Source organism: Saccopteryx bilineata, chromosome 1 (genome assembly GCF_036850765.1).
Source record: "Saccopteryx bilineata isolate mSacBil1 chromosome 1, mSacBil1_pri_phased_curated, whole genome shotgun sequence".
Lineage (NCBI taxonomy): Eukaryota > Metazoa > Chordata > Mammalia > Chiroptera > Emballonuridae > Saccopteryx > Saccopteryx bilineata.
In genome coordinates, this window is record NC_089490.1 from 24,213,444 (window position 1) to 24,347,308 (window position 133,865).

The 133,865-nt window shown below is 46.0% G+C and overlaps 1 protein-coding gene across 5 annotated transcripts; it reads right to left on the reverse strand.

The window, feature by feature from the left end:
• Positions 1 to 674: 674 nt before the first annotated feature.
• On the reverse strand, positions 675 to 113,809 carry ADGRF5 (adhesion G protein-coupled receptor F5). Of its 5 annotated transcripts, none has more exons than XM_066252179.1 (23): positions 113,688 to 113,809; positions 112,000 to 112,356; positions 61,123 to 61,248; positions 54,201 to 54,255; positions 39,198 to 39,362; positions 34,230 to 34,406; positions 33,995 to 34,101; positions 32,134 to 32,192; positions 31,177 to 31,319; positions 28,608 to 28,829; positions 27,215 to 27,418; positions 21,019 to 21,189; positions 18,383 to 18,502; positions 18,019 to 18,228; positions 15,078 to 15,290; positions 13,240 to 13,398; positions 11,316 to 11,524; positions 9,156 to 9,335; positions 6,310 to 7,701; positions 4,955 to 4,996; positions 4,800 to 4,859; positions 4,099 to 4,183; positions 675 to 2,240 (listed from the first exon to the last, which is right to left on the reverse strand). In XM_066252179.1, exons 3-23 carry the CDS (start codon positions 61,222 to 61,224, stop codon positions 2,161 to 2,163), a joined length of 4,155 nt encoding a protein of 1,384 aa, XP_066108276.1. In that variant the 5' UTR covers positions 61,225 to 61,248; positions 112,000 to 112,356; positions 113,688 to 113,809; the 3' UTR covers positions 675 to 2,160. The 5 variants fall into 5 exon arrangements, with proteins under 5 accessions (XP_066108276.1, XP_066108267.1, XP_066108285.1 ...); XM_066252170.1 differs by lacking the exon at positions 112,000 to 112,356 and adding an exon at positions 78,829 to 79,073 and having other exon boundaries at positions 113,692 to 113,719; XM_066252188.1 differs by lacking the exons at positions 112,000 to 112,356; positions 113,688 to 113,809 and adding exons at positions 2,857 to 2,923; positions 78,829 to 79,175.
• Between the last annotated feature and the right edge of the window lie 20,056 nt (positions 113,810 to 133,865).

Genomic DNA, 133,865 nt, shown 5'->3' on the forward strand with positions numbered 1-133,865 from the left:
GTCCTCAGTCCCTGAAGGGTAGGTCCTCAGTCCCTGAGGGGTGGGTCCTCAGTCCCTGTGGGTGGGTCCTCAGTCCCTGAGGGGTGGGTCCTCAGTCCCTGTGGGTGGGTCCTCAGTCCCTGAGGGGTGGGTCCTCTGTCCCTGTGGGTGGGTCCTCAGTCCCTGAGGGGTGGGTCCTCAGTCCCTGTGGGTGGGTCCTCAGTCCCTGAAGGGTAGGTCCTCAGTCCCTGTGGGTGGGTCCTCAGTCCCTGTGGGGTGGGTCCTCAGTCCCTGTGGGTGGGTCCTCAGTCCCTGAAGGGTAGGTCCTCAGTCCCTGTGGGTGGGTCCTCAGTCCCTGAGGGGTGGGTCCTCAGTCCCTGTGGGTGGGTCCTCAGTCCCTGAAGGGTGGGTCCTCAGTCCCTGTGGGTGGGTCCTCAGTCCCTGAAGGGTAGGTCCTCAGTCCCTGTGGGTGGGTCCTCAGTCCCTGAGGGGTGGGTCCTCAGTCCCTGAGGGTGGGTCCTCAGTCCCTGAAGGGTGGGTCCTCAGTCCCTGTGGGCTGGGTCCTCAGTCCCTGTGGAGACCACTGGGCACACACTGCCCGAGGAGTCCACATTCCCACTATCTCCTTAGGACTTTGGCTGGGAACATATGGTGGCTGTAGCTGCAGGACATGGTTATCTTTAAGAAGGACGCAATTTTAATAAATATTTGTATTTGTATGAAAGGTACTCACACACACAAATCACAGATAATCAAATTCTTGGGAAAACCTCCACCATCTGTTTATCAAGGGACAGTGCCCTTGAGAGCACAGACTAGCCAGCTGTAAAACTACTTTCTGGAAGATTTCCAAGTGGTTGGAATAAACACAAATTAGACCATACCGCACTCGACATGTATATTGGCCTGGGAACTTCAGGATTGGAAGAGCTAATACACAGAGAGCTATACAACCCGCCAAGGCCCACTAAGTCCACAGTACAACAAGAGTAATATACAGGGCAGTGGATTATTGAAATCTTGTCTAAAATGCACAGAGAAGTACCTGGTTAAAGCTGTTAAATATATAATACTATACGACAGTTGGGGATCTGTTTTCAGTGCAATATATCACATTTGGCAAATAATGGATATAAAAATACGTGTTTTTTGCTTTCAAAACACTGAATAAACCAACATAGAAGGCTTTTCTGATAAACTATACAAATATAATCTGCAGACGAGCTTGCTTGGGTCTTATGAAAGGTGGTTACTACATTCCCTTCGCTGATTTGTTCCACTTAGCTCAGGCCTTATATGCAAAAATAACACATGTGTGTGTTCAATATCTGTAGAATTATGTCTCCTTCCATACATTTCTGGTAAATATTATTATCCATTCACCTTGAAAAAGTATCCTAATGATGTAATATTCTCCCTATTTTTGCCCCACTGCCAAACCCCTTCTCTTTGCTAAGAAAAGACCAGGAGAATATTGAACTTTCCCCATGGCTTACTTTCAGTTTCTATTTTTAGGCCACTTTTTAATTCTCAGTGTTGTATTATCTGAGTCATTGTATTTGATCATGAACATAGAAATCTTAAAATGTGGTCTTTAATGTTGTTTTTCTCTATTTCCTTCCTTCCTTCCTTCCTTCCTTCCTTCCTTCCTTCCTTCCTTCCTTCCTTCTTTCCTTCCTTCCTCCCTTCTTCCCTCCCTCCCTCCCTCCCTCATTCCCTCCCTTCCTTCCTTCCTTCCTTCCTTCCTTCCTTCCTTCCCTCCTTCCTTCCTTCTTCTCTTCCTTGAATTCACTGATATATTTTCTAGGTACTAGCTTTTTACTTATTATTTTAATTAAAGCTTATCTTTGTGCCCAACATATGAAAAGTGAAAGTGTCTGTATGAAATTCTATTTTACAATATAGACAGATAAGTTGGGCCTTGGGAAACTTGAGTGTCACTTAAATACTATACACATTTGGTATCACACCAAGGGCGGGAATGGGGAAGCAAAATAAATGGAACAGTTACTCTTAGTCTGTCTTTACAAGAGAAAGCCTCTTTCCTAATGAAAAAGTCTCTTCAGCATCTGCTCCCAGAAGACTGTGGAGAAAGTATTTTACCCAGGGCTTTGAAAGAATCTCTTTTTCAGAACACATCCACTGTTCCCCAAGAGTCACATGGGTTGGATTTTCCTGTCCTTAGTTGAGCAACGAGTAACCACTGGATGTGTTTTCCAAGGATGAGCTGGTTGTCTCTGGGGTGGAAACATTGTATGTTCCTGAAAAACAGAACAGCAGCTTAGCTTAAAAGATCAACGGGCATGGTCACTGGGGTGTGACTCTGCTAAAGGCCTAAGGGGGAGCTCTAGCACGTCCAAGAGCCAGGTAAGCTCGCCATGCCTGGAATCACACTCATGCCTGCCCCCTCCCGAAACCCAGAAGTGCCGGAGCATGCGCGGCAGCCGACAAGATAAGCACTGATTACTTCCCATCAAACCAACAGCCAGATTTCTACAAAGGACAGAGAGATTTTGACATGGGCAGCCCTCCACATGCCACCACATGCATGGGTTTGGGGACATTCATACGAGGAAACTGCCCCGGGCCCCTTGGGTTGGGGTGATTTGGAACAGCTCTTGGGGAAGGCTCTGGAAGCTGATCTGAAGGTGAGGGGGTGGGGAGGGAGAGACGGAAAGAAAAGAGAAAATTACAGGAGAAGAAAAGGTCGGACCAGACAAGAAGCGGGAGTCAGAGGATGCCAACCAGAGTGCCGAGAGCTGGGGCAGCAGGGAAGGCAGTCCAGAGCTTGCACCCGGGCTGTGTCAACGGGGAGGCGGGTCTCAGCAAGGGGAGAACAGGGAGACTGCAAGGGAAGGGACACAGTGGCCACCCTACCATCAGATTGGTGAGCTGCCACAGCTAACAAGGTTTTCATCTTTGCCTGGGGGGCCCTGCGGGGCTGCTGCCAACATAAACCAAAGTTACAGTGATGCTGGAGCCCTCAAAGAGGCCCGTGGGGAGCTGCCTTAAGGATCCCGCCAGGCTCTCACACGGCAGTGACCAGGGTCTCAGGCCCTGGCACCTCGGGAACAGAGCCCCAGCGCCAACTTGTATCTGAGTGCATAGCACGCAGAATCATTTCATGGGGTTTTTGCTTTAATGCAAACGGTAAACACATTCCAGTGACAATGATGGTCAAATGCAATAGTTGTGACACACCCCGAAGATTCCGTTTCACAACAGATCCAATCCGTGACTTTCACAATCAAAAGTGAGCAACCCCGCCCCACCCCATCCCCCAGTTCATGTGCAACGCCCCACACTGAAGCCCCAAACTGAAGCCCCAAACACCAAGTCCTCTGGAGTTAAACAACAAAGAGGCCTTTCCTTAAAGCCTTGCTCTGGAATGCTGACATTCTACGGTTCTGGATTCTACGTTGGTGAGATCTGTTTGGTTTCAAAAAGCTGAAAGGAATTGTGCTGCTTATTTTCTTGGAGATGGTAGTGGCAAGGGACAGTCTCAGCTTGCTAGAACGCTGTGACTCACTGCCCAAAGCCATTAATATTATATATATTTTTTTACCTTCTCCAAGGCGGACATTTTAACTGTGCATTTCTCTGATAGGATGCTAGCTAACAGGTGAGCCCTCAACATGCAAAATAAGCAAACTCAAAAGAAGGGGGGGGGAAGGAAAGGGAAAAGAAACCGGGAGCATGGGCTCCCGTAGCATGCTTTTCTAAACACACTCTTCCCTGCACCATAACCCAGAAACGTGACCCACCAAATCGTGTTCCACATGAGCAGAAAAGAGCTCTGTGTCTGACAGGTTCTCAGTTTCCCTTTTCTGGTTGAACCCATTCTGACAGACAGCTCTCTTTCTCGGCTAGATTCTCCAGTTCGTATTCTTTATAAGTCATTAGCTGTCCAAGAAGGGTAGTTACCCTCTGCCCCAACCTCATGGTGGGTTGGGAAGATGAAAGCAAGTCCCAGTATTTAACCTCTGCCCCAATGAGGCCATTGTAGGTAAATGCCATGAAGTGGGGGTTGGGGATTTGAGACTCCCTATCTGGGCAATTTGGTGTGTGTGTGTGGGGGGGGGAGGTCAACCCAGAGAGCATCTAGGGGTCGCTACATACCTGTTTTACCAAACAAATTGTTAAATCTTCTTGATATTGGAGAACTCATAGAAAATACGGGTGTAGATGAACCTAGAGATGTTGACTGGAAAAGAGAAAAGAAGACAAATAAGTGCAGAGGTGTCAGACCAAGGCCCCGCATGACCTCTCGTTTCATTAGTTTCCCTTTAGCGGCCAATGGCCTGAGTCACGCTCATCCCGCTTCGAGGTGAGACCTTGGAGAAGCATGAATTTCTATGTCAGACAAATCGAGCAGGAGCACCTTGAAATGTTGGAATCTCCCCATCGGTATGGAGAAAATAACCTTGAATTATTTTTGTACTGTCAAAAAGTTCAGTATCTTCTGATATGTAAAAACAGTGAAATATACTTGAGAGCAATACAGTTATTTTCCGAAACGAACTACAGAATTTCTATTCGTCGTTATTTTTCAAATTGTGTTCCCTACCACCTTGAGTTTCATCAGAAACTCTTTGTTTATTTCTCATTGAAATTTGATTTTAACCCCCAGGTGACATTATCTGTGCTATTTGACCCCTGTTAAAAGACGTGGGGGGAACATATTAATGCTACCATTAATATGGTGTTTCCGTGGCTGTGTTTAGGCTGACTCAGGTGAGAGGCAAAAACATTGGAACAATTTATGCTAAACCTAGTGGTGGGTGGTGGGGAGAGGGAAGTTTTCAAACGGAAAGGGTTACCTTTGAGTGCTGTGAAGACCATCTCGACAGTGAAAACTTTTTCAGCAAAGCTTCCTGTACCTGCATTGTTTAAAAAAAAAAAAAAGCCATCATAAATTCAACATGCCGTGAGCACTTCAGAGTTTTCTGGGAGCATGAAATTGCCATGTCCTTACCTTCTGATCCCAGAGGCATCCAAAGAGTAAAATGAATAATCCCTGAAGAAGAGAATTGGGAAGAAGCGCATTATGATCACATTCTGTTGTTCACCAGAATAGGAAGTGTTGTTACCCTGGCATTGAATTTGAACTATCTCTTCCCCTAACTGTGTTTGTGGAATGAGCCCAGTAGACTATATTAAAAGGGACACAGTCGGTTCACACCAAGGGACTTTAAATGTTCTAATGTTACAAGGATATCTTCTGTTTCTCTGTTTCCTCCCACCCGTGAAGTGAGGGCCCTGCTGATTATGCTATTAGACATACACTTCTTATGCCCACAGTAGCCCTCACATAGTTGTGCTGAGGACCTGGGCCACAGGGTTGAATAATCAGATCCTCCTAGTCAAAGCTTATTATAAATGGCATTAGACATGAGCCCTTTAGTTTGGAGCCATGAGCCCAGCAGAAATGAGAATTCGCATGGTCTTGGTGTGAGCATCCATAGGGCGATGTCTCAATGTCACCTCCAGACCCCCTGCCTTCTCCCCAGTTCATGGTGTGGTCCATGTTCACTGCCCACCCACTGGCTAAATCAGAACTAAGCACTCCCTTCCTGCATTCCAAAGGCTTGTTGAACCTCGGCTAAAGCTTTTTTTTTTTTTTTTTTTTTTTTAAACAAACCGGCTTGTGCTACAATGAGCTAGGTGCTGCAAGGGAACAGATGGACATCTGTCCATGTTAGTAGAATAGAGCAGAATGTCCACCTTACAAAGAACAATCATTCTTTCGTTCTTCAGCAAATGCTTCCAGAGAACACACTACGTAGTGCGCGACATTCATTTGATTCATCAAGTGGTTACTGAGCACCTGCTTTGTGCCAAGGTCATTTATAGACACGAGGGATCTGGGGGGTATAAATGAGACAGATGCTGGCCCTGACCTCTTGAAGGCAGACAGAGCTCATTTATTCAATGCTTGTGGAAATTAACTGGATGAATGACTTGGCTTTAATGGGGTACTTTTTTTTTTTTAATTTAGGACATAAGTGATGGCATCAAGATAATGGTGGGTAAATAGCGAAATCCAGGGTAGGGAAGGGACTCGCCTCCTACCTGTCTTATCAGGGCATTTAGAAGGGAGTTGCGTGTGCCACCGAATGATAATGCAGGTGATAAGAGGCATGAGTTTCTATGGGAACAGGGGCCCGCACCCTTTCTACCTCACTGAGTGTTTGTGATTACTGCTCTTGAAGGCGAGGTCCTCCTCTGAACTAAAATCCTTCCCCATTCCCACTCCTGTTTGTGTTTCTATCATTAATTTTTCCCCACCTGCACAGATACGGCCTGCGTGACCGGCACTACAGAACTCACCTGGAAGGCATTGAGGAGGGTAAAGACAATATGGAACACGGCACTGCTTCCCTGGAACACAGTGGCCAGACCAAAACCCCAGGTGAGCCCCAAGAGTGGCGTGAGGACCCCGATGCCCTTGGTGATCTGGAACAGGCTGCTCTTCTCCTGCTTGTTGGGCTTGTCGCCAATGGAAGGTCTGAGGATCTTGGTGATGACCACAAACGTGATGGTCATGTTGACCACCACGATGGTCAGCGCTGGGATGACGAAGGCCAGCAGGGCCTTGGTATCATCCCAGTTGAGCCAACAGGCATTCTTCCTCGTGTAGACTTCCCGGGGCTGGGTGGCCCCCACCGTGATGACTGAGATGACAAGCGGGCAGCCATAGCCAAGAGAAAAGGCTATGGTCTTCTGCACCGACTTGCTCGGCTCATGCAGGATGAAAACCAGGCGGTAGAAGAGCATGAGGCCCAGGGTCAGCATCCAGAAAAAGACGCTGAGGTAGAAGAAGTGGATGAAGAAGGTGGCGGCCACGCAGGCTGTCTCATTGAGCACGTAGTGATGGTCCCGGATGGTGGAGGCCACGATGAACCAGATGTCTGCGACCAGGAGGGAGGCGGCAATGTTCACGATGCAGGTGTGACGCATATAGGAAGTCCGGTTCTTGGTCACTGACTTCCACACCACAGCTTCCACAACTAGACAGGCCGCTAAGCTCAGGATGGAAAAGCACAACCCGATGTAGGAGATGATATCCAATAAGATTTTGAGGAGAGAGTCAGGGTCTGGGGAGTCGGGGGACATGAGGATGGAGAACGACGTGAGGTGGTCACAGGTGCAGGAGACGCTGTCCCCGGTGACTTCCGTCGAGCACCCGCTGCCGTCCCACCCGCCGGTGTAGTTGGCGAGGGTGAAATTCCAGAAGACGCACTGCGGTGTCCCACCTAAGGAGCTGTTGTTCTTAAAAGTCATCGAAATCCTGAACGGCGTGGTTATCTTGTGGCTGACAGTGGTTGTCATCACTAAGCTGGTCGCAACGTCCTTTCCCTGAGCGTCCTGGGCGAGGATGGTTTTGAGAGTCGGGAACGCCACGGTGACCACAGACGCGTCTGGCTGCAGGCTTCCCAGCTGGCACTCGTCAATGGTCACGTTGCCCCAGAGGTCGGAGTCAGAGAACACAAACGTCTGCTTGTAGGGCTTGGGGGTGCCGGGCTTTATCACCATGCTCCTCATCTGCACATTCGTCTGGGAGATGGACACAGCGGCGCGGTCTTCCGACTGCAGCGCTCGGGAGAACCTCTCCACTGAGTCCAGGAGCTGCGAGCTGTGGTTGGTCTGTTGCTGTTGTAACACCTCCCACGTACTCAGGATGGTTTTGTTGAGGATGACGTTAACCGTGGAGAGAATGTGCTGTGATTGACATGACAGGGGATCAAACCAAACAGATTCTTTCAGTCATAAGAGAGAAAAAAAAAAAATAACATCTCCCTGGAAACTGATTGAGTGGGTCCAGGTTAGAGGAAAAGAGAAAAGATAAAGGAGGCATCGTAGGCTATGGGGACCTTCTTATGTCAGGGAGTTAGCTTAGGATTGGGTTGGTCCCCAAGACGGTGAGACTTCATGAAACATTTAGCAATAGTGACAGTGAGGACCACTCCTGACCACTCACCAAGGCCGGTTCAGGAGGCTGGCAGAGACCTTCATTAACTGTTTTATTTTCTTTTTGAAAGATTCTATTTATTCATTTTAGAGAGCAGAGACAGAGAGAAAGAAAGAGTATGTGGGGGAAGGAGCAGGAAGCATCAACTCCCATATTTGTCTTTTTTTTTTTTTTTTTTGTATTTTTCTGAAGCTGGAAACAGAGAGGAAGTCAGACAGACTCCCGCATGCGCCCAACTGGGATCCACCCGGCACGCCCACCAGGGGGCGATGCTCTGTCGTAACCAGAGCCACTCTAGGGCCTGGGGCAGAGGCCAAGGAGCCATCCCCAGCACCCAGGCCATCTTTTTGCTCCAATGGAGCCTTGCTGCGGGAGGGGAAGAGAGAGACAGAGAGGAAGGAGAGGGGGAGGGGTGGAGAAGCACCCCTCCTGTGGCGCTTCTCCTGTGTGCCCTGGCCGGGAATCGAACCTGGGACTTCCGCACGCCAGGTTGACACTCTACCACTGAGCCAACTGGCCAGGACCTCCCATATGTGTCTTGACTGGGCAAGCCCAGGGTTTTGAACCAGTGACCTCAGTGTTCTAGGTCAATGCTTTGTTCACTGTGCCACCACAGGTCAGAATTTTTTCACTTTACTTTTAATCTCAAGCTTGTAAAGGCTTTTGGGTGTCTGGAATCTCACTCACAAGCTGGCCACAAAAGACTTTCTCAAATGCTGAACATCAAATGAGCAATGCTATTGTTGTCAAAAGCATTTTTCCTTTTTGCTAAACATTTTGATTTTTTCATAAACTTGGGCTTCTCATTTGCCCTTTGTGCCTTCTCTCAATGTAATTTCTCTACCCTTTTTGCTTTGTTTGAGTCTCTAAAATTGAGCCCTCTAGTTAGTTGAATGGTGCTTGCCCCAAATGACATGTTCTATATTCAAACCCGGTGAATGTGACCTATTTGGAAAAAGGGTCTTTGTAGACGTAATTAAGTTAAGAATCTTGAGAGAAAATCATCCTGGATGACCTAGGTGAGGCTTAAATGCAATGATGATTATCCTTATAGGAGACAAGAAAGGAAAAGATCAAAGAAAGATTCTCCCTTGGAGCCTTTGGAGGGAACATGGCCCTGCGTACACCTTGACTACAAGTCCCGAGGGATGAAAAGATGAGACCCACCTCCCCCCAAACTCCGGAAAGGCTTAAACAAACTCACCTCCATCATTTCTGAATTCACATGGATTGGAACTGTTGAGAGCAAATCAAGGATGTTAATAATGGCTCCCAGGTTCCCAGGAAATGAGCTGACTTCATTTGCCACCTTGTCTGTGTTAATAGAAAGGTCCCTCAGGTATGTAGGCAGCTTCTTGTCTTGAGAGGGGCTCTTAATCAAAGCCTAGTAACACAAAGTCAACACAAATGAACAAAAACCTTGCCAATGAATCCAATCATCAAATCCTGCTGATCCATCCGTAACAAAATCTGTTCTATCTGTCATTTCCTTTCTTATTCATTCCTGTAAGTATGTCCCATAAAATAATTGACGTTTTTCTTCAACTGTGTGTGCCCTTCAGAATGGAATGGTACATAAGATCTCACACACAGGAGAACAGAAAAACGTATGTCAGCCTGATAAATAATAATAATAAAAAGAAAGTAAAGTAGATGTAATTGCTAGAGAGCTAGATTAAAGTTCAGTAAAACTGATACAGTACTTGAATATCTGTCCTTAACCAGCCCTTCATTATGGAAGCACGTTTGCTAATCATTCTTTTCTCCTATCACTTACTTTGTTGGTAATTAGGGTGACTGTCCCGATTTCCCTGGGACAGTCCTGGCATATATCTGCTGTCCCCGTGTAATTATTAACAGTACCCTCTTTTATTTTCACAAAGTGTCCTGCTTTCCATGATAAATGACAACGTCACCCTATCTATAATGATCATAGTTGTTTTGAAACTACCTAACTCATACTTAAAATTAAAAAGCCAACTCAAGTTTGATCTTTTCTATGAAGAGCTTTGATGAGTGCTCCAACCCAGGGAATTTTATTCCTTCTGGAAGCATAAATATTCATTTTATTTAACATGCTTCATGTTTGTGATAACTCTACCCATGTCATCTTGTGCTCTAATTTCAGTGTCTCCAATTAAATTATAAGCTCCTTAACAATGTGAATCATGTGCTATATCTCTATTTTTCTTATATCCCATAATAGCTAACAAGTACAAATCATCTAACCTGGCACATAGTAGGTGTTCAACAGTATATGTTGAATGGATAAATATCAAGTGGAGAATGATAGACCAGCCTGCCTCTTTTCCACTGAAAATGTATCTAGGTATCTAGAATTGGGACCATGGCCAAACACTGAATTCAAATTATAATTCCTATCTTTCTCAATTAGGATAATTTATATCCCCAATGCTTTGTCTATTATGGTCCAACTCAGATGCCAGGCTTTTCAAGAACTGCCTGATTATATTAGCCAAAATTAATGTGTATGCAATAGCTATATTCTCTATCAAATCAGATTTGGCCTTTTTACCCTGATAGCATTTATAATAATGTTTTGCCCAGAGTAGGCACTTTATAATGAATTTGATATAAGACAAGAGGTGAGAGAGAAGATAATTAGATAAAACACAAATCAGCATCACCTCTTTCCCTCAATTCTTCCTCCAAAGGTGAGGAGATATGGAACCAGTTGTCTGAGGATGTCTCCACCTGCTATAACCCCGCTGGTGGCCTCATCAGTAATTGTTTAATGTAACTCATGGAATTTGAGGAGTCTCTTTCAGTGACTTAAATATCAGGTGGAATTCATCTATTTTGATGGAAAGAAAGGCCTTTTCCCTTAACCACATAACAGTAGCTTCTATTCTAGGTTAACAGAGACAGGCTAGTCCCTTCTGTAACTATAGGTGACCTCTGAGGATGGAGGGACTCTCAGACCTATAAAACCCAACTCTTTTTTCTTTTTTTGCACTGATAAACCTTATTTTTTTATATTGTTCCTTTCTGAAAAGATTATAGCTATTTGCTTGATAGAAAAATTATTCAAATGGAGCACGTATAGAGGGCACTACAGCCTGCCCTTGCAGGGAATGGATTCATGGTACTGAGAAGAAAAGATAAAGTTCTACAGCTGATTTTAGAGCGAAACACGTATTTTGTTACCTTCGTGTTTGCATTTAAGCACATTTTAAAGCATTTCTTGGGTTGCATCTTTTTTTTTTTTTGTCAATAAATGAATAAAAGTAGTGTTGAGAGCAACACAAACCAGCTCAAGGCTTATTGTCCCGAGCGCTGAGAAGTAAGTGAAGCCAGACAGCCCATCCCAGCACGAGCTCCGAGTCAGGAGCCTGAGGCTCACCTCGGCCAGGCGCAGCAGCCCGTTGATCGGGGCCGAGATGCAGGTGTTCCTCAGCAGCCTCCATCCGGAGCCCGTGCATTTGTAAGTCACCACCCCGCCGAGGAGACTCCCGGGACTGCGGGGAAGGTCTGAGAACTGGCAGAGTTTCTGGACGACTTTCCCGGGTTCCCCAACACCTATTATGGGGTCTTGGCATGTGACGGTCTCTCCTGCATCGGAAACATGGAAATCAGAGGGACAATTGAAAGGAGGAGAAGGGACCATGCTCAGGAAGTCGAGCCTAGGTGGAATTTCTTTTTTTAAGATTTTTATTTATTCATTATAGAGAGGAGAGAGAGAGAGAGAGAGAGAGAGAGAGAAGGGGGGAGGAGCAGGAAGCATCAACTCCCATATGTGCCTTGACCAGGCAAGCCCAGGGTTTTGAACCGGCAACCTCAGCATTTCCAGGTTGACGCTTTATCCACTGCATCACCACAGGTCAGGCCCTAGGTGGAATTTTGATGCTTGCGTTCCTTTGGCTTGCAGGGATCTTTTTTGGAGGTAGCCAATTTCCTTATTTTGCTCCTGATTTTCCAGAGCCTTTTAGTGCTTTCCATACGTGTCTGACTTCAATCCGCACTTGCTTTTCCTAACAGAACTTATTTCCCACCTCCAATCCCCAGAAATCTTCTCTCTGCTGCCTGGAATATGTAAGCCATGGAAAAGAATGAGAGCTTAATATCCCCTCATCCATATAAGAGACATTCAGATTTCCAAGAGTCTTAGGGGCATACTGTAGTTCCCCATGTATAAGACGCTCCCATGTATAAGATGCACCTTAATTTTGGGGCCCAAAATTTGAAAAAAAAAATGTATTACATAAAGCTATTGAACTCAAATTTTATTCATCATAAAATTCCTACAACTCTTCCTCATCACTGTCAAAACTTCCCTCCATCAGCTTGTCCTCATCTGTGTCTGATGACGAATCACCGTCTTCAACAATGAGTGAAAAAAGAAGTGCAAAAAAGTGGGAAATGCAAGTAAAAAAATCTACAACCACTGTATAATACGCACCGTTTTTAGACCCCAAATTTTTCTCAAAAGGCTGAGTCTTATACATGGGGAAATACGGTAATGCCTCAATTCAAGGGATCGTCAGCTCTGGTGTATCAGAATCACCTGGGAAGCTTGGACCATACCAACGTCCAGGCTGACTCCAGTCCAAGGGAACCACAAGGCTTTCTTGACCACTTCCTCCCCATTTATCTATCATCTGAGGAGTCCTGCCCCCCACCAAGTCTCTGCGTTACCACTTACCCTATTCTAGTTAATAACATTCTTTGTGTGTGTGTGTGTGTGTGTGTGTGTGTGTGTGTGTGTGTATTTTTCTGAAGTGAGAAGTGGGGGGGGGGGGTCAGAGAAACAGACTCCCGCATGCACCTGACCGGGATCCACCCAGCAAGCCTGCTAGGGGGCAATGCTCTGCCCATCTGGGGCATTGCTCCAGTTGCAACCAGGGTCATTCAAGTGCATGAGGTGGAGGCCATGGAGCCATCCTCAGTGCCCGGGCCAACTTTGCTCCAATGGAGCCTTGGCTGTGGGAAGGGAAGAGAGAGATAGAGAGAAAGGAGAGGGGAAAGGGTGGAGAAGCAGATGGTCGCTTCTACTGTGTGCCCTGGCCAGGAATCGAATCCAAGACTTCCACTCCAGGTCGATACTCTACCACTGAGCCAAATGGCCAGGGCCTCTCACAGCTATTGCTCCCCTAGGTTGGGGCTAGGAAATATAGCTTATTTGTTCTCAAATACCCCATGCTTTGCCTAAGGCATGCCACGTGAAGGTGCTTACCATATATTACTGAACGGATGAATGAAGGAGTGAATAAATAAATAAATTACTGCTCATGATTATAACATTTAAAAGTAATTGAAAATGCTCTCACCAGACACCAGATGAAGCTTCATAGACGGACTCAAGACTGAATTATTAGCGGCGTTGGTAAAGTGACAGAATATGTCAACATTTTTTGGACACCAGGAAACAATTGAGTTTGCCATGAAACTGAATTTGTAGCATACTTGTTTTCCATTAACTTCTTTTGCTAAGACAGAATTGTTGAAAGGATTAAGTCACAACACGATTATCCGAAGCACCAATTTTGTTAAAACGATCCACTGTGGGTAACACTGGTCGAAACTTTTCCCGGGAATGTGCCACAATCATTTTTAATGTGGTTTTTTAAATGCCTCCAGCCTAGAAGTCAGTAAGCCCACATCTGCACACAGGCTAGCCCAAACTTCACTATTTGTGATGACTCCAAATCTGTACCCACACCGTTTTAGACAAAGGCCTTTTGGAGTGCCCTCTACCCATCTGAAGCCCATCTGTCCTGTCTTGCCTTCACCGCATTGGTTGAGAGTTACCTCTTTACGGCTCTGTCTCCTCCACTAGACCATAAGGGTTTGGAGAGAAGGTAGCTAGTCTCATCTCTCTTTCCACCTCCCAGCGTCTCGTGTAGTGTTTGGCCCATTGAGAGAGCACTGAATGCATGCATGCTGAACACAGAATGTTGAAACATTATGAATGTTTTCATCTTCAGATTGACTCCGGATTAATACTATGCAACCTTCTCTAAACTCTCTGGGTCCCTACTTTTCTGAACTTCCGGTGTTCTTTTGATCAGTATTGCTCATTTGGGATATTTGTGATATGCTTTGCCTTTTATGACATGAACCTTTCTTCAAGTTCATATATGTGCCCTCACTCCTCTCTCTCCTTTTCATTGCCTGCTTTGAGGTTTTGCATGGACTAGGTCTTCAAGAATAGTTCTGGAAGAAATGAATGAGCGTGTAGACTGCTCACGACCATGTCTGTGTTTTGACATGTGGGGGTGTGAGCTCATGTTCGGTTGCCCTTACACTGTCGGAACCCTGATAGATCTGGAGTGATGGTATATTCCAACAGAGAGGATTTGAATTTATTTTCCCAAGCGCCATTGAGTTCTACCAGTGGATGACTTTAACCCTTAATATGGAGTTCCTGGACCACATAGGTAGTATAAATTCAAACCCCAAACCTGAATGAGGGCACAACAGTTATAATTCTCAGGGAACATTTTTGTCCACCCAGAGATGAGGACAAACTTTTAACTCGGGCAGGTGGATTTTGCTTTTCTAGTCTGTTTTTTTAGTGAGCATGTCACCTTTTGAGGGTTCACATTGTGCTGGTGGGCTGGGGATGCCTTAGTTACTACTGCATAGGGAGCAAGGCCTTTTCTTCCATGGTCTTCAGAGACTTAAAACCCAAGGTTCTGGGTTTCTTATATTGGCAGATGTTCTCAGGGAAGCCCCAGCATTAGCTAAAACATTATCTCTACTTTTCTTTTTCTCTGTGTTTGCCACTTGGTTTTCTTTTACTTTCTCGCACACTCAGTTGTGCTTTAAGAGGATTTGCGTAGTGCTTTTATACTGCAGTATGTTGATTCCTAACTTGGAGGGAGGACCTACCAGCGTAACTCCACTGAGGAAGTAGTAGACCTGTGAAGGTGTTGAAATACTGTCTTCAGCAGCTTCCACCAAACACAGTGAGCTCCACCCTCACATATTTTCAAAATTTTGCCACAAGCCAAGTGAGGCACAATAGAAAGTAATGATGGCTTGTGGGATTCGTTCTGTTACACTCTGTCTCTGCAGAAATCCCTGTGTCTACTTGAAGAGTGGGTGTTTAGACTTCACCCGTAGGAAATACTGTGTCCTAACTATCCAGCAGTTGGTGCCTTACCAGCAGGAAAGGACAGGGAATCCACATGGAAAGTCACTCTGTAGTCTTCGTCCCCCTCGACGCAGCACTTGAAGGGATGGGAACCTTTGCAGGGAATCGCAGTTTCCAGGGGATCGACCATGATGTTCGGCTCTAGAGGCAGTGGGTGCACAGTGACGTCCTTGGTCGCAACACTGTATGAGTTCTTGTATCTAAATATGCAGTGATAGGTTCCTGGGCGGAAGGAAGCAGAAAGGAGATGAGATTAAGTGATCACTCCAACAGAAGCATTTGCTGGGAGGTGAAGAAGAGGCTCAGCCGTCCCCGTCAAGCTTGGACAAGGGCACACACCACAGCTTCTTGGACAGTGGGTAAGACAGTGCTCGCTACACTTCCCTCCTGGGTGCTCTGTGTATCTGAAGGACTAACCAAGAGCCATCTAACTATTCATTGATTTTCAAATAAAGTTAAGCGGCTTATCCGAAGTCATACAGTCTGTTAGGGTGGAACTGGATTTCAAAATGGGTTTCAAGTACCTACTCCAAGGCTCTTCCGTTAACCAGGGACTAGATGGGAATTTCTGTGTATGCTGGGAAGGGAAGTGTTTTGAAGAGAGATGTCACCCAAGCGGAACACTGTGATGTGGTGATGCCCCATCTTTTTATCTCAAAGTGAGTAGGCTCTTCAGTGTCCAGGACATTATGGCACCACCAAGGAGTGTGTGTGGGAGACAGCGGGAGGGAGAGAGAGAGAGAGAAAAGAAAGAAAGAAAGAAAGAAAGAAAGAAAGAAAGAAAGAAAGAAAGAAAGAAAGAAAGTTATGGAAACTACTTAGGTTGAGCCACTTAATTTTATTTGAAAATAAATGAATAGTTAGATGGCTCTTGGTTAGTCTCTTTTCCCAGAGAACATTATGCCAGAGCTCATCAGAGGATGAGCCACCATTTGAGCACCTGCCATCATGCAGACAGGACAGGAAGACGACAACAGTACCTACAATATAGTAAGACCCTTTGATTTTTTTTTTATTTCTTCTCTTTGCCCCAACTCTGGAGAAGCCAGAGGGCAGCTAGCCAGAGGGACACCAGGTAGAACCAAAACAGACAAGCAACTCCTTCCGATTCTGTTGGGAGGGAAGGAAAATTCAAATTCAGTCCAAAATGAAAGTGTAGCTGATTTAGATGAGGCTAGATTATTTCAGTACTCGAGTCTGAGATAATCAGACTTGACTTAGGTGTGAGTTCAGCACAAGAGGAAAGTGCTCTCATTCCCTGATTTTCTTTTTTAACTACCAAGTCCAGCCAAACAATAACTCTTTATTTCTACCATGTGTCTGGTCTTCACATGAAAAAAACTGGAGAAGACTTGGAATTCACCAAATTGAACTGATTAACCTGACAATTAATGAAAGACTTCGGAGTCGGGTGGTTCAGAGGTGGCCACTAGAGCCAGACAGTCTCAGGTTCACCCTGGAGCTGCCATTTATGAGATGTATAATCTCACATAGTTTACTTAACCTCAATGAGCCTCAGTTTCCTCATCTGTAAAATGAGGATAACAATAGCATTCTCCTCTCAGTTTATTGCTTTAAATGAATTAAGACACTTGAATACTTAGCACAGTGTCTATCACATAGTAAGTGCTCAATAAATATCAGTTGTTATTGTAGCAGTTTGGTCAAAATTTCTTTTCTTTCCCCAAGGATTTGCATTTTTCTTCCCAACATGAATAATATTATATAGAGAGATGAGTGGAAATATGCATTTGTCTTCCTTTGGAACTAGGCATATACTTTATTTCCCCATGTATAAGACTCATCTTTTTAAGAAAAAATTGAGGTCTAAAAACTGGGTGTGTCTTATACAGTGGTTGTAGACATTTTTATTTGCATTCCCCGCTTTTTCACACTTGTTTTTGTGCTCATTGTTGAAGACAGTGATTCGTTATCAGACACAGATGAGGACAAGCTAATGAGAGGGGTTTTGTGTGTGTGTGTGTGTGTGTGTGTGTGTGTGTTTCTGTAGTTTTCTGAAGTGAGAAGCGGAGAGGCTGAGAGACAAACTCCAACATGTACCTGGCTAGGATATACCTGGCACATGCCCACTAGGGGACGATGCTCTGCCCATCTGGGGTGTTGCTCCATTGCAATTGGAGCCATTCTAGAACCTGAGGCAGAGGCCATGGAACCATCCTCAGCGCCCGGGCCAACTTTGCTCCAATGGAGCCTTGGCTGTGTGAGAGGAAGAGAGAGATAGAAAGAAAGAAGAGGGGGAAGGGTGGAGAAGCAGATGGGTGCTTCTCCCTTATGCCCTGACCAGGAATCGAACCTGGGATATCCATATACTGGGCCAATGCTCTACTACTGAGCCAACTGGCCAGGGCATGAATAGGAGTTTGACAGGGATGAGGAGTTGTATGAATTTTATGATGAATAAAACTTGAGTTCAATAACTTTATGTAATACATGTTTTTTTTCAAATTTCAAGCCCCCAAATTAAAGTACATCTTATACATGGGGAAATATGGTAAATCCTTTACCTAGATTTTTTTGATACCACAATTGGTGAAACACTTCCAAAAGTCTGATAAAAGTACTCTCCCTCTTTTTTTAATTTTTAAATTTTATTTAGAAAATCTAACAGGGTGTCTCAAAAATCCTGTTAATTTCATGGCCAGAGCACAGTCTCTACAATGAGAAACACAACATTTCAGTCCTGGCTTTACAACCTAAGGTGTAGATGCTTAGGTGTATTTATTAGCCTCTCTGAGCCTCAGTTTCCACATCTGTAAAGTGGGTATCATGACACCTTCCCCGAAAGAGCTATTGCATGAACCGTGATGACGCATTTCATGTAAAGTGGCTGGCACAGACCCATCCCAGGACAGGCCCGCCCTGGATGGAACTGCTGTAGCATGTTTGCGAGGCTCCGAGCCGCAGAGCAGGGGCTGGGCCTTCCCCTCACCGTTCCACTCCCTCGTCGAGGTCGTCACCGTGAGCACCGACTCCGCTCCGTCAGGGTACTTCCTTGTGGTGTAGAACCTTTGGTATATTTTAATTCCAGCAGAAGTGTTCCAGTACACCTCATCATAGTTACTCACATCACTGATGCACTTTATAGAGAAGTTTTGTCCCTCAGAAACAGAAATTGGGTCCGGGGTTATTGTTATGTTGGCTGAAAGAATGCAAACAAAACAGACAAAAAAAAAACAAACCGACAACAAGTATAATGTTTAGTCTTTCTGGTGCCATCGACACAGGAGTGAAATTCAAGACAGAGACAGAAAGCGCGGACCGTCCTGACTACTGTGTCAATGCGGGATTGGTACCTGGCCGCTCCTGGGCTTTACTTGTCTCTAGGCTGCTGCCGGTGGTGCTTTGAACTGTACTCATTTCCATCACATGCCTTAGGAACTCGTGCACTTCCCCTTTGTGGCGGGATTTATCTCCTGATGATCAGCAGGGCGAAAGGTTGCAAACTTAGGGATGGTGACTTAACCCGAGCTCCCCTCCAATCTCTTCCGTGACGCCCCCAGCCAGGGCCACTAAATGGCTCAGTCCTTATAACAACATCAATCTCCAGTCTTTTAAAATACTTAAAAAAAAATTTATACTGCATTGTGTTTTAATTTCTCTCGTTCTCTATTTCTTCTCCATAAAAGCAGGAGCCCCTTATGAGAGGACTCTCTCTTCTGGGTCTTTGCATCAGCACCTAGCACCTGGGTCTGGTACTTACTAAGTACAACCAGCGCTCCCTAAGCAGAGCAACCTCCGGCACTGCATTTTAAGCAGGGGGGTCATAGAGTTTATTGCCCCAATATTTACACCTGCACTATCGCAGGTGAACTAGGCTGTTCAGCCAGCCCAACTCTGCATCTCTCTACATTTACTCCTCTTTCTGACAATTTCCATGTAGATTCATGAATATTTATTCACTGAGAACGTTAACAAGACCTTTACAAATATAAACACTTACATGAACAGCCCACTATTTTGCCTCTGGCTATTTCTTTCCAATCCCCGTTGGAGCATGTGTTTTACACAGCTGACATTTCAAAATGCGTTCCCTTTTGTCTTCTACGACTGAACAAGTTCATGCCTTGAACCTACTGAGGCTAGTCTGTTCTTCCAATCAATGTAAAATATGTTCCTTAGTTATAACCAGAAAGAAACCAAACAGGGTTTCCATAGTGCCCTTTAGAAGCTGGAATTTAAATGTTCAGATACAGCTCCAAACCCACATAAGCCTGGATCAAAGTGTCCCTTGCATTGCCCTTCTTGGCTGTAGGGACATTGAGGTGGTTTTCTGAGGTTTCGTGGATTCTGAGATAGAGAGACGAGGAAAAGGCTGCTGGACCCATGAATCACATTCTCTTGATTCTGAGGTGAGGTTCCAAACTACCAGACCAGGGCTTGACTGCGAAGGCTAAACGTGTCCCCAAGGCAAGGGTGCACCTAAGGACGCAGCTCTCAGAGTGGACATTTGCCCTACACAACTGTGCTGACCAGACAACTGTGAGTTGCTCAAAGGACCCATGATCCTACGGCAATCGGCAATCACATTTTCAAATAAACCTATCCTTGCTTTTTGTAAAAGTACCAATTCACGATAATAAGAAACGTGAACAATAGTAACAAATATAATTATATAAGGTCTACCGGAAAGTTCTGTCCGTTTCTATCACAACAAGTTTCGACACGTAAGCACATGTTTATTTGGTGCATGTGTGCCTCTCTATTTTTATCACTTAATGTATACATACTGACGTAGCAAATTAACTAAAACAAAGTTGATTCACGTTAGTCTTATGAGTGAAGCAATAGTGTACCATGGCTACTGATAGAGTTCATTTACGCCACTGTATTGTATACGAATTTCAACAAGGAAGAAATGCTACAGAAGCATGTAGAAATTTATTGAAAGTGTTTGGTGAAGGTACAGTTTCTGACAGGACATGCAGAAGATGGTTCAAAAAATTCAAAACAGGTGATTTTGACCTTTCTGATAAGCCACGTTCTGGGCGACCATCTTTGATCAATGACAATGTTGTTAAGACCATATTGGAGCAAGATCCTTTTCTGACAACATCGGAGATCACAGAAAGGCTTAATTCAGCTCAGCAAACCATTTTGGACCATATTCGGAGATAGGATTGGTGTGGAAATATATTATTTAATAAAGTTTATTGACGGTAAGAAAAACTTGTATTTTGTTTTATTCCAGAAACGGACAGAACTTTCTGGTAGACCTTATATTAGTCCTTTCTCCAACTTGTTTGGGGGTGGGGTTGGGGGGGTGGGAGAGGTGTTTCATGATTTACCTATATAGTTTATTTTTATAAGATGGGCGGAGAAACAAGTTTGATCACCTTATTTTTGCAGACAAAGTTAGTTATAAGGAGAAGAAATGCTATTTTTAAGAGTACTAAGTAGGCTGAATTAATTGAAATATCTCCGCCACTTGTTACAACTGTAAAATAACCACAAAGTATCAGATTGTTCAAGCTTTCTGGGGCCTCTTCCTAGAACAGGTGAAATGGGAGGGAGGTAAAGCATGGTGGGGAATGAGTCAGACTGTTGTAGTTCAAGGGAGGGAGAATGAAATTATGGAAGGAAAAGGGGGGACATTTGGGCTGTTCTCCTTATTATATTATAAACCCAAGATTAAATAGGACTGATCTGAGTGTGAAACTACTTCCCCGTCCACTTTGTGCCCTATCAGCACAGGGCAGGCTCTTCCTGCCCCCCCCCCCCCACAAAAGTTCCCACCCTTCCCTGCTCTAAAGACTTCATCTGAACTTAATGGCAGAGAGGGAAATCCTCTACTGCGTCCCATTCTGTGACTCACCCCACCTGCACTCCCAGCACCAAGGAAGGCCCTGCTTTCTGGCTCATGGACATCCCCAGTTGATTGGCAGCCCTGAGTTTGAGGGGCAAGGCTGAAACTTCCAGTTAGAGTCCTTACCCACAGACGTGAATGTCACTTCTATGCTCTTACTGCCTCGGGCACCGTGGGCGCTGATGAACTCACACGTGTAGAGGACTCTGCTCCCCGTGGAGCCGCTGGGACACTGCGTTCCGTTGGCCTGGAGGGTATACCTGCTGCAGCTGGGCTCTGAGTCTGTTTCAGGGACTCCTGCAATGACATAAGCAGTTCTTCCACTGTCACGGCTGGCTGACGCTCTGGGTGAGTAGCAGCCGAGAGGCCAACTCAGTGAAAAAGAGGAATTGATTAAATTAGATTTCTTCTCTTTGAATGGCAGGGTAGTGTACTGGTTAGGTCTGCAGACTCGAAAGGCAGGTGGCCTGGCAACAGAATCCAAAGTCAACGAAATACTGGCAGTGGGTTGAGAAAGTCACTAAACTGCTCTGTGCCTCAGTTTCTCTTGATGTAAAGTGAGGAGGAATAATAATAGCTACAGCCCAGGGCTATAGGCAGGTAAAATGTGTTAATACATAAAAACACTTAGAGCAACACCTGGCTGGGGTCTGCCCCATTAGTGATGGTCATCAGAATGTGAATAGGGGAAAAGCAGGGTCTTTGAACATGATTTCCACTGGAAAGAAAAAAAAAAGAGTAAGATTATTACTATTATTAAAAGAAGAAAGAAGAAAAATGGGAACATCTGATATGCATCTCATTTGAGAAATGTTTTCATAACTTGTTTCCCCATATTAGTCTTTATAATTTTTTTGGACACTTCAACATCATGCTTTCTTGGGTTACCAACTATTTCTCCTTCAAAATAGCTCTTCTTCAATACCTTGTTTTTCATTTCCCGGATGCCCTGCCCTCCGAGTCCCCTTTGCGTCCTGCCTGTGGCTCTATAACACCCTCCTGGTGAACGTTTTCTAGTCCGGTCCCTCTGGCCTCTAACGTGGCCCATTGCCATGAATGCCTCGGCATCCCTCCAGCACTGTCAGTCTTCCAAACATTAAAGAAGATGGATAAACTCTCTGATGGGCTCCTGCAGAAATGCATCCTTTTCAACCTTGGCCGGCTAATCTGTGATCTTTGAACTATTTTGATATGTAACCAGCTTTCCTCCCCAGTCCCCAAAATGGTTGTTCAAAACACAACATTGACTTCCATCTTCACCCCCTTGACTATAAACTACCTCCTCGCTCATAGGCACAAGTGTCCCAACATATCTCTACAGCTCATCCCCTCCACTTATTTTCTGCAAAGCCCCTTGTCTCAATGCCTCCAGGCCCTGTTCCATGCTCTGTCTTTCCTCTCCTGTGTCTTTCATCTTCCCATGGGCTCCTTCATGGTTAACTACTGGCTATATTTGTCTTCCTTTCCTAAAATCATCTTAATCTGGAAGCTTCTTTAGCCACCACTCCATGATCTTCCTCTCTTCATAGCACAGCGTTTCTGCGTTCACCACCTGTAGTCTTTCACAACGACTGTTATCAAACAGCTGTAACTGACCTTTGCCCTGTACTCCGCCCTAGTGTCCCGTTAAGGTCAGCTGTGATTTCCTCTTTCCCACCCCCAGGGGCTTCTTCCCCTGCTCCCTGGGCTTCAGTGTCCACTCTGCGGACTGCCTTCTCTGTGACATGGCCCGCTCAGTCCCACAGGGCCTCTCCTGCCTCTCTCCGTCTTCACCCCTCCTTCTGGGCATCCCTTCTGCTCCCCAAGACCTTCGCCTTGCCCCAAGCACTCTGATACTGGCCTCTTCTTACCTTTTTCTCTTCTGTCTCACTGGGAAATGTATCTTATGCGCTCCTGTATCTGGATAACCCTCCACTCTATCTCCAGGAAACACACTCCTGATGGAAACTCTGGAAGCAGATTCCCAAGTGCCAGCTTGATACTGGAGCTACCTCCAACCCAACACGTCCAAGTGCAACTCATCCCCTTCCTCCCCAGACAAAGCCTGCACGCCTGCCAATGTTTCTTTTCTTTGCCGTTGGCAGTTCACAAAATTAAAAATCAACCAGGGGTGACTTTGCCTTTTGGGGGGACATTCGGCAATACTTGGGGACCATTTTGGCTCTCACACCTAAGGGTGCTACTAGCATCTATCTGGACAGTAGAGACCGGCAATGCTGATCAACATCCCGCAATGCATAGGACAGCTACCCTCAGCAGAGTGATTTGTCCCAAGATGCCCCTAGGGCTGAGGTTGGGAAACCCCGCCTTAGACACACACACACTGATTTTGCATGAAGAAAAGATTCTGCAGTTAGATCAGAAACTGCTGGTGGAAACCAAAGCTCAGAAGCAGCAGCCTACCGGTCTTGTTCGGGGAGAAGCAGCAGTTCTGTGGGGCTGATACCTGGAGGGGAGGAGGGGAGGTTAGGCTCCAAAGAGATGGTAAACAGCAAAAGTGGGGGCTCTGAATGGACAGGTTCACACTGTGGTTCATACAACACCCCGGTGCTGCACACTCACCGGCAGGCTAATAAGCTGGTGCCGCACTGTCTGAAAAAGAGATCGTATGCAATTACAAGTTTGCTGCCCCGGGTTTAGATCAGATCCCGTGGAAATTTCCCACCAACCACATTGAGGAAAATTGAGGGGCTGGCTTTCAAAGCTATTGTCCAAAGTAGTTATTGTGGCAGATTCAATATATTCAGCTCTGTTTTAAATATTTACATTTATCGTCTCAGTTTTTTTCTCCCCGCAAAAGTCTTGTAAAGTGGGTACCATTATCACTTTTTTAATGGACGAGGTCTGGGAGTCAATGAGGTGACCCCACCTGCCTTGCCGCGGGACAAGGGTGTGTGGCTGGGCTGGGACCACAGCTTTCCAAGACTAGATACTGTCTTACTGAAAAGCGAAGGCTGTAAAGATAATTTTTCAGGACAGAAGACTTGGTGCCAGTTCTTTCTTTCTCTCTCTCTCTCTCTCTCTCTCTCTCTCTCTCTGTCTCTCCCTCTCTCTCTCTTTTAATCCAATTTGTGGGCACTCCTTCCAGTAAGAGGAATCACTATTTAAAATCGAATTTGTCTGTGGTTGTCATTAGCAACCTAGGGAGAGACGTGGAGAAGGAAAAAGCAGTGAGCCAGGAGGGGGCGCCCTTTGCCACTGCCCTGACGTCATCTCCTCCTGCGCAAATGAGGGAGTGGACTTAAATCCATGGCTCTCACTGCCCCGCCCAGTGAAATCTGTGACAGTGAAGGGCACACGCCACTGCCTGGAGCTCAGACCCGGAGATTCTGATCTAGTTGTGAAGCCCTGAAACCTGACCCCTGGGTGCAGTCAGGAAAGAGAATGCGGCCTCAAGCAATGCTGCTTGCTACTTCTCGTTGCTTCCTCACTCAGGTCTCAGTCCCCAAGGAGGCCCGCTTCTAGTGGCACTTTATAAAGTGACTTGAAAGCCACAAGATTGATTTCTGTTTAATGAGGGGAAATGGCGGGCTCACTTTTCCTCTCTTACTCATACTTTGGCTGCAAAAATGACATGTGGGACAGCACACAGGCACGCACAATAACACCAGCTTTAAGACTCAAGCGGGGCCATAGGGAAGAAAAGGTGCAAAAAAGGAAAGCCTGGCGTTTGAGGCTGGTCCTCCTCACAGGTCACTCGTGTGCGGCTCCATGATGCCACACGCCTTAGCAGTCAGCCAGGAAGGGGCTGATACCCTTTTGCAAAGATTCATTTGTTTTATGAGTGATTGGCATGGCGTCGGGCCAAGGACATCTATCTGGTGGGCGGGGCCAAGAACGAGTTTATGAACACATTTGGGAAACGTTCTAGCTTGTGGGCAAAAAAGGGAATGAAGACTTCATTAGTTTGTGTCATCATCATGCCTCATAAGCAGTGCTATGGTGACACGATAAACCCTGTTGCCTTTAAATTCTCCCAACTTGTCAATCCGTTCTTACACCGTCTAAAGATAGATGCAGAAAAATGAGAGGCTGCACTAATAATAGGAACTGTTGGTACCTCTACTATTTACTACTAGTATTCCTGCTATTTCAGTTACCACAGTCAACTGTGGTCTGAAACCATTAAATGGAAAATTCCAGAAATAAACAATTCACAAGTTTTAAATCTCACACCATTTTGAGTAGTGCGGTGAAATTTTTTTCCATCTCTCCGTCCCACTCTGGATGTAAATCATCCTTTTGTCCAGAATATCCATGCTGTATTATTAGTTATTATTGCTAATCTCTTATTGTGCCTAATTTATAAATCAAACTTTATCATAAGTGTGTATGTATAGGAAAAACTGTATATCTAGGGTTCAGTACGATCCGTGATTGCAGGCGCCCACTGGGCGTCTTGGAACGTACACCCCGTGAATAAGGGGGACCATTGTATTAGTTCTGCCAGGAATTCTACTATTGCTGATTACTTCTTTCTGTCTTATTTCTTGCCAGACTGTTTTGAAAATGAAATGCGTCTGTTTCTGAGACAAAGTGACACCTTCAGTTCCAGATGTTTTGGGGTGATTGATTTAGCCGGATGGATCCTTACTGACCTGGAAATATGGCTGCTAAGGGCACCTGAGGAATTTGGAGGAAGATTGCAGCAGAGAGGGGGCAGCAGGGAGGGGGAGGAAGGGCCCGGTGCCCAGAGCAAAGACTAATTTTCATCAGAGAAATGGTTTCTGCAGGTCCCCCGGCGGCCAGCCCTGTGACAGGAAACCCATTGTTCTGAGGTCGGCTCAGCCCGCACCAGGCATCAGGAATGTCTGAAGAAGTGGTGGCCACGGAGAAATCTGTGAGCATCCGCGCGGCAGGCTCCCTGGCTCCCTGCCAGACCGCGAGGTTTCTCACCTCCCAGAGTTGAAAGCTTGTAAGCTTTCGCGGGAACTTTGCAAGGTCTTTCTCTCCTCTGGCGGTTCCTTCAGGATGCCTACACCTCCTCTCCCTTAAAAATCAAGGAAGTGACTAAGCGGACCATGTGTCAACATTTTCAGCAGCTACCACCTTTCTCATTCTCCTGAGCTCTTTAAAGTCAAATACAAACGCTGCAGCTGAAACGCTGAAACGTGTTTTGCACAACAGATGCGCTCAGTAAAGGTTCATGCAAATTGATCATTATTTTGTTTTTTTATATAATTTAATATAGTCTGAGAGCAAAGGTTTTATAAAATAAAGTCTCCACCATTGCTAATGTATTTTATGAGTAAAGCCACATTTTATTTTAATGACTGTTTTTTTAAAGATAAAGATGGACACTTAACACTAATCATTTCTTAAGGGAAAGACTGGACCTTGTTATATGTGGTTTTTAGGCAGAAGGCAATGTTCTGCTTCTGTACAAACTCCGCCAGATCGGCTCATTCTGGTGCTGGCCCACTGGGCATGGTGATACAGTTTGGCCAAGATAAATACCCGTCTTATCTTGAAGTGAGTCCCAATTCTTTTTCTTTTTCTATTGTGACAACCTTCAGTAAAGCATTTAATTTGGACCTCAGTTTCTTTCTGCAGATTAGATGGGAAAAACTGCCAGCCTCAAACTTGTGGTCAAGTTTAAATGTGATTAAGATAATGTATTTTTAAAAAATCGGTTGATCATGAACCATTGTACCAATTAGTGTTGCCATTTTAATTTATTGTTATTATTATTAATTGTTATTATTTCCATTTATCAGTATCAAGTGGAGGGCGTGGTGGAAAAACTTCAAGTAAGAGCTCAGATCTAAAATGAAAGCCAAGGGGATCGGAAATTGATGCGAGACAAGTAAGAGGCAAACGGGTCTACACAGGGAGGTAAAATCACAGAGACACGGGATTAGCTAACAGAGGAAAGTGTGGGCACCAAAGCGGAGAAGCGAAGACAGACGCCAAGAGGAGAGACACAGAAATGAGAAATTCCAAGTCAGACTTCGAAGCAAAGGCGATGACCTCATCCTCAGCTCTTTGCTGGAGCAGAAAAGGGTAGGAAGTGGTGTCGAGCTTTTCTGGAGGCAGGAGACACCATGGACCTAAGTCAGAAGGTCACTCCCTCTTGGGTCTTCTCTGCCGGGACCTCGTCTACCATCTACACACGGCACTTGCATGTATGTATTTTTGGAATTTTGTTCTGGAGTGGCTAAAGGGGAACTGACATCCAATCGAGTACTTTTTCACAGAATGAAGTCTAAAAAGAACAGCCATCGGACATTTCCTCTTTCACCCTATAGCCTCTCCCATATTTACGTGGCCAAGAGGCCAAGAGGCCAAGACTTGTTTGCGAAAGGGTGTCTGGGATTCTTACCTGGGATGCTTATCTCCCCTTCTTGCTTCCACTCTATGGCACTCCAGTTCACGTTCATCTCACTGCAGCAGTTCAGAGATACAGGGCTATTGTCACACGTCACCTTCACTTCTTCATTTGCCAAAATTTGGATGGGTGTGACGTTGATTCTTTTTCTGGACTCATATTCAAAAATATCTAATGTCAGTTTGCAAATGTATTCACCTGTATAGAATACACAAAAGCATTTGTCATTACTACGTGTATGTATCGCCTTAGAAGAATGAGAGCCTCATCTCATGTGTCATGACAGTGCTTTAAGAAATATTATTTTCAAAAGCATCTGAGACTTGGTCTGAACAACCCTAAAGGCACACCCAGGGAGTGGGAAGTTCAGTGCAGTTGTTTCTGATGTCACAAGGTCAAGAGTAAACATGTTCTAAGGAAGGAGCAGAAATCTCAGAATCTTCGCCGGTAAGTAAAGAGGCTGGGGATGAAAGAGATGGAAAGGAAAAACTGGAAAGCCTTGGAGAATTAGAAGGTTGTAGATAATTCTGGCATTCTACTTAACCCTGTGGCAAAGTCAGAATGAGCAAAGGTTACCAGAACCCATACATCTACAACCTAACCTATTCAGAGAAAAACATATGCCTGTTGACCTCCAGCTTATATCAAAACTTATTAGATTTTACACTTTGTTTTATAGATACACACACTTTATTTATTTATTTATTTATTTATTTATTTATTTTTATTAAGTGAGAGGTGGGGAGGCGGGGAGGTAGAGAGACAGCTTCTTACATGTGCCCCAACTGGGATCTACCCGGCAAGCCCCCTACAGGACAATGCTCTGCCCATCTGGAACTGCTGCTTCGATGCTCGGCAACTGAGCTATTTTAGCACCTGAGGCAAGGCCATGGAGCCATCCTCAGTGCCTGTGGCCAACTTGCTCAAACCATTGGCTTTGGGAGGAGGAGAGAGAGAAAGAGAGAGAGAGAGAGAAAGAGCAGAGGGGGAGGGGTAGATAAGCAGTTGGTCGCTTTACCTGTGGGGAAATCAAACCTGAGACTTCCACATGCCAGGCTGATGCCCTATCACTGAGCCAAATGGCCAGGGCTAAATATGCACACTTTAAATATCACATGTCTATTCTACCTCAACATTGGTATTTAAAAATTTTTAAAAATAAAAAGCACAAGTCTGCTTTCTGTCTCAGTCAGGTTCCAGCTCATAAGCTTCAGAAAAATGTGGAAAATTTTATTTGTCTCCCAAAGCTAATTTGCTTGGCTGATACACCTTAATTTTCAATTTGGAAAAGCTGAGCCTCCTGACTTCTTCATGATGAAGAAAAGGCCATATACACATTGTGTGGTCTGCTTCCTTTCCTCCCCCCAGGCACTGGACGGACACCCACCCGCGTCAGCCTGGGTGATGTTGTACACGGTGAGGCGCGACACGGAGGTCATGTTGTTGAGCACGGCGGTGTAAACCCAGAAGCGGCTGCTGTTCTGGATGTCAGCGCGCCTCTCCACGTGGTGCCAGGACACATTGGAGGACAGAACCTCAGTCTCACACAGTAGAGTTACCGTATCCCCTTCAAAGATGACTTCTGGTATAACAGAGAACTTTGTTTCATCTGGGAACCCAAAGAAAAAGATTATTAGAATTCCAAAGAAAAGAAGTGCAATTGATGCTACTCACGAGACAACTGCCAGCATCAGGGTTCTCAAGACGTCACCGCAGTGACACTCTACCACTGAGCCAACTGGCCAGAGCCAACTAAGATTTTTCAAAATCACGTTCAACTCTTAGGAATCAAGTCCACCTGTGAGTATTTAATGTAGTGAACTGACTTTGAAGTCACACAAACTTGTGTTATTTGCTATGTGTTCTTAAATTATCTACCCTCTCTGAGCCTCCATTTCCTCACCTGTAAAATGGAGATGACGACTTCTACCTCACGGAATATGTGAAGATGACTTATGTGAACATACTGGACTCAACACAGAGAAGGTACAATAAGGGTGCCCTATTTTCCTCACTGTTGTTGCTAGTAACTACGACTAATAAAACTGCCAGCATCATATGGTTGTATGGAATGGCTCATAAATTAATTGGCAGTGATGAAGGAAAGAGTGATCCGGTTTAGGGACCCTGCTGATTCATCAGGTGTCTCCAGAGGATTAACAGATGACCAGATCAGTGAGCGGAACTGTTCTGCAGATTGCCATGTGCCCTCTGTGTTTCACAAAGATGAATTTGAAAATCTGTTCATGACACCAACACACCCATGCAGCATTTTTCTTTCTTGTTCTTGTCCTCTCTCCTCTGCCTCTCAAATATAATTTTTAAAAAATACTCAGCCACTTGAATGTTTTGAATACCATTTGTGTTCTGGGCAAACACTACCAACACTATGGAGGGCAGGGTGGTGACCGAGTCCGCAGTGAAATAGCACAAGACAAGGTTCATGTTTCGTGGTTTAAGGCTGAGTACAACACAGAACCACGTTCTGGTCTTTGAAGGAACATAGAGATGAATGTAGATCCTCAGTGGGAAGGGAGGGGGAGGTGAGCACCAGTCACAATGACTTCATCATTCTTTGGCAGAGTAAACCCCGGACACTAAGGCACTGTTGTGAGCTACACCGTCAGCACCATTATTCCTGGACTGACAGCCACCGACCAGTAAAACTGCTGGACACTTACGCGTTTAAATATCTATCCTCAGCACAACTGAAATTTAGAGGGAAGAGTAGTCATAATGGAAACTTCTCTATGCTAGAAACTGCTACTCTCCCATGCCCTCATGACAACATATAAAAAGAAGTTTTGGGGGCAAACAAAGCATCTGTTGGCGGGTGGGGTGGTGGAAGGGGTGAGCGTGTGGCTTTGCCAAAACTGCTTCTGGGCGCGTCCACCCCTTTAGGCCAGTTACTCCCCTTTCTTTAACTTTCCAGTTTTCATCAGTTTGTTACTGCCTTATTTATTCTGAATTTTTATTTTGCTATTTTATCTTGCTTCTGTACAGCACTTTCTTACGACTGTGTATATCTTTGCTAGTATTCTATTTTTAAAAAGATCTGCTATCTAACAATACCAGCTGAGAATGTAAAGAGAAAGAGCCCAAAGCTGCTGTGAGGACAGCCCACCTGCTGAGAAGGGTGCCCGTTCTCCCAGCTGTGCCCGCTAGAGTCCTGGCTGTGTCCTCCCTGACGGTGGCCCACGTTGCTCCAGAGAGGAACCACCTTTCCTCGGGGACCTCCGGCCTGGGTTATCCAGGACATCTGCCAGCCCCCCAAATCTCTGCCTAGACAGCTGCCCTTACCATCCCTTGAGCAATAATACAGGTCCACCCATCTACTAACACAACAGAGCCCGAGCCTGTACCCCATTTGTAAAACCAGGGAGAACATCTAAATTCCCAGGATTCTTACCACTGTTCAGTGTGATCCAAAGCAGTGATTCTCCAACTTTCCCGGGCATCAGATCACCCAGAGGGCTTGTTGACACACATTGGCCCTGCTAGGTCTGGGATGGTCCCAAGCATGTGCATATCTAAGAAGTCCCCGATGGTGCTAGTGATGGTCTGGGACTCCATGTAGAACCACTGCTCTGAATAATGATGACTCCCTATCTGAGACCAGTGCATTTCATGACTATCCCAACCTCCACCACAATGCTGGTTTTACTTGGGGTTTTTTTGTGTGTGTGTATGTTTTGGGCCTATTAAAGTAAAAAAAGTCCATAAACCCAGATGGCTCCATGACCCCCTTGCAAAATCTCTCCCTAGCCGCTCCTCCCCCACCCGCAGGGACATTAGCCCTGTTGGGAGGCTCTGCACCAGCCTAAGCTGGGCACAGGAGACCCTCTCCACTGGGGTCATCGTTCTGTGATTTCTTAGGTTTAAGCATAACAGTCAACACCATTGCCACATCTAAATGGAATCTGTGCATAGGAAAAATGTAGCAATATCCTACTTACTACTAGTAACTGCTTGAAAGGAAGGGTAGTCCATCTTGTAGGTCTGGTTAAGGTTCTGCATTACGTGCTCATTGGCTTTATGCAGTAGTTCAGTTGACGGTGTTGTCGTCTTGACTTCATACGTCACAACCACACTTCCAGGCCTGGATGGAGACCACTCAGTTCAGTAAAGCAGTAAACTGACCTGGAAGAGTCTAGATCCTTAGCGTTTATTTGTACAGGAAAACAAAACGGCAGGAAGTGTTCACCAACATCAATGTGCTTTCCAGATCTAGCTGAAAGCCAGAGGCAGGGCTTGTGCGCTCAAATGGATGCAGACAGGCAACGTAAATGAACAAAACAGCCAGGCTGGGACGAGCGAACCAATCACGCCAGCTGGCCTTAGGGGGGGCAGCCGCAATGCAGACTCCTGTCACACAGCCGTGCTGGCCTAGGGCTACCAGATCAGCTTAATGTCAAACAAAGTCATATCCTGACTGTTTCTGTAAATATATATTTTCTTCTGTAAACATTCTTAATTTTTAACATTGGCTGCCAGCTTTTCGAAACACGGCGTAAACCCTCTCAGGTCGGCAGGGTGCCCAGCGCCAGGGGGACTCATCCACGTTGCAGCCTGGACCTGCGGTCCTGGCTGGCCAACCTCTTCTTGAATAAAGGCCTCATTGCATTATTTCACTTTTATATCTCTGAACGCCCTAAACTACAAACTTACCCCATATCTTTGCTTGCAAAATGCCTGTGTGCATAGAATAAACACGAGCTTTTTCTCACTTTTCTTCTAAGTAGGTATCTCTGCAAGGAGTGAGCTCTGACTGTCAGTATTTCAGCTGCTTTAGCCCCCAGCAATCTGCCCCTGTTGAGGGTCCCAAAAGACATCCCTCTAAGGGCTGCTCCTCCTCCCTCACTATTGTGCTGATCGGTGCATTGGACAGAAGTGACCCTTTGTGGCATTCTTACCTGAATCCTGTCACGGTCACCATTTTGAAGCCAGGTAAAATACTGTAACCTTTCCTGAACTGAAAAATAATAAAGCAAGACAAGTGTCAAGTATCAAGGTCCAATAAGAGAGGTGTCAAAGATTAGAAACAGAGTTAAAAAAAATGAAAAAGGAAAAGCACATATTCCTTATCACCCTACGTAAAATAGGAGAGAAGCAGCGGAGCAGCAGGAAGGCAGAGAAAGCCCTCTGACCCCAAGTGGGAGAGAGAAAGAATGAAGATTGGATGGAATCATCTTAGACTGAGGCTGGGGAGGTTCGCGGGAAGGCCTTCAAAGGAGTCCCATGTCTGCCAGACCCAGACCTGCCGAGCTCACGTATTAGAAGCAGGCAGCGAGCACGGTCACGGCCCTCAGGGGCAGCCGCTGGGCCCTGGGTCAACCACACTTCCTGTCGTTGGAGATCTTGTAGGCATACCCTATGGCAGGGGTCCCCAAACTATGGCCCGCGGGCCGCATGCAGCCCCCCGAGGCCATTTATCCAGCCCCCGCTGCACTTCTGGAAGGGGCACCTCTTTCACTAGTGGTCAGTGAGAGGAGCATAGTTCCCATTGAAATACTGGTCAGTTTGTTGATTTAAATTTACTTGTTCTTTATTTTAAATATTGTATTTGTTCCCGTTTTGTTTTTTTACTTTAAAATAAGATATGTGCAGTGTACGTAGAGATTTGTTCATAGTTTTTTTTATAGTCTGGCCCTCCAACGGTCTGAGGGACAGTGAACTGGCCCCCTGTGTAAAAAGTTTGGGGACCCCTGCCCTACGGCCTCCACACTACCTCATGCCCCGCTTAACATACTGCAGCTCTGGTTGAGCCCCTGGGGTTTTCGATGATGTTTTTATACCTGCTTGTTTCTCTGAATGCCAACCTTACAGAAAATTCTGTTGGACTCCAGTCACATTTACAGGGCAGATGCAATGTGCAAAGCATTGTGTACCAGGTACCTGGATGGGTGGGATCTGAAGATTCATATGTAACTCTCCTGAAAAGTATGTAATTTTGTGTGTGGTTGTGTGTAAGGATAGGGCTCTTGTGCTGTGCAGAATGATTAATCCCAGACATGTAAATCAGATGTCCAAGAACTCGACTGCATCAGCCCTGCATCCTGGCACCCACGGAAAATGATAGATGTGTGTGGCACACTTGGGCAAGCACCTGGCTTGCTCTTGGCCTGAGGCAGGGGCCCCACTGCCCAGAGAACTAAGGAAGTCGTTAGCTCAGCCTACCTATAACAATCTGTGCCACACCACTTGAGAAGGTCGTATTCCAAATAACTTAATTCAAGGAAAGCATTTAGGTTTAGAAGAATTCATCCAATAGTGTTTGACACATAGTTAACACTTATGGAACATTCTCTATTTTTACACGAGTAAGTTGAAATCTGCCTTAAGTGTGAATGCCTAGGAACTGCTAGTGTGGAGTGATTTGGAACCTTCTGTGCCAGCATTGGGCTGGTTTGCCCAGAAGATGTTAGGAGTTTCATCTGGGTGCAATGTGAAGACAGATAGAAGGGTCCCATCTGGTGTTTCCAGATCAAGTTCTTGGGCCTCTGAAATAGGTTTCAGTGAGTTTATGCACCAAATATTATCTGCACCAATTCTATCCTGGGAAGAAGTCTTATCTGTAGGTAAAGATGATGTCAACCTATCCCCTGAACACTGTTGGATTTGAGTACTTTTTAATTCATCATTCCAGAAGTTTAGGAATAATTTTGACATCCACATTTGTAAATTCTGACAGTTCCAAGTAAACTATCCACTAATGCAACAGATTTAGTTCAGCCCAAAGTCTTTGCTTAAGAGGCTCCCAAGGCCAAAACCTACCGCTGTTTCCAAGTCAGTCTTGTAGGACCGATAGAGGGCAGAGGAAGTGTTCCTGAGGTCTTCTTGAAAGCCCACATTGAGTCTGACTGACATTCTCAGGGTTATGGCTGAAAAAACGGGGCAGTATTTAAAAGTCTCATGTTAGCATTTAAATATATACAGGTCAGAGAAACATTTGCTTGATCTAAGATCAAATAGCCATTCAAAAATGAACATTTAGTGAGCAGTTACTTACCTCCCTGGAGCTGGCAAAAAGGTCCCTTGGGAGGCAGCCCTTTAAGGCAATTGCAACGATGCCCTGCAGGGGAGTTGTTCTGCTGTTGACAAGTGAGACTGTGAAGGCATTGTTCTTGAGGCCACCGATAGCCGGTCTCACAGGAGCACCAGACTTCATTTCCAGTAGGTCTGCAGACTACCATCAACCAGAACAGTGAGGAGAGAGAAGAAGGTCAATACTTTTGCAATTAAAGGCCATAAGTATTATTTATAGATTACCTCAACTCCATATTGCCCTCTTGGGAAGGGGAAGTTCAGTAGGACTGCATGAGAGTCCCATGATTCCCGTATACATCACCATGCTAAAAGGGGACTACTCCAGCTAGCCTGGGAGGTGCTTACAATTCTAATGTGATAAACAGACTTCTGGGCATACCATGCATGGTAGGCAGCGTCCAAGATGACCCCTGACCATCCTTGCCTCTGGGTATGCACACCCTTTTGTAGTTCCCTCTCATATTGTACTGGGGTTGGTTTGTGTGACCAACAGACGATAACAGAAGTAATGATACATCACTCCTGAGATTAGGTTATAAAAGACACTGGCTTTCATTTTGGTAGCTCTCATTTATTCTCTCTGGTATCACTTGCTCTGGGGGAGGCCAGCTGTCATTATACGAGAACACGTCATAGTGAGGCCCACAGAGTGAGGAATTAAAGTAGGTCTCCAGACAGTAGCTAGTGAGGAACTGAGCTCTGCCGATAATCACAGGAGTGAGCTTAGAGGGCAATTTCGCACCCCAGTTGAGCCTTCAGATGGCTGTCAGCTTGACAACCTCGTGCAAGACCTTGAGCCAGAGTCAGCCAAACTTCTCTCAGGTTTCTGCCCTCAGAAACTGTGTGACATGATAAATGCTCATTGTTTGAATGCTAACTTTTGGGGTAATTTATTATACAGCAGTTGATAACAACTATAGAGTACAAGTAAAATTGTGCCTTTCACGTGTTAAGTCAAATATGAGCAGCCCAAAGAGACTCTGATCCCACGGGGACAGTGGTGGGATTTAGCCAGTTCATACCAGTTCAAGAGAACCGATGCCTAAAGTTTTGTTGAGTTCAGTGAACTGGTTACTGGAATGGCACTTGTCATCAGGGTTCTCTCCAAGGTGGGCACCTGAGCAGCCACCTAATGTGGAAATCACAAATTTACCTGCCTTACCCTTTTTTAATGTGCATCTGCACAACAGAGTATTCTAAGCTCCCGTAGTCATGTTCATTCTGTCCATTGGAGAAAAGCATTGCAAGTGAGGATGCCAATCAAGAAGCAATATGGGAATATCTTAAATAACAGTTTTATTATTTTTGTCAGATATTACTTAATATTTTGTCATTAATATTTTAAAACTCTTATAATCTAGTTTTGTGTACCTCTTTTTTTTTTTTTCATTTTTCCGAAGCTGGAAACTGGGAGGCAGTCAGACAGACTCCCGCATGTGCCCGACCGGGATCCACCCGGCACGCCCACCGGGGGCAATGCTTTGCCCCTCTGGGGTGTTGCTCTGTTGCAACCAGAGCCATTCTAGCGCCTGAGGAAGAGGCCACAGAGCCATCCCCAGCGCCCGGGCCATCTCTGCTTCAATGGAGCCTTGGCTGCGGGAGGGGAAGAGAGAGACAGAGAGGAAGGAGAGGGGGAGGGGTGGAGAAGCAGATGGGCGCTTCTCCTGTGTGCCCTGGCCGGGAATTGAACCCGGGACTCCCACACGCCAGGCTGATGCTCTACCGCTGAGCCAACCGGCCAGGGCCCTTGTGTACCTCTTTTATTGTTCTTATTTAAGTACTAAATGCATGAAACAATAAACTACCTTTTGATCTATCTTTTTAAAATACTTTAATGGTCATTAGGGCAGGGACCTGGCTGTTAAAATATTTGAATCTTACCACTGCATGGAGACATTGAAAAATGCTCTGAAAAAAGAAGGCTTTGAATTTATTTGTAAACTGAGCCAAAGTCACATCAGCGGGAGCTGTTTGTTCTGCTGATGGGTGCTTGGGCGAAGGCTTAACAGAGTGACTATCCAAAGGGAAGCCATCAAACCGTTGTTCCTGAAGGAGGAGGAACAACTGAGTTCCCAGGGCTTCCTGGACACCGATGCAGTCCTGTGCCCCCGAAGTCGGTGCGGGTAGAGCAGACGCATCAGGAACAGAGGAACCCAGGCTGCTAGTGAGGGCGGTGGACACTGGTGGGGAAACTGGAAGGGAGATAACAAGAACCCCCATGTCGGAATCTCTCTCCTACCGACCTGAAATTCTACCGTTAAAGCATTTTTTGTTTTGTTTTGTTTGTCCATTTTGGAGAGGGATGTGGGGGGGGGGAGTACTTGAAGAACTCTTGACCCCCATGTAAAATACGACCATGCTTTAAAGGGTGACAAAAAGCTATCATCACGAAGCCACCTGCTGTATTCCAAGTATTATTTGGTGGTTTATAACACTGTCTGGCCCTTAGTTTTGTTTTCTATTGTTTAAAATATCTTTCTTGGAAAGATCATAAGGTAAGCTGTTGGAAGAATGGGCAGGGGGAAGCATGGGAAGAGGAGAAGAGAGAAAACTTGGGGTTGCTTAGACATTAGCGTCAGGGTTCGTAAGACTAATTACATTGCCCATTGATCCCATCCATTCCTCCCTGAGGTCAGCTCTCCCCAGCCTTCTCACAGGTCCTGAGGGTCGTGAGCCTGAAGCTCTCTCAGTTAGCTATCAGGAAGGTTCCACCCTTTCACCCTGTGAGTGACTGCTCTTGCTGGCAGAATAGATTAGACTTTCCTAGGGCATTTGTTGCAGGGTGTGTGTGTGTGTGGGGGGGAAGGTTGGATGAAAGAAGGTGAAGGGATTAACCAAAAAACATACCTACATAACACATAGACACAGTCACTAGAGTGGTGATGGCCAGAGGGAAAGGGGTGGGGGCTAGATGGAGGTGGGCAGGGCTGGGGAAATGGGGACAGAAGAGACATTCCTGGGGGCAGAGTGCACTCCACGTGGTAGGCAGATGGTGGTTTGTTGAGTTGTGTGCGTGACACCTGTATAGTTTTGTCATCCCAATAAATTCAATAACACAAAATAAATACATAAATAAATTATAATTTTTTTTTAAAAGAGAGAAACTTGTTAACCCAATTCGTAAACTCGAGTTAACAAGTTTCTAAAATGGCATGAATAGCGGCGCCCCTGATATCAGGCCTCCTCCAATAGAAACGAAAGAAACCAGGGATAACGTGTGAATATGTTTATATAATGAGTGCATAGAACATCAACTCACTACTACAGGTCAGGCATTAATAGTCACAAGCTGTTCAACAAAAACAAATGCCTTATTTATTTGATACTTATTGGTCTGTTTCATTTACTAGATTTGCTTTCTAGAACCAAATAGATACCAAAGGTTTCCATTAAAAAAAGAAAAGAAAAAGGCTCTGGCCAGTTGGCTCAGTGGTAAAGCATGAGCCCAGCATGTGGAAGTTCCATGTTCAGTTCCTGGCCAGGGCACACAGGAGAAGCACCCATCCACTTCTTCACCTTTCCCCATCTCCTTTCTCCCTAGCTCTCTCTTCCCTCCTGCAGCCAAGGCTCCATTAGTGCGAAATTGGCCCTGGGCACTGAAGACAGCTCCATGGCCTCTGCCTCAGGTGCTAGAATGGCTCTGATTGCAACAGAGCAATGCCCCAGATGGGCAGAGCATCTCTCCCTGGTGGACATGCCAGGTGGATCCTGGTCGGGCACATGCGGGAGTCTGTCTCTCTGCCTTAGCGCTTCTCACTTCAGAAAAATACAAAAAAGGAAAGAAGGAAGGAAGGAAGGAAGGAAGGAAGGAAGGAAGGAAGGAAGGAAGGAAGGAAGGAAAGAAGGAAGGGGAAAGAAAGAAAGAAACTACTGGGAAGCAAAATAAAATTGATAAAAACTATCAAATTATTAATTTTTTCCCATAAACAGGGAAATAATTTTAGATGCAGAGTGCTTAAGTGGTGAGTGAAGACATAGAAAGGTGTTTCCTATGTTGCTCCAACATAACTAGTTTTGTGAAATGTTCCATGGAAGTGTTCTGTGCGCAGATACGTTTCAGCCTTTTGGATAGTGCATTTCACAACACCCACTGGTGTTAGATCGAAGAACCTCGCGGTAACTGAAGAAGATTCATGCTGATGTAGAATCTGGTGGGGAACGGAATCCAAAGGGAGCAAGAGGGTAGCTATTTCAGGTTCGAGCAGCATCTATTTAAGAACTAAAAATTAAGATGCATAGACCGATATTGTGATAGACTATATAAAGTAGAGGAATTCAGAAAGATTTTGGAAAATAAGAATTTCATTCCTGACACCATTTTAGAATAATAAAGCCCAACATCTTAGTGCTTTGCAATTGACAAAGCAGTCACCTTTAGAGGACCAGGGGCAGTCCCATCTCACAGCAGCTATGGAATAGAGGTGACGGTCCCCTGAGACATAAGAGAGCTAGCATGATGTTGAAAGGAAGTCAGTGACCAGAAAATCCAACCCCATAGTCCTGGAGGTTCTGCTAATGCCAAGCATCAAGCATGCACCTGGTTCCTACTTCCTGACCTATGATGCCGGAAAGAAGGGGACTCGTTACTCACTAGTATCCCAAACCAATAGCTGTTATACTCATTGACTATGCAGGGAAGAGTACCCACTAGTTTATCATGGCCGTATCTTGGGACCACTTTGTGACAATCAACAAACAAACCACCAAGTAAACATTTGGTCACCATTTAAAATAAGCAAACTGGCTATAGAGTTTACCCACAGGATCTTCATCTGGAAGGCTACGAAGTCATAAAATCACACATCAGGCCCGTTGGGTCATTTTACTTGCCTACTAAGTATGATCTGCTCTCATCGTCAGGAGGAGCTCAAACAGTCTTTCTTCTGATTTTCCTAGGCCTCCATTCCAACGCAATGGGTCTTTTACTCACCTGTTGTCACCTCTATGCTCAAAATGTTGGCAGCCTGGTCGGTGTCATTGCCTTGAATTGGGAAACTGAGGCTGTTCAAGTAAGTTCTGATAGGCTCCAGGAAGGAGGCATTTTCAAAACTGATCTCAACATCAACAGCGTACTCTACAGGACGACTCGCGGCAACTGAAATGAAAGCACACGAAGGCGGTGAGAACTTACCCATCCGCGGTGGAGGGAGGACACGATAGACATTTTAGCACTTGAAAGTAACGACAGGAATATATGGATGCTGGCCACACCGGCCTGGAAGATTTTCTAATGAACCTTGTCAGAGGAAAAGAAGAGCGTGTGCACTGAGCACCTCCAAGTCCCCGACATGGTGCTTCCTCTCTACGATTAACTGCTCACAAAAATTAGGGGATCAGGCAACGTGCAGACACTCCAGCACTTTCAGCCTTTTGGATAGTGCATTTTCACCAATGACATAAAAGTTGGTTTTGCATCTCATCTGCATAATCAAACAACTTTCAAACGACTTGACTTATCATTTGCTTTTCTGATGTTCTTGTTTAATAAAAAAATCAAATGCTGCTTTTTTTATCACTTCATATTCATTCTGAAATATCCTCTAATTTTTGTGAGCAGTGTATTTGACAGGGAAAGGCAACTGATCTGTCCGGTCTCAGCGTGTGGTCTCTGGCCATTTGAGAGATTCACAAGCTAAGCTCAGGACTCGTCCTTCCTCTCCATTCCCCCACCCTTCTTGGCCTCCAAGGCTCAGGACCTCTATGTGGAGGATAGACTGTAATGGGACAAGAATAGAAGCAGAGAGACCTAGCAGGAAGGCTTTGGCAATGATCTAAACCAGGGGTACCCAAACTTTTTACACAGGGGGCCAGTTCACTGTCCCTCAGACTGTTGGAGGGCTGGACTATAAAAAAAACTATGAACAAATCCCTATGCATACTGCACATATCTTATTTTAAAGTAAAAAAAACAAAACAGGAACAAATACAATATTTAAAATAAAAAACAAGTAAATTTAAATCAACAAACTGACCAGTATTTCAATGGGAACTATGCTCCTCTCACTGACCACCAATGAAAGAGGTGCCCCTTCTGGAAGTGCGGTGGGGCCGGATAAATAGCCTCAGGGGCCGCATGCGGCCCGAGGGCCATAGTTTGGGGACCCCTGATCTAGACAATAAATGTCCTGACTCAGTAGGATGTCTCAGCATGTTTCAAACACCATTCAACTGACATGTACGTATGTTGAGAGCTGGACTGTGCAAGCTTGAAGACCTCTGGGAAAAGTCATCTGGTCAGTTCCCTTAGTTCCAATGCACACAGTGTGACTCTTTGTTTACACTCTGTATCTCTGGTCTGGAACAGAATAGGTACTCAACAGCAGTGACACTGGCAAGTTGGAAAGTAAAATAAAAGAGGTCTTCAGCTCTCCATTGCTTTTCCAATTGTCTCCAGTCTGGTTGACTGGCTATCATTCTAGATGCATCTGCTCCCCAGCATATGCCCACTGCAGGCTGGGCAGACTCTCTCTCTCTCTCTCTCTCTCTCTCTTTCTCTCTCTCTCTCTCTCTCTATATATATATATATATGTATATATGAATATTCTTTCATTGTTTTCTATATTACATGATGTCTGGCCCACTAGATGTAACTTCTCAAAGGCAGGAACTCTTTCTTTTTTCTCTCATGACCTTACTCTCTCCATCTGGCCTGGAGCTCACAGCATGGTAAGTGGGTATGGGTGTCCTAGCAATTCTTGTTAAACCTGTGACTCTCTTGAGTTGAGTCACAGATTCCCCTCTCTGTCACGGCCAGAATCCCTGGCTCATTCTTGGCTGAAACATATAACTGGAGCAGAAGACGCAGACTTGGTTTGTGGGTAATGAACAGTCTTCAAACATTGGGGACATTTTTACAGAGATGCATTCAGAAGGCAAGTTGTGGGCTATTTTATTTTGTCAGTTAAATAGGGAAAAGGTAAGTGAATACCTACAAAACTATCACCTTAAAATTTGAGTAAAATCTGGATCTATGATACATATTTTACTATACAATTAAAATTCTATGTCTTTTTTTAAAAAGGGCAAAGAATGTCTCCCATAATATTGCAATATTTGTTTTAAATGTTCCACAGATTATTTATATGAAACACTAAGAGCAAATTTACTATGGGAAATTCCAATTGATAAATGTTTATGGTAGAAAGCTGTAATGTTTGTTCATTTAAAGTTGCAAACTATGTTTGTCTTAGGATGTTGGTTTAACTCATTAACATTGTTGAGAATTATTTCATTTTTGGCATCATTCAACTTAATGTCAAACTGTAAAAATATCTGTTGATTTGTTTATATTAAGATACATTTTAGGCCCTGGCTAGTTGGCTCAGTGGTAGAGCATCGGCCCAGTGTGCAGATGTCCTGGGTTCAATTCCCAGCCAGGGCACACAGGAGAAGCGCCCATCTGCTTCTCCACTCTTCCCCCTCACTTCTTTCTCTCTCTTCCCCTCCCACAGCCAAGGCTCCATTGGAACAAAAACTTGGCCCGGGCACTGAGGATGGCTCCATGGCCTCTGCCTCAGGCACTAGAATGGCTCTGGCTGCAACAGAGCAACGCCTCAGATGGGCAGAGCATCGCCCTCTAGTGGGCATGCTGGGTGGATCCTGGTCAGGCGCATGCGAGAGTCTGTCTGACTGCCTCCCCGTTTCCAACTTCAGAAAAATACACACACACACACACACACACACACACACACACACACACACACACACAGAATGCATTTTAAGTTGTATTTTCTCTTTATAAAAAAAAAAGATACAATACTATAGAATAAGTGACTTTCACTACCCAGTACAGAATCTCAGTCTGTCATGATACTATGCAGTTACTCCATATTTTCTGTTTTGTTTGTTTGTTTTTCCTGTTTCCCAAAGAGTTTTTGATGAATACAAGCTTCCTGGGGCAGGGGAGAGTGCGGAGTGGGGGGCAGGGGGTGGAAGGGGATGGAATGCTTATATTAATTTGTGTGATCCAAACTCTCGATGTAATGTGCCCACTGGGAACATTTGCAAGGAGGGTGGGTGCCTGCAGGATATTTACAAGGTCTGCCTTAGAGTACATTTCTTTTTTCCTGAAAAGTAATGCAGCAATGTTTATACCCCAAGGAGGATTCCGAGCTCCAAGAATTCCTTTGCTGTGCTCAGTCTACTCGCCTCCCATGAACGTAAACAGGATTTCCTGGACGGGAACACTGTTTTGAGACGAGTGAGGTCTATAACAATCCCCTATCACCCACTTCATCAATCGCATTGCTGTATCCCAAGGTCTGATCACAGTATAATATTCATGCCTGCCGGAGGGCCACGTCTATCACCCATCTCTAAGCCCACCACTCTGCGCTCTTCACAGACGTAATTGCGGAACGAGCGTGTGCCTGGAAACCGCATGGTGACTCATGGATGCCGCCATTCCCCCCCCCGCCCCGCCCCCTGAAGTCAAGGCAGTTCCTTCTTCCACTGAGATCTTCCAAGGAGTTGAGCCAAAAGTTTAGAAGACTAAGGGGCAAGTTCCTGTGACTTTAGCGAGTTCCATTCTATGGGATTCGTGTGACTATTAAGAAAAGCACCCGCCTCTAAGGGCCTCTCTTCCTTATCTACCTTTTATGATCTTCAATAACTTCTAAAGGAGTTTCAGAGCAACCCTTAGCCTGAGTGCCACTTCTCCCTAGAGACCGATAAGAACGGGAATCTCTAATAAAGTAGGAAACGTCTCTTCCTTTAAAAGCGGTCCATTCTTCCAAATAGGCTCAAAAAGACACCGTTGCAACTCATTGGGACTCATCCACTGCAGCAAGGCCCACCCTTGACTGATGATTGTACACGCCTAGGATGTTCTACCCACACAGATGTTTTGGACCTTTAACCCACATGAGCCAAAGTAGAATCTTTACGGGTTAGGCTCAGAAATCCGTATCTTTTTCGATTCCCACTGGTGCTTCTGGTGATCAAGCAGGTTGGGGATTTAACACTGTAATCCAGACGAGGACACTGAGAAGGCAGTCTTGGAGAACAAACACCATTCTGGTTTGGGCTTCAGCTTTGATCTTTGTTTTCAGCGCCATGTGCTGGTGCTCCTGTCGCGGGAGACGGCCACGCGTCTCATTTCCCCTCTTTTGTCCTGAGTGAGCTGACACCTGCTCACCTCTTCCGTCAGGGATACCGAATGGCTCCCAGGTGATCATAATGAAAGTAACAACAATAATAGCAGCTGCCATTTGTCCAGTACGAGGTTGGTTCCAGGGCTTTGAGGACAGTATGCAGACTCCCATTTTGCAGATAACAAAACTGAGGTCAAAGCAAATGTCAGAGCTGGGATTTGAAGCCACATTGTTCTGAGTCCAGAGTCCATTTTACCATAACCACACCCTGCCCTGACTCAGATAGAAGAAGACAATGGAAGTGAGCACTTTGTAAATGCTGAACTATGGTAAACACATAAGGTATTCTTGTTAAATGTCTTTGGAACACGGTGAGCAACTCCCGAAGTACATTTCCAAATAAAATTAAATTCAAGGGTGAAATTATTAATGATAAATAGAAGAGTTATCTAAAACTTTTGTCCAATTTGATTCAACATAATACACATCTTAGAACTTCACAGTGAGGAATAACCCAATGACCCACTGCCGTTGACATTCATGGATTTTGACACTAATCCTTGCTTTGTTTGTTCGTTACTTGATTTAATGTAAAGCCAGCAGCCAGGGCCAGGGCTGCCATCACAGCCGCCCAGCCCATGCAGGTTCGCATAGGATTCGGACAGTCAGTAAAGAAACAATGGAGCCAAAAGCTGATGGGCCATAGTCTTTAATCCTAGCTTGCACTCGGCGGGCAAGCAAAAACACTCACTGGGCTCCAAAACCCACTCACATTCAGTGCTCACAAAGCTACTGACTTATCCGAGTTTCCTAGAATCAAAGGTTTCTAGCTCACCAGACTTACTCACTTCTGTTCCCCATCTCCTTCCTTCTCCCTGCACAAACTCTGCACTAACTGGCATCTCACTCAGCACTCCACCATCTTGGCTGCTTCTCCTGGCCACATGGCCTCTTTCTGCTCTCTGCTCTGCTCCCTCTGCTCTCTCATGCTAATCATCCCAGGAACCAAGAGAGCAAGCTCCCATTCTGCCCCTATTTTATAGTGTAGCTTCACAATATTAATCCAATATACAAAATAGGGAAGTCTCTAATACAAAGTCACTTATCTGGGGCATAATGGGATTGTACCGCCCCACATCAAAACGGGTAGGAAAAGCTTAATCCCAAAACCAAGCCCCAGGCTACAAGGATTCTGCCTGCCCACAGCCCATAGAGACACATTAATATCACCTGGGCAACGGCCTCCACGTGGGCAGCGCCACTTTAACAAAGTGAGCATAATACATTTTATCTGCCCAACAATTTATAAGTAACTTTCCTACTTGTTGAATGTCTGCTTCCCAGGCACTGTGCTCAGCGCTGGGGACACGGGCATACCCTGCTCATAGCCTCAGACAGACCTACTGTTTGTAATAGAAACGCCAAACTCTGCCCCCTCCCCTCTCCTAAACCTGAGGACTTCAGAGCTTGGGAAAGTGCTACTCCTTGTCCTGCCACAGGCTGCAAGGGACCTAGGAAGGACGGAGGACTGCTCCCGCACCTCTCTGTGAGTGTGGACGTTAGAGGCCCACCCATATTCCGCTGTTGCCTCTGGGCCATCTGATTCCAGACGGTTCAATGAGTTTTCTCTTTCCTCAGGCCCTTTGTCCTGGTGTTGTTTGTCTGAATTTTTCTGACTCACCGATGTCCTGGTGGAAGGTGGCACATTCCAGGTGTCATCCGTGTCACAGATGGAGGCCTATCTGCAGGCCCAGCAGGCACAAGCCAACCAGGATTTCCCCTCTCCTTCCCCATAAATCACTGCCCGCCACACAGCACTTATCTTAAAGAGACATTTCTGGAAAGTTGGCCACAAGCTGCGACAAGCAGCCCTGTCTTCATCACAGCTGTTAAAGCAAACAATACGACTTTCTGCCTGGCAGCTCTAATAAAAATTATGGCTTCTCCAAAGTCAGAGCCCGAGTAGATCCATAAATTAGCCTCTTCCTACAAAAGAATGAAGGCCGCTAACTCCACTCAGGAGAAATGGGGTCGCGGGTAGCTTTCTTTGGATCGAAGGGTTCAAATGCTTTTTTTTTTTTTTTTTATCGTGAGATCAGTCTCTCCTGCCCTGTAGCTCTGTAGCAGGTAAATATACTTGTTCTTCTGTTTTCCTGGCATGCTCTAGCAGGTAGCCATTTGGCGTCATCGTCGAAGGGTCCTGTTCTCCCTTTAGGTTTTAGGAAGGTTTGTTCGCACAGGGTAAAATAAACCACCAGAAGAACGCTGGCTGTGGCTTGCCAGACAGGTGTGGGCGGAGGAGGGGTAGGAAGCACTGTCATAAAACACTGGGCTGCAAAGTCTGGGGAAAGAATCAGCTCCAGTGACTCGTCATATACCCGCAAAACCAAAGGCAGCCCCGTAGAAAGTTCTTTTCCGAGTATGATGAAGACAGTGGTCAGTGTTCCCTTGTGCTACAAAGCCGCTCTGAGAATCACAGGGTGGAATCTCACAGGCCAAAGACACACATGTGTAGAAAACTATGACTTTTGCTGTGAGCATGGACACTGAGCCAGCGAGAGATGGGGTGGGGGGGGATGCCTGCCTACTGGCCAGACCGCGGGGCTCTGTGAGCCACACTTGGCTCATTCGTAAATCAGGGGTGATATGTTCTCGGCGGAATTGTTGTGAAGGAGCTGGGATGCTGTACACAGGCTCCTAGCAAGTTCTCTGGCATTCAGTACCCACTCTGAAGCAACAGGGAGAAATAATACTGCTGATAATTAAAAATGTTATGATTGCATTCTTTGCCAATGTCTCTGGAAGGTCAAAAAAAATCAATGCTGTTTCAGTCGAGTCTCAGCTTTGAGGGTGTTACTCAAACAACACTAATTAGAAACCAAAAGAACAAAGCACTCCCGATGAGGAAGGTCAACCCTGAAACCAAACTCGAACGCCAGGCCGAGAGCATGCAGCCCCTCAGCTCACTCTGCTGCCACCACGGCCTGCTCGGAGCCCTAAATGTCACACACTGCTACAAGGAAGAGCAGAGCCACGAAAACCCTCAAATCTGTTTCTCAGCCTGGAAAGTGGATCGCATTTCCTGGACCCCAATCAAAACAAGGACAGCACCTCTAGGTGGCCGGGCCCGCACACGGGTCCGGGTCCGGGTGTCTTCCCTGGCGGCCAGGCCTGCACACGGGTCCGGGTGTGGGTGTCTTCCCTGGCGGCCAGTCCTGCACATGGTGTGGGTGTCTTCCCTGGCGGCCAGGCCTGCACACAGGTCCGGGTCTGGGTGTCTTCCCTGGCGGCCAGGCCTGCACACGGGTCCGGGTCCGAGTGTCTTCCCTGGCGGCCAGGCCTACACACGGGTCCGGGTCCGGGTGTCTTCCCTGGCGGCCAGGCCTGCACACGGGTCCGGGTCCGGGTGTCTTCCCTGGCGGCCAGGCCTGCACACGGGTCCGGGTCCGGGTGTCTTCCCTGGCGGCCAGGCCTGCACACGGGTCCGGGTCCGGGTGTCTTCCCTGGCGGCCAGGCCTGCACACGGGTCCGGGTCCGGGTGTCTTCCCTGGCGGCCAGGCCTGCACACGGGTCCGGGTCCGGGTGTCTTCCCTGGCGGCCAGGCCTGCACACGGGTCCGGGTCCGGGTGTCTTCCCTGGCGGCCAGGCCTGCACACGGGTCCGGGTCCGGGTGTCTTCCCTGGCGGCCAGGCCTGCACACGGGTCCGGGTGTGGGTGTCTTCCCTGGCGGCCAGGCCTGCACACGGGTCTGGTGTCTTCCCTGGCGGCCAGGCCTGCACACGGGTCCGGGTGTGGGTGTCTTCCCTGGCGGCCAGGCCTGCACACGGGTCCGGGTGTGGGTGTCTTCCCTGGCGGCCAGGCCTGCACACGGGTCTGGTGTCTTCCCTGGCGGCCAGGCCTGCACACGGGTCCAGGTGTGGGTGTCTTCCCTGGCGGCCAGGCCTGCACACGGGTCTGGGTCCGGGTGTCTTCCCTGGCGGCCAGGCCTGCACACGGGTCCGGGTGTGGGTGTCTTCCCTGGCGGCCAGGCCTGCACACGGGTCCGGGTCCGGGTGTCTTCCCTGGCGGCCAGGCCTGCACACGGGTCCGGGTGTGGGTGTCTTCCCTGGCAGCCAGGCCTGCACACGGGTCCGGGTGTGGGTGTCTTCCCTGGCGGCCGGGCCTGCACACGGGTCCGGGTGTGGGTGTCTTCCCTGGCGGCCGGGCCTGCACACGGGTCCGGGTCCGGGTGTCTTCCCTGGCGGCCAGGCCTGCACACGGGTCCGGGTGTGGGTGTCTTCCCTGGCGGCCAGGCCTGCACACGGGTCCGGGTGTGGGTGTCTTCCCTGGCGGCCAGGCCTGCACACGGGTCCGGGTGTGGGTGTCTTCCCTGGCGGCCAGGCCTGCACACGGGTCCGGGTGTGGGTGTCTTCCCTGGCGGCCAGGCCTGCACACGGGTCTGGGTCCGGGTGTCTTCCCTGGCGGCCAGGCCTGCACACAGGTCCTGGTGTGGGTGTCTTCCCTGGCGGCCAGGCCTGCACACGGGTCCGGGTGTGGGTGTCTTCCCTGGCGGCCAGGCCTGCACACGGGTCCGGGTGTGGGTGTCTTCCCTGGCGGCCAGGCCTGCACACGGGTCTGGGTGTGGGTGTCTTCCCTGGCGGCCAGGCCTGCACACGGGTCCGGGTGTGGGTGTCTTCCCTGGCGGCCAGGCCTGCACACAGGTCCGGGTCTAGGTGTCTTCCCTGGCGGCCAGGCCTGCACACGGGTCTGGGTGTCTTCCCTGGCAGCCAGGCCTGCACACTGGTCTGGGTCCGGGTGTCTTCCCTGGCGGCCAGGCCTGCACACGGGTCTGGGTCTGGGTGTCTTCCCTGGCGGCTGGGCCTGCACATGGGTCTGGGTGTCTTCCCTGGCGGCCAGGCCTGCACACTGGTCTGGGTCCGGGTGTCTTCCCTGGCGGCCAGGCCTGCACACGGGTCCGGGTGTGGGTGTCTTCCCTGGCGGCCGGGCCTGCACACGGGTCCGGGTGTGGGTGTCTTCCCTGGCGGCCAGGCCTGCACACGGGTCCAGGTGTGGGTGTCTTCCCTGGCGGCCAGGCCTGCACACGGGTCTGGGTCCGGGTGTCTTCCCTGGCGGCCAGGCCTGCACACAGGTCCTGGTGTGGGTGTCTTCCCTGGCGGCCAGGCCTGCACACGGGTCCGGGTGTGGGTGTCTTCCCTGGCGGCCAGGCCTGCACACGGGTCCGGGTGTGGGTGTCTTCCCTGGCGGCCAGGCCTGCACACGGGTCTGGGTGTGGGTGTCTTCCCTGGCGGCCAGGCCTGCACACGGGTCCGGGTGTGGGTGTCTTCCCTGGCGGCCAGGCCTGCACACAGGTCCGGGTCTAGGTGTCTTCCCTGGTGGCCAGGCCTGCACACGGGTCTGGGTGTCTTCCCTGGCGGCCAGGCCTGCACACTGGTCTGGGTCCGGGTGTCTTCCCTGGCGGCCAGGCCTGCACACGGGTCTGGGTCTGGGTGTCTTCCCTGGCGGCTGGGCCTGCACATGGGTCTGGGTGTCTTCCCTGGCGGCCAGGCCTGCACACTGGTCTGGGTCCGGGTGTCTTCCCTGGCGGCCAGGCCTGCACACGGGTCCGGGTGTGGGTGTCTTCCCTGGCGGCCGGGCCTGCACACGGGTCCGGGTGTGGGTGTCTTCCCTGGCGGCCGGGCCTGCACACGGGTCCGGGTGTGGGTGTTTTCCCTGGTGGCCAGGCCTGCACACGGGTCCGGGTCCGGGTGTCTTCCTTGGCGGCCAGGCCTGCACACAGGTCCGGGTCTGGGTGTCTTCCCTGGTGGCCGGGCCTGCACACGGGTCCAGGTGTGGGTGTCTTCCCTGGCGGCCAGGCCTGCACACAGGTCCGTGTCTAGGTGTCTTCCCTGGCGGCCAGGCCTGCACACGGGTCTGGGTGTCTTCCCTGGCGGCCAGGCCTGCACACTGGTCTGGGTCCGGGTGTCTTCCCTGGCAGCCAGGCCTGCACACTGGTCTGGGTCCGGGTGTCTTCCCTGGCGGCCAGGCCTGCACACGGGTCCGGGTGTGGGTGTCTTCCCTGGCGGCCGGGCCTGCACACGGGTCCGGGTGTGGGTGTCTTCCCTGGCGGCCAGGCCTGCACACGGGTCCGGGTGTGGGTGTCTTCCCTGGCGGCCGGGCCTGCACACGGGTCCGGGTGTGGGTGTCTTCCCTGGCGGCCGGGCCTGCACACGGGTCCGGGTGTGGGTGTCTTCCCTGGCGGCCGGGCCTGCACACGGGTCCGGGTGTGGGTGTCTTCCCTGGCGGCCGGGCCTGCACACGGGTCCGGGTGTGGGTGTCTTCCCTGGCAGCCGGGCCTGCACACGGGTCCGGTGTCTTCCCTGGCGGCCAGGCCTGCACACGGGTCCGGGTCCGGGTGTCTTCCCTGGCGGCCAGGCCTGCACACGTGTCCGGGTCCGGGTGTCTTCCCTGGCGGCCAGGCCTGCACACGGGTCCGGGTGTGGGTGTCTTCCCTGGCGGCCAGGCCTGCACACAGGTCCGTGTCTAGGTGTCTTCCCTGGCGGCCAGGCCTGCACACGGGTCTGGGTGTCTTCCCTGGCGGCCAGGCCTGCACACTGGTCTGGGTCCGGGTGTCTTCCCTGGCGGCCAGGCCTGCACACGGGTCCGGGTGTGGGTGTCTTCCCTGGCGGCCGGGCCTGCACACGGGTCTGGGTGTGGGTGTCTTCCCTGGCGGCCAGGCCTGCACACGGGTCTGGGTGTGGGTGTCTTCCCTGGTGGCCAGGCCTGCACACGGGTCCGGGTGTGGGTGTCTTCCCTGGCGGCCAGGCCTGCACACGGGTCTGGGTGTGGGTGTCTTCCCTGGCGGCCAGGCCTGCACACAGGTCCAGGTGTGGGTGTCCTCTCTGGCAGCCAGGCCTGCTCACGGGTCCGGGTGTCTTCCCTGGTGGCCAGGCCTGCACACGGGTCCGGGTCTGGGTGTCTTCCCTGGCGGCCAGGCCTGCACACGGGTCTGGGTGTCTTCCCTGGTGGCTGGGCCTGCACATCAGTCTGAGTGCTGGTGTCTCTTCCCTGGCGGCCGGGCCTGCACACGGGTCTGGGTGTCTTCCCTGGCGGCCGGGCCTGCACACGAGTCTGGGTGTTCACCCGGGTGGCCAGTATCCCGGCCTGATGGGAGCCTCGCTCTCGCTCAATGGGTGTGGAAATGTAAGTACCTCTTGTGTGGGGTTAGGACAGCCTGGCTCTGTTTTTTTGAAAGTTTGTCTCCTACCGATCATTCCTTTTGAAGTTGAAGAAAAACCAATGGGGACACCAGCCCAGGGCCAAAATCATGTTCTCAGTCAAGCTTAGAAACCTGGGGTGGACAGCTTCACAAATGGTCAGAGGTGACATAGCTGTGTGACTTCTAACTGTAACTTCGACGTTCAGTCCCCTATAATGATTCCTCCTGAGACTGATTTTCAAGCTTATCGTCAAACCTCCAAGCTATTTTCACCCCAACTCTGGCTTCCACGCGTGGCCTCCACGTCCCCCAGCACCCTGCTGTGTGCGTTCCCGGAATGTCACCTGGACATCACTCCCCTCCTTCCCCAGGTTGAATCTGCCTCCAGGCCCTTTTGCTCCACATCTCAGAACACCACTCACAGGCCTCCCCTTGGCTCCCTTCCTGGTTCTCGCCCCGGGCGAACCCACACTGCTGAGCCTGCCCCTGGCCTCCCGGCACTGACCTCCTCCTCTAACTCCCCGCCATGCGCAGCGGGCCAGCGGCACTTCGGGCAGCTCCTGTCAGTCCCTTCTCTGGGCCAGCCTCTCAGCGACCTAGAGTCTGTTCCCCGCGTCGTCAGGACACACTCTGGACGCTTCAGCCCTTTCTTATCTGCCTCTGTCCCCCGATAGCCCCTCCGCCCTCCAGGCAGACCCGCATGTGTTCTTGGCCCTGGGGTTTTGTGCAGGCTTCTCTTGCCCAGCAGAGGTTTGAAACAGGGTTCCTAAAAAGCTAACTCCTGTATCCTGGCCTCCATCCTCCTGCCTTTGGTAGCTACCTGGGAACTTCTCTGTACCAGGGATATTTCAGGCTCTTTCAAATACAGTACTAGTTCTGTAAATAAATCAACTGACTTCATTTTTAATTTAAAAAATATATATTAAAACAGAAACCATGAAACTCCCAGATAACCCCGTTAACATTTTTAAAAGTAATATGTATACATTACTATTTAATCCTCCAAACAACCCAGTGACGTGTACTATATACGGAATATATTACTTTGGTACATATATATTTATATGTATACTTGTGGTTGTGTGATGTGAAATACTTGTGTATAAGTATATCTATATGTGTGTGTTATATATATACATATATATCTGCGTGTATATATACACACAGATATAAATATATATCGAGGGCCCAAGCAGCTATATAACTGAGCAAAGTGACTTAGAAAGAAGTCCACAGTGCTCTGAGAGTGAATATGAGCATTAACCCTACCTTTAAAAACAATTCTATCCCAAACCCTAAAGACTTGGTCCAGTGTCTCAAAAAACAAATTCCTTTTGAGAATCTCTTTCTCTGGGAACCACCGTGTCACCCTTTCTGGTATTCAGGCTCCCAGAGCATGGAAGAGAGCTCCACTCTGAAGATCAGGGTCCACTGCTGTCACCTCACGGACTTAGCACACCGAGCAGAACACAGACACCTCCGTGTGGCATCAGCTGCACCTAACCTCTCTGTTGCTCCCTCTCAAATTTTCCTGGACAGTGACACTCTCAGCTGCAACTCACGTTCCGGGTCCCTGCAGCCCAGTGCCCAGACCTTTCCAGGCCGTTCCTTACTGCAGTAATTTTGTAAAAGTACCAAGGCCCATCCATCTTCTGCGGACAGTGTGTTGAGTGATTAACACGTTCAACATGACTCTGGAGGGGCGAGGGCACAGAGGATCACATATAATAAACGGAAAACAAGTTTTCGCAGTGATTTATCACCGTCGTGATTGTTTTCCATGAAAGCACGTCTGGAAAAATTTTGGAACGTGAAATCCCTAGATGGAGAAGCGCTTTCCTCCCCGAGGGCTCACCTCCCGTGCTGTTGCCATGGGTGACACACAGGCCGGCTGGGAAGTGCAGGAAGACGTCACTTTTCCAGCCTCGCCAGCAGCCCGAGCCCTGGAGGAGGCTGGTGGAAAACCTGGGAGCTAGAATTCACCCAGCAACCATTTGATTTTAAAAAGAAAAGTCTTGCAAAATACTGCATGGGGACACCGCTCGCCCTAATCCTGTCATGGGTGCAGAGAAGGGATGGGGAAGATAGAGTGACGCTTGTCTTAAAGTGCAGAAGGTGCCGTCCGGGAAGCAAGGAGGGATGATGAGCGGAGAGTGGGTCCCATGAGGATAGGAAACAAGGCTGAGCCAGAAGCAGAAGCAGAAGACAGGAGACAGGAAAAGAAAAAAGGAAAGGAAAATAGAGGAGGAGGATAATAATCGGTGGTATGACCTTCCAGTGAGGATCCTGAGAGCTTAGTAAAATGTGGTCAAGGTCTCGTGTCACAGCAGGAGGATCTGGTTGCCGTGTGGCGAGGGGCTCTGACCGATGCCGCGACCCTGACCTCGGGGCAAGCCCACGCTGCTGGGCAGCCCAGCCTCTCTTTCAAGCCACGAGACTGAGCGGACCAGGTCACAGCACACCTAGAAAGCGATTCAATTGTGATGCTGTGGTTAAGAAGTTCTACCTTCTACATAGTTGGGACAGCTGTGAGGCCAGCAAATTCTTAACAACAGGAACGTGCCCTCTGAACTCACAAAGGGGCAGCTATGACAAAGACATGAACTCTTTTCGTCCGTTCACTCATTTATTGAGAGACTGGGCTAGAAGCCAGGCTGGGGAGAGGAAGAGAGTTCGAGGGAGCTCATGTCTACTGGGGATGACAAACAGGAAGCAAAATAATTACAATGCCTTGAGACACACGCTGTGCTGTGGAATGTGTCAAGGGCAATGGGAACCCAGAAGAACAGCCCCACCCTGTCTGGGGGTTCGATGAAAGGCCTTCCATGGCAGGAGCCCACGTGAATGGAGGCTGAAGTCAGAGGCCTTCGGACAAGCAGAGGGGGATGGTGAGCAGGGCACTGACCGTGTGCAAGGGAACGGAAGGGAACACGTGGGAAAAGCACGCAGGGTCCGCTGGGACTCAAGCAGGTGACTGGATTTTATTGTCAAGGCAACTGAGAACCTAGGAAGACTTTCAGGCCAGGAAATACAAGCATCAGATTGATGCTTCTGAAAGGATCCGATGAGGGGAGTAGCAGGAGCTGGGCCTGGGAAGAACCAGCCTGCCGATGTACGCTGACACCTGCCCCGAGTCCTGAGTCCTGCCCGCAGCACGGGACACTGAGGGTCACGCGCAGTGAGTGAGTGCTCACAGCCCTCGCCTGCCCTCGACCCTCCCAAGGGCAGAGCCCTGTATTTTCCAGAAGGGGAGTCAGGGGGGAGGGACTTGAGTCTAGTGGTTAAGCCGATCCACAAAATACAGTGACAAGTGAGAACAGAAAAGGTTAAAAAAAAATAAAATAAAAAGGCAAAAAAGAAAGGCTGCTGGGTGGAGAGTAGAGAAGCAGGCTTTTTTCATGGCTGGAAGGTAGCCGAGAAGACAGGCACAGGCGATGACAGGAGAGGAGACTCACCATCTGGCCAGGATGCGTTCAATGCCACTTGGTAGAGTGGAGAATGGAGCTCCTTCGAAATTACTTCTAGACAGTGAGCCCTGATGTGCTCGGGGACCGAGGGACGTGGACCACAGTGTTTTCAAAAGTCAGAGTAAAGGTCATTTGATCGGACTCACTACAAGTGATGGATAAGCAAAGAGTTTACATACCCGCTCGCTTCTGCCTTAGCGGCTCCTCACGGGCTAGTTCTTGTTCATGGAGATTCTGAAAGAGCATTTTAGGAAATTGTCAGTTAGTGGGAGAGATGTCTTCCCACCACGGCTTTCTGCGCTCGTGCCCCAAAATGTTAGAGCTGAGTTTCAGGCTGCAGATTTGGGGTGAGGACCTTCAGCCCAGTGGGTGCTGGGCGGACAGCAACTCAGGGGTCGGGAAAGTGACATGGAGCCGTGGCTGTACTGTGACCTTGGAGTTCACTTTTAGTCTCTAGATCCAGGGGCAGAAGAGTTATCTGAGTTTCCCAGAGTTCCTGCAGTTTGAGGCCTGCCAAGAAGAATGAATTATGGTGTTCTCAACTTGTGCTTTCTGCTTACGACCTGAACCTGACTCATCCCAGGGACCTGGAATTTGACAAGTCTCCCGACCTCATCTCAGCGCTCAGCCTGTCCACGCACCAGTGTTTCCGCAGCATCAGGAGCATTTGGGAATGATTTTCCCCTTCGCCGGTCCTTTTTCTCCTGGATGGCTGCTTCCTGTGGCAGAGGCTGTGAAAGCCAGCTCTAGAGTCAGACTGCCTGGCTACGACGCTGTGCTAGTTACTAACTACGTGACTTGGAGGAATTTATTTATCCTTTCTGAGGCTCAGTTTCCTTCTCTATAAAATTGAATAATAATGGGACTGACTTTATAAAATTGTTTTGAGAATTAAGCAAACTGCCATGTGGCACATAGTAAGCTCTGAATGTTAGTTATATCAGATAATACAATAGTTACTACCAAGGACGCTGCAGACATTGAATTCAGATTCAAGCCCTGCGATAAAATGGCTATGTGACCTTGGGGAAGTTATTTAACCTCTCTGTGCCTTAGTACTAACCTACAGTACAGGGATAAAAATAACTTGCCTCAGGAGATTGGCAAATGCTTCATAAATGTAAAGCACCGAAACTAGTTATGCTGACATAGCCAATGTTATTCCAAGAGGGCTGCCAATTATTCTGGGGGCACATCCACATGGACCCCTCTTTCTGCACTCTGCCTCTTGCTTCATCTCCACAAAGCTCATCTCCTGTCATCAGGTGGCTTCTTGTTTAAGAACCGACACTGATTGGCTTTGAGGCTGGGATCGCTGCCGGCTTCACAGCTGGTACCCTCACCTGGGTCTGAAACGTGTTTCCTGGCTCGCCCTGGCCACCAGGTGGCTTCCTGGGAGGTACTTCCCAATTCAAACTCCCTTCATGGCTCAAGAGAAGAGCCCCACTGTTATAAGTCTCCCCAGGTAACTCCTGTCCACAGAGCTGTGTCCCACACCTATGACCTTCACGAGGCAGAGCTCACTCTGCTATCTGTGGGGTCTACTATTATTTTCCAGTTATCTCAGATCATAACAATAACAAAAATAATAGTTCCTAAGATGTATTCAATGCCCTGTGTCAGACACTGTTAAGTAATTAATGCGTGCTAACTTATTTAATGCTCATGACAACCTAAGATGCAGATACTGTTACCCACATTTCATTGATAAAAAAAACACAGACACAGAAAGGTCAAATAACTTGGTGAAGGTTACACAGCCTTTAAATAGCAGAGCCAGGATGTGAACCAGCTAGCCTGGTTCCAAAGTCTGCAGCTGTCCACACAAGCATCATTTAATCAGGAGATACCTTGAGAAACTGTGGGTTTGTCAGGGACCCAAGTCTCTCTTTATCTTGCATTTTTTCTCTTTCTTTCTCTATGCCTCCTCCTATCTCTTCCTTCTTTTCAATGACTAGTCTTAACATCTATAGGAATTGGGGAGAAACTATAGACCTGATCGTTTGTAAATGTTCTGGAAGAAATAAATGAATAGCGCAGTGATGGATGATAATTGGCATCTATCTCCAAAGCCCAGTTGCTACTCCGTTTACAGTAAGGTTATTTCAGCTGTACTGAAATATGCAGGGACCAAGCCACGAAGCAGCAAAGTCAACGCACAGGACTGATTCCTGCCCAGCTTCCTTCCCCTGGAGCCTGCTTTGGCTTTGTGCCCTGGCGAAAAGGAAGGTTCTTCCGCTACATTCCTGCCTCCATCCTCCCAGGGGCCTGGGGGTGGGGGGTGGGAGCCATCGAAAGCTCTGTCTGTCCACTCTTCCCAGGCTGCAGTTGGGTAGTCAGCCCCAGAGGAGGAGACCACTGGAAGTCACTTTGATCAGCTCTGATGGGTTGAGATTTTATTTGCTCTGTCTTCCAGTGGGGTAAAGAGCTAAGGACTTGCCGCTGGCGGCTGTCCACTGAAATTAAGATGCCTATCCGTTCTCTCGTGCAAACTATTTGAAATCTTTGTGAGCGTAAGGGTAACCTGCCTCTCCTCCTCACAATCTGACTCAGCAGGTTTGGGGAGGGGAGTGTTTAAGAAACTGTCTTTTCAATCCCTTAATGTGAGACCCTCTTTTGAGAAATGCTGCTTCTTAACAATTTCCTGAATCTTGATGGTGACTCTCTGGAACCTCTAGGGAGCATCTTTGCAAAGTGCAGCTCCCACAGCTCTGTAACCTACTGCCTCTCTATTGTCCAATGAAGAGTCAGAAGTTTTTGTGAGAATAACCTGTTTTATTTTGAGCCCAGCAATCTTAGGGGGAAATAGAGGGAAAACACACAGAAAGCAATAGAACCTCTGAGGCGTTCCCCAGCAGTGGTGGTGACTGCCCTTGGCTCTCCCAGATCTGAGAAGGGACAAGGAGACAAGTCGTGGGACTTGTACATCAATGAGGCAAATGCCGGAGTCACACCAAGAACTGAACCCACCGCTGTTGCTCTTCCTGCCTAGAAAAGCTGTGCGCTCACGCCAAGCCTCGGTCTCCTGCATTGTGGACAGTGACGTGCTGAGGCACACCGAATGCTTGTGCAGTCTCTAGCTGTAGTGTGTCCGTGTGTACAGCTGGCCTGGGGCTCACGGGGCACCGGCTTTGCCCTCCTGAGTCCTCACGTCACCCCCGTTCTAGGAACTCTGAGACTCCAGAACTTGCCTGGAGCACAGATCCTGCCAGGGGCTCCCAAGGCCCTGCTAAATATTTACTTGAGACAAGAGAACAGAGCCTCCAGCTGGCCCTTCCTGCACTTGCCCATGCAGAAGTACCCGGCTGAGTGTCGAGCGACATGGCCAGCTCTGTCCAGAGGGAATTTCCTGATGGTCAAGCTTCAGCAGGAAGATTCAAGGTCGCTAATTCCAGGAAACGCCCCACCTGTTGGACATGACGACTTTACCAATAACCAAGAAGGTGGGGACAGTGGCCTAAGTGGGTGTGGACAATCAGTCAGGAATGAGAGGTGACATTTTATGTGTAGAAAAGAAAATTCACATAAACTCCAATGACTAGGAGGCCCTCAAAGGTTCCAGCTGTCGCCAGAACTGACGCCTCCTTGTCAAGGCCCTGTCACTCACTTCTCTGTTTCTTGACCTGGAATCCCAGACAGTTAAATCCTGAGTCAGTTACTTAACTGTCTCAGCAAGGGTCCTGATGGGATGTCGCCTTGCACGGGCATATTAATAACAGAAGTGTATTTGTACTACAATAATAAAAATAACGACCAAACCTTAAGCACTTGCTCTGCTCTGTGCTAGTCATTGTGCCAAGACATACATGTATGGGAATCTTCAATTCTCCCAACAAACTGATGAGGAGACACTACCTATTCTCATATGACCTAGAGGAAACAGGTTAAGGGAGATGAAGAAACTTGACTAAGTTTCCAAAACTGGTGAGGGTCAGAGCTGGGCTTCAGACTCAAGGCTGAGGCCAAACTCCAGAGCTTACAGCTTTGCTGCTGAAAGTGTGGTCTTTGGGACAGGAATAAGGGCTCCTTGTCAGAAATGTGACATCCGGGGCCTCACTTCCTGAGCTGAAATGGAAGCGTGAGAAGCTACGTCATCACATTTCAAAACCTCACCACTCCCCATTTGCACACCCATTTATGTTCATAGCCACATTAATCACAATGACCAAGAAGTGAAAGCAACCCGCGTGTCCACTGATGGATAAATGAATAAAGGAAATGTAGGATATACATACAATGGCTCATTATTCAGTTTCAAGAAGGGAAGGAAATGCTGATGCATACTACCACACAGATATATTTTTAGGACATTTTTCTTAGTGAAATAAGCTAGTCACCAAAAGACAAATACTATGCGATTCTACTTATATGAAGTACTTAGAATAGTCAACATCATAGAGACGAGAAGTGGAATGGCAGCTGCCAGGTGCTGGGGAAGGAGGCAATGGGGAGTTGCTCTTTAATAGATATGATTTTCAGTTTTGCAAGATGAAAACGTGCTGCAGATCGGTTGCACGACAATGTGAGCGTATTTAACACTACTGAACTCGACAGTTAAAAATTGTCAAAATGGTAAACTTTATTTTAAAAGCTACCAGGTTTTTTTTTGTTTGTTTTTTTGTGGTTTTTTTTTTTAGAAGAAGCGCATTACTACGTATTGCAGTTAGCGGAGCGGTCGCTTAGGACACCGTGAGCTGTTAGGGCACGCTCAGGTGCACCTCTGCAGGGGGGTCTTTGGCCTTTGGGTTGTATGAAGGGATGATCTTGAATGCAGATCTATGGAGGAAAAGTAGGGTCTTTTGACGGTGGTGTTGGGACCTTCATGGAACAACAACTTCAAATTCTACTAGCAAATCTGAGAGGTGAGTCGTTTAGGCCCCTGACACCTGACAGCCTAGGCCACCAGGCAGATGGGAGGGCTTTGTTAGGGCCCCGTGATGAGGGCCAGCGTGGCACAGCGGGAGGGGACAGGGAGGGCACTGCTGCAGTCCGTGAGCAAACACTAAGTCATTCTGGAGCAGAGGCAAAGATAATCCCATCGCTGAGATCAGCTCATGCTTTCACTTTCTCCCCTTTGGCCTGGGATAACCAGAGCTCCGCCCTGACCCTGCAAACCCACAGGAGCCATAAGCATCCCCCCCCCCCACCCTCTCCCACGCCGTGTCTGAGCAAGCTGCTGCTTGTGATTGTACGGGTCTCACCAGCGCTGGAGTCGGGAAGAAGAAACACAAAGCATATGCCCAAGTGATGAGACATATAAAGAAAAAGACAAAACCTAGGTGAAACAATAAAGACACGAAAACAGAAAGTAAGAAGGAAGTGAATAAGTCACAAAACAAAATTCTGTCAGTAGGATCAAGCATTTAAAATACGACATTAGGCCCTGACTGGTTGGCTCAGTGGTAGAGCGTCGGCCTGGTATGCAGAAGTCCTGGGTTCGATTCCTGGCCAGGGCACACAGGAGAAGCGCCCATCTGCTTCTCCACCCCTCCCCCTCTCCTTCCTCTCTGTCGCTCTCTTCCCCTCCCGCAGCCAAGGCTCCATTGGAGCAAAGATGGCCCGGGTGCTGAGGATGGCTCTGTGGCCTCTGCCTCAGGTGCTAGAATGGCTCTGGACGCAACAGAGTGATGCCCCAGAGGGGCATGCCGGGTGGATCCCGGTCAGGTGCATGCGGGAGTCTGTCTGACTGCCTCCCCGTTTCCAGCTTTGGAAAAATGAAAAAAAAAAAATTAAAAAAACAAAAACAAAAACAAAAAAACCCCGACATTAAATGTGGATAAATTATACTCCACAATCAAAGTGAGGTTTACTCCGATTTGATTTACAAGAAAAAATAAAGCCTTAAACACATGTTGTTTATAAAGGAATTATTAAAGCAAAGTCATACATTAAAGGCTAAACAAAAAAATAAAAGACAAAGATCAGGCAAACACAAACACAAAAACAGGATTGACAGTTGGAATGGAAGATAGAGAATAAAAATTAAAAAGTACCAAACATGGCAAAAAAAAGACACTTTGCAATGCTGGAATCAACCAATGAAGCTATCACAGCGGTGACACACTAAATAAAGTAGCATTAAAATATCTTTTTTAAAAAACAAGCAAGAAAAAAATTACAGTAGGAGAAATAATAATAGCTAACAGTGATACAGCATTTAATATGTGCCAAGCAGTGGTTAGAACTATCAGCTAATTTAATTCTCATACCAGTCACAGGAAATCAGTACTGTCGTCTTTGTTTCAGAAAAGAAGAAACTAAGACCGAGAGAATTACCGTATTTTTCGATCCATAAGATGCGCCTGACCATGAGACACACCTAAGGTTTTAAGGAGGAAAATAGGAAAAAAAAAATTCTGAACAAAATGGTGTGTTAAAATATTTAATAAAATTCCATATTTTTTGCTCCATAAGATGCATGGGCATTTTCCCCTCCACTTTTTGGGGGGGAAAAGTGTGTCTTATGGAGCAAAAAATACGATACACCAGTCTCCCAAGATTTCACAGCCGCTCACACACTGCCTTTGGTGCATGGAGTAGGCTAGGGAAGGAATAACCCAATAACTCCCATAAAAAACAAAGGAGTACTTATCATCCCTTTACTGAAGGCAAACTACCACTTACTTCCCAAAGACAAACTGACCTGGGTAATATGTCAGCAGAAAGCTTAGACGACATCTATGGCACCTTCAACTATCCCAATCTGTGTGATTATCCTACACACACACAATTAACACCTTTTGAAATGTGTTCTAGTCTGATGTTCAAGGTAAAAGGAATCCTTTGAGAACACCTGTCCTTCTCAATCCTCAAAATCTGCCTTTGGTCATTGTCAGTTTCACAGAGTAGAGCTTCAGGCCAAGAGTGGGCCGTCTAGTTATGGAGGGAAGCCTGGGGGATGTGCCTTTGATTTCAGAGCACGACAAGTTGTAACCCAGTAGACACACTAATATCCGGTTATGTTTACCACTCCTTACCCTCATTCACAACATTTTCTCAAAAGCCCTTAAAAATTTTTTTAAAGGAATTTCCGTCTGTGACATTCCCAGGAGATCAGAAAAACGAGACAAGGAAGAATGCAGCAGATGTGGATTTACTCACCGAAGGATGAACAATAGACTCTAAATTCAAGGTTGTTGTGACTTGGGAAGAATAAACCACAACGATCATGAAGCACAACGTGGTTCTCCTTGAATGTTTCATTTCTTCAAGTTTGAGGCGCTTTGCCTGAAATGGAAATGCGATGGCTTAGAGCAGGGGGAGTCAACCTTTTTATACCTACCATCCACTTTTGTATCTCTGTTAGTAGTAAAATTTTCTAACTGCCCACCGGTTCCACAGTAATGATGGCTTATAAAGTAGGGAAGTAACTTTACTTTACAAAATTTATAAAGCAGAATTACAGCAAGTTAAAGCATATAATAATAATTACTTACCAAGTACTTTATGTCGGATTTTCGCTAAGTTTGGCAGAATAAATCTTTATAAAACAACTTACTATAGTTAAATCTATCTTTTTATTTATACTTTGATTGCTCCACTACTGCCCACCGTGAAAGCTGGAATGCCCACTAGTGGGCGGTAGGGACCGGGTTGACTACCACTGGCTTAGAGAAAGAGCAAGTTATTCACAAAACATGGAGAGAACTTGCAAACCCGATCTCAAAGACCACACTACAAAAGGACCTTGTCAACAGAGAAGGGAAGGAGCATAAAGGTGTCAATTCTAGAGAACAGTCTCTGCTTCAGACCCTTGGGTGGCGACATGTCAGGAAAGATGAGGGTTGGGGAGGATGGGGGACGGTACCTGGAAATAGGACAAGGGTGGCAGACTTTGGGGGACCTTTCCTATACACATGGAGAAGAAGAGAGAAAAGGAATGAGAAAACAGGAAAAGGAACAAGAGGGAAAATAAGATGAAAGGGAATAACTGTTCAGTAAGAAATACTTTACCATTGGGATCCAGTATACATAATATATGAACACAAGGATTCGGAGATTAATACTAACCTTTGCTACATGCAACACACTCGGATATTTTCAACTCTGGTCTATCCTATCTTACCCTATATTTTCTTTTAATTCTGTTAGCAAACTATTAAAGTGACTCTGTGACTCATATTAATGGGTTCCAACCCATACATATGGAAAATCCTGGATATAAGTCATAAAATTTTAAGTAGTATTTGATAATCTTATATTATAATATGTAATGTAGAACAGTAATATCATTTTATATCCCATCCTATGTATTGATTTGTGGGAGTTATCTTTTTGTAATGACGGTGATGAAAACAAACTTTTTTGGTGACCAGACTACTCATTGTGGCATTTAAAAAGTAGAGTAGCAGATGGAAGAATCCCAACCCTCGTGGGTCCAGGGATCAGGACAAACTGTCTTGTTTAAATTCCTTTCCTTCTTGACTTTTCTATGTCCATGGGTTCTGAAAAGACCAGAAGACTAAGAGACAGGTAGGGATTAGGATCCAGAATTACTAGAGACTGACTGTGTTTTCTCCAAGTCACTTGTCTGAACCCAATTCTTCCAGCTGTGAAATAGGGATAATCATACGTCCTCGAAGTCATGCAGTTCGAAGCCGTGAAGAGCTCCAGGGATGCAGTCTGCAATGGTTTCCTCCTGCTGGTCAGAGGAAGGCAGAGGGCAACCCTCAGGAAGGGCTGTCCTCTGCCCAGGCACTGCAGAGAGCGCCAGGGGACCCTGGCCAGGACAACACAGAAATGACAGCCAAGACTTACATGCCAGGGGGGCTTGTGTTTCAATCACCAGCTGCTGGCCGCCTCCTTTTCCTTTTCCCCGGTAGAAAAGACAGAAGGATAAGGCCCTGGAAAACTGACCCAATTGGCAAACTTGGCAATCAAATACATTTTTTAAATTCTGCAACTCAATGGTTTTGGGAAAATGTTTTGCAAGTTAGGTTACAGGACAGATGTTTAAGGCCAGACGCATCTGCTACAGGGAAATTATAGCAAATCATTGCTTAATTCTGTTAGAGGGGTTTTTTTTCTCCCTTGTTGAAAGGGAGTGGGCTTTCATGGATGTTAGGCAGACTGATAGCCTAGTGATAGCACCTGCTCCTGGGATGAATTGAGCATTTAGGAGGCCACAGTTTTTTTCAGGCCCCAAGTCAGTGCACTGTACTAGCTGGTTCCATACTGAGGCAGATAACCAGGGAATGAGACTCCGTAACTGAACGGTTAATGAGTCTCCCTTGTATGTGACACCCAGGGAGGGGCTCAGGCATTAGAGGGACTCAAGCTAACGCCATATCTGTCCACCGTTTCCCAACGTTGGTCTTTTGTCGAGTTAGCAAGAATTATAATGTGCTTAAATGGTGACACCGGGTCCTTTTGTACAGGCCGCCACTAACTCCTACCGTCCACTGTCCCTAGCTTCCCCCAGCTCCTTCCAGAACACGTTGTTGATTAAATCAACATTCTTTTCCCGATGAATGTATTCAGTGACAACACAATCAGAAGTCAACAGAAATAGAGATGCAGGGAAGACCCCACGGTGGTGGGGGTGAGTCTCAGACACAGAAGAATGATGACAGCAACGGACGGTCGTCAGTCACACAGCAAGGGTGGGTGTTCGCCCCCTGAGAGGAGAATGCCACCCTTTTGAGAGAGAGGTCATTTCAAAGTATTTGACAACCAGTATGTCTCAAGCTTGCCTGCCTGGCACAGTGAGACCAGCTGAAGACCAGTTCAGCTTTTGAGGTGGCTACTACATTTGGGAGGGGAGACCCAAAGCCAGGCTTTTCTAACCTAACCCTGCAGCTCACAGCTGTTCTCGTCTGTGGAAGCTGTTTGACCGGGCTAAGCAGGGCAAAAAGTCCAATTTATCTAATTAAAAGCAAAGAGCATTATTTCACACTCAAGGCCATGTGTCTCCAGCAGGGCTCTCTTAATCATAAATCCCCTAGCTCATGTTTCTTCCAAATTCCTGGGGTAAGGGATAGACACTGGCTGAGACACAGAGACAGAGACAGACAGAGAGAGAGAGCTAGAGAACGTGATCTGATACTATTCCCAATTTCTTTCCCTTTTAAAAGGGTAAGTCTTAAACATTCTGCTAAAACACCAAACTTAGAAGCTGGGAAATATGATCTCATGCCTAGAACTAACCCTGTGGTGATGACCAACTTCCTGGCCTCCTCTGACTCTACTTTCCCGTCTGTGAAGTTAGAAGAGAGGGAGGGGGAGTGAGCACCCTGACGTCGTGAGCCCGGAATAGGTCACGGGGATTCTCAGGCATTTGGAGGATGAGGCTCTGGGCTCCGTGAAGTGGTCTCTGAAGACATTCTCCTGCGTGGTGACTATGTGCCAGGGGCCGTTGTTGTGAAATGAGCCTGAAACACTTCAGGAAGCCATTCTCCCAGATCTTAGAAACAACCAGCGCTTCAGATCGACTGCTCTTCTGGAAACCCTTCGCCAGCCTGACCTACCCAGACTTGTAGTAGGAAGAGCAATAGATGGTCTTGTGAACCTGGTGAGTTCGAAGCACGTTCATCTGTGAGGTCACCATCAAACTATGAATCCCAAGCTCTTTCCAAATAGGGCAACAGTGCGATTCTTTTTGGAAATGATTTCTTTCCAAAGCTCTGCACAGCTGCACGTTTCCGTGCCTCTCCTGGGGTCCTCAGCCCCTGTCCCCTGGGGAGCCCAGCCTTGGTACTCTGCTTGGCTCCTCTTAGGGAGGAGGAAGGTACGAGGTGGAAGTGAGCCCACGTTTGCTCAGCCTCTGCTCAGATGCCTCCTTCTTCCTCCCGCCCAGGGCTCTGCTCCTGGAAGTAGCCCTTCTGCACACACTGTCAGGCGCCACTGCCCGCCCTGTAAGGAAGTTTCCTGGAGCATTTGTGTATCATCTGCTTCAGCGGTTTATATCCCTGACTATGCATCAGAGCCATCCTCTAGGGAGTTTCCTTTGTTTGTTGTTTCATATCATCCCAGAGCAATTAAGTCAGAATTTCAGGGCGTGGCAGGGGGGCGGCACTGTGGGAGCTGAGAGTCTGTACCCACCTCTCACTGCCTCTGTTGCTGAGGTCTCCAGACCCCATCGTCAGTTCTCTGTTGCCCTGTGCACGTTCCTCCGCTCGCTCCTGGTCCTCTCCCTCACCTGCCGAAAGCTCTCCCTCCACTAGAGGAACTATGCAGAAACAGAATCTTCAAGGGGGAGGGTGCATTTAGGAGGCAGTTAATCAACAGTGAATAAATGAATGGATTAATGGCAGTATGGCCTCACAGATGATCTACCCAATCGTTTTTGTTGTTTTGTTTTGTTTTTGTGACAGAGAGAGACAGGGACAGATAAGGACAGACAGGAAAGGAGAGAGATGAGAAGCATCAAATTTTTGTTGCAGCACCTTAGCTGTTCATTGATTGCTTTCTCATATGTGCCTTGACCAGGGGGCTACAGCAGATCGAGTGACCCCTTGCTCAAGCCAGTGACCTTGGGCTCAAGCTGGTGAACCTTGCTCAAACCAGATGAGTTCGCACTCAAGCTGGTGACATTGGGGTTTTGAACCTGGGTCTTCTGCATCCCTGTCTGATGCTTTATCCACTGTGCCACCACCTGGTCAGGCTACCCAATCATTTTGAAGCAATTTAATAGCCTAGAAGAGATGTATAGCCGAAATCACACAGGGCTCTGTTAAACATCACCCTCTGGGCTACTTTATTCTCTTTGGAGCAGAGACAGCTGCCTTTGCTTACGCGGCTCTCCTTTGCCTGAAATTCTCTTTTCTGAGCTTGTGTTATATATCTCACATGGTGTCAAATGTGTTGTGCACCGATAGACCAACAAATACAGGCTCCTCTTTTATTGGCCCAAAATTGTGTTCTGCATTCACAAATTGAAAGAAGTCATGGTCCTTGCCCCCGAGAAGCTCTCAGTTTTGTTGGGAGGGCATGAAACATACAGACTAAAAGGAAAACATAAGTTTGAAAGACACACATTTACTAAATACATACTATGCACCAGACACAGCGCTAAGGACAATAAATACGTTAATTCACTTAGTCACCCTCACAATAACCAAGGTGAATATTTTAATCCTAATTCATAGATGATGAAATAAAGGCCCAAAGAGGTTACAGAACTTACCCAGCTAGTAAGTAGCACAGTCAGATCTGCCCCCAAGTTGGCCTGTGGCCAAAGTGACTTCACGTGTGCAGGTGATAAGCATGACAGGAATTGAGGGCAGAGGGAAGTTGGAGGAGCTTTGGAGTGACCAGGGCCACTGGCCAGACCCTGAAGGACGGGAAATGGCTCGAGGTCTAATGCAGAAAGAAAAGAGAATTTCAGGCAAAGGAGGGAGGGCCGCAGAGGCAGAGGCAGCCGTCTCTTCCAGAGGGAGCCGAGCAGCCCGGAGGGGAACAATGTTCAGCCGTCCCCTGAGCCACATGTGGGAGTCCCCTTGAGCGGCTTGTCCAACCACGGTGACACAGGCTCAGCCATGGTTCTAGGAGGGTGCTGTCCTCCTGAATAATCACCATCACCAAGAAAAGGCAGAGCTATTGTAGCTCGAACTTGGAAAGCGAATGAATTTGATGGCCCTAGCTTAGATGATTCCCTCCCTCCTGCAGTGGGAAGACCAGCAGCTTCGAAGCGGAACAGGTTTGTGTTCTGATTCCGGCTCCATTGCTTACTAACTATGGGTGGGACACTTCACCGCTGGGCCTCAATGTCCTGACATGGATGAAGAGGGTCATAGTACCTGTCTTACAGCATTGCTTTAAGGCAGGGGTCGGGAACCTATGGCTCGTGAGCCAGATGTGGCTCTTTTGATGGCTGCATCTGGCTTGCAGACAAATCCTTAGTAAAAATAATAATAACGTTAAAAATATAAAACATTCTCATGTATTACAATCCATTCATTTCCTACCGCTCATGTTCATGGTTGCGGGTGGCCGTAGCCAATCACAGCTGTCCTCCGGGACAACACAAAATTTTTATTGGATAATGTGCAACATATACAGGTCGTTGTATGGCTCTCACAGAATTACATTTTAAAATATGTGGCATTCATGGCTCTCTCAGTCAAAAAGGTTCCCGACCCCTGCTTTAAGGATTAAAGATCATGCCCAGAAAGCACCAAAGCTTGGTCATAGTTAGAATTTGTTGTGGGCTGAGTTGTGTCCATACAAATTTGATATGTTAAATCCTAATCTCCAATACCCCAGAATGTGATCTTATTCAGAGACAGGGTCTTTAATAAGATAATTGAGTTAAAATGAGGTCATCAGGGTGGACCTTAATCCAATATAACCAGTGACCTTATAAGAAGAGGAAATTGGCCCTGGCCGGTTGGCTCAGTGGTAGAGCGTTGGCCTGGCTTGCAGGAGTCCCAGGTTCGATTCCCGGCCAGGGCACACAGGAGAGGCGCCTATCTGCTTCTCCACCACTCCCCCTCTCCTTCCTCTCTGTCTCTCTTTTCCCCTTCTGCAGCCAAGGCTCCATTGGAGCAAAGTTGGCCGGGGTGCTGAGGATGGCTCTGTGGCCTCTGCCTCAGGCACTAGAATGGCTCTGGTTGCAACAGAGCAACGCCCAAGATGGGCAGAGCATCGCCCCCTGGTGGATGTGCCGGGTGGATTCCGGTTGGGCGCATGCGGGAGTCTGTCTGACTACCTCCTGGTTTCCAACTTCAGAAAAATACAAAAAAAAAAAAAAAAAAAAAAGAAGAGGAAATTAATACACAGAGGAAGGACCATGTGAAGACACCAGAGAAAGATGAACATCTACAGCCAAGGAGAGAGGCCACTGAAGGGCTTTGTTATGGCAGTCTGGCAAACTCACACAGAATTTTGAAAAATATTACTTCTCCTAATATTTTATCCTTTAAAAAGGCTAAACATGACCCTCTACTCTGCTGCTCAATATTTATTATTTATTCTGGGTGTTTTATTAAAATTGAAAAATGATTTCTTGGGCCTGACCAGTGGTTGCACAATGGATAGAGAGTCAACCCAGAATGCTGAGGTCTCAGGTTTGAAACCCCAAGGTCGCCAGGTTGAACGTGCGTGCCTCTCCTTCAGCACGCCTTGCCAACTTGAGCACAGGGTCACCAGCTTGAGCGTGGGATCATTGACATCATCCCAAGGTCATTGGCTTAAGCCCAAAGCTTGCTGGCTTGAAGAAGGGGTCACTAGCTCAGCTGGAGCCCCCCAGTCAAGGCACATATGAGAAGCAATTAATGAACAACTAAGGTGTTGTAAATATGAGTTGATGCGTCTCATCTCTCTCCTCTTGCTCTCTCTCTCTCCCTTTCTGTCTCTCTCTCTTTCTAAAATCAATAATTTTTTAAAATAGATTCTTGGTGTGTCTGGATGAAGTGTAAAAATATATAGTCAAAATTGGAAAACAAGTTAGAATTCATTTCTAGTTCAAGATCCTCAAGCCCCTGACACACATACACACTTGAGTTTTCAGATGAGAAAAAGAAGGCCTAGCAAGGTCCTTGTGTATCAAATGCCGTTAGGCATGAAGTCAATCTGGACTCCAGAGATCCACCAAGTTTTCTTAAAATTCTAGACAATAATATTATCTTACAGTCAGGCAAGCCATTTATGATAGAATTCTGGTTAGTAAATGTCAGTGATGTTGATGATGATAATGATTATGATCATGGCGACGATGATGATGAAGATGAAGAAGATGGCCCCTATCATTTACTGGGTGCTCCTTATTATGCCCCAGGCATGGTGATAAACTCTCTCCAAGGCTTCTGTCACTTAAGCCTCTCAGTGATCCTAAGGTACCACTAAATTATTGCTACTTTTTAGACATGGAGATATGGAAATGGAAGTTTAGAAGGAAGAGTAACTCTTCAAAGCCATACAAGTGATACATGGTAGTGGCCAAATTATAAAGTAAGCAGCCTAGTCTACTGGCAGGAAGGCATCACCTGGACTATGAAATCTTCTTGGTGGGTATCAGTAAGAATAAACAGAAAACTTTCTCTATATGGATACCAGGCCAGGCGACTGGGCCCATGAGTGCTAGCCTCCCTTTGCCATTAATTAGCTGTGTGACTTAGGGTAAGTCACTTTACCTCTCTGAGTCTGTTTTCTTATCTGCAAAGTCAGGGAGTTGACCGCATTCAGTGATTTCAAAATTGGGGTGTAGGAGCTGGCCTATGGAGACCCCACTACAGTTCAAAGAGTCTAAAATTCCTCACAAACTTTCAGATCCAGTGTAACCTCACTTAGGCTTCTGAGCCTCATTGTAACTACTGCATTGATCCAACTGACCTTTGACAAACTCTCTGATTTACTACACAGCTCCGGCCTTCTCCGCCTGCCACGTGCCCCATTGCAATGGCCTCCGTTCTCTCCCTCCAGCCCCCTCATCTACATGAAGGCAGGGCTGATCTTCCAGAAGTACTCTTCTCGTGGCTTATCCACTGCTTTCAGAATAAAGGCAATCACTGATACTCACGGCCCTCCTTGACCTGAATTTTATTTTTCAGAGCTGGTATATTTAACAAGCATCTATCATATTTTCATTACTGAAGCTGGTTGCTTCTTCACCACTTAAAACAGTGCAAGAGATTTTCCAGTGTTCATGCGAAAACAAAAACTGATACTTGAGAATTAATTAGGGTCGGCGTGGGGTGGGTAGTAATAATTATTCTTGTCAAACTATTTTTCAGTGTTTGTCAAAACCAAAATAATTCTTGCATTCCCATGATTTGTTCATCCCCACCTTTTCCTGCCCCTTAGTTCCAGGATAATTGTTGCATATTCAGATTCCATCTGCCCTTCCATGCACAGGCAGAAGTCGTCCTCTGGGTGGGAGGCTCCCTGACCTGCTCAGCTAGAAACAGTACCGACTTCATCTGAGCATCCACACTTAATCTAGGTTCTTAGCTTCCCTCCTTGTTTTATATTTATGGTTGTAAGTATGATATGAAGCAATTCTATTTATCCCCTCACCCAAGTATTCATTTGTGTACTAATTCACTGGACAAACATTTGTCACATCCTTCCAAGTGCCAAGGTGCTCTGCTGGGTGCATAGGAAAAAAGCAGAAAATAAGAGAATACTCCCTGTCCCCACGGAGCTTAGAGTCTAATGGAGAAGATGAGCTTTATTAAAGACCAGAGACCCACACTATCAATTACTCAATTTATTGTGTAACTATGACTGAGAAAGTGTTACCAAGGAAAATAATCATAACACTGATAGTTAGTTGTTAAGCATTTACTGTGTGCCAGGCACTGATTTGAGCACTGATTGGATTAAAATTTTAAATCCTCATGACAATTCCAATGAAGGGGTTCTGGAATGATATATAATTAATAGTATGATATCAGATTAACTGAGCCACAAAGTGGTTAAATAAATTGCCCCAAATCACACAGCTGATAAGAGGCAAATCCAAAATTTGAACCTTGGAAGTTTAACTCCAGAGGCCATCATTTTAACCACTGTGCTGAACTGTCTAATAATGCCTATGAAGAGAAGAACATAAGGTAGTCTTGGGAATTTGTGGAAAGTGTCCCAGAGGAAGTCTTTAATTGAGCTGAAATCTGAAGTATGAGTTGGAATTAGCTAAACACCAAAAAAGGAGGTTGGAGGGAGAGGAGGAAAAAGATTCTAGGCAGAAGAAGATCATGTGCAAAGGCCCTGAGGTAGAAAAACATGTGGCATAATCAAAGAACTACAAGCAGACCAGAGTGGTTAGGACACCAAGAGAAAGCAGAACATGGTATGAGATGGGGCTAGTGAGGTGAGCAGGAACCAGGAAGACAATCCTTGTAACTACAATCACAGGAGAGGGTAAGATTGATTAGGAAGACAGTACAGAGAGAAGAGAAGACCCACAACCAAGGCCCAGAGAATTTAAACAATCAAAGGCCTATTCAAGGTAGATGACCGAGCCAAGATGTTTGGGAATGAGAGACCAGAGAGGCAGGAGGGAACCAAGGCTAGAAGAGAGTCTGAAACCAGGGAAGGTCAAGTTTCAAGAAGCAGACTATATCCAAGGATGCTGAGAGGTCTGCTAAGGGGAGGAGTGAGATTGCCCATTGGATTTAGAGAAATGATATGTTCTTAGCAAGGAGGATCTCACTGGTGTGATGGGGGAGAGAATTATATTGGTAAGAGTTGTAGAGTGTAGGAGGTGAGAATTCAAAGAGGGTGAGCACATAAAACTCAAGAAATTTGTTTGCAAGTTGGAAGGGAGAATAAGGATTCATCCCATATGCAAAACTGCTTAACTCTGATGTCACATACAGTTATATGCATGGCTTTCTTTTCAAAGGAACTAATTGCATTACATGCTAGGACAATTTCAAAAGGAGCCATGCCTCTTACTAAACATTGGCCCATGGCTGGCTAACCAGGCAAGTTATTGTATTCTTTGCAACAAGCCAAGGGCATATTTGCCTATGCCCTGCTGTTCCATGTTCTAGGGGTATATAGACTGTGTACTCGAGTGGCTATATGCTAAACATGTTCTTCTGAATCCAAACAGAGATTAGTGGAAAGACTGAACTTAGATATGAACATATACCATTCTACTACTAGAGAATAATTCAAAGCAGATGGTAAATGATAGTAATACCGAATTTCAAGAGAATTTCCACTGCAAATTTTAATATGATTCTTCTTTGCTCGTCTCCACAAGGCATAGGGTTGCAATAAAGATAGAATGTCATCAGGAGCCACCCTTCTGAATTGTAGAAATACCGATTAAAAATCCTGAAGTATAACTTTAAGGCCTGTCTTCATAGGTCTGTATTTTCAGCAGCAGAAGTGATAAGACTTATCTTTGTGGACCTTATTTAATTAGATGATTCATCCCTCACACATGCAGAACTATAAGCTAAACATTTATTTAACACAAACACGAAACACAATGCCACCTTGAAAAAGTGTTTTTCTATTTCATTTTCCTCTGCCTTGAACTAAGGGCCTGCGGCAGCATTGTGTGCCCCGGCTCAGTCCTATCAGATTACAGAGGAACGTTTGTTTGTACACAATGGGGTCAAGTTTTCCAAAACGCACTGCACATGTGTGCAGCCTTGATAACCTTTTATCTTTCTTCCCTTGTTGTAAATCTCTGGAAGATTTAACCTTTAAGCAAGAGATTGCCATCTGGATGAAAACAGTAAGTTCCTAACTCCGCTCTTATCTCATGGATCCTGAGACTTTCCTTAACGCGGAGGGGTATCCCTGAGGCTTGGTGAGACAATGCGGGGGTGCGTTCCAGTGGCCGTGGAGGGGAGCCCCGGGGTAGGCAGCAGTGCTGCAGAGAGCATCAGAGGGCTGGGTTGGGAGTCCAAGCCTTACAGTCCCGTGTTTCTATCCTTTATTAGGTGAGATTCCAAATGACACTGGAGTATTTTCATAATAATTGTAATGGACCAATCAGCGCTGTCTCTGTGCAGGAGCTGGGCCCGGGGCCCCTCATTGCTACAGTGGGGAGGTCTGTGGGAGGGTCCAAGATGGCTGAAACAGAGGTGTGAAGGGCACTGTGGGCATGCCAGGGGCTCGGGCAGCAGTAACCACGTGGTTTAAAATATGCCAATGTTTTAATAATTAGCAGGGTTATCTGAGCCCTCTGACTCTCCCTTTCCCAGCACTGATCCACCCCACCTCCCTAAGACCAGGCATCAGACTCTCTGGCTATTGATTTCACATCTCTGAAATTTTCTTTTCCCTCTCTAGAGATTTTCTTTGACTTTAAGAATGATGTGCGTGTGCTGCTCAAAATGAAGAGCGCACTACTAATTTTCTCCCCCAAATAATACGGTACCCTGAGAAATCATGGCCATTCTAAGATTTCCTTATTCTAGACAGTCTGACTTTAGTCTTCACCTCACTATGAAAGTATTTGCGGCAAACCCAATAGCATTCTTCACCACTCCTCGTCCTCCCTGGAATCGTCCTCCCTGGAATCGGGTTGGCTTCTGACGGCCGGCCGTTAGGGCCTCCTCCTTCCCAGTGACCCCTTCCCCTCTCCTGGTCTCTCTTCGCTGCACTTTCTGCTCCTTTCCCGCTTGCTCTGCGGCTCCATCCTCCTCATTCTACCACCGCCTCACTGCCAGCCGGCCAGGACCTCTCCTGGGTCCTCGGCTCACCTCTCTGGATACCCTTGTCCCAGGGAGCTTGTCCACTTCTTCCGTTTTAATAATCAATTGACGTGACAATTCCCAATACTTCATTTTTACCCTGATCTCGTTACTAAATACACTGCTCACTAAAATTAGGGGATCAGGGAACGTGCAGACACTCCAGCACTTTCAGCCTTTTGTACAGTGCATTTTCACCAATGAAATAAAAGTTGGTTTTGCATCTCATTTGCATAATCAAACAACTTTCATTGACTTGTCGTTTGCTTTCCTGATGTTCTTGTTTAATTAAAAAAATAATAAATGCTTCTCTTTCTTTATTGCTTCATATTCATTTTGAAATATCCCCTAATTTTTGTGAGCAGTCTATTAGGAGCTTTTCTCCAACGGTGCTCTTTCCAGCTGGGTCTAAATTCAACTCATCTAGCACTGAGCACATGTTCTTCTCTCCACTGCTCTCTCCTAAACCACGTCTTCTCGGTTCTCCAGCGGCTGGCTGCATTCTCCCGTTTCCTGGCTCTCAGCCCACCAGGTGTTCTTGGACACAAGACTCGAGGGCACGAGTTGGGACAATAAGTCAACCGGTCACTAAGTCCTGTTCATGACTCTGCCACTGATGTTTGCTTTTCCTGGCCATGACATCGGTTTGGACATTATCCTCTGACACCCGGACGACTGCAGGAATCTCCTCCGTGGACCCTCCCTCCTTTCTTTCCTGCCCAGTAACCCAGCGGACCACCAGCTGATTCATTTGTCTAGAGCACTCTTTCTTATAGACTGCCACTGATCCACAATCAGATGCTCTAAACCTTCTCAAATGCCCGCAGAATCTCTGGGCTTGTTCACCTGGCATGCGCGATCACTACAACCTCATATAAACCCAAATGTGCCACATTTTCCTTCCCTCACTTGGAGAGCAGGCTGACCTACGCACAAACTTGTATTATACCTTCCTTTGCCACGTACGTTATAAATATTAATAATCAATATTGGTTGAATGGATTGCTACTGCTCAGCCTCTTCTTTCACTGTTCTTGGCAACTGAAATGATCTGTTTCTCCTTTTTCAGCCTTACTTTTCTCACCATTGCAGGTCCTGCTTACTCTTAGTAACAGCAATTACTATCATTTATCAGGCCCTTGCTGTGTGTTGGGCATTAGGCTCAGCACTCTGTGTGCACGAGGCTCATTTAATCCTGCCTATCCTATACTGTTCTCCACTTTAGAGAGGAAGAAACTGAGGTTTGGGTAAATTCAATAACATATCTGGGTCACACAGTAAGCAGCTGAGTTTGCTGCCAAAGTCTGAACTCTTCCCCTTCATGGCATGCCGCCTCTCCCCTCGTCCCCCCCAGAGACACATCTTTCCCCTGAACACACCGCCTTTCCCTCCCTCCATGCCCTCCCTGCCCTGCCGTGTGGGTGTTTCTGCAGTACTGTTGTGGTTTTTATAGCACAACATGGTAGTTAGGCGTAGGCACGCAAGCCAGACTGAGCTGGGATCCTGACTCCACTGCTTGCTGGTTCTGTGTGCCTTCAGGCAACCTACTCAAAAGGACGTGTCCTCTCACCTATAAAATAGGGATTGTAGTAGCACTTGAGTCATAGGATGATTTGAATAACTAAATGTGTTCCTCTGCGTAGAACTCTGAACACACAGTAAGCACTCAAGAATTATTACCTGTTATTAAACTTTTCAATGTCTGTCTCTTGCCTTCCATTAAGAGTAGAAGCTAATTCAAAGGAAGGATTCTTTCTTTGCCTTTTCCATTCTGCAAGCTTTAGCAGGTCTCTCCAGAGTAGGCGCCTCCACTAAGCTGTGATTTTCAAGGTTTCACTGTTGTGATGACCTTTCAGGAAACAGGCAAGATTCTGATTGTTTCAACCATCATGGCCGGAGTCATATACAATGTGGGCTGAAATGCCCAGCTGGTAAATAACTCGCGAATGTATAATGTACCCACAGCCGACACAGATAGTTAACTCAAGGAGGCTTTCTTGCAGCACCTGTTTGGTGCCAAAACTCACAGGCATTGGGGGAAACTTGGGGAAACCGAGGGGGCCTCCCTCTTGGTGCATCTATAATGGAGGGAGAGATTATACCGATGAACCATACTAATGTGGGCACTAGCAAGAAATGCCGGGGCAGGAAGGTTCTAGGGGCACATTTTATGATGAAAACACAGCCCCTGATTTATTGTCTATTCACATTTAGTTCAACCCAGAAAGTGGCAGATCAGCAAAGCATTAATTAGTATTTCTTTTCCCCCTTTCCCTTGGAACCGAGACAAAAGCGTGCTACAGCAACATTGAGTAAAATCTATAGTCTTCCTCCCACAGCCATTTGGCACGAGAAGAGCACATCCTGTTTACCTAGAACATTTCATCTGATTTTCTAAAATCCGCCAGTCACAGCGGCCGAAGGATCTGCAGTGAGGTCGGTAGGGTTGTTCCAGTTTAGACTCAACAGGTGGGGCCGTGGTCGGGGGGAGCTGGGAAACTCCCCCTTGCCCTCACATGCAGTTGTGAGGTGTGCCTGCTTTGCTCACAACAGCAGCAGCCAGACCCCTAGGACATGACGCTCATAGCTGCCACCACTCCTGGTCCCAACTTCTAGGCTACGTGAGCGGGCACTGCTTCTGCTTCTCAGTTTAGCTGTTTTTACCTCCTACCATTAAGACTCAACGGTTCGCATCCTTACTGCATAAATGCATTACATCAGAGATGAAAGTAAAGAATAATTCCATTCCCACACCCATGCCCCTTCCTCAGGTTCTGATCAGACTGTTCCAGGGAAGGGTCGGGCGCCCTTCTTTTCAGGGGTTTTCAGTTTCAGTGCTGACACAAACCCATAGCGGGGATTAAAAGCTACTACAGGCCCTGGCCGGTTGGCTCAGCGGTAGAGCGTCCGCATGGCGTGCGGGGGACCCGGGTTCGATTCCCGGCCAGGGCACATAGGAGAAGCGCCCATTTGCTTCTCCACCCCCCCTCCTTCCTCTCTGTCTCTCTCTTCCCCTCCCGCAGCCAAGGCTCCATTGGAGCGAAGATGGCCCGGGTGCTGGGGATGGCTCCTTGGCCTCTGCCCCAGGTGCTAGAGTGGCTCTGGTCGCAACGAGCGACGCCCCAGAGGGGCAGAGCATCGCCCCCTGGTGGGCAGAGCGTCGCCCCTGGTGGGCATGCCGGGTGGATCCTGGTCGGGCGCATGCAGGAGCCTGTCTGACTGTCTCTCCCCGTTTCCAGCTTCAGAAAAATACAAAAAAAAAAAAAAAAAAAAAAAGCCACTACAATCTGGACCAGACAGCGGCTTCATCTAGCTCCTGGTTCCCAGCAAAATTGGAGTCCAGGTTGCTATGAAGCTGCCAGAATCCAGTCAAATCACATTAATTCCACAGGGCTTTTACCCTCAGATCGCTGGCCAAGAATGGGGCTGCGAAGCCAGAGATCTGGGTCTCCTCTCATCTCGCTGCCCCAGAAAGATTCCTTGTATGTTCCTGGTCAAACAATGTCTGAACGTCATATCCCATTTATTATTATTATTATCCCATAAAATGGGAACGAGATCCCTGCTTCACCCATGACGTGGGAAAGACGACGTCTCCTTCTAGAGCTGGATCTCTGCAGGAAGGTGAAGTGACTAATCTTAACGGGCAGGGACCGGGAGGAGCACCAAGCCAGCAGGTGTAACGGGACAGGCAGGAAAGCACCACCGACTGTCCAAAACCAGCAGGGCCAAGTGACCCTCCAGTTTGGGGTGAAAAACCTTGGTAAGGACAAGAAAATACCAAAGTGCAACGGAAAACATTTTGTAATTGTTCTTGGATTTGACGTTGCTCTTTTGTGAGCCATATGGACTTGTAAGTAGTGATTTTTTTCTTATGCACTTATTACAAAGTATGGCGGGAGAGGGTTACAAAAGACCGCCTTTTTTTTTTTTTTTGTATTTTTCTGAAGTTGGAAACTGTGAGGCAGTCAGACAGACTCCCGCATGCGCCCAACTGGGATCCACCTGGCATGCCCACCAGGGGGCGATGCTCTGCCCATCTGGAGCATCGCTATGCCGCAATCAGAGCCATCCTAGCGCCTGAGGCAAAGGCCACAGAGCCATCCTCAGCACCCGGGCCAACTTTGCTCCAATGGAGCCTTGGCTGTGGGAGGGGAAGAGAGAGACAGAGAGGAAGGAGAGGGGGAGGGGTGGAGAAGCAGATGGGCACTTCTCCTGTGTGCCCTGGCCAGGAATCAAACCCGGGACTCCTGCATGCCAGGCCGACACTCTACCACTGAGCCAACCGGCCAGGGCCAAAAGACCACCTTTTTACAAAAGGGATAAAAAGAAACCATCTGTTACACACATTTATTATCTATTAAATTAAAAAGGAGTGTCTCTCACACTCATCTTATTTTCCTGAGCCAACCATTTAATCTAAGGATCTATATCTATCTATCTATCATCTATCTATCCAGTTCATTTTCTTTTCTTTTATTCTTTTTCATTTCCAGAACAAAACTGCCTTTGATAGTCTTCAAAGAGAAACTCAAACTTCAAGTCAGTAACTCTAAAGTTTAGTCCATGGGAAGTTGTTATTAATATAATAGTATTAATTGCCAAAGCCAACATAAAAATAATAACAGTAAAAATGAGTAAAAGTCCTTCAGACTTTTCTAAGTGTTAAAATAACTGTTCACACTACTACTCATGTATTGTTTAATCTTTCCAGAGAGAAAAAGGTGTTGTTAAGGATCGGTATATGGATTTGACGATGACAATGCATTGTTCCCCTATGTGTCCTGGCTTGTCTGAACAGCTTGGAAGAGAGAAAATAAGTCATTTAACTGATAAAGATACACAGAAAACTACTGTTGGACTGATTTGGGGGACGGGGAAAAGCAATGCAGATTGGGGAGTTGGAGGCTTGAAAAGTTGTTAGACTCCATTCCAGCACAAATACATTCATGTATCACTTGTATAATTCAAAAGACCGAAACACTAGCCCTTCATGAAGGGACAAACTGAGCTGCAGTGAGGTCGTGTGGCCTGGCTTTCCACAATGGATAAGTGAACACAGCTTAAGCAATACACATCCTAGAGCTTTCCCTCCCGTCTAGAACGCTCGGGGCAATCTGCCTAGCGCTCACTCCCAACACTCTTCCTGACTTCCTTCGTAGCGCTAACTGCACACCCCACTTACATCTGTCATTTTAGAGAACACCCTGTGCCCGGGGACAGAGCTGGAAGGCTACCCCCGGCTCTGGTTCTATGCATGGGCAGGCTCCCCCCTCGTCAGCACCACAGCAGCATGGCTGCCTGGCCGTGGGACCGCTCGCATAGCAAATGCTCTGGGAGTCATGGTATTTTCTGGTTCAGAGATGGAAAAATTCATTAACCAAAAAAAAAAAAAGGGGGGGGGATCAGGAAGAAAACCCTATGCTAGAGGAAAAAACCCTACAAAGATCCCAGCTAACTGCCTGATACTCAGTCTCCCTAAACACAGTCTCGTCTTAAACAACGGGCTACACAATGCGCCTGATCACACATGCTTCATGCTCCCAACATACATGCCCCGGCAGTGCATATCCCACAAAACAGATCATCAGGCGAAGAGGTTCCTAACTGGGAGATGCCCTAAAAGGAGTGACCTCAGAGTGACTGAGGTGTTGCCGTGGTCTTGCTGCAAAGGGAGACAGACCCAGAAGGAGAAATATCTGTTACCCACCTATCCAGCGCCGAAGACCCCAGACCGGCTCCTGCTATAACCAGCTGCCTAAAAGCTCCCAGGTCTCCACTGCGAGATCATTGGCTCCTCAGCCTCCTCGAAGGCCTCACGCCGGCTACAGAAAGAGCCGAGCAGGACTCATCGCGAGGCTCCGGCAGCGCCGCGCCAAGCTCGACCTCCCTGCTGGCCGATGCCTCCCTCCTGGGTCCTCCGAGCCTCACAGAGCCATTCCTGAGAGCCTGCTGCTGTTTGAAAAACAAGAAGTGATTTCCTGGTCCTCTTCCCCGGATGGCGTGTGCAATTTCCCTCACGCCCATAGGAAGTCCTTCAGATCCTTCTTATCTGGAAACTTCTCCACTGAGTGGCCGGACTTGTTTGGCCAATGCCCCCAGTTCTTGCTTTTCTTTCTCTCAAGAAAAAAAAAAAAAAAATCATGAAACTGAAACCAAAGCAAACCCAGATGGGTTAGAGCTGATGACAGGTGTAGGATGCCTGGCTTAAACCTTGGTAAGATGTCCACCTAATTAGACTGTGACCTGAGAGGAGAAAAATAATTACAATGATTGATGAGTTCTTTGTACCTAGCAGTGCCTAAAAGTCAGAGAACAAAAAGCTCCTAGGAATACAACAAGACCTAAAACATTGGTTTAGTCCCAGCCCAGGGCTTTAGGGATGGCTGAACTTCCGATATGCCACAGGAAGAAACAACTAGTTCTTTCAGATTTCTGAGAAGTGTTTGTGCATCAAAGTATAAAGTCTGTGACACTTTAAAATATCATCTTGGTAACATTAATGTATAAAGATAAGATCCGTGGAGAAGCATCAGTTGGCAGGCTGGAGTCAGGTTGTTGGGTTTAAAGATGAATGCTAATCAGAGTTTTTGAGCTGGAAGTAACTATGTATCCTTGTTTTACAAGTGAGCAAACTGAGGCCCAAGGAGAAACAAGGACATGCCAAAGGTCAGGGCGCTGATGGGAAGTAATAGATGCTCCTCCACTTGGTCTTCCACCTGAGTATGGGGACTGCTGGTCAGTTGCCCGCCCTTGAGCCTTGTCCAGAGAACGCTGGATGACTGAGACCTGGCCTGGAGCCAGGAATCTGCTTTGTAAGTAAGTGCCCCAGGAGGGTCTGATGCAGATAGCTCCCTGGCTGGATTTAGGGGAAACCATCAGTGTCAAAGCAGGGGCACCGGAATCAGACTGTGGTGATTCAAACCATAGTCCCACCGACTTCTCCTCACTGAGACTCAGCTTTATTATATACAAGAGTGGATAATGATAGTGTTGAGCTTATAGGCACCAATGAGAGCTGACAAAGAAGAAGAGCTCCAGAACAGTCCATCACTCTCTGGAGACCCAGCTCTCATCCCCTAAATTCACAAGGCTTCCTTGGTCCACACGGTCTCCCTCTCTCCTCGCCCGTCTTCCCTTCTGGCTGAAGCTGTCGCACTTAGACGTGCCGGCAACCACCAACAGAATTCAGGCTGGAGACAAAAGTTAAGTATTTTGATTAAAAGAGAATGAACTTGGCCCTAGATGGGAGGCTTAGTGGATAGAAAGCTGTCCCATCTCGCCGAGGTCACGGGTTCAATCCCTAGTCAGGGCACATATGAGAAGCAACCAACTAGTACACAACTAAATGGAACAACTAAGTAGAACAGTGAGTTGATGCTTCTCTCTCTCTCTCTTCTCTCTCCCTCTCTCCCTCTTCCTCTCTCTTTCTCTCTCAAATCAATGGAAAAATTAAAATAAAATAAAAAAGAGGATGGACCTTCAAAATATAACTCTTCTAGTTCTTGGTACTGATTCTCAGTTGTGTTCTCCAGCCTCCTTCACGCAGCCCCTGGGAAGCACACAGTGGTGTTTGCCCACCCACAGGTGACCCCCTTCTGCTGTCTTCCCAGGTCTGGCTGGAAGCGCCCAGGTAACTGGTCTGTGAGCTCAGGGGATAACTGACACTGGTTCAAGGCATGGTGATCCCGTTCTCCTTGAGGACTCCGGGGTAAGCCTACCCATGTGGCTGACTGTAGGTGCACATTACCTCTGAACTTACTGTGAATGACTCAGTCGAGGTTCTTTGCATTATTCCAGCTCCAATAAGGGTTTCTGTTACTTGTAGCTAAAAGCCACTGTAATAAAGTGGTGAATCACTATAAAAAAAAATAATAGAATCTTTTGATTCTATGTAAAATTCTACCTTTGGCCTAAAAAATAGGGAAAAAAATAAAAACACATAGAGTCAAATAGGTTAATTAAGTCATATTCTGAAATACTCCAAGTTAACTTCTTATGCTAAATATAAATAGTATTGACATGTTCCACAGGAAATGGACTAAAGATTCTTTCTTACACTAAAAATCTATAATATTGAATGTAAGTACTGGAAAAACACCTGGGTCTTGAAAACCCAGAATAGCCTAGAGGTCAAGAGTAGCTATATACTACTCCATATCTGTCAAATGGAAGCTCTGTGAAAACTTAGATTAGTTACTCTTTCTAGACCTCAGTTTCCTTATCTGTAAAATAATAATAATACTTACCTCATGGTTGTCGTGAGGAGTAAATGAGTTAAATACAAGTAAAAATGTTTAGAACAGTGCCTGGCACATAGTGAGCAGGCGTGTTCGCTCTTAGGATTTTTGCAGAGAAGAGATTTTTGTTGTAATAATAGTTGCATATGGATTTGCTATTATCTTTGCCTTTGTTTTATGCTAGCTTTGCCTCAGGTGCAGCATGGATTGACTGGCACTTTGCAGATGTTTCTGAAATATATCTTATTGTCTCCGTCATGAGATTTGCTTCCTTTGGGAGGTAACCTGAGCGCATTGGTATAAACATAGATGGATATGGCAGCTATGTTGGGGAGGAAGAAAGAAATCATAGGAGGACACTGGGCATTAACATAAAAACAACATTGTGGCCCTGGCCAGCAGTAGAGCATCCGCCCAGTGTATGGAAGTCCTGGGTTCAATTCCCAGTCAGGGCACATAGAAGAAGCGTCCATCTACTTCTCCACCCTATCCCTCCTCTTTCTCTCTCTCCTTCTCTCCCACAGCCATAGCTCCAGTGTTTTGAGCAATTTGGTCCCAGGCACTGAGGATGGCTCCAAGGCTTTGCCCCAGGTGCTGAAATAGCCCAGTTGCCAAGCAATGAAGAGCAGCCCCAGATGGGCAGAGCATCACCCTGTAGGGGGCTTGCTGGGTGGATCCTGGTTGGGGCACACGCAGGAATCTGCCTCCCTGCCTCCCACCTCTCACTTAATTAAAAAAAAAGAAAAAGAACTTTGCAGGCTGACAGCTTTGGGAAGCAAATGTCTAATGGCTGAGCTAGCCCACAACTGGAGAAAAGGGAGCTGCAGACCTTGATACTTACAAAAAGATGAACAATATGGAGGAACTTGGACGACATACCTTGCCTTAGGAAACACCTTGCCATCAGAGTGAGCGCCTGAGGACAGGCTTTCTTTACAACTGCTCTTCCCCCGCCACGCTAGCGTTGTGCTGTCAGGTGCTTTTTGGCAGTCTGATGTGGAAAGGGGCGCGGTCCAAGTGGCTGTCCCTCTGATCCCCTGAGGAGCAATTCTTCTCTCCCCCACAGTCCCGTCTGTTGCTAGGAACACTCTGTGCTTGTCGCCCTCACTTTACAATAAAAACAAAGACCAATAAAAAATGGAACCACCATATGGTCTGGGCTGCAACCCAGAATTAACCGCTGATGGGGAGACTTTACCCTGCAGCAGCTCCAAATGTATGGGCTGTGACAGAGGCCCCTTCTGCATTTGAAGACGTTGAAGTTGATGGCGAATTGATCCCAGACATCTTCCACCAGACTGCAGGGGTATAGCCAGAGTAACTAATGGGACAGCTGTGTTATCTATGTTTGTATTAGTATGAAGTGTCTCTTAGGACCTGAGGGCATAACCTCATTAGAGACAGAGCTATTTTCACAGGCATAGATGTTGGCACCAAATAGATGTATATTTCTTAGATGGGTATTTCTCAGCGTGTTCCAAGCTGCTTCACTCTTCTGCCCTCCCCCCTTCCTCACCTAGCTAACTTTTGGTGACTCTTAAAGTTACAGGTGTTACTTTTTCCGGTGACCCTTGTAGCCTTTCCAGCCTGGGCCAAGAGTTCCTTCTTCCTGGTTTCATATGACCAGATGCGTGTCTTTTTGCAGTTACCACACTGCAATCAACGGATTCTTTTAATGCACTGACTGTGAGCTCCTTGGGGGCAGGAACTGCTCTCATTTATTGTGTGCCCAGCTGCTAGCATAGCGCTGCATTTTGCTGGTCATCAATAAGAGCAGACAAAGGAAACTGAGCCATCTCACTCCATTGCTGGTTCCTCCTCTCAACCTTAGAATGCCCCATGGCTCAGTCACTGGGACTCTTCTCTGTTGATGCTTATTCCCCAGGTGATCCCCACGAGTTTTGTGCTTTAAATCCTTGGGCTGATGACCTCCAAATGTATATCTTTATCATGGACCTTTAACCCGAATTCCTGACCCATGTGTCGAACTTCCTACTTAATACCTCCATTTTTTCAGATGCTCAATAAGATCTCACACTGAGCGTGTCTAAAACTAAAATTCTGACTTTCTTTCCCGAACAATTCCAATAGTCTCTCCTATCTTAGTAATGGTGTCTTTATCATTCCAGGTAACTTAGACAAAAACCTTTGAGTCTTCCCTTGGACTCTTTATGTTTAATTTGTCATCAAATCCTGTTAGCTCTACCTTCAACATATTTACATATTCAGGCATCTCTCATCTCTTCCATGCTATCATTCCCATTCAAGCCATCATTATCTCTTGACTAGATCCTTATCGCCTCTATTTGGTGTTTGTGTAAGACCGCGGTTAGATGGTCCTCATAAAACATACGTTATATTGTATAATGCCACCACCCATGCTCAACCCTCTGGCCCTCCCATCTCACACAGTCAAGGCGAATGTCCTTTCAATGGTCTGGAAGCCTTATACTATCCCATCGTCATCCCTGCTCCTCCCACCTCTTCTTCCCTGAATTCCTCTCTTCCTTTGCTCCCCTCCACTCATGTCGCTCCATCACGCTGACCTTCCTGTGAGCTGGACACATTTCCAGCTCAGTCTTCACACTTTGCTCTTCTCCCTGCCTGCAACGCTCTTTGCCTAGATATCCTTGTCACACTCCTGATCTCCTTCCTGTCATTTTCTTAATATGGACTAAGCTGACTGCCATATTTCACAGTCCAGCCCCCCATTCCCTTTTCCTTGATTATATTGTTCCATATCATATACCACCTCAAATATACTATCATGAACTTATTTATTTTATTCACTGGCTGTCTCCATCCTCCATCCCTCCACTAAAATGTAAGCTCTCTGAGGGCAGAGATGCCTCTTTGATTTACTAAAGAAGGCTGTTTAGAAGTGTAGCACACAAGCAAAGTTCTGAATGTCACAGCTTTAGCATATAGATAGCAGAAGGATATGCAAAAGTATACGATAACTCAACTTTCAAAGCACTCTGACTTCCATTCATTGACAGGTTAAGGGTTAAGTCCTGCCTGGCTTTATTTTTTTCAAGCCACAACCAGATGTTGGTAATCCTTTTGACCCAATGTGGCCCAGGGTCAGTTCTCCTTCAGTATTTCTATTTCCAAGCCAGCAAAGTTCCCCTCTGGCACTGACCTGTCCTTATGCAAGGAAGGAACCAACAAATAATTGGGTAGTTTTATAGTATACAAACGGTCTTGTTCTTATCTTTTGTGTGTATATCTTGGCAGAGTCTCTGCTAATTGGAGTTGGTCGCACTTGGGCTCGGCTGCAGCCTCTCGAGTTTTATTTGCATTTGCTGTTACTGGACTCATTCCTCCCACAGAGTTATTATATCTTCTTAGTGTACATCTCTCTCAGATAACTGTGTTATTTTTCTAGGGAAGATCCCAAAGCTTCCATCTTTTGAACTCATTGGATACAGTTCACAGCCCCATTCTGCTCACCTTCTTCTGCCTCCAGGATGTCCCCAGCTTCCGGCAGAAACCCAAAGCATCTTCCAGCTGGTCTTCTGTCTGTGTTGGACTCTACTCTTAGCACTACCTTCCTTGCCTTCTACCAGAAGAGGGAAGCACAGCAAATGGAGGAATGGAGGCAGATTTAGGACATGGTTTTGTGGAGGTATCATCAATAGTCCTTTCTTGATCTTTTATTGAGGAGAACTGACCATCAGCAGCCTGTAGGCCATCCCCAGCCTCAGGTTCCACCTTTAGTCCTCACAGGTAACATGCCACCTGTGTAGAAGCATGTACTGATGCCCACAGCATGACATAGTCATCTACAGGCTGTAGCGTGCTGAACATGATGTCAGAGTTATTGATTAAAAAATGTGTCATTGACTTCTTCTTCTTCACTCCTTCCTTCATCAGTATTATGGAGAAGGGCAGGATGTTTGAAGACATGGGCATTTTTTCCTGTCTTAGTCTGGGAAGGAATCTATTTAGAATGAATCTTCATTTCCTCTAAAGTACACGTGTTCTTTTGCCGGTGAACTAGGATAGTCCTTCCTATTCTAACCTCTGTGCCTTTATTGTTCATCCTGAGTGCAGGTGCTCTGCACTGGTACATATGCAGACCATGGGAAACAGTGAGGGTGGCCTGCAAACATCTGGCAGATCCTAGTGTGGGCCTGCAAAGCCCTGCCCCCGTGAGGGCACCTCCCATTTAGATTTCATTGTTCTGTACTCTCTTCAGGTCTTCACCATATCCTTTGACCTCAAAAGAAAGTCCCCCCCTATTTTTGTTTCTGATTATAGAGATAATTTTATCAGAACTTATCAAGTTGATTAGTGAACATCCTTGATGCTAAAACCATAAGGCAAATATGAGCTGAAGAGTTATCCATGCCAGGAGGAATCAAAATCGAGGAGTCAGAGTAAAGAGGCCTCTGCTAATTCTTTCCAGCTACCTTGTGTGAGAGGGAACAGAGGGGCTTGGCCAGGCCACAACACCCATCAGTGTGAGCACCAGAATTAGAATGTAGATGGCCCGTCTTCCCACTCAGCACTCTTAACATATGCTCTGGTGCCTGTCCTGCCCTCTGCCCTCCTGTGATCCCAGGATACTATTAAGATACTTTTCCTCTTACCTCTAAATTGAGACAATTCCAACAGGTACTAGTAGGGTGTTTATCTCTATACTAAATGTCTAAGATGGTGTAATGATTTCTGAGTAGAGAATTAGACAATATTAAGCTTGTGTTGAACTCGTCTTTTCTTCAGGATGCTTGCTTCACAATTTCATTAGCGCTGAAAATGATGCTCTAAATGAATTAGCCCAACTTTTCCAGCACCTAAATTGTTTTATGGAAGAATGTTCAACAATTCTTTCTAACATGTTAGAATACAGTTGAACCATCATTGTGGCGAACAGCACCAGGGTAGTCTGAAAAACACGGTTCCAGGTGACATAAGAAATATAAACTGTCACCCCTGTGGTAGGATTTGAGAAGCAACAACAACAAATAGAAAATCGTGTCCACCTGCCACCAATTCCTAAAATTACACTTTGAGAAACAAAGTGCTTTAAGTGAAGGAACAGCCTGGACTCTGACTCAAATACCTTTGGAAGGTTGGCATACTGTGCATTTCCAAGGAGCTGTATCTAAGCCTGAATCAGCCATCAGAGAAGCTTTCCTATGGGAGGGAGTAGAGCCGGCAGGGGGCGCTGAGGTGAGAGGGCAGTGCGGGGAAACAGAGAGTGGTGGTGTTAGCACTCTTAACTGTGCCCCAGGGCAGACAGACAGGCAGCTTGTTCATCAAAATCATCCTGCTGATGGCTGGTGGGATCGGAGGCGCAGAGCCTGACAATTATTCCCATTATTCTAGTTTTCTCCTCAGAATGCCCACTTCACACCTCCTCGTCTCTCCTCAGTCCTAGCAGCAGCCGTCATTCTTCACTGAGACAACAGCAGCCTTGGCCCGGGGATGCCCGCGCTCCTGCGCAGGAACTGCCCACCTCTTACGCCTGCGCCGCCGCCCTTGTGCCCTCCCGCCAGTTTGAGAGGGTGACAGGACCTGGCCAGCTCCTCCCGAGGGCTTGCCTCTTCCTCCGCTTGGCCCTGGGTCTTGATTCCTCTTGCTCCCTCAGCGCTGGGTCAGTCACATCAGCATATCGACCTGTTCTAGAAGGTCTCCTTAAAAGCCTTTGATCTGCTTCTTTCTCTCTCCCCACTGACTGCAACAGCTTCGGCTCCCCTTCACAACAAACCTTGAACAAAGAGCTGCACACACTTGTCTCCACTATCTTAGCCCTCTTCTCTGGCCTCAGAGTCAGTCAATCCATGTTCCTTCCCTGGTATTGCCAAAGCTGCTCCCCTGGTGGTCACCATGGCTTCCATGTCACCATGGTGCATTTTCTGTCCTTATCGCCCTTGATCCTGCGGTGCCCTGAGACAGACTTGGCTACTCCCTTCTTCCTAGAGCCCCATATTCTTCTGGCTTCTGTGACACCTGCTCTTCTGAAGTCCTTCCTTCCCCGCCAGTCTCTCCTCTTAGTCTTTCCAGTGGCCGTTCTTCCTCTGCCTGACCCTTAAAATTTGGTGTGCCCCAGGCTTGGTCCAGGGTCTCACTGTCCTTTTTCACGTAGTTTATTCCAGGGTGACCTCATCTGGTCCCCTGCTTGAAAGAACATTCATGGATGGGAGCAAAATAAAGACATTTTTAGGCATAAAAAGCCTGAGAAGGTTTGTATTTCACGGACCCTGGCTGAAAGGGTACCAAGGAGAACTTTTTGTGTCATAGACTCCTTTGGCCATCTGGTAGACCCTATCAACGCCGTCTCAGAATAGCGTTTTTAAATGCATAAAGCAAAATACATAAGATTACACTCTACTGACACATAGTTACTGAAATATTAAAACATGATGTGATTTAGTGTTTGCTTCTTTATTAAGCTAGTCAACTACTGAGGCAGGTTCAATAACGATTATGAATTTTAAGTGGTGATGGGAATAAACTACATTTTTAAGGATCTATAACATAGTAATGTGAAGAAAAATATCTTTGATTTCTATTGGAAGCAAATCATGGGCACCGCTAATACTTTTCTGGTTTATTGCCTGTGTTCCTGATTAAAGGAAATTCTAAATTTCATTTAGAGGTTAGCGAAAACACAGGTGTATTTTTTTTTTCCAGTTCACTCCTGGACCTGGAGTGAACTTTTTGTTCATAAGGTGTCCATGAACTTAGCTTACAGGCATATTTAAGAAAGAAGGAAATCAAACACTCGAGAACCAATCATTTAAAAACTATTCTTTAACGATTAATTTTGAAATGACTAGTTCCTTAAATTATTAGTTAAAAATGACTAATTTGGAGGTAGGATTATAAAATAAAATATGAACTAAAATACTAAGTAACTGTGGAAAAGGGCATAGTCAGCATGTAATTAGTACTTTTTTAATGAATAGGTGAATAGAGGAGAAATTTTGCTTTCCCCGTCCTCTCGTTTCCAGCTGCCTGGGGTCTAGACACCCCCAGGGGAAGCCAGTGCTTCCGAAAGCACAGTCACAGCACGGTTTTTATTGTAAACACACTGTACACACCAATGTCCCTGCACACGGGAGCCCCCCTACCTATCCGGCTCACAAAAATTAGGGCATATTTATTAGCTTCATATTCCTTTTGAAATATCCCCTAATTTTTGTGAGCAGTATACATGGGGTCACAATCCACCATTTTAGTCAAAGAGTAGAAGTAATTTCTGAAGTAGAGCTAGATAGATATCCCTAGTACACAATAGAGGCTTGATAAATTTTCCAAGACCAACAATATGAAGGAAATACTAATAGGCCAATATCACCTTCAGGTCAACCAGAGGAGGGCATCCTTGGGTAAAAACTGCCAACCCCCTCCCCCCGTATGCATCCCACCTCCTTATAGAGTCACCACCCCTTGGTTCCTGCTGTATGTTTGTTTAGCAGTTATGTCCCTGCACTAACCCTTCTCTCTGTTTTTCAGAGGAATGATGTACTCTTTTTAAAATGCCCTCTCAAGAATACGTAGTATGCCAGGCACAATGACAAGGTTTGCTTGAGAATAAATTCAGGAAAAGACCAGCTGACGCCCGTGTCTGTCAAGAACCACAAAGGCTCTGAAATTGAGCTCCAAGAAAGGGCCTAAAATAAGCCCGCTGAGGAGAAGTATAAAGCCGGGGGCAGTGGTGATGAGAATGGAAAATGAAGCACAAGTGAAAATTAATCAAAATTTCTGAAGTTCAACTCCTCGGGGAGAAGGAAGAATGTGTCTTTTGAAAGCACAGAGATATGGAATGTTGAAAAACAACAGAGCTTTTGACTTAGCTTTGGGGAAATTAAATATTTGAGAGCTAGCAAGATCTTGTTAGACCACAAACACCACTTTTTATTTTACCTGTAGTACGTTACTTAGCAAACTAGCTCCTCCTGTTCAAAACAAGTTGCGTGCTTTCTTACTGGGGAGAAGCATTTGTTGTTCACTTTGAATGGCTTACCTGTAGGTTTACTGAATTCCCATCTTCCCAAATCCGAGCCATGGGTAAGCCCTTGATTGCTTTGGTACTCTCTTTATTCACTGGTCTGTTCTGCTTCATTCTCTAATGGTCAACTCTGAGAGTCTGTCTGACTGCACAGTCAGCCAGGCGACCAGGTTGGTAAACCCAAAGGCTGGTTGCCCTGGGTTCTGTACTTCTTGAGTTTTTCAGAAATATACAGAGTTTGAGATGAAGGGGAATGTACTCACAGAGGCTGCAACTGCCCTTTGAAATGGCCCAGCATTGTGCAGATGTCACCGTGGTACAGGGAAGTTGCCCAACCCTCCACACCGCCCCCCTCCAAAGAATCCCAGGACAATGAGAAGTCCAGTTTTCTAAGTTCAAGACCATTCCAAATGACATTGCCTTCCATAATTCAAAGTTTGCCTTTCAGGACCTCTAAACTATTTTTAGACCTGAGACGTAGTACACAAAACACAGCTACATATCAACAATACATGATTTTCCAGGCCCACACCCCTTGACTTTGCCTCATGTGACCCGAAACATGAAGAGGAAAAACCACATATATTTTTAGTCTCTTCCTGAATTCCTCAAATGTCATTCCATTCTCCATTTTATTTGAGATCATTAAGTGCTGGTCTTTGTGTTTGATGGCAGTATATGCACAGTTCATAGATACCTCTCTGGCTGGCACCCTTTATTTGAATCTGCTGGGCTCTCACTCAATATGGGCACCCTTATGAATGACCTCTGGCCCTCGGATCACATACTAGTCTAAATTAGAAACGCTCTCGCATCATCCCTGCCTAAGCGCCAGCCTCACTTTCCATTCAGGTGCCCAGGGATTATTGATATGTACTAACAAGAGCAACATAGCAGTATACTTCTATGTTTTTCCAGGAAGCACGTAATGACTTAAAGAAAGACACTGGTTTCTTAAATCCACGAATACACACATATACGCATGTGTACACTTATAATACACATGTCCGCTCACACGTCTCTGCATTGCGGAATCGGAGGTAATGAAGGAGGCCGCAACCGGCCCACGTAATTCTGGACCCTGGAGACATCTAGCGTTTTTAACATCTGGACCACATCTTTTATTAACTTCCCTCTCTTTCTTTTTTTAATCGGAAAACACTATTTTCAGTGATAACCCTTATTTTTTTGAGTAAGCGTTCCATTTAAAAAAAAACTAAAAATAATAAAGCATTTCACTTTGAGATATTATTAAAACTCAGGAAGACATTTCACTGTAAACTGAAACGTGTACTTGCCACATACAAAGGGTGCGCCTGGCAGGTTGCACTTCCCTTCACTGTTTTAAATGTGAAACACAAATAAAAGTTCTATGTGGCCCCACAGAATGACAGGAGCGAAGCGATTTCTTTGTCTTGACAACCACCTGCCGACGTGCTTATGATGAAGCTTCTGTTCAAGGTCAAGGTCAAGGTCATACCAGGGGGTATGATGATACCCCAGGGGCTAGAGACACTTAGAGCAAGCTCATACAGTTCCAGGCCCTTAGGAGACTCAGTCTGGAACGGAGCCCATGCAGCTCAGGCCCTCTGGGTCAGGAGCCAGGATATAGCTGAGTTTTCTGATTTAACTTCTATGAAGAGTACAACATTCATTAAAAGATAAGTAATAAATGTCGGCCTAGCGTGCGGAGGACCTGGGTTCGATTCCCGGCCAGGGCACACAGAAGAAGCGCCCATTTGCTTCTCCACCCCTCCGCCACGCTTTCCTCTCTGTCTCTCTCTTCCCCTCCCGCAGCCAAGGCTCCATTGGAGCAAAGATGGCCCGGGCGCTGGGGATGGCTCTGTGGCCTCTGCCTCAGGCGCTAGAGTGGCTCTGGTCGCAACATGGCGACGCCCAGGATGGGCAGAGCATCGCTCCCTGGTGGGCAGAGCGTCGCCCCCTGGTGGGCGTGCCGGGTGGATCCCGGTCGGGCGCATGCGGGAGTCTGTCTCTCCCTGTTTCCAGCTTCAGAAAAATGCAAAAAAAAAAAAAAAAGAAAGAAAAAAATATTAATTATAAGCTTACGTTGTATTACTGAAACTCACCAGTGCGCGCAGCAGTTGTTGAGAACTTAGATCAACAAAACTATTTTTAGGAACAGCATGTTATTGCTGACATTGTTTGGCACTGCCATCACGTGATAATTTTTTTAAAAGGATTTTTAACAGAGATGGAGATGATAGCACAGGGGGATAGTCAATAACACTGTAATAACTATGTAGGGGGGCAGGTGGGTATTGAAACGTCAGGGGGATCACTCTGTAAAATACACAGCTGTCTAACCACTATGCTGTACATCTGAAACTGATCCAGAGTAATACTGAACGTAAACTGTTTGAAAAGTAAAAATACATAAATAGAAAAAAGGACATTTCATTGGTATTATTATTGACTTTAAGTTCTCTGCGGAACAAGTACCACTTACTGCCTGCACCCAGGGGGGACTCTTCCCCCAACCAGAGCTCCGTGCCACTGTCCCCAGAATGTCTTAGCTAAGGTTGTCACTCCAGCACGGGAGACCTCTGGGTTGGAGAGTCACCCCACCTCTCTACAGTCGCCCACCCATTGTAGCTCAGAGCAGTCCTTCAGGGACACGGACCCAAAGAGGGGAGAGGAAGGACTTCTTCCCACGAGCAAGGTGGAGTGGAGGTGTGAGCGCTTGGAAAGGCAGCCACGTGAACGCCCAAACTCACTAATGCATTTCCCATCTTCACGAGGGAGGTTCACCATGCTTTCCGCCTCCCCAAGTCCCACACCTGCCCCTCATTCCAGCTCCTTCTGGAAGCATCTCCTGACCAGAGGAAGGAAATGCTGCACAGTTATCTCTCTCTCTCTCTCTCTCTCTCTCTCTCTCTCGGTCTAGGCCGAGGCCCACCAGGCCCCCCGAAAGAAAAATAACAAGTGTGCTGTGTGGAGCGGACCGGGGATCAGAAGGGAAACCAGACTTCCTTCCACTTGACCGTGAAGGAAGGAAGCAGGAAGCCCTGCTTGGGGACGGGCTGTGCTATTACCTCCTGACCCTGTCCCTAAGCGAGGACGCGGAGGGCTACGGGCCGCAGCGCCTCCACGGCGCTGTCCACACCTCTCTCAAGATTAGACCTCGTCTCGTGCAAGAAACAGTCCATATGGCTACTACGAAGGGTCTGCACCACGCCAGGCAGTGGGACAGGTCCGGACCGAGCCTCACAGCTCCGTCTCCTAACCCCCCCCCCCCCCCCGCCTTTATAGACAGGAAGCTCGGTCTCAGAGCGGCTGACTTGGGCAGGATGGGACCCAGGGCTGCCTCATGTCTGCGCCCGGTGTCCTGCCTGGGCTGGGCTGGGCTGGGCTGGGTTGAGCCCTTCCATGGCTGCAGCACCCTCAGACCACTGCGGTCCCGCCGTTGCACGCGCGGCATTTGGGGCCCATCTACTGCTAATCAAGTCCTGCTGCTCATAGAGCAAGAACTAGAAACTTGTGGAGTGAGTGCCCAGATAACTGATTTGCATAATATGTGTAATCAGATGCCAGCTCTCTTCTCATTCTTTTCACCAGATCTGCCAGCTGTGCCTGCCCCTCAGAATAATTCCTTCTCGTGAAAGCAGTAATGAGAAGGATGCCTTTAGTGCAAGACTAAATAACCGGGACAGTGGGTGGGCTAATCCACGAACTACAGTTTCTGGTTGTTTTGTGACACTGAAAAGTGTTGCGTAACAGTTGCCTTTTGTAGACCTAGTGCGGCCCGCCGAACGGCTGTGATCTTGCTCTGCGACCCACATGCTGAGTTGAGTTTGAGACCCCTGGAAATCCTTGTTTTAAATACGTCTCTTCATCCACGCCACACATCGTTCATTTTTTTCACCAAATATTTATTGAAAATCGATGCACCAGACACTAATCTAGTTCCTGGAGTAAGCAGTAACTAAAATGACTGAGCCCAGGATTTACATTCTAGTTGGGGGAGAGTGCTGGCTGGCGTCCAGGTCCCTCTCCGCCCTTGTCTGCCCTGCTCTGTGCCCCGGGAGGCCGGCCCCACACCCTTGTTATCCGGGAGGGCAACGGGAAGAAAGAGCAGTGGGAGACCCCAGTGTCCCAGTGGGGGACAAGGATGAAGGAGAGGGAGCCAGGCATGTACTCCCCACCCCTCTGTGCCAGGCTACGGCGTGGGCCATGGCTGTGTTCCTCCACCCTCAGCCGCAGATCCTGGGGGTCCCCCTCTCCCACATCCACAGGGCTTGCCGGGCCCCTCTGACCCCCTGCCCAAACCTCCTGTCCCTTTCTGCCCTAGGGCGGCGGTCAAGGGCTTCTCGGTGCTGACAATCCCCGATTGCCTTCGCTGCCTACACCATTTCAGTCAGCCTTCGGAGTGTCATTCTCTTCTGCCAAAGTCTTAACTGATCCAGTAATAAAGGCAATAAACAAACAAATAAGTTGTAGTATATCAGGTGAGTAAAACTGCTATGTAGCAACATACAGTGGAGTAGGGCTATAAGGAGTGTGTGTGTGTGTGTGTGTGTGTGTGTGTGCGCGTGCACACACACGTGCTGCTAAGGTGGCATCATGCCCCTCTTTCTTTTAGGGTACTGAAAACCCCCTTTCCGACCCTTCCACCACCCCAACCGTCCTCACTAGCTTAGATCTCGCGTTATTGGGTTTTCCACTGGGTCCTCAGTTTTTCTTATCTGTGTTAAGCAGAACAGTCCAGGCCTACTGTGGCTCCTGCCTTCGACTGTGTGTCTCCATCTCCCAAGCAGAGTGTCCTCCGTGCCCCACCATCCTAACTGCAAGGGGGCAGTAGGAGCTATCAACAACCAGAAACACTTTCCGCTGCGTGTAGTCTGTGAAGAATTATGAGTTGCAGTTTAACCCTGTGTGTTTGGGAAGCATGCACACCTTTTGAGCATGGACAGCCTGCAGAAGGAGTTCCCTTGCGTGCTCTGCAAATCCTCTGCTGGGAGAAGGGCAAGGCTCCGGTGTCTGCTAAAGCGTCGCCCTCTTCCCAGCCCGGGCCCTCCATCTGCCAGCTCACAAGCAGAAAATCAGAGCTGAGAGGGATGGCTTCCCTCCCACGTCCCTCACACCCTTGATAAACACTGCTGACTGGCCAACAACGCTTGTCTGTTTCAGAATTTTTGTTGTTGTTGCTCTGTCAAGCACCTAGGAGGCCACCGATCATGAGAAATTTGGGGGATTCTTGTCAAAAAGGAAAGTGAGGTTCTTGCAGATGGGGCCACTGGAGGTGACTTGTTCTCTGACGAGATTCAGGACTGCTACCCCAAAACATGGCCCCTTGGCATTTTTGATATTTGCAGCTGAAGGAGTTTGAGCAAATGACAGAAACGAGAAGGTCTCTCTCTGACCTTCCCCCCCCTTCTCCCCTGAAGCGGACCGTAAGACCTGCAGGTGAGCGGTGCCCTCCCTACACCCAGAGGAGAAGAGCCTTTTATTTCCGAGACAGAGAGATGCCAAGAAGAATCTGAACGGGCGTGGCGCTGTTTCCCCAGTTCACCAAGTGCTCCTTGGCCTACTGTAGCTTTTCTCGACTCTCTACTCTTTGTCAAACCTCGAATAAAAAGACTCAGCCTTAACTGTTTCCTCAGGCCCTCCTTTCTTTATAAAGTCTGCTGTATCGTGTAAAGCTTAGACTAAATAAATGTGTGTGCTTTTCTGCTGTCGACCAACTTTTATCAGTCTAATGTTCAGACCCTGCCAGGGACCCTTAGAGGGTGGAGGGAAACCTTTTCCTTCTCGTCCCTTCCATGCAGCCCACCTGCGAGGATTCTCACCATGGGAGAGACGAGACCCTGTGAGTCTCACAGGTAAGGTGCTTGATAGCCCGACAGGTGTCCACTGACCAGGACTTTCAAGGCTGTGATCTTCTTACTAGCGTCTCAGGGTGGGGACCAAATCTCTGTTTGTTTAGAAGCCCTCTTGTGTAAACTAAACTCTAGAAACTGCTGTTCTAGAGACTGCCATCCATGTTCCACTCCACAGCGCTTCTCAGAGCCCTCACCCTCTGCCCAGAATCCTCATTTTTAAATTGTATCCCATTTTTCTGACTATGTCGCATCAAAAGCGTCAAGGACTCATTGCTCCCTCTTTTATGTGATTCTCTTCCAACTGTATGAATGGGAATCTTGCTTTTAAACATGGACAGGTGAGTAGCCACGTTCAAGGTACCTGACTTGAGTATGGGCAGGGATGAGCTGGGCTTGGAACCCACTGGGCTCAGAGTTGAAGAGGGGATATCAGAAACTGGGAGGTATGGGCTGCCCCGTGAGCTGGAGGAGGCATATAGTCAATAAACAGATTACCAGATTGGTGTAATGGAGGACTTCAAGTAAAATCCCCGAGTGGAAATTAAACAAATGAGGGGAAAGAGCAAGTGAATAATAGTTGATTGTTTCTTGAGCTCAATGAAAGTAGTTTTCTGCTTATTTCCTTTTTATACAATCACTGTTAATTCTAATTATTTCTAGTAACTTCCCTTTGAACCCATTGTTTCAAAACTCAAAAGTCACTTTCAGTAAAGGTTGAATTTTGTTATGAGGCTACAGAGTAGGGGGGGGAGTGTCCCACTAATAAATTTTGCTGGTAAACTAAGGAAAAAAAAGAAATTATGGACTATTGAAAAATCCTAAAACATATATGTACTTAGCCCATTCCCTCTCTGTGAAGAAATGAGTTAATGGAATTGAATCTACTTTGGGTGAATGAGGACCTCCGGATGCTTCTAGATCTGCAGGATCATTTGCATCTCAATGCCATAGACACAGGTGGTTAAGTTCCTCACAGGAACATGGTTTTGATGACCTGCAGTTATTTCTGCTCCTTGAAGCCAGGCCTTGATTCATCACTCATGGCGCTAAAGAATGTTAATTTGGCCACTTGCTGTTTTCCCCATGACTCTTTTTCTTCTGAATCTTTGGTATGAGAAATTTAGTTTGTGATCCTGACATGAAAAAGGTAGATCTTGTTTTAAGCAAAGGGAAGCATTAAACACCCAAGATCTTTTCTTTCCATCCACCCTTCCAACTACTCCCTTGTTCAAGGAGCCTTTGGACTTCCAGCCTCTTCCTACTTTATCTGTCTAAGAGGCAATGACAACCACAGGGATACCATTTGGCCTCCACCACCAGGCCACACTCCAAGGCACCCATCACCTATTTCCACACTCACAGACCTTTCTCTAAAGGCTCAGATTCAAATTGTCCCGAAATGTCGAGAAACTTGCTCAAAAGCCCACAGCTCTACAGCCCTGCAAAGAGGCAAACCCTTGACTCGAGTGTTTGCTCTGGATAACGTGACTTCCTGCTTCACAAACAGAAGTTGCAAAGGGCTGATACTGAAAGTCCCAAAGAACCTTACAAGTCACCATATTTTGACCACTGCCAGGCCCAAGTGCAACAGAATCTCATGGGGTTGGATTTTCTGAGACTACATAAATATTGAAAAATTAAAGGAGCATTCCAGTAAAGAAGGTAAGATGGTCATTCTTCCTCCCAGGAGTTTGCAAATTTTAGTGCAGCTCAAGAATCACCTAAATAATTTTGGCTCAATTCCTGGCCTCACTCTCAGGGATCCTGCTCTGTGAGAGGCCTTCAGACCAGCACTAGCACTGCCTGGGAACTTGTTAGAATTCCAAATTCGTGGGCATGCCCAGATCTCCAGAATCTAAAACACTGTGGGGTAGGCCCAGTTATCAGTGTGTAAATAAGCTCTCCAGAGGCGATTACGATGCACACGAAGTTTAATAACCATTGATATATATATATATATATATATATATATATATATATATATATATATATATATATATGACATGATTGTTCTTTTAAAATAGGGTTCTTACTTTGAAAGACCAGTAGCTGCATCAGAAGATCTGCATACAGTTAGGAAAACCCTGGCAGAGAGATGAGCCGCTGCGGTTGCTCCTGGGGAGCCTGTCCCGTCTCCAAAGTGACACAGTTATCCTCAACTAAAACCCTTAATCATCAGGGCTTCTGCTGACACATCCAGCTCCTCTGCTCCCTCCCTCCTTCTTCTCACCTTACTCTCTCCTCTCTGAACCCTGGTGCCCTGCAAACATCGCATTCTCCAGCCTCTGCCTGAAACTGCCTCCTTCCTCCATTGCCCTGCGTCTAACTCTCAGTGTCTTTCGGGGCCCAGGCCAAGGTCATTCCCTTCAAGAAACTGCCTTTGACTCACTCTAGTTGTGCGTACACATCCACTCCTCACTTCCCTCTGTCGAAGCACCTGCTGAACTGTGTTATGATGCTCCCTTTACGAACTCTTCCGCTCTCCTGTGACCGCCCCACTCCCGACTCTCACCCTCCAGAGCAGGGCCTCGTTTGTCTACTCTTCTGTGCCCTGTACCTCGCTCCATCTCAGGCACAGGTAGGTGCTCAGTCAATGGTTGTTATGAATCAGTCCTCGAGGTGGCACATTATTAGAGGTGCGATGAGAGAAGAAGGGTGTGGGCCATGACACCAGACTACCTGGGTTCAAGTCTTAGTTCTACCAACTACTAGTTATGAATGTTTGGGCAAGTTACTTGATCTCTCTGTTCCTCAGTTTCCTCATGTATAAAATTGAGACAGTGGTATAGTTATCTCATAGAACTGTTGTTTCAAGGGCCTAGAGCAGGACCCAATGCAAATGAAGCCTCAGGGCTTTGATGCTAGCAGCAGAAAGGATCAAAGAGGGTCCCGAGCCACTTCTGCTGTTAAGAAATCACCCCCCCCCTCGCATTTTTCTCCACATTTTCTTATTTCTTCTCCGGCTGCTACTATTTCTTTCTCCTTTTTCTTTGATACAGTGCGCTGTAAGTCTACAACACCACCCACATTTATAACCTTTGGAAGTGTGTGTGTGTATGTGTGTGTGTGTGTGTGTGTACATGGAGTTTGTTGGTTTAGTTTCTGAAGTTATAAACAGAACTAAGGTAATCAGGAAATAGGAAATAGAGATTAGCCAACCCCAGAATTAGAGGTCTTATTTTTGAAGTATAATTCATAACAAGAAAGAAAAGCCACATGTTCTTGAAATTGTCATTTATGAAATTATTGACTACAGTGGGTCTCAAGTAAAAGAGAAAAAAACCAGATTTAGTCATTTCTAGCAGATATGAAATTTAAACACACAAGCAATGGGTAGAATTGCCTGATGAAGTAAGGTGAATTTACAGACAGCATGTAAGAAAGCAGATTATTTTTGCACAAAAGTATTTGTTTTATCAAGAGCAGCCCAAGTTTGATCTCCAGTCACATATACCATTACATTAGTAGTTTACTTACATATTGACATTTTCAAAATCTTATTTTTACCAATAAATGACGACATACTCATTTACCGGACAAATATTTTTGAGCCCCTTTTGTAAAGGATACTGTTTAAGGTTCTCTAAAAACAAATCATTCACAGGTTTCTCAAACTCACAAAGTTTATTATCATGATTGTTAGTGTTGATGATACTTTTGTTGTTAATATTAATTGCTATCTCTTGTCAATAGTTAATTTCATCACTGGGTCTCTGTACTGAGTGCTTCTTAAAAAATTATTTATGTTCAATGGCATTTAATTTTCACAGTAATCTATGGACTAATTAGCTATTCACATTTTAGAAAAGGCTTAGAAAGGTTGAGCAACTTGCCAACCCCACTTAAAAAAAAATCTCCCCAAACCCAGCTCTAATCGCCATGTTATACGGCACTCCGAGATAAGATGTTAAGACGTAAGCAAACAAAAAGTTAAACACGTGACGATGTGAGAAATGGCACAAAGCAGTATAGGGTTCTCTTCCCAACCTGTGACCCAGAGAGGGTTGCAAATTCAGCAGGAAGAATGTCCCTGCAAACAGGAGCCCAGATGGCAAAATCATTCATCTACCAGAGGAATGCAAGGAGGGGCCCCTTAAGCCACCAGTGTAAACACTTTTCTAAACACAAACTGGCACATATTGTCTAAATATGGTTACTTATGCATAATTAAATGTACATCACACCCTGGCCGGTTGGCTCAGCGGTAGAGCGTCGGCCTGGCGTGCGGGGGACCCGGGTTCGATTCCCGGCCAGGGCACATAGGAGAAGCGCCCATTTGCTTCTCCACCCCCCCCCCCTCCTTCCTCTCTGTCTCTCTCTTCCCCTTCCGCAGCCAAGGCTCCATTGGAGCAAAGATGGCCCGAGCATTGGGGATGGCTCCTTGGCCTCTGCCCCAGGCGCTAGAGTGGCTCTGGTCGCGGCAGAGCGACGCCCTGGAGGGGCAGAGCATCGCCCCCTGGTGGGCGTGCCGGGTGGATCCTGGTCGGGCGCATGCGGGAGTCTGTCTGACTGTCTCTCCCAGTTTCCAGCTTCAGAAAAATACAAAAAAAAAAAAAAAAAAGTACATCACACTTTGGAAGAAACATCTAAGGCGCTGGTTGAAAAATGTGGACCCCGCAGCCCAGCTTCCTTTCCCTGCCCCCATCCCCAGGAAGGGGAGAGCCTGGGAATCGGCATTTTGACCAGCGTTCCAGCCAATTTGTCCACTGGTGCTTTTGACCCATGCATGGTCTCTCCAGTATTTTATGTATTACTTTTCTGTTCTCTGGTACTAAAATTTTACACTCATTATTACAAAAACCCAAAACAGAAATTTTAAAGGGATGAGAATTTTTCAAAATAAATAGCAGTTCATATATTTTGTCCTGTAGCCCAACGGAGGATGCGGTGTGCCGTCACCCCGCCCCCGCAGGGTTGGGTGAGCTTCTGGCTCCGCCCTCTGAAACCCCTCCCTGCCCTGCACACTCCAGGAGACAGGAGATGGTTGAGTGCGTACTGTCTCCTCCTGGGGTCCCCACAGGTCTCCTCCAAACAACTCAGTCAATTGGCCTCTGTCTCTGTGAATTCAAAAGGCCTGCAAGTGCAGCCGTGGAGGGTTTATGCAACGCCAGCTCCAGGGTGAAGTGGCGACCTTGGCAAAATATTAGTTCTGCTCCGCCATGGCAACCCTGCTTCAGGTGCCCGAGAATACAATGTCATTGATGACGCATTCAGAAATTCTCCCTGAGAGGAAATATAAACTCACTCTGAAGTCAGAGTTGCCATTTCTTTTGGCTTTTAAACGGGGATTGAAAACTAAAATAGGAAGTGTTGAGAATTGTGATTTTGAGTTGAAGGTATTGTTAGTATTCTAAATGTGAGTAGTTTAAATTATATTAAAATTTAAAAAGTACTAATATACGTATCTATCCCTATACAGTAAGGATTTGATTTAAGCTCAAGGATGAGTTCACCAAAATGTCTGTTTGTTAAATGACACTTATATTACCCCCACACTCTTTATTAAACACTTATTAAAAACTTAATGTGCCAAGTTCTAAGCTAGGGGCTAGAAATACAAAGAAGAATAAGATGGCAACCGTGTAACCCAGGAAAGAAGTGGCTGTGAACAATTACTGAGAATGCAAATACAAAAAGCACCATGCCAGAGGCTGGTTCAAGTGCTGTGAGGTCACCTAGGTGAGAGATCAGTTCTGCACAGGGACGGGGGAGGTGTGAAAGAAGGAAGTCATCTGAGGGCATTAAAATGGGCTTTGGAGGCCCTGGCCAATCGGCTCAATGGTAGAGCATTAGCCTGGCATGTGGATGTCTTGTCTTTGATTTCCAGTCACGACACACAGGAGAAGCCATCGTTTGCTTCTATACCCCTTCTCGCTCCCCCTTCTTTCTCTCTCTCTCTTCCCCTCCCAAAGCCATGGCTCGATTGGTTCAAGCACATCAGCCCTCCACCCCAGGCGCTAAAAAAAAGTAGCTTGGTTACGAGCATGGCCTCAGATGGGCAGAGCATCAGCCCCACATGGGGGTCACTGGCTGGATCCCAATTGGGGCACATGTGGGAGTTCGTCTATCTCCCCTCCTCTCACTTAAAAAAGAAAAGTAAGAATGCTCTAAGAGAATCAGTAGCTTCCTTGTCAGAAAGGGGAGAAAAGAGACCTCTAGATGGAGGAGTGACCTGTGGCAGGCAAGCGGGTATACATGGAGAAGAGGAGGTGGTCCGGGTCATGGCCATCAGGAAGTTAAGGGGACAGCAGATGGAAAAGAGCCTGCAAAGAAAACTGAGAAGGTGCGGCCAGAGGGTAGGAGGGAAACCGGAAACCGGGACACTGTGGTGTCCCCGAAGGCAGGGGCAAGAGAAGAGGAGGTAAGCAGTCAACAATATCAAATGCTGTAGATCAGGGGTCTCAAACTCAACTCAGCATGTGGGCCGCAGAGCAACATCACAGCCGTCAGCGGCCGCACTAGGTCTACAAAAGGCAACTGTTACGCAACACTTTTCTCACTGCAGTTGAAAACAAAAAAAATCAGTACAACAAGCACAATCGTACATGCAGTTTACTCAGTGTCACAAAATGACCAGAAACTGTAGTTTGCATCACAACTGCTGTTAACTAAGCTAATATCTAGCTAGGATGCTAGAGAAATGAAAAATACAAGTAGGCCCCTAGGCTTACTTAATTTTATCCAAAATATTTTGAACTTCGTGGATTAGTCTGCGGGCCGCACAAAATTGTTCGGCGGGCCGCATGCAGCCCGCGGGCCGCGAGTTTGAGACCCCTGCTGTAGATGGTAGAGATGGCATTGGGCACACAGAGATCATCAAGAAGTTTGCCAAGAGCATTCACTAAGGTGCATGGCGGGGTCGGGGTGGGGCAGACGGGGAGACAAAACAGCATGGTTTGCGCCTGACCTGTGGTGGCGCAGTGGGATAAAGCGTCGACCTGGAAATGCTGAGGTTGCCGGTTCGAAACCCTGGGCTTGCCTGGTCAAGGCACATATGGGAGTTGATGAGTTGATGCTTCCAGCTCCTCCCCCCTGTCTCTCTCTCCTCTCTCTCTCTGTCTCTCTCTCTCTCTCTCCTCTCTAAAATGAGTAAATTTTAAAAAAAATTAAAAAAAAGATTTAAATAGAAGGGGTTTATTTAAAAAACAAACAAACAAACAAAAAACAGCATGGTTTGCAGGGTGAATGGTTAGTGATGGCATGAAGACACAAATATACATAATTCTTTCAAGAATTTCTTGGTGAGGAGGAAGAGTAACTGCGAGGCTGGGAAAGAGCTGCTGTTCCTGTTGTTTGGGATGAGAAGGACGTACACAGAATTAGGTGATAATGGGACAGAGCCAATCAGAGAGGAGAGGTGAGGCCATTGGGCCATTGGGAGTGAGCGAGCAGGTGGGAGCTGAGCTCTGGATGCAGAGCAGGGCTGTCCCTTCCCCGGAGACAGGGACGAGGAGAGAGGTGGGTATTGAGGCAGATCCTTTCTTGGAGTCGGGGGTGTGAGACCAAGAGAGCTCTTTCCTCTGAGGAGGCAAAACAGTCTCCTGAGACGAGGGTTGTGTGCATGTGTGCACACATATGTCCATGTGCATGCATGCACTTGGCCACACTAATGTTTGCACATTTGAGGACAGTGAAGATACCATGGAAACGTCTCTGGATATAATTAGTCTTCAGCTGGGTGGGGTTCTTGTGCCTCTTCCGATCTTCCTGAGATTAAAGTGCACAGTTATCTGGCATCTTTGCATTCTTGCTTACAATGCATGCAAGCATGTGTTTGTGTTTGTGTAAACATATCATATGCTCTGAGTTTCTTGCAGGCTCCCCCTCAACGCCTAGCAGAGCATATGTAGCATACACTCAATAAATAACGTCGTTGACTGAAAGATCTTTCAACTCATCATGTCCTGGCTTAGCCAATAAAAGCAGACTCCACTGGGGAAAAGCAACTGTCATTCTAGGCATGTCCTGCCCTGGGGACAGGGAACCGCAACTGGATCAGCAATTTTGGTAGGAAAGCATATTATGGTAAAGAATACAGAAGTTTTACCTGGTCTGAACAGTGATGGGGTGCATGTTATGATATTGAATGTATGCTCTATTATCTATTTCCTCTCCACGCGTGCACGCGCTCACAGACAGGCACACATAGACGCAAAGCTGCTGGCGCACACACATGACCCAAGTCCGAAATCCTTCTACTCCTTAGAGGCCAAATGTATGATTTTTCTGTGATGTGGGGACGGACCCGGGAGCGCTGGACAGGAGAAAGGGTTAACTAAGGATCGCTAGTAACGCTTCCACTTGTTCTCTGCGGAGGAACAAAGAGAGGAAGCGCATTCCTTGTGGAAGGAAATTCCCAGGCCCCACTTCGGACATTCGCAACCTGCCCTGTGAACCCCTGAGGGGTATCTGATGATAAACACTTGCAAACAAAACAGTCTTTAAAAGCAATTTTACTAACATTCATGCATTTTCACCAAAGGGCTAGAGCACCTTTTCCTGCACGTGTGGCCCTGGAGGGGGCCTGGACATCCACCTGCAGACCGAGCTCAGCAGTCCTGTCCTGGCTCAGGGGTGGCGTCTGAACGTGCCAGTCCCCTTGCTTCTTGGGTCTCTGACTGTGCAGGAACCCCCGGCTCACGTGGGGCTGCAGATTGCAGACCCCTCACCCCGCGGATGGAGACGGCTGCGCGCACCTTCTGTAAGGATTCCTAGACATGACCTGCAGCTTTGTAACCTTGAATAACAATGCAGTGACCTTCCCCAGGAGTGGGAAGGCTTGACCAAGGTGTGACGAGTTCTGCTAATAAAGTGTGCTAGTTAAGTAACAAATTAAGCTTCTATCTCTGAAGTGGCAAACACACACACACACGTACACGCACACGCACACACACACACACACACACACACATGCACACACTCCCCAAAACAAAAACAACAAAACTCTGTGCAGTCTGGGTGAATATTTTCACAGTAATTTCTCATAAGGAACCCAAAGCATTTTAGAACCAACATTTAAAATCTTCAGCAGAAATCTAGTGTGAGTTATTTTACTGGTAATGTACTTTATTTAGGCCCAAACTAATTAGGATGTGAGGTTGGTTGTACCCATGCTGTAGATAAATAAATCAAGGATCAGAAACTGGCCTAGAAAACATTAATAGCAAAGATCGGGGTGATTCAGGCATCTGATAGCTGCTCATGGGAGTGTGGTGTGTGTGCACATGGTGTGTATGTATGATGTGTATACAGTGTGCTGTGTGTGGTGTGTGTATGGTATATGTCATGTGAGTGATATGTGTGGCATGTGTGGTATGTGTGTGGGGTGTGTGTGTGTGTGTGTGTGTGTGTGTGGTGTGTCGGGGCTGTATGCACGTACATGCATGCTTTTATTACTATACAATGCTTAACCACCCTTTACTAATTACAGTCTATTCCAGGATCTTCAGATGAAATGCTCATTTCTGGGCTGGACCAGGATCCACTTCGCAGCACGGGTGAACATTAGATCCTCAACTACCAATAGAAAGATGAACCTTTATATCTGAAATGCCATCGTGGGTCTCTGGGATATTTTTAGAAGAAATAATCATACATGTTCACTCATTTGCATCTGCCCAGAGCTGGTAGGTGACCTCCATCTTGACCCCACACTCAGGACCATGCAGACTGAGGGAATGACAGGTTCCAGATTTCACTCTAGGTGGGGTCCCCATGAGCCTTCCCCTCAGACCTCCTCCTGCCCTTTGTACCGTAACAATGCCCGGAAACACAGGCTTGTTAGAGGAAATTCCCAGGGCCGTAGTTTGCTATGCTGGGCAGGCTGGTGCACACCTAAAAATAAACATGCTGGTCTGCGTGGCTTTCTATGATTCTGCCCTGCACAGTGGATTATGTTTCAAAGGGAGGGGTTTTTAAAAATGTTTTTAAGAAAGCAAGCGTAGGTAAACATGAAGAATAAAATATGCCATGGTTTTCTTTCAATTTGACAAAATGTCCCATTAGCTGACACCCATTTCTTTGAAAGGGCTTCTGCACTTTTTTGGCCGTAGGATTTCAAAACAAGTTTCAAGAAAACAAAGGCACGCTGAAATGCTGCCCAAGCTACTGCAGAAAGATGTGAGCATTCAAAACCACAAGGCCAGCCGGTTCTTCCTAGTGCAGGAAGAGTAAAGTATTAGCAAAGGACCCCAGAGCAGCATGCAGCAGGGGGTGATGTGTGCGGGACCCACTGTAACAAAATTCTCCCTTCCCTAAGTCTCCAGGTCCGTAGCTGGCAGAAAGGATATTACTATTTTTTTTTAAGTGAGAGGAGGGCAGAGAAAGAAACTCCCGCATATACCCCGGCCAGGATCCACCCGGAAACCCCGTCTGGGACTGATATTCAAGTCAATCGAGCTATCCTCAGTGCCCAGGGCTGACAGACCAATCAAGCCTCTGGCTGCAGGAGGGGAAGGGGGAGGAAAGGGGGTGAGGGAGGGGAGAGAAGCAGATGGTCACTTCTCTTGTGTGCCCTGACTGAAATCAAACCTGGGCGGTCCATACACTGGACCGACGCTCTATCCACTGAGCCAACCAGCCAGGGTCGAGGCTATTATTAATGTGGCTCATTTAATAGAAAAGGAAAGGCAGATGAACAGTGGCTGATGATGAACTTGACTCAGAGCAGGTAGACAGCTCCAACCAGTTCTCTCCTCAAAACATCAAACATCTCACTCACCGTCCTTGCAATTTAGAAGATGGTAGAACCATATATTTTGCATTTTTTAAAACTGGGTTTTTGAATGGCTAAGAATACATAGGCCTATAGTAGTGTTTCCATGTTATAGATAGAACAGAAATCAGGGACATAGCTCTGAGTCTTGCTGCTACTTGCCTGACCCTAGTTTGGCTGAAAATGTGTCAAATTGTGGCCATTTTCTCTCAAATAAGAATGTGTTTGCAGCACAGCAAGTAACCCACAATCTAGTTAAAGGGTAACCTAAGAAGAGTGGTTTAGAGTGAACTTTTCCTGCCTCATTGTTCCCATTTCTTCTTTGCTTTTTCCTGGAAGTCCAGGCTAACTCTATTGTTGTTGCAAAAGACCCTGATTTTAAAATAGTCAAAGTAGATAGGCAGGGCTAGTTAGTAAAAAAAAAAAAAAAAAAAAAGGCAGCTATGATCACTCTTCAGCCTGATTTTTTTTTTTTTTTTTTTTGCAGACCTTCATTTGGTGGCTTGGATCGGGGGCCTGACATCACAGGATTCTCATGACTTTGAGCGGGAAGGACCTGAGGTCACCACCCGGGCCCCACCCGGGGTGGGCATCCCTCTGGGAACACCCGGCCATGCTCTTCAGGGTGCTGGCTCACCGCCCAGGACAGAACGTCCACCACAGCCCAAGGCAGTTTTAGACAATTCTGATAGTGGGTAAATTCTTCCGCACAGCGAGCTAAAAACCTGTTACCCTATCATTTCCATTCATCAATGCTCTGTTGACCTCTTTCCCCACAGAGAGCAATCTTGAAATACTCGAGGGCAGCCTTCGCGTGCCACCAGACTGCCTTCTCGCTTCAAGCATCTCCTGGTTCCCTCAACTATTCTGACAATTTTCTCATTTTCACCATCTCAGCCAGCCTCTTCTTTTAAGATCTGATGTACTTCTTGAGACAACATATTAACTACTTCAACTAATTAATCTTTTCTATAACCTTGTGAGCTAAATATTAGCTGCATTTCCAGAAAGAAAAAAAAAACAACTAAGACTTGGCAAGATACAATTACTTATTCAAAGAAGTGGCAGATAGGGGTTCAAAACCAGGTCTGCCTCTTTCTAGCCCATCACAAGATTCTGATTAAAAAAGAAATGTTATTTGGCCCTGGCCAGTTGGCTCAGTGGATAGAGTGTCGGCCTGGCATGTGGATGTCCTGGGTTCAACTCCAGGTCAGAACACACAGGAGAAGCGATCATCTGCTTTTCTTCCCCTCCCTCTCTCCGTTCTCTCCCTCTTTCTCTCCTGAAGCCAGTAGCTAGCTTGATTGCTTCAAGCATTGGCCCAGGTGCTGAGGATAACTAGTTGTTCTGAATGGCAGCCTCAGGCACTAAAAATAGCTTGGTTTATTTAGCATTGGCTCCAGTCAGAGGTTGCCAGGTGGATCCCAGTTGGGGCACATGTAGGAGTCTGTCTCACTATCTCTGCTCCTCTTAATTCAAAAATAAAACATAAAAAATAATAATGATAAATGTTGAACCAGGTGTAACCAAGGTTGATCTCAGATACATTTTGAGATTTGTATGGCTACTAGAAACCTCCCATACATATTAACTTTGTTTATTTTTTTATTAACAAGAGAGAAGGACAGACAGGGACAGAGAGGAAGGCAGAGAGAGACGAGAAGCATCAACTCATAGTTGTAGCACTTTAGTTGTTCATTGTTTGCTTTCTCAGATATGCCTTAACTGGGAGGCTCCAGCCAAGCCAGTAACCCTTTGCTCAAGCCAGTGACTTTGGGCTCAAGCCAACAACCTTGGGTTCAAGCCAGTGACCTTTGGGCTCAAGCCAGAGACCACAAGGTCATGCCTATGATCCCACACTCAAGCTGGCAACCCTTCTCTTAAGCTGGTGAGCCCATGTTCAGGTTGGATTAGCCTGTGCACAAGTCTGTGACCTTGGGGTTTCAAATCTGGGTCTTCAGTGTCCCAGGTTAACACTCTATCCACTGCACCCCCACCTGGTCAGGCATGTTAACATTCTTTTTGCTGCTGCAATTATGCTACTAATAGAGGTTAATGGGTTTTTCAATTTTTATTGGGGTATAAATAACATATAGCATACTATTAGTTTCAGGTGTTCAACATAATGATTCAATAGTTGTATACAGTGGGAAGTGATCATTGCAGTAAGTCTAGTTACCATACAAAATTATAGAATTCCTTTTGTGTGTGTGCTGATGAGAACTTTCAAGAGTTTCTCTCAGCAGCTTTCAACTCTGCATTACAATATTACTGCCTGCGGTCGCTGTGCTGTGCATTACATACCCATGACTTACTGCTTTATAACTGAAAGTATATAATTCCTCTGACTCCGTCCCCCATTTCTCCCAACCTTCAAACCCTCTTCCCTCTAGCAGTCACTCCTATGTTCTCTGTATCTTTGAGCTTTGTTTTTTTTCTTTTAGATTCCACAAATTAGTGACATCATATAGTATTTGTCTGTCTCTGTCTGACTTATTTCATTTAGCACAATCCCCTCAAGGAATCCATGTTGTCGCAAATGGCAAGCTTGCTTTCTTCTTTATGGCTGAGTCATATTCCATTGTATAAATGTACACATCCTCCTATCCTTCCTCTGTGGAGCGACACCGAGGTTGCTTCTGCATCTTGGCTATTATAAATAATATTTATATAAATGAACATAAGAATGCATACATCTTTTGGAAGAAGCTTTTTCCTTTTCTTTGGATAAATACTTAGTAATAGTAGACTTGCTAGGTCATACAGTGGCTTTATTTTTAGTTGTTTTAGGAGCCTCCATACTGTTTTCCAAAGTGGCTGCACCAGTTTACATCCCCACCAACAGTGCACCCGTGTTCCTTTTTCTCCACTTCTTCTCCAGCATGTGACCTTTTACCTTTCTGATAAAAGCCAGAAATTAATGTTCATGTGAGCAGTTAGGAAGTGACCAAAAAAATAAATAAATAAAACACCCTGCTCTGGCTGCTGAAGGGCAAATATCGACAAGGTAGGTGTGCAGAAGGTACGGAAGTCAAGAGAACCGTGAGCAACAGGAAGCAAGAAGGAATCCAGGAGGTCCAGGGGGCAGGTTGTTATGGAAACCTCAGGGGACAGGGGAGCTCAGTAACAGTGCTCAGAGAGGCAAGCAGGTGCAGGAGAGTGCTGCGCAGTGTGCTGTAGCCTGAGCCCCATGGTCATGTCTACAGTGTACATAGAAAGTATCTGTTTTCCCCCGGCTAACTATGCACCTGAGCGAAGTGCCCAGGCTGGGGACAAAGGATGCTATACCCTGCCTGAACATCTCATTCTTAACAAATCTGGTGACACCACACATCTTTGAGGTAGTCAGAAAGAGAGTCCTCGCAGCTCTGCCACAGTGAGGGTCAGCTCTGTCTCTCTGTCCACAGGCTTCTAGATTTTTCCTGCACTACTTGGTAGAACTACTTGCTTCCTTTCTCCTGGCTGCGTCCCAAAAGCAGAGCTCGCCTGAGGATGACACTGCTCCGTCCTCGGCTGCCCCACTTCAAAGCAGCTTTACTCCTGATAGCTCATGCCAAGTGAATTAACGTAAGCCGCGGGGCGCTCCGCCTAGGAGCCACTGCCACCCGGTGCTGGACGGGCGGAAGGCCCCGAAGGACAGCGGTCACGTCCATGGCAGGGCACATGGCGCGGTGGTAAAATGACTCCCTTAAGATCTCTTTGCCAGTTTGACTCAGAGAACTCCAGAACAATGCCCTTCAGATAATCACACGGCCCGACAGAAGGTGAGTGCGGTGGCTCCCAGGCCACCCCTCCTCTGCGCCCTCGTGACGTCAGGGGTCCCTGGAGCTCTGTGTCATGCTCACCGCTTGAGAAGAATCAAGGTTTAGAAGAGGGAGATGGACTCCCCCAAGTTCACACGGCCAATGAGTTACGGGTGCAGGACTCAGTCAGGACCCCAAAGCACAGCAGCGGGCTCTTCACTAAACGCACTTCGAGCTCCTGATGTCTGAACGTGGATGGGCCAACATGTATTAGAGATCAGACTTCCTTCAGTTTTCTCTAAAGCTGTTTAGGGACAAGCAGGACAGAGGGTGAGAGAAGGTATGTCTTGTCTATGTGAACTTGCAGGGAGGCAGGACTCACACCTGTGTCGTTTGTCTTCGTATCCCTAGCACGTAGCCCAGAACACGGTGTGGGAAGGTATGTGTTTATTAAAAAATGCATGTCTCTGACATGGAGGGGTGGAGAATGAGGAGCAGTAATAGAGAAACACCTTCTGGGAGAGGTTTCCATCGAGACAGAGAGAGATCGATTCTAAAAGGCATTTCACATAGAAGGTACTCAAAACATTTGGTGAAAGACAAATGAATCTAGCAAAGTCTCATAAAGGAGAGCGTGAGAAAATGTTATAGGAATTGGCCATCTTCCTTGGAATGCTTCAAACTGTAGTTCTCAATCTGGTAATACACTTGGGTTCTTCAGACGGTGGATCCATTCATTTGTTCATTCATTCGTTCATAGATTCAATAAATGTTGATTGAGCACAGACTGTGCACCTGGCATTATCTCAAGTGCTATGGATTCAGAGATCAAAGACTGATAACTTCACAAGGGTGGAAACAAATGGAGCAACCAGCATTTGAAGTGCTAATAGCGATGCCAGAGCATTTCACGAAGTGCCATAAACTCACTGACCCTCAGTGTGAGGCGGGCTGGGTGAGGGGTGAGAATGGGGCAGAGATCGCACCGCGGTGGGCACAGAGCTACGTCCTGGAGAGACGGGAGGTAGTCAGTGCAGCCAGAAACTCAGGTGGAGAGAGGTGAGGCCGGGCGACAAGGAGCGGACCTTGAGAGTCTGGTTTACTTGCCCGATGTTGGAGTTTCTCAAAGTTTAATGGGCAGATGGATCACCCAGGGACCTGGTTAGAATGCAGATTCAGGAAATCCGAGGAGGGGATGGAGAATCTGCAGCTCGGATAGCTCCCAAGTGACGCCTGATGCAGCTGGTTGCAGTCTGCCCTTTAGGCAGCAAGGCTGCGAGCGGAGGCGGGAACAGTGCACTGAGGACAGGGACACGATCAGAACTGCATTTTCCCAAGGACCCTGTTGCAGGACATGGGGGAATCACACAGAGGGAGACTGTGCTGAGGCCAATTAGAGGAGCAGCAGGAAGTGTTGAGCACCTGAACTGAATGGGCAAAGGGAGGACAGTCTATGTTCAATAAACAAGTGTGAATCGGCCAACATTCTGTGAAGTCGCTATGAACTATTTCTCCCAGAGGAGAGACTGACTGAGAAGAAAACAATTAAACAAACAAACAAAAAAACCCGTAAGAGACACACACAAAGAGAAAATTTTATAGAAATATGTAATGTTATTTGAACGTCTTGACCCCACTCCAGGGAGTTGACACATTATCTTGAGCCCTAATAGTGACCTCACTGACCCAGCTACGGGTTGAGCACCATCCGTGCAGACAATGATCACAGCAGAGTAAATAAAATCAATCTTCTCAGATACCACTTGATATGTGTTGTCACCACGTGCATTTAATTTCAGGAAACTTCAGGAAGAGCAATTGTTTCATAGCTAATTCTGAAAAGTGACATGGAAGTCCACCGTATCCTGAGCAGAGTGCCCGTTCGTTTATTTATAACTCAAAGGTATCCTGAATTAGAAATACCTATTTCTATCCCTTTTAGAAAATCCTCTGTTGGTTCGAGTATATCTTTAACTGACAGGAAAAAAAAAACTCAAAAAGGAGTAAAAAAAAAAAAAATTCAAGGGAGGGATCTACACTGTTGATAAGAAAAGGTGGGTAGTAAACTTTTTCCCCCATATTCAGAAACAGACAAGCAACTTCTAGTGAGCTCTGCCCTCCAAAGAGAATACTAGTCAGCTTCATGTTCTAAGTACTCTGCTGGTTGACATTCCTTATCCAAAGACGTACAAACTCAAAGAACCCCAGATGCCATCTCCCCTCTCACTATTTTCCTCACAGTCTCGTAAATCAGTAAATCTCGATAAGACACAGGCTGAAACATGCAAGCCAACGCGGAAAGCCATGTGGACAGACACATCTGCTTCAGAACAGCTCAAGGCACTTCCAACAGGACAAAGCAGAATAATGCAGGGACCTACCTTTCTCCTCTGTGGTTTGCAGGCTCCTGAAATTGAACCCTGTCCTGGAGATCTTCTTAAGGTCCCTCTTCTGGGAGATGGAATTTAAGGGCCCCCCATTCAATCACAGAGCCACGGGGATGGTAGGGTTTCACAGAACCAGACTGCAGGTCTCAGGGCTCCCGCAGACCTCAGGGAGCAGAGGTGAACTGTTTTCTGTTCTCTGCTGCAGGAAAAGCTGGGACACCCAGCGCGGCTGGAGGTGGGGGCGGAGGCTGGGGGAAGGGAAGTGATATGGGAACCGTGGACCGTCATAAATAAGAGATCCTCTCCACATGATTTCCTGTATTTGGTGCCTGTTGCCTCTCTCCGAGCTCCCTAGGGGAAATAAGAAATTTAAACTTGTCCTTTGGCCACTATAAAGAAGAGAATAAACATGCTAAGAACCATGAAAATGAGAATGAGCAGGGCGGCCAGCGGGAAGCAGACCAGCCAGCCAGCTCCACCTTTCCCCCAGTGCTTTCTTTCTGAAGTTCTTCTAAGTGTTTAACCTGCAAAAGTCAAGAGCTCCCTCATCCTCTTTCTCTGAGCTGAAGAATTGGCTGGCCGCTGTCCAGGTGCCCCGCCACAGAGGTGCTGGAGAGAGGCAAGTCAGAACAGGTCTGAGAAATTCTGTTTGCCAGCATGGGGCAGGACCCTCTGGGTCCTGTCTTTGGAACCGCCGATGACCTGTGTGTAATCTTTGATCAGTTCTTAAAGTCATCAGGCCATTTTACCCTAGGGTTTAAAGAATTACCTTCAGGCTACCATCTATAGATTGCCGGAAGCAGGACCCCCTATGTAATTTGTGGGGTTCAGTGCAAAATGAAGAACACAAGGTCACTCATTCAGACATTAAGGATTTCAAGATGGTGACCCCAGAACATGAAAATCAGGAGTGGGGACTCTTCTTCCTCATATGGAACTATATGCAACTGTACAATTTGTATATCCACGAAGCCTATCCTGGCTAGGGTAAGGCGGGTGGAACTGTGGTTGTGTTGGTTTTAACCCGCTGAGTTGTCAGGAGGTCTGGACTATTGTCATTTTGTTCTGCTGGGGTGCGGTCATCTCCTGAACAGCAGTGCGTTCTGCAGCTGATGGAATGCTGGGTTGGAGGTGTGAGCAGGCGCAGGCCACAACCAGATCACTGACTTAAAAGCACACCAGCTGCATTGACTAAGGATCTTCTCCCCTCAGCGCACCCCCTCCCTGCACTGGAGCTGACTAATCAGTGGAGCCCGGGACACTGAAAGGACAGTCCTGGAAAGCTGATGAATATTCTATTGAGATCTTCCCAAGGGACTGCCCCTAAAACCCCCACCCTTAAAAGCCCTGAGGATGGAGGACCCAGTGTGCCTCCCTTCCATGTGCCTCCCCACCCTCCTTGCAGATAAATTGATAAGGAAGTTGACAGATCAATGAATAAGGGAAATCTGGTATACACATATAATGGCATATTGTTCCCACTTAAAAAAAGCAGGAAATTCTGCTGTATGTGACAACATGAGTGAAGCTTCAGGACCTTACACTAAGAGAAACAAACCAGTCCTTTTCGCTTTCTCCTAAGCTCCCCCTCCTTTTCCTCTGTAACTCGTTTCCTATAGCCCATTTCTCCTACCTCCCTGGCTTCCTATGTAAACTTTACCTTGCAAAAGAAAAAATCATACCTACAGTCTGCTTGCAGATTTTCCACTCATCTTCAATATATTCTCCTCCCCACAGGACAATCGCTGTCCAATGCAATCATCACGACAGGATTCGCATGCTGGAACACTTCCCGTAGCTAAGAATAAAGGCCAAACCCTTGGACGTGGCTTCCAGCCCCTTCAGGACCTGGCACTGGCTTTGGACTCTCACTTTACCTGGAAGCCCACCTCCACCCGCTCTCCCCTCACTCCCCTTCTACTTCTCTCTGTCCCCACCTTTCTCACTCCTGGGGAAGGTTCTGTGAGCAGTGCCCTCCCTCAGCCCCCAAACCTCCAAACCTCACATCCTCCAGAAGATATTTTTCAGATTCCTGGGCCCCTTTGCTGTTGCTCCTCAGCAAGCCATGCTTATCTCTCTCTCTTTTAACACTCATTAACTCAAAGCAGTGGAAACCAGCCCACTGTCCTCATCGCCTTTGGGGCTAGAAACTCCCAACACTCATGGACCTTGTCTGTTTCAACATGAGGTCCCCTAGGTCTAGGACCCAGGAGCGTGTGGTTGGTATAAGGTGAGCGTTAGTAGCAGGGACATTAATTACAGTTATCCCCTGCGAGAGGAAACATATCACCTGAAAGGGGAAAACATGTGACTCCAAGAAAAACGTAAGATTGTTGGTAAAGTTTACAGTTTAAACTCTGGCAGGCAGTAAAGCAATTACACCGACAATATTGCAAATGATTCTTATCCATAGAGACACAAATGAAATTTCCCCAGTGGAGATATACCATTGATTTCCACCCTGTAGCAATGATTATCCCGAACAGTACATTTCAGTGCTCTGTATGATATTAGACTATATATTTGCATATTAACAAAAACTACAAAGCATTGTTAAGGGAAATCGAAAAAGATACGATGAGATGGAAAAATATTCCTTGTTCATGGATAGGAAGAATAAATATAATCAAAATGGCCATATTACCCAAAGTAATTTATAAATTTAATGCGATTCCCATCAAAATTATTATGACATTCTTTAAAGAAATGGAACAAAAAATCATCAGATTTATATGGAACTATAAAAAACCCCGAATAGCCAAAGCAATCCTAAAGAAAAAGAATGAAGCTGGGGGCATTACAATACCTGACTTCAAACTCTATTATAGGGCCACGACAATCAAAACAGCATGGTATTGGCAGAAAAATAGACACTCAGACCAATGGAACAGAATAGAAAGTCCAGAAATAAAACCACATATATATGGTCGAATAATTTTTGATAAAGGGGCCAACAACACACAGTGGAGAAAAGAAAACCTCTTCAACAAATGGTGCTGGGAAAACTGGAAAGCCACATGCAAAAGAATGAAACTCGACTACAGCTTGTCCCCGTGTACTAAAATTAATTCAAAATGGATCAAAGACCTAAATATAAGACCTGAAACAATAAAGTAAATAGAAGAAGACATAGGTACTAAACTCATGGACGTGGGTTTTAAAGAGCATTTTATGAATTTGACTCCAAAGGCAAGAGAAGTGAAGGCAAAGATAAATGAATGGGACTACATCAGACTAAAAAGTTTTTGCTCAGCAAGAGAAACTGACAACAAAATAAACAGACAGCCAATAAATGGGAAATGATCTTTTCAAACAGCTCAGATAATAGCCTAATATCCAAAATTTACAAAGAACTCATAAAACTCAACAACAAACAAACAAACAATCCAATAAAAAAATGGGAAGAGGACATGACAGACACTTCCCCCAGGAAGAAATACAAATGGCCAACAGATATATGAAAAGATGTTCATCTTCATTAGTTATTAGAGAAATGCAAATCAAAACTACAATGAGATACCACCTCACACCTGTTAGATAAGCTATTATTAACAAGACAGGTAATAGCAAATGTTGGAGAGGCTGTGGAGAAAAAGGAACCCTCATTCACTGTTGGTGGGACTGTAAAGTAGTGCAACCATTGTGGAAGAAAGTATGGTGGTTCCTCAAAAAACTGACAATAGAACTACCTTATGACCCAGCAATCCCTCTACTGGGTATATACCCCAAAACCTCAGAAACATTGATACGTGAAGACACATGTAGCCCCATGTTCATTGCAGCATTGTTCACAGTGGCCAAGACATGGAAACAACCAAAAAGCCCTTCAATAGAAGACTGGATAAAGAAGATGTGGCACATATACACTATGGAATACTACTCAGCCATAAGAAATAATGACATCAGATCATTTACAACAAAATGGTGGGATCTTGATAACATTATACGGAGTGAAATAAGTAAATCAGAAAAAAACAAGAACTACATGATTCCATACATTGGTGGGACATAAAAACGAGACTAAGAGACATGGACAAGAGTGTGGTTGTTACTGGGGGTAGGGGGAGAGGGGGTGCAGGAGGGAAAGAGGGAGAGGGGAAGGGGAGGGGGAGGGGCACAAAGAAAACTAGATAGAGGGTGACGGAGGACAATCTGACTTTGGGTGATGGGTATGCAACATAATTGAATGACAAGATAACCTGGACATGTTTTCTTTGAACATATGTACCCTGATTTATTGATGTCACCCCTTAACATTAATAAAAATTTATTTATAAAAAATATTCAATTCAGCATTCCCAATTGCCTGTGTAAATGTCTGCCCCTGAGATTTTCCTTTGATCTAGTTTTAACATCTTATCTTCCCTTCATTAATTGATGAGTTAAATAAAATCTCTATTCCATGTTCATTTTGTATTTGCATGACAGTGATGGTTTCACCTTTCTGACAACAATTTTTAAACAGAAATCAGGGGATAAACAGTAAATAAGGGGATTGGTAGTGGGAATTTGCTGGAGTGGAACTCTGTTTTCTCCAATATTTTGCTTAGTTTCTTTAAGTTCCCTGAGTATGTAAAATAAAAACAAGAGACAAAGGAAGCACGGTGATTATCAAAGTCAACCACAAAACGGCCTCCGCTGTACAGTTAGGAAGGCACGGGCTTCAATTAGAGAGGAGTACAGGCAAAGCCCAAGGGTACAACGCCGTGACGGGGCACGGGATTACCAAGCGGGCAGAGTGTCAAGGCGCGGACTCATCGACACTAGGACCTCGGAGGTGAGCATAGCGCGGTGAGCAAAGGGCGCAGAGCTCGGGTGTTCACGGGTTCTTTCAAACAGTACTTCCAGGACTCCTACCCGCACAGACAGACAGCCGTCTAGAAATACCTTGCTATCAGTCAGCAATAGCAAACCCTTCAACAAAGGGGACAGGAAGAACCCAGATTACATGAATATATTCGTGCAGTTTGGTTTCTCTTTAAGGCCGATATTTTTCTATTGTTACTCAATGTAATTTGCAATATAATGTTTTTTAATATCAAAGATGTAAAATGATTTCTCTTTAAGGAGTGGTCCGGCCAACTGGTCCAATCTGTCCCCTGAAGTTCTTAGTCCCGGACCAGAGGGCAAATAAAAAGTAGTTTTAGTTTCATTTTTGGGGGTTTTTTTTGTTTGCTTTTGAAATAAAATTCATAATTAATTCCATCTGGAGAAGGGGACGATCACTGGCCACAGACACGCAGGAGTCCCTACAGATGTGTGGTCCCTGGAGGGTCATCTGCCGGCTTGGCTCCACCTGCGTTAGAGGTGAGGCCAGTCTCTTCCCCGGCCGTTCCTCCCTTTGCCAGCTACTGATCACATTTGTCCTTAAAGACAGAGCACTGCGAGGGGGCCGCTCAGGTGTACGGCTTTCCTTGTTTCATTGAGAGAGAACAGGGAAATGGGTTCCATCATGTCAAGCCTGTCAAGGAGGGGGCGTGGCTGAGAGACCTCAGTAGGACTGTTCTTGGGAAGAAATGTTCACCTTGAGTAAGACCAGTATCATATGCTTCCTTGGAAAATGAAAGTGTTAGAAAAAATTAAGAAAGAGGGAGAGGCCCTGGCCAGTGGCTCAGTGGATAGAATGTCAGCCTGGAGCAGGGGTCCCCAAACTTTTTACACAGGGGGCCAGTTCACTGTCCCTCAGACCGATGGAGGGCTGGACTATAAAAAAAAACTATGAACAAATCCCTATGCACACTGCACATATCTTATTTTAAAGTAAAAAAACAAAATGGGAACAAATATACATACAGTATTTAAAATAAAAAACAAGTAAATTTAAATCAACAAACTGACCAGTATTTCAATGGGAACTATGCTCCTCTCACTGACTACCAATGAAAGAGGTGCCCCTTCCGGAAGTGCGGCGGGGGCTGGATAAATGGCCTCAGGGGGCCGCATGCGGCCCGCGGGCCGTAGTTTGGGGACCCTTGGCCTGGAGTATGGATATCCTGGGTTTGATTCCCAGTCAGGCCACAAATGAGAAGTGACCATCTGCTTCTCTGCCCTTTCTTCTCCCTATTCTCTCCCTCTCCCCCTCCTGTGGCTCGACTGGTTCCATCATCACCCCTGGTGCTGAGGAAAGCTCGGTTGATCCCAGAGCATCAGCCACAGGTGCCAAAAATAGCTTGGTTGATTTAAACATTGGCCCCAGATGGGGTTGCCAGGTGGATCCCAGTTGGGCTCATGCGGGAGTCTGTCTCTCTCTCTCCCCTCCTCTTACCTAAAATAAAAAGGAGGAAGAAAGAGAGAGAGAGAGAGAGAGAGGAGAGAAGAAAGAAAGGAAGGTAGGGAGAGGGGGAGAAGGAGGGAGGGAAAGAAAGAGAGACAGGGAAAAGAAGACATAGGTCCAAGTATTTGGGGCCCCAGGAATTCCTATACATTGCTGAGTGATTTGGGGGGAATTAGGAACCCTCACATGGCTGAGCGAGTGTTACTTGGTCAATCAGTTTGGAAAACAATCTGGCAGCAATCAGGATAATTCAAAGTGTGGTCACTGTTTTCCCAGAGACGTTTTGCCTACATATACAAGGAGAAAATACAAGCATGTTCAATTGCATCACTTTGTTACTAACAAGAATAGGAAGAACATGTATATGAGTTAGGAGGAAAGTAAATAAAAAATTAGTATTATTACAGGACTAACGAACTAGGTCTAGATCTATATGTATCAACATGAATGGATAATTTTTTAAAATGGAAAAAAAAATAGCCAGAATGAAAAACAGCAATTGCAGAAAAAAATATACACACAATGATACATAATGAAAAAATATACAATGCAGTCAGGGAGAAGAAAAGCATGGAATAGAATGAAATAGGAAATTAAAGAGATTTTCCATTTTATTCTATGTCTGTTGTATATATATAAAAATATATATATATCAATACCTTAATTTTGTATAGCATGTAATACAGATGCATGTCTATCTCTATAGTTTGCTACTTTAAAAAAAAAAAAAAAAAGCGCCTGACCTGTGGTGGCGCAGTGGATAAAGTGTCAACCTGGAAATGCTGAGGTCGCCGGTTCAAAGCCCTGGGCTTGCCTGGTCAAGGCACATATGGGAGTTGATGCTTCCAGCTCCTCCCCCCTGTCTCTCTCTCCTCTTTCTCTCCTCTCTAAAATGAATAAATAAAATAAAAAAATAATTATCAGCAAGTTACTCATGTTTAAAAAAAAAAAAAAAAAAGCAAAGTCCCTAAAAATATTATTTTAAAAAATAGAGACATTGAGTCATAGATTAAACACATTCCTTTCCCATTCTCCACCCGCGACTGTGGTAGAAAAAAAAAAGTTATCAGGAAAAGAACTCTAGGGAAAATATCATGCTTATCTCTAATCCTTGGTAAATAGCGGTACTCTCGTTGACTCACTCAGAATTTCACTTCTTCCACGTGACGTGAGACCTGTGTCCTCAGCCCGCTCAGGGGCGGTATTTTTCCCCGTGTCCTGCATATGTCCCGGCTGCCCCACACCCTCTCCCCACGCTTTCTGATACCCCTCACAAGAGAACTTGTAAAACCCTACTCCACGAAGCTCAACGTTCCCCAAAGACAACCTGTTTTAAAGGTGTATGTCTTTTGAGAAGTTTGAAAAGTCAATTACTTTAAATGTCATAAAGAAGAAACTGTTTTTAAAACTTAAGCTTAGTCATCTGAGTATCTATCCATCCTGTTTTGTTTGGTTGGTGGCGTTTTAGCGACACGTCAGTGTAGGTTGAGGATGAATAAACCGAAGGAAAGTTTTTATCAGTTTGTTTCTGTTATAGTAGAAATAGAGAAGGAAGCCGTGGCTTGGAGAGAAATGTCCTGCTTTTCTCTAACCTCTGACTTTTCTATGACCCAGACTCACTCCCGGCCTTGCCGTTCCACATCTCCGGTGGAGAAGTGAGTCAGCAGAGACCGTCGGCATGCACAAGGCAGGCCTGGGCTGGAGGCCGCCTCCCTTCTCGGGAACCTCTGTTCCAGATCCCCTTCTGTCTCCCTGAGTGTCCCATCCCAGTCACCGCACCTGCGCACTAGGCACAAATCCTTGCCTGTGCCGGTTCCCCCTCCATTCCTCTCATGCTTATCCCTCACCCACGCTTTTTCACCGTCAGGTTAACTTCCTGGACGCACTGCTATGTTAATACCCCCTTCTCAAAGATCCTGCCATGACACCTGTGCTCGGACTCACACTGCCTATCAATCGTCTTTACTCCTTAGACTGCCTGTCCGAGCCCTCCCGGTCTGTACCCAATCGCCTTTCCCGTGTAACTTCTGCCCCTCTGGGCTTGGCTGTGGCTCCAGACCCACGTGGGTTTCATTCGCTCCTGCCGACAAGCCTGGCCTTTTCCTTTCTGCAAAGAGCTGGGCTTCTGGCTGGAGTCATCCATCAGAGCCTCAGACAGGGTCACATGCCCAGCATGAAGTCTACCTCTGCACAACCTTTCTCTGATAAATGATGCCAGAACTAATCTCTCTTATCACTAAAACCCTAGAACACATATGGTCTGTATCACGTTAGTAGCTCTTTCTGTCTTATATATTATTTATTTATAATTTCATAACCCAGTATTTAACTAAAGAATACTACAAATAACACCAAAATCTCATGGAGTATTTACCATATGCCAAGCCCCTGACATGTTAACCTGTTTAACTCTACCAGCAAGCAGTCCTGTGGGATGAGTTCAGCCTTCCCTATCTGATAGGGAAAGAAATGGCTGGGGAACCAATCAAAGCCCAGCCCGGCCACCCTTCATTCCTCTGGGGTCCTCAAAGGTGACGTGGGGAGGAGTTGTTTTCTGAGCCATCCTCACCGGGTGCTGCATTGGAAACAGCATCGGATGGCTTCATTTAAAAAATGACCTGATTCCCTCTGTTACATCCGTTTAAGACTCACACTTGACGCTTGTCTCATTAAATTCGACAATTATATTTAAAAATACCACAGTTTTTACGCCGGTTACATAATTTTATTTTGTGCATTTATCCGTCCCACCCTAAAGGCCGGTCCGTGAAACAAGTTATTAATCTTGTTTCCTGACTTTGAACCCCACACCCTTCATTTTCCCAAAGCCTCATTAACATAATGCTGATGGGTAGAATAGATTGGGGGGGGAGGTCTGAGAAAAGGGAGAATATAATTGCATCAAAGCTGAAAAAACAATTTTTATTGATCACTGAAATCGTTGTCCTGAAGTCCCTCTGCCCCCACCCCACAGGGAATTTTTCCAGACAATGTTGTCTTGAAGCCTCTGCCTACAGCAGAGCCAGACATCTCCGGCCTCCCTCTCTCCCGGGTCTCCTCTCCCCGCTGCTCACTTCACTATGCAGAGCAGTTCATCTCTCTCTTCTTGTCTTGTATCCGCTCATCCGGATGACCAGGGGGTTTCCGCTTCCACCTCCAAAAGGACCCAAGTGAAGTATCTTTCAAATAAGCTCATCTCTATGCTACTCCCTTAGAAGATAGCAGTCTTTCTGTCCACTTAAATACCAGCATTTTCTTCTTCTTACTCATCTGTGTGCATCTCCTCTTCCTGATATATGCATACTTAACCTTTATACCATATTCTAAGCTTCTAGACTGTATCTTTTATAGCTCTGCTTTGTATCTCTCTGTGTGCCACAGGCTTGTTGAATAAATAAATTAATGAGGGAGTGATAGAAGGCCTGAGGACAAGGGCTTGTAGGTGGATAGAGAGAAAGGAAGACTGACTGGGGCAAACTTTAGAAGGCTTTTCCCTAGTTGCGGATGACAGAAAGCTGGGAGGTAGGAAAGCGTCAAGAGTGAAAGGCCTTGAAGCTCTGTACGCATGTTTCCAAGATGCACCGCTTCTTTACTGGGACCTAGATTACAAAATGTATTCTCTAAACCAGTGGTCCCCAACCTTTTTTGGGCCTCGGACCGGTTTAATGTAAGAAAAGATTTTCACGGACCGGCCTTTAGGGTGGGACGGATAAATGCACAAAATAAAATTATGTAACCGGCGTAAAAACTGTGGTATTTTTAAATATAATTGTCGAATTTAATGAGACAAGCGTCAAGTGTGAGTCTTAAACGGATGTAACAGAGGGAATCAGGTCATTTTTTTAAAAAATAAAACATCGTTCAGACTTAAATATAAATAAAACGGAAATAATGTAAGTTATTTACTCTTTCTCTGTGGACCGGTACCAAATGGCCCACGGCCCGGAGGTTGGGGACCACTGCTCTAAACATGGACACCTTAGGAAATGACATGTCGGTAGTCTCCCCCAGCTCTTTTTTTTTTTTTTTCTAGCATGAGAAATATGGGAAAAAGAAGCTGCAGTCAAAGTCTCCCCGGACTGCACCCCCGCGCCAGAGCGTGGGCAGCACCGGGTTGAAGCCACTTCCTCCGGGTTGTCCTTGGTCACCCCCAGGGGACAACTTTCATTCTCTCCGGGTCAATAAGCTGTCGTTTCTTCTCACAGAAACAGTCATTTCTCCAGCCATTAATTCTTCGAGCCAACTGAAATTTATATAAAAACATGTTTTTTATTCTGCGCTGACAATCACCAAGGATCTTCCTCATTTAACATGCATTGTTCCTAATTATCCCCAGCGACCTTAGGGAGAAAACCCACCAGCACCACCCAAGATGTGACCGTCCTGTTCCAGTCTGTGTCTCAGGCTTTGTTCCCGTGAGCCTTTCGTAATTTCATCACTATTAAAGCTTAGCAACACTCAGAATGTTAACCTCACTGAGGGGTTGAATGCAACTTTGATGTCACTTGAAAAGAATTACTATCTATCACCTATCTTCCTGTAGTCCCATATTGAGAAAATAAGATAGAAATGAAGATCAAATGGTTTAGAAATCACAAAAACGTTCTGTTCCAAAACAGTCATTTCTTTGGGAGATGCAGTATTTTGAAGAAAAACAAAATTTCTAAAACAATAACAATTGCTATAATCTACTGAGTACTTATCATGTACTAGACACAATGCTACATTGAAAGCTATTTCACTCAATTCTGATAACAATTCCGAAAGGTGGGTATGTGCGTTTCCATCTTTGATAGGAAACTAAAGCTCAGAGGAGTTATGCAATTTTGTTGTGGTCACGTAGCTATGTTTTAAAAATATAGAGTGACTTTTTGACTCTCATAGTAGATACTGAATAAAAAATGAGGGAAACAATGACTAAATATATGAACCAGTGGCTTCCTGAAAAAATCCACATTGCCTATGTAATTGTTAACATGCAAAGAAAAGTAAACACAAAATTTACAATATTAGTAATAAAATTATGCAGAAAAATCAATAATTTTGGATTAAATTTTTTTTTCACATTGAAGTCTGATGTTTGAGAGAAACTGGTTTAAATAGAGGGGTGGCATGAACATTTTAGGGAGATAATTCTAGTCACTTTGGAATTTTATTCAAAACTTTGGCCTCACTACCTCGAGACTCGTATTTCGCTTCACTGCTTTTATTTTAACGTCACAATGAATTTCATCTGTCATATGGAACAAAATGATTTAAAGTAATTATTATTGTCCATTTCTGTGTTCTGTCTTGGCCAGTCTGTGAAGTTTGGATGATTACTAAAATAAATAAATATGTAATTTGTAAATTTTATCTTTATTTCATAAAATTTTTCTTGCCTTAATTTAACAAAATTACTAATTATGTTGTTAATATCGAGATGTGTTCTATTGCTGTAATGTCAACTGAGACAACCATTCTTGAGTCATCATAGTTTCTAGGTAGTTTTATAGACTGATTTAAATTAGGAGGGATTTTAATCTGTAATGGAAGGAGCAACTAGAATTATCAATAGATGTCTTAAAAATGTTTATTTTTTTATTTTTAAATAATTTTTTATTTTTCAATTATAGTTGACATATAATAGTATATTAGTTTCAGGTGTACAAATCAGTGATTAGACATTATATAACTTACTAAGTGCTCTTCCTCATAAGTGTCATACCCCTCTGACACCACACATAGTTATTAGAATATTATTGACTATATTCCCTATATTGTGCTTTACATCTCTATGACTATTCTGTAATCATCAATTTATAATTTTTTTTTTTTTTACAGAGACAGGGAGAGAGTTAGAGAGGGGGATAGATAGGAACAGACAGACAGGAACGGAGAGAGATGAGAAGCCTCAATCATCAGTTTTTCATTGCGACCCTTAGTTGTTCATTGATTGCTTTCTCATATGTGCCTTGACTGTGGGACTACAGCAGACCGAGTAACCCCTTGCTCAAGCCAGCGACCTGGGGTCCAAGCTGGTGAGCTTTGCTCAAACCAGATGAGCCCGCGCTCAAGCTGGCGACCTCAGGGTCTTGAACCTGGATCCTCCGCATCCCAGTCCTATGCTCTATCCACTGCACCACCGCCTGGTCAGGCATCAATTTGTACTTCTTAATCCCTCTACCTTTTCCATCCATTCCCCTAAACCCCCCCCCTTCTGGCAACTGTCGAAATGCTCTGTGTCTATGAATTTGTTGCTGTTCTGCTTATTTATTTTGTTTTTCAGATTGAATTGTTGATAAATATGTATTTATTGCTATTTTATTGTTCATATTTTTTTTCTTCTTCTTAAAGACCTTTAACATTCCATGTAATACTGGTTGGTGATGATGAAGTCCTTCAGCTTTTTCTGGTCTGGGGAACTCTTTATATGTCTTTGGATTCTAAATGATAGCTTTGCTGAATAGAGTAATCTTGGTTGTAGGGCCTTGCTTTTCATCACTTTGAATATTTCTTTCTGGCCTGCAGAGTTCTGTTGAGAAATCAGCAGATGGTCTTATATGAGCTCTCTTGTAGGTAATTATCTGCTTCTCTCTCATTGCTTTTAAGATTCTCTCTTGGTCATTTTACCATAATTATGGAGTGTCTTGGTGTGGGCCTATTTGGGTTCCTTTTAAGGGGGGGACTCTCTGTGCCTTCTGGACTTCTATGTCTATTTCCTTTACCAAGGTAGGGAAGTTTTCTGTCATTATTTCTTAAAATAGATTTTCAATTCCTTGCTCTCTCTCTTCTCCTTCCAGCACCCCCGTGATGTAAATTTTGGTGTGCCTGAAGTTGTGCCAGAGACTCCATACTCTATCTTCATATTGTGGGGATTCTTTTTTCTTTCTGCTGTCCTGATTGGATGTTCTTCGTTTCCTTATGTTCCCAATTGCTGATGTGATTCTTGGTTTCATCTACTCTACTGTTGATTCCCTGCAAATTAGTCTTCATTGGTTACTGTAGCCTTCATTTCTGACTGGTTCTTTCTTTATGGTTTCTATGTCATCACTAAGTTTCTTGAGCATCCTTATAACCATTTTTTGAACTCTGTATTTGATGGTATGCTTGTCTCCAGTTCATCTATTTCTTTTTCTGGAGATTTCTCCTGTTCTTTCTTTGGGATATGTTTCTTTGTCTCCACATTTTGGCGGCTTCCTTGTGTTTGTTTATATGTATTATGTAGAGCGGCTACATCTCTCAGGCTTGGAAAAGTGGCCTTATGTAGGAGGTGTCCTAGAGAGCCTAGTGGCACAGCCTCCCCAGTCAGCTGAGCTGGATAGTCCAGGTGTGCCCCTGTGTGAGTGTGTACACTGCCCTCTTGTAGTTGAGCCTTGATTGCTGTTGGTGTCACTGGGAGGTATTGACCAGGCTCATTGACTGTGAGGACCAGCTGGAACTACAGCAGAGGAGCTGCTGTGCAGGAGGAGTCAACCCTATGGAGCAGGACTTGCTTCATTGAGGCTTTGATGCCCAATGAGTCTACCCCTTTATCTGTCACTTGTGGAGGCAGTGGGGTTATCATCCAGCATGATTTGAAGCATTTCCATCAGGTGCACTGGCTCTGGGGCATCCCGGGAAGTGCAAGGTCAGCCACAGCCTGTGCCCTGCCTCGGGCCACCCTGCACAGACAGCATACAGATGGCTGCTACTTGTGCTGGGCCTGGAGGTACCCAGGAGAGGCCACGCTGTGAGCCAAGGCTGGCTGCCGCTAGCGCTGGGCCTGGGGCCACTTAGCAAGAGGTATGAAGTACATAGAGGCCAGATGCTGCTTGCTTGAGAGATTTAAAGAAAGCCCAAAGCATGAGGCTAGAGAGGCCATTTGTATTAAAAGAAATATTTATTTCCTGGACTCCTGCTCCTTGTGACAGCTCCTAATGGACTGAACTGGGATTGGGTTGCATTTGCAGGGATTTGGAATGGTGTTGGGGCCAACTTGGACTTGGTGAACATGTTAAGGACACTACTCTTTTATGGATTCTTGTTGTATTGGCCAAGATTTTGCTTAAAGGCTTTAATCACTGTTAAAAAAAAATATATATATATATATATATATATATATATATATATATATCTGGAAAAAAAAAGAAATAGACTGAGAAATAAGTATGAATTCTACCTATCTTATTCAAATATTATAATACCATTACATATGATAAGTTAGATCATAGAAAATACTATAAGATATTTTAACCCTACCTGTAAGTTATCATATATTATGATTTTAACCATCACTTAAAGCAAAATTTAGATCCATATATTTTTTCATTTTATTTTAAGTTTTCAACGCTGAGAGAATAGGAAATAAATGGAAAATAGTACTGTATTGCTGTGTTTGTTCAAGTCTTTCTTTAATAGAGAACATATCATGATTCATAATGCCCAGAAAGTCATCCCTTTTGAAATTTCTTTTGTAATTGTTTGTATGTGAATCTTCTTCATACTCATGTACACATCTCTGTTCCCAATTAATTTATATTTTATTGGAATGTCGCTTTGCTGTCCAGGTCATATGCACTTTCTTTTGAGTGATAATAACACTTTTCCTTTAAAATTTTTAAAAACATTTGTAACCATTGATATGTGAAATGGCCAAACTCTCATCTTTTCTTCTTGTGTTTCACCTGCTTATACCAAATAAACAACGTGCATTCCAAATAACAAAACAACACGGGCAGCTCATGTTCGGAATTCATTTCTCCGCTGAACGCCACAGTTTGCTGTTTATTTGAAGTTCTTTTGTTGTTTCACTTAACTCCCCTACACATCTGCTCTCTTGTCTAAATTAAACCTTACTGCTTTAAACAATTTTCAGTCAGCATTGCCATAACATGTTTAAGAAGGGTCATATGGCCAAATTTGATATTCGTTTCTTCATTTTTTCCATCTTTTGGTTGATACAGACAATAGCATATATAGTCTTTAAATTGGTGCATAGAATGCCATCATTATCCACCAGTTGACACCATGTCTCCTGGCAACAAATTCAAACTATGTTGAGTATTCCGGCTTACATGTTGTTGTTGTTTTCTTTACCCAAACACAATTTTCAACATAAGCTTAAATTAATGCCTAAAATTGAAAGTTGTTCTTCAGTTTTTCATAAAAGTCAAAACTCTTACTCTTTATAAAAGATGTTAAAAACAACAAAATATTTGTAAATGTTGACTTATTTCTTCATCTAGTAGTTTTCAATACTTTGTATGATACATGCAGGCTTTACAAGGAGACTTTTATCATTGGTAAAATCCAGTTGACCTGAGATATGTACACTTAAAAATTTTATGCATTGTTCCTGGCCAGGTGGCTCAGTGGGTGAAGTGTTGTCCTAACACACTGATGTCGCGTGTTTGATCCCCAGTCAGGACACATGAGAAGCAACCAATGAACGAACAGTTAGGTGAAACAAGTTGATACTTCTCTCTCTCCCTCTTTCTCGCTTTTCCTTCCCTCTCTCGCTCTCTCAAATCAGTGGAATTTTTTTTTAATTTATGTATTAAATATTCTTATTTTGTTACTCATGATTTAAAAATCCCTTTAAATTTTTTCCATTCTTGATAGTGATCATTTGTTTCATTATTTTTATCTGTGTTTTTTATCTGTGTTTGGCCATTTTAGCATCAAATTTCAATATCCTTTCTTCTTAACCTAAAAATTTTCCATTGTTTTCTGTAAATACTGTTCTGTTATTGCCACAAACAACATTATTATGCTTAGGTAACTATTGGACAAAATAATGTTTTTTTTTAATTAGATCACTCAATACCCAATGTTTTATTTCAGGGATTAAATATTATCAATTGTTTTCCATTTATTCAGACATTTTTGGGGGTTCTAATAGCTGCTATTTATCATTTATGCTCATTTTATTGCGATCCTAAGAGTTTCCAGTCACAAATATCTTCACTGGCCAAAGTTGACCTAGAAAATGGATAAAACATGCACCAGCCATGTCCAAACACTTTGTCTTTGAACTTGGGAATATAACACCGATTAGACAGTTCGAAGGCAAAGGTTTTATTTGTGTGTTTTTTTAATTACCCATAGAAAATGGTTGTAAATAAAAATTTAAAGGACATTTCTAATTGGAGGCATCAGGATCTAATCCAACATTTTGATGACAAATAAGTATATCTGAAAAAGAAAAGGACATTTTATCATACCGTTTAAATTATCCAGAGGTTCCTTTCAAAAATGACTTTGCCTGTGATGCTAGAATTTCAGCCTATCTCAGATGTGCTAAAGAAGTCACCTTCTTGGGACTCAGCCCTTTGGCTAGTAGCATGGCCACCTCCAGTCCCACGGGCTGCCTTCTCAGTGAGATCTTTGACTCATTCTTCTCCTTCGCCTCATGCTGGGTGTCAGCTGCCAAGTCCTGATGGTCTAACCTCGGCAATGTCTCACCTGTTCATCCTCTGCTTCTCAGTCTTGCTAACATGCCCTCATCTGAGCCCTCATCACTTCATGTCTAGACTTTTACGTAGGCTTCCAAACTGAGCACCCTTCTCTCAGGGTCCCTCCTGCTCAAGTCAAACCACTCGCTGGTACCACAGTCATTCTCCAAAATCCTAGTCTGGTTCTCATTTGTGGCTATCTTACACATTCTTCAGAGTCCGGCCCCATTGCTTCCTCTCCTGAGAAGCTTTCCCTGCCTCTCCCAATCAGAAGACACCTTCCTCTTCGAATCTCTTGGCTTCCTCTGGGAAGAATATTCTTTTTGCTTTGTGTTGTCTGGCTACTTCTTTTATTTGCCCTTACTGCATGGAGAGCTTTCTGTAGACCAAGTTTTGGTCTCTCTATTCTTTCTCCCCCATGTCCCTAACACAATACCATAGACTCAGACAGTATCACTAAATTTTGCTGAATTGTATTAAATAAGGATGTATGAATACCTCCTTTCTAAATGAGCCAACTTCAATGTCTATTCAGATTGAACATTTAAAAAGGACCTCTGTGTATTAAAAAGTTTAAATACACAGAACTACCACTGCAAAAAAATTGTTCAGATTAAATGTTTTCCTTTGTCTTGAATACCCAGGAATGTATGGCTCTAACAGAACTTCCTCTGAGGAATTAAGGCAGTTTTTCTTTACAACTTCCCATTGTATGAGTAGTGACTCAGGTTCTAGATCTGTGGACAAATTCTTTTCAGCCTAATGTAACCGGGTAATTGTAAGTGTCAGGAAGGATTGGGCAATAGAAATAACCTGGAATTGTCTTTTCTTCAGCATTACAAAAAGGGAAGGAAACAAATTGCATATTACTGATTTGCCTTAATAGGGTTTCTCAGCCTTCCATATCTAAGGGCATTGACAGGGTAACAGTAACTAATACCTTATCATTCTAACTCATTTAACAGCTCCCAAAGTCCTTGCATATATATAATACTCGGAGCATCTATATGTTAATTAAGGCAGGTATTTTTAAGCTAATTTTAGGATAACGAATAGATCAGTAAGTGGGAAAATGAGAAATTCATTCATCTATTGAATTAACATTTTTGAATGCCTGCGCTTTGTGTACTATTCTTTCAATGTAAGGAACACCCCCAAAATGCCATACAATACACTAAAATTTTTCCAAAGCTTTATTCTGTTAACAACAACAACATGAGATAGAATCCTGGACTGGAAAGTTCCTTAGATAATATCTAGCCTTGAAGTATATAATAAATGGGTTAGATCTTAAGCATACCAAGTCTACTCAACTGGTAGCAGCTGCCTAAGCCATTTCACTGAGAAAGAGTGTAATAAAAATTCAAGGGTAAGTGAGAACAAGATCAGTGGTCATTTAGCTGTATTCACCGAGGATATAAGAAACGGGGACATCACGGGCACAGCACACTCAGTGAGCCCATTCCAAGTGGACTCTTCTTCTCACAGGTGGAGAAACCTCACTGAGGGTGGAAACCGGACAAGAATCCAGAGTTTGAGAGGCGTACAGACGAGGTCCACGTCGACTTCAGGGAACTCGTACTGATGCACACAGTTACGGCTGACGCCAGCGACAAGGGATCCTGAAGGACACACACAGGAGTGATAACCCGACTGCTGAGCCAGGAAAAGATGGTTCTATTTTCATGAGTGAAAAGCACCTGTAGAAAAAGGAATGGCTACTGTGTTTCCAGGGTGGGACATGGTGGAATACATTTGTTTTTCAAAACTTTTGTTTGAAAAATCGCAACCGGAACCACGACACCAAACAAGAGAAACTATCTCTAAACATGTTTGTTCCTGTTTGTTTAAGTGAGAATGTTCTAACATCTCTTGGCTACCTGGTCTGCTTGTTTCCACGTGGAGGGACATCCTGTCCTCTGGAAGGAGAAAGGACAGGAGGACAAACTTGAGCCTGGGAAAGTGGAAGTATCTTTTTCCCTAAAGCTAATCTTGTTGCCAAGCCATAAATGTGACATGTTGTTAATGGAAGATAATTAATTCCTCATAATATCATTCTTATTTCACCAGTATGGGTCTTTTCTCCAATGCCCTCATTTTCCCCAAAAGTACAGACACTTCCTGACAAGGTGTGGATCACCTTCACCTAATGAAACTAAGTCTCTGCCTCAAGAAAGCAAACAATTTGAGATTTACTAGGGTAATTCACACTGAAGGCAAATGAGACATTTATTTCAATGCTTTGCTCCTCTCCTTCTGAAACACTAAGGCAAATATTTACCCAAGCCATCAGGAAATATGACTGTGACCAACAAAAAAAATGTATTTTTCACATTCGTATCAGTCTCAGAAAAGGAAAGTTGTAAAAGGGTAGATTCATGAGTACGTTGTGGACTCTGTAAAAATTTTGAAAGGACAACTATTTTTTTCCTACACAACAGTCTTAGTTTTCAGTAAGAGGGTTTTCAAACAGCATGGTACTTAATTTTAAATATAAAGTGCAAAACTTAAATGTCTACAGTCAATTATTATTATCTTGCATGATTTACACTTGACTCCATCACACACAGTTATTACATAATACAAAATATTTGCAGAAACAACAGTATAACACACCTGTGAAAAGAAATCGAACAAAGCAGGAACATTAAGACCTTGAACTGTTCTTCAATTCTTGACCACTTTGGGGACTGCTGGTAACCACTAGCCACTGGTGTGAGAACCTTGGGCTTAAAGTGTGGCAGGCTTTATACCATTAATCTCCAGTATTCTTTCTGTCCTGGGGATAAGGAGGAGGGGGCAGATGTGAGAAATATTTAGAAAACAAAAAGGATTTGCTAATAGACTGGTTGGGCGAAAGTGTGGTGTAGAAGAGGAAGGCATTGAAGACGATGTCCAAGCTGTCTGGAGGAACTGGAAAGGTCAATGATGGAGCCATTTCCTGAGACAGAGAATGGAAAAGGGGGATCTTGTTTGATCTTTAAAATCAGAAAGAATTGCAGATACTTCCACTCACTATTAAAGGTTTTCCCCCTAGGGTGTGAGGGTGGAAGACATTAGCACAGAACCCGGATATAAGTGAGAGCTCCGCCTCTTCCTACATCTTGGAGTTCACCTGTACCACTTCCGGTGCCCTCCACCTAGCCATGTGGGGAGTCACAATACATTGAACTGCTAAAGTTAAGCTGATTCAAGTATATACCATCAGCGGAGTAACAAAAGGAAAGAACTAATATAAACAGTTGAGGGGATTTTGCCTGCCACCTTACTAAATAAATTAAGTTAAAGATGAGCAGGACCAGGCCCTGGCTGGTTGGCTCAGCGGTAGAGCGCCGGCCTGGCGTGCGAGGGACCCGGGTTCGATTCCCGGCCAGGGCACATAGGAGAAGCGTCCATTTGCTTCTCCACACACCCCCCTCCTTCCTCTCTGTCTCTCTCTTCCCCTCCCGCAGCCAAGGCTCCATTGGAGCAAAGATGGCTCGGGCGCTGGGGATGGCTCCTTGGCCTGTGCCCCACGACGCCCCAGAGGGGCAGAGCATCGCCCCCTGGTGGGCAGAGCATCGCCCCTGGTGGGCGTGCCGGGTGGATCCCAGTCGGGCGCATGCGGGAGTCTGTCTGACTGTCTCTCCCCATTTCCAGCTTCAGAAAAACACACACACACACACACACACAAAAAAAAAAGATGAGCAGGACCACACCTAGATCTGAGCAGGATGAGCCTCGCTCACTCTCACACACCTGGCCCTCCTGCACCACAAGGGGTCTCGTGCAGAGAGGTATGGACATCCTTACAGGTAAGGTCAGCACGTCTAAACTCTACCCACAAGGCCTGCAAACAAACACCCTTGGCTTACCCTTTGGGGTTAGAGGTGTACATACCGGTGGTACAACCCCTTCTAAGAAAAAAATCTACAGGGTCCCAGAAAACTAGATTGGGATCTTTGACAGGGAGTTGCCAGGTGAAGACTGGAGGGTGAGGGGCATGGACTCTGAATGTGCTTGTCCCTTTGGCCCGAAAAGGAGAGGCGTGGCTGGGGGCGATCATTCTCGGCACTGGTGTATTCTGGCACAAAACTCTAAGGAATCTGAAAAATTCATAATTTAAAACCGCTCTTCCAGGCCACTCTGAAAGTGTATTGGTCAAGGAAAAAAGGATGAAATACATTTTATTTATCAGACTTTTTTTTCTTGGTTTATAACTTCAAAATATATAGATTACATGATTCTTTTTAAAAAAATATTTTTGTCCAAGTTTCCACAAACATGCAGAATAGGGTCTGGGGAAGGGAGATTTGAGTCAGTGATTTCCTCAGATGGGCTTAGTGCCCATGTGCCTTTCACACTGAGACTGACTCCTGCCCTAAATGCAAGCCAGCTTCGTCATCTGACACCAACTGGGACACTTCCAACCCCAAGAAACCACGGACCATGTTGGACTTTTCCAGTGACAATATGTCATGTCTGTCTCCGGTCTGACCTGTCAATACAGATATTTACATAGCCCTCTATACCTGTTGAAGGGATTTCTCAAGGTTAATTTTGACTATATTTGATTTTCATTCTATTCCCATGGGCATGGTGATAAAAATGACTGGTAGGTATCCCTAGTGAAGGTAGTCCTTATGCTAGACATTGAGCTGTGAACGGGAAACAGTGTGAGATGATTTTGGTATGATTTCAATTGGAAGAAAATTAAAAGACATGGGATAATTTAGACATTTGATCCCTCCACCCACCTGAAGACAAATGACAAGGCAGCACACTCTCTTGAGAATGCCCAAGGCAAGCAATCTCAACCCTCTCATCCCCCTACCATCAAACTGATTGATTGGAGCAGACTAGCAAGTGCTTTGAGCACAGGATAAATAATTCTATATATTTGTAGAGAAGAGGAAGAAAATACAGCAAGAAGTCGAGTCTTAAAATCCCATTATAAAAACTGGGCCCTCTGCTGTTTGACAAAAAAGTCACAAAAGAACCTCCGTGCTCAGCCTTATCCCCCCAGCAAGATAGCCCTGGGCCTTGACTCGAAGGCTTCAATAGAAGACCATCCCACTGCTGATGAGACTGGACTATTCTGACGCTTCAGAGCCGGTCTCCTGGGACCTAGCTGTCAGAGAGGAAGACAGTGTTAGCCAATCGGCAAGGACTAGTGTTCAAGGACTAGGAAA

What these genes read in the sequence shown, in the direction of transcription:
- ADGRF5 (XM_066252179.1), bottom strand. Translation starts at nt 61,224, where the DNA reads ATGAAACATTCAAGGAGAACCACGTTGTGCTTCATGATCGTTGTGGTT. An exon ending in AGTCTATTGTTCATCCTTCG is followed by an intron (nt 54,256 to 61,122) that starts GTGAGTAAATCC and finishes ATGCTCTTTCAG; the next exon opens with AATCTCCATGAACAAGAACT. An exon ending in GAAGCTTCATCTGGTGTCTG is followed by an intron (nt 11,525 to 13,239) that starts GTGAGAGCATTT and finishes TTTCCGATGCAG; the next exon opens with GAGAGACCGTCACATGCCAA.